The sequence below is a fragment of the Ochotona curzoniae genome, unplaced genomic scaffold (genome assembly GCF_017591425.1).
Source record: "Ochotona curzoniae isolate NIBS_2020 unplaced genomic scaffold, NIBS_Ocur_1.0 scaffold_4505, whole genome shotgun sequence".
NCBI classification, from domain to species: Eukaryota; Metazoa; Chordata; class Mammalia; order Lagomorpha; family Ochotonidae; genus Ochotona; species Ochotona curzoniae.
In genome coordinates this window covers 57,169,681-57,313,859 of record NW_024467118.1, presented here as the reverse complement: position 1 = coordinate 57,313,859, position 144,179 = coordinate 57,169,681, and positions in this window count along the sequence as shown.

Below are 144,179 nucleotides of genomic sequence, written 5' to 3'. Positions count from 1 at the left end.
GGTCTCAGTCAGTTTTACAAAATCCAGAAGCAGCACCTGCATCAGGAACCAAGTCTGACTTTTGGTCCAGGGATCTTTCCTCAATTTCTCGCTGCCTTTTCGTAGACGGTGGCCTTGCAAATCCAAGAGCAGGGAGCGCACAGACCAAGAAACTCAAGGCAAGTCCCTGGGTCATTGAGTTGTCACCAGCTTGGGAGATATCCTTCATGCAGAGCTCCTTCTTGGCAACATCCAAGTACAGTCTCAGACTCCATCCATCCATTATGAGTCATTCATGTCCAGCAGCACGATAGCAGGTGCCGACGAGGCTCGTGAAGAAGCCAACGAGCTGACACAGAGAAAACAAAGAAGCATACTGATGTTTCCAATCCCTTGGATGAAGCACTAAACCTGGATTATTCCAAAAGCAAATGCTGAACTACGACAGGAAAACAAGTTGTGACTATTCATGTCCATCTTCATACGACCTTTTTTCATGAAGCCATTAATCACCAGCCATGAAATTTACTACACTCTCTATAGAACACTTTCTTCTTCCCCATGAATTGTTCTCCTTGGCCACAGGATTCCTCATAGGGAATCAAGGTTGCTTCCTGAAACTGAGACCAGAGTGTTTAGAACTCTAGCGGTGACTGTGTGTGTCTCTGGTCAGGATTAGGGAGTCTCCTCCCCAGGACAGGGGTGCCATGTCACCAAGGGGAATTATTGTTTAGAAAGATGAACCTCAATTGCTTTCCCTACCGTAAGTCCTGTCTTTATTTTGTATCTCCAGTTGACTCTTCCAGGTGGGGTCTTTGATGGGAAGAGTTGGAAGCAGCCTAAGTAAAAGAAGGTGGGACATTTCACACTACAAAGCATGGGTGGGAGGGCACAATAATAGGGTTTTATATACCCAGGCAGTCAGGGCTCTGCTGCTTTGCAATCACCTGCAATGGAGGAACTTCTGTTGGTCTGCAGGTAGGAGAGTGAACCCCAGGGAGAGTGTTCAAAGGCAGATAGTGGATGTCTCCCACCCAAGACTGAAGCATGAAGCTTGAGTGAAACCTTGGGATGACCAAGGGCAGGACAGGCTGGGGAGGAAGATGTGTAACCCTAGAAAATGAGGTCAAGCAGGGAGGAGCAAAACTGTGAGTCCCCCAAGCCTGGAGACTGAGATGTGACAGAGAAGGACCAGCTGCCAGACGAACTCACTGGTGAGCCAGAGGCGCTGCGGGCACCGGTCTTCCTCTGGCCACAGCAGGGCTGAGGGTGGCGGGCGCTGGAGAAGGAGGTGAGTCAGGCAAACAGGGACACTCTTCCACCAGCAGTTTGTTCCACACCAGTTGGTTTCCTGATGTTGCTTTGAAACAAAGAGCCTGCCTCAGCCTAAGACTGGAAGCTTTGTTTAACATTAGAAAATACCATGTTTGAAGGAGTCTCTGCTGGAACCTCTGTATTATAGAATTGAGGGGTGAATTGTAGTATTCATGAATGGGCTTCTGTGGCTCTCCATGTCTCCTCAGCTAATGTGCAAAACTGGGCAGATCTGCTTTATATTAACAGAAAGGAGCATGCTCTGAACTCTAACGTCATGGACAACTGGGACATCAGAAGTACCCGAGCTCCTCGTTTGCAGAGGACAGAGAGGTGAAGAGGGACTTTGAGCTCCTTGTCATAGGGGCCTCTGTCTCATCCTAATATGTCCTCATCCCATTCAACTCACCCAAGGACCACTTAGAGGGAGAGTGGAGGGATGAATGAAGGAATGAGGGCTCTCTGCTTCCAGTCTGTCCCATCCCCAGCACTCTGCAGTAATTCCTTTGTTGCAGGGGAGACCCCTGGCTAGGCGTGGTCTGGGCTCTTGTCTATGAAAGCAAGAACTCAAGATGGAGATGTAGGTAGAGGTGAGCGGAGAACAAAATGTACAGGCAAAGACAAAGTTCACCCTCAGCAGGAGGCTGGGCCCCTTCCTGGGAGAGCACTGCCTTTACCAAAGTTTGGGGTTTCTAGGTCCTTCCATAGCACAGGGGTGGTGCCTGAGGCAAGATTTCATTGAATTTTCGAAGGAGGTAAAGATTGGGATGGGGCTTAAGTACTGTTCCTTGGCCCCTTTTTTGGGAAGTGCCATTGCATCAGGTGCACACGGAGTTACAGTGCTCATGGGGAGGACTCAGACGTGTCACAGTGCCAGGTGCAAAATGAGAGTGAGTGTGCTAATCACGGCAATTTCATGATCACTGTGCCTACCCAGCCTGCTTGCAACCATGTTGGATTATTGTAGCCTGCATGATTCCAGTCACTGCACCCCCGTGGGTAGGGTTGGGTGGAGCACTGCCTCCAGGGCAGCAGCATAGATGCTGGTAGTGCCTCAGTTCCTCCTCGCCTCCCTCTCCACATCATCTCCAGCTGCAGTTTCATGTGGGCGTGACGATGCCAAACAGGGCAAGCTCCAGTACAAAGGGCACATGCACTTGACAGTGGCGCAGAGAGACTGGGACCTCAGTTCACAGAGGCCTCCACTCCAAGGAAGCACATTCAAGCCCTTTCATCCCTCGGGACACCCTCTGTCCTCTGCAGCCCCGCATCTTTTCAACAGAAGAGTGACTTGCAGTGCCCCAGGGAGTGAAACTGACCCCTTAGTCCTGAGCTCTATAGCTCAGCAGTCCTGCACTCAGCACTGGGGTGCTTTATCTTGCTTGTTTTTCTAGACTAAGAGAGGACAAAGAGTTTCATGTTGGAGGAGGGTGTCTGCCTTCTGGTAACACTTACAAATGACCCCTTGACATGACAACCATTGAGTCCAGTGCTTGGACTTCCTGATCTCTAGTTTCTACCTGGCAGGGCAGCAGGAAGGCCCCAGTGGCCAGCAGGGGGAAAGGTTACTTCAACATTTCCATCGGTTTAGTAACTGACGCTGTCTTCTTCTACCCTCCCCTCTTTTTACTTCACTGCCTTTCTTTCTTCTCTCTCTCTCTTTCCTTCCTTCCTATGAACCTGTGGACCAGGTGCTGCAGGTACAGAGTTGCTGCTCTTACAAAACTCTGCAAGTCTGGTTGTGGGCAGGGTACAGAGCCCTATGCCCAGTCCCTATTCCAGAGGGGGTCATCAGTACTGCCCAGAAAGTCAGGAAGGAGTCCACAGGCCAAGAGGAAGTAACAGCAGACATGAGACCTCAGAAAGTGCTCCTGGGCTTTGGGCAACATGGGTTGAGAACACACAGCAAGGGGTGAGGCTGAACTGTCCCTTACCAGTAGTGTTTACTGTGAGATCACCAACATCATCAACCATCACAGAAGGGCAGCAGGCAGGAACCAGGAGTGTGCGGGGGCTCATGGTTTCCTTTTTGGGAGATGGTGTGGATGGTTTGATCAGAAGCCAGATGCTCCTGTTTCTAACAGCCTTCTGCTACTAACTGCCCCATGACATCCCTCCACTGTCAGTACAGTCTTTTGCAAAGGGAAACTAGATGAGGATGAGCTAATATTCTTCAGGCTTGTAACACGGGCCAATGATGTAAGTGTGCTGTGCACATCCATTCCTTGGATGAAGGAACTTTTTTTAACTGAGTACCATATACTATGCTCCACATACCATGCTAAGTATGTATTAAATTACTTCATAAATATCTGCGTTAGATCCAAATTCTTTTTTAAATAGTATTTTATTGTGTTTGTGCTTTTTATGAAAAGACTGCTGTACACTTTTTTATAAGGAAGATTTACTTATGTATTAATTTGAGTGGCAGAGAGGGAGACAGAGATCTTCCATCTGCTGGTTCACTCCACAGGTGACCACAGTGGCTGGAGCTAGGCTGAAGCAGGGAGCCAGGATTTCCACCGTGGCATCCCATGTGGATATAGCTGTCCAATAACCAATAACAGGTGAATTATCAGGGAGCTGGACCGGAAGTGGAGCAGCTGATGTTCCCACAGGATGCCATTGTTGCAGACAGTGGGTTAACATACACTGTGCTATAATACTGGCCCCAATCCAAGTTCTAATTTTATATTGATAAAACTGGAGGTGCTTGGAGATTAAGGCGTTCACTTCAAGTTGCTAATAAATACCTGAGCTGGAATGTCAACTGAGATCCGCCCACTTTGGCTGCCTCCCTCTGGAACATGAGCCTCTGAGCCAGCAGGAGCCTTATGTGCTCCTGGGTTGGGTTATCCTTCATGGTGAGACCCTTTTCAGATTTGGGGGTTTAGAGGAGCCCCACGGGAATTAGCAGGTGGGCCTCTGTAGTGTGCTGTGTAGGGCAGAGTCCTGCTGGCACGGTCTCTAGGCTTATACAAAGGTAAAGAACCTAAATGTGCAGGATTCTCATATGATCTTCACCCCTCACGTCTTCCCTCCCACCCAGAATTTCAAGAAGGGTTTTTCTTATTCTGTGTCTTGTTGCTTTTAGAAGGTACCTTGCTACTATTTTTTAAACTTCCGTTAAGAAAAATTCCTGGATGTTCTGCTGTATTTGGGAAATATGAGGTAATAATAATAATAAAAAAAAATCAGAAGCCTAGCATTCCAGATCCTGCCATTTGGTTTACTGGCAAGGGGACTGGAGACAACTCATGGCTCTCTGCCTCAGTTTGCCTATCTGTTTAAAAAAGGTTTCAACTGCATGATTTTTAAAATAAATTCTCTAAGTGTTAGAAGCCAAGAGTGGAAAAACACCAAACTTTATTTTGATCCATGTAGTTCTTTTTCCTGAGTTCCTCCATCCCCAGGGTGGGAGGTGTGGGGGGTGGGGCTGTGGGGGGGAGCTGCCTCCAACCACCCATTCCACCCCCTGCCCCAAGGGCATTTCCTGTGGGAGGACTCCCTTGTCTTCTCCTACAAGCCCATGTGGTTCTGCCCACATGGGCTTCCCATGCTCTTTCAGGCACCATTCCGCTTACTTCACAGCAGCTACCACAACTTGCCCTTATATATTTATAGGTTTGTTTGCTTTACACACACTGCATCTCCCACGGGATTGTGAGTTCCATGAGAACAACACCAATGCCTGCTTTGTTTCCCAACACATATCCCGTGCCTTAGCGTGGTATACTGGATGCACAGGCCTCCTGGTTAATGCCTGTGAGTAAATGAGTCTACCAGTTCCCTTTTGATTCATCATGATTGGAGCTGTCCAATCATGTTACTAAGTTTATGACGGCCAGACAATGTGCGGGAGCTTTGTGCCCACAACCTCATGAATTCATTGTTAACAACCCTACAAGGCTGTGCCACCTGTTTTTTAGATGAGGACACTGAAGGTCATGAACTTGGACTCATACCACACAACTCACTTGGACTCTAGACACTGAGCTTTATAGTATCCTACCTTTGAGTCCTCAGTGCCTTGGAGCACTGGGCCAGGAATGCAGTAGATCCTCAGGATGTGTTAAAAGATTGAGTGCCTCCCTGTGAAGGATGACAGATGGTAGTCAGAGGGCAGTACTTATGACTCATGGGGACAGTCCTCCCAGTTGCAAGGCCTGGGGTGGGGGACTCTGAAATCTGAAAGAAAGACTGGTGGAGTAGAAAATCTCTTTCTAACAATGAGATTCATTCTCATGACCGGGGAGAGTTGAACAGGGATCCTTTCTTCCACTGTATGGAGGGTGTGACTTCCATTTTTTCTCAAAATGCACATTTCTAATTAGAACACTTTGTGTGGGTTGCCAAGCTCCTGAGAACTAAAAGGACACTTGTGCCTGGGGGACAGTTAGACTGATCCCTCAGTAAATGCATCTCATAAGAAAATACACAGAGGACAGCTGAAATGCAACCTCCAGGGAACCTCTGCACTGTTTCAAACACCTGGAGAGTGACTTGGAAGCTACAGAACAAAAATCCCATACGGGTAGACTTCATCTTGGATGTTCTGTTGTTTCCTGACAGCCTAGAATTGGCAGCCATGTCTGGAACCACCTCCTGTAAGGGGGATTATGTGGCCCAAGGAAGTTACAGCAAGGTCAAAGGAAGGTCAAAGGGGGACATAAGTGATGAAAGCAGATACAACTGAGTCCTACAGTGACACCTCTCATAGACATTCCAGGCCCTGCTACCAGTTAGCTGGAGATGAGAAAGAGAATGAGGGTAACAGAGGGGTGAACAGTATGACCCTTACTTTGTTTGCTATAAAATTAGAAGTGATTTGTTAGGATGGTGAACATGCCAAGAAAATCCGATGCCAAGGAGTGTAAAGTTGCTTGTCTTTAAGACTTGTTACAGGCATAGGGAGGTCCCAAGTTCTTTGCTGTTTGGGTACGTGGGTGGGGGCTTCCAGGCCCTTAAACCTTGGAATGGCACCAGTGAGACCTGCATCCCCCAGAGGAGGATGAACAAGAATCAGAGAAACATTAATGCAAATGAAGAGAGAGTAGGTCTTTGGCAAGGAGGTTGTTTCTCTGTACATCAAACATTTCCAGGAGTCTTCATTACCATATGTCAGTCCCTCAGTTCTGCTCTTTTTTTGGGTTCCATGGGTCATGAGTTTTATTTTATGAGACAAGAATCTGAGAGTTTGGAGCAATTTATTTTTTAAATATTAACAGCACCACAAGTTGGGAATCTGTGTTTTCTTACAGCTTGTCTCTTGCCAGACCATAAAGTAGTCGTACTTGACTAAAAATGGGTATATTTACTTGATGAAAAAAGTTTTTGAAAATATGTGGTTGTCTGTGGCCGGTGATGTGATATAGTGTGCATTAAGCCATTGCCTATGATGTCAACATCCTACGTCAAGTTCAAGTCCTGACTGCATTGCTTCCAAATATAGCTCCCTGTTAATGTACCTTGGAAGATCGTGGAAGGTGGCCCAAATCCCTGGACCCCTGCCACCTCTGTGAGAGGAGTGAATCAGTGGACAGAAGATTTCTCTTTCTGTCCCTCTCTGCCTTATCAAATAAGTTAAATAAGTGAACACGGAAAAAAAAAAGTGTAGCTGTCTTTGTTGTCATAGTAACCAAGCATTTGCAATAGGACTAAATACATTCCTAATATGGATGAGGCTCTGGAAGTGGTGGAATGAAAGAACATTGTTTGTTCCTCTTCTTCCCGGTGACTTACGGGCTCAGACAGTCCCCAAGCTGGCTGCTGTGTGATCCCAACCTGGGAGAATCTTCCAGCTCCTGTCCTTAAGGCAAACATGCTAACAGTGAAATAATGCTCACACCGGGGCTAGAGCTGCAAGGGACAAAGCATACTTATGTAGTAAATCATGGCAAGAAAATAATATGACTCCCCACTCGCCCAACATTTTTCTCAGTCCACTCTCTGTGCAGTTCATGGGGGAAAAACACCCAGAAATCAAACTAGCATTCTTTATTTTTAGTCCATCCAAAGTTTTACTCATTTGAGGCATGTGGGTAAAGGGCTATGTTTAGAACCACTAACCGAATGCCACGGAATCACAGATTATTTGGGCATGGGTAATTCTCTAGATGATTTAAAGTTTCAGCCTGGGAACCTCCAATATCAACTTCAGCTGGAATGGGAGCCTGAATTCTTGCCAGATTGTCTGCCCTTTTTTGCTGCTCTTTAGGCACTAGCCCGAAATCCTAGGGTCCCAAGAGAGTAGATGGAAAACCACTGCCCCGGGCCATTCCTGTCATTTTGAAGATGAAGGGAAGAAGTGACTTGCTCAAAAAACCCAAAAGGTGATAGACAGAGCCTGTGGTGGGGGGAAGAATTGGGGTCTCATTTTCTCTGCACAGTACTGAAGATACAAGCAGAACAAAAACTACACCCACCCCCCTATTTCCCACCTGTTTCCTCCCAGTCCTTTAACCGAAAAACTTCAGCTGAGACACAGATGACTGGATGGCAAAGTTTGCCTCCTGGCAGCGTGAGGAAGTCAGATGATGTCACTGGAATCACGCAGCAGCTCTGTTCTTCCATTGAGAGGGAGTGAATAGTGCCGCAGGGAAACCAACGTAAGAACTGTTTCCTGGAAGCTCTCACACCAGCGTTTGCCAGGGGACACTGACAAAGCTGCAGGCCACCTGCCTTCACTCACTCCCTGTGTGACGTCGAATGTGACCCTTAACTTCTCTGCTTCTTGAAGCTCTTGGCTCCTCTGAGAGTGCAGCAGAGGCAGCTGGGCATGCCCCAGGTCTGTCACTCCCTTGCCTCAGTCCCTAGGCAGCCATCACACCCATTGTCTCAGGGGTCTCTTTCTGCAGGTGTTTCGTACCTTGAGTAACTCTTCCCAATTGGATATTGAATTAAGGAGGGGATGGTGTTTGCTCTTGTCTCAGGATGCTGGAACCTCAATCCTTGCGTAACGTTATCATCTGATATTTCCAGAAGCCTCCTCATGTGCTTCCTTACAGTTGGTTCAACTATTCTTTGTTGAGCCTGCACTCTAGGACTCTCAAAAGAACCCTGTGCACTTAGGACCTCTCAACATTCAGTGCACTGCCATGATTCCCTCTGCCACTTCCGCTGGGCCCTGCCAGACCCTCTTGTCATCACTCCTGGTCAGTTGCAGCAATGACTCCAGTGACTGTCCACATATCCTTCCTTTCTCTGATGTTTTGGGGGCATCTGGCTCCCATTCTCCTCCTCCCTTCATCTACACTTGGGCCCCAGGCCAGGGCATGGCTGGCTGGATGGTGACTGTCCCCTAGAGCTCTCAGCGTGGACCTGTGACTCTCTGAGCCTTTTCTTTTACAGAGAAAGGGAAATATGTTTCCACTTGCTTAAGGGTTAGTTACATCAGGTAGCAGCATGTTATCACTGTCGTTATTTAAAAGTTTAATTATAGAAAGAAGGATATATATGGATATTAAATAATAAGAAGTGGAATATTGCTCACTCCAAACCCGTTCTAACCTCCTGGGCTTGCCTTCAAAATGGGAAGCTAAAATTAGATTTCCATAATCCCATCCCAGCTGGGATGCTTGCTTGAGATATGGGGCAATGTAAGACCTGAAATTAAGACTCAGTATCGTGTGCAATCTTGACTTCTAGTAAAATCAGGACAGCCTCAAATGGCCTAACTTGCCATCTCTTGCCCACTCTGCCATGATGAATAAGGTCCCTTAGCCAAGAGGCCTTCTTCTAATGGGGACCAGGCCCAATGCCTGGCTGTCCCCGAGGAGTGGGCTTCAGTCCTCCACCACAGATGGAATCATTGCAACAACAATGGCTCAACTGTCTAATCCTCCACCTGCAAGTGCTAGCATTCCATACAGACATTGGTTCATGTCCCAGCTGCTCCACTTCTGAATTCAAATCTCTGTGACCTGGGAAAGCAGTAGAGGATAGCTCACTTCCTCAGGACCCTACACCCATATGGGAGTCCCAAACAAATCTCCCGGCTCCTGGCTTCGTATTGGCTCAGCCATGACCATTGTGGCCATTTGGGGAGTGAACCACCAGGTGAGAAATCTTTCTCTTTGTTTCTCCTTTTCTCTGTAAATCTGTTTTCTAATAGAAAGAAGGAGTTACCGCAATAATCCAAGCACATCCTCCCGCAGCATCAGGAGGGAGCTGTCTTTCCTGTTACCCCCAGCCCCTGCTTGTTCGGCTGGTCCTGCCCCGGCTGTGCATACGTGTGACTGAGAGACTCTGCTGCTAGGCTTTGTCCACTGTTGCATGCTGTGTGTTTGTCCAGCCCGTAACTAGAGCAGCGATCCCTCCCGCATCAATTAAATTAATGAGGAAATGATCCCAGTACCTACAACTGTGTCACATAATACAATGTAATAAACTAAAAAAAAAAAATAACAATATGAGAAAGAGAGAGAAAAAGAAAAAGAGGAAATGAATAAAATGCATGTGTCTAGCAAATAATGTGTCTTGCAGGAGATTTCGATGCAAGTTATTGGAAAGGCAGATTTACAGAGAGAAGACACAGAGAGATCTTCCATCAGCTGGTCCACTCACCAAGTAGCTGCAGTGGCTGGATCTGAGCCTAGCTGAAGCCAGGACTTCTTCCGGGTTTCCCATGTGGGTGCGAGGTGCCTTGTGGTTGTAAAGGTCGTTGCTCCTCCCCATCCTCCTGTGTGCATTTCAAGTTAGCAGAAGAAATTTTCCTGAGGAAGATATAAACATCTGTTTGTTTTTGTTAATAAATACCCCACCGCCAAATCTGATGACTTATAGAAGTTTAGACTCTTTATACTACCAGGGGCCTCTTGGATATATTTATAATACCAATTGTGGGTCATACAAAATGACCAACTTAAAAATTAGCCTGCTATGGGTCCGGCACAGTCTTGCATGCCTGGGATCCCATATGGGAGCCAGTTCTTATCTCAGCTGCTCCACTTCCCTTCCAGCTCCCTGCTTGTGGCCTGGGAAAGTAGTCAAGGACAGCCCAAAGCCTTGGGATCCTGCACCCCTGTAGGAGATCTGAAACAACTCCTGACTTGTGGTTTCAGATCAGCTCAGCTCCGACCGTTGTGGCTACTTGAGGAGTGAATCAGCGGTTGGAAAATCTTCCTCTCTGTCTGTCCTTCACTCTGTCAATCTGACTTTCAATACAAATAAATAAATCTTTGAGAAAAATTAACCTGCTATGGATTTATTGAATTTTGAGTCCTGCATCTGGTTGCCTTGGCAGGACTGGGCCAACCAAATGATTTTCAGGCCTACCACAGTCCATTGGCCAGATGTTCTCCAGCCTTCAGTCAGCTCAGCAACTGTGCACCCCCAGGTTAGCTCACACGAGTTCTGCAGGCCTAGCCATGCACCTGTCAGGTGGCTGAAGGTTGCTTGGTCTACTGCAGCTCTTTTCCTGCTTCTGGTTGTGGTCATGCTGTTGGCCAGGGAAACGGAATACCAGGGCCACCTGTCTGTCAGCACATCGTAGGGCTGGCCCCAGGGTCTTTGGGGCAGTCTGTTGTCCAGGAGCCATGGGAGAGGGCAAGCTCCAGTGTGCAACTGAATTTCCCCGTCAGTTTGTGTCTTGTTGGTTACGGTACCACTGGTTAACCCAAGCTGTACAGCCAAGCACAGAGTCGGGGGGTAGAGAAAGAGCCTTGCAATGGGAGGAGTTGCAAAAATCGCCTCCAAAATGAGAGCAACGGGAAGCACCTTGTAGTCTACCATGGAGAGGCCCCTGCTCGTGTTAGGGTCTGATTTTGTCCGCCTCACTCCCCAAAAATGACTACAAGTTTCACTGGTAACGCAAAAGCAAGCAAAATTTATTGTGCCAGCATGCTGGGGTCAGACTGTTCTTGGGGGACGCAGGCCAGCCAAGGAGGGGTCGGATCCCAAACCAGAGAAAGGCCACTGATTCTATAGGCCTCTCTTGGGCGTTACATACATCATAGCTCACGCAAATCCAAACATGGCAGATCAATTTAAAGAGTAACACATTATCCAATCAAAGTAACACACTTTAAACACATCATGACCATGGGTTCTGGGTATCAATAGCACATCCTGGTTCCTGGAACTGGACAAGTGCCCTACTACCCGGGTGGATTCTATAGACAGGGCTCATGGCACTGGTCACTATAGATAGGGCTCGCGGCACTGGTTACTGTAGATAGGGCTCATGGCACTGGTCAGTAGCCCTGACTCATCCTGACTAGGGTGGCATCTCCCAATGGCCCTGGCTTATCCTAACTAAGCAAAGCAGCAGCTTCCTAGCACCAAGAGGCCTGACAGCCCTGACTCATCATGACACAGGGATGTAGCAGCTTCTTGGCACCAAGAGACCTAACAGCCTGGCCTAGGATTCTACTATTCTAACATTATACTAGCACTCTAATACTAACATTCTAACATAACACTGACACTCTAACAGTAACACTCGGAAGAGCCAGACTTCCCCAGAAATCCCCCCGTGAATGTGTAACCATTTGCTTTTGGTGCTTCCTGTGATCACCTGTATCAGCAAGGGACGCTGTGCATGCAGAACTGTTAAGATGTAGGCTGCTTCTTCTCCTGGAACCAAAGTGTAGCTCTGTGAGTCATGGGGATGAGGAAATGGCAGTTAGATTGGATATTGGCAGTACTGTGGTGCGTGACATGAGGTGCTATCAGGGAACCACTCCTGTGAAACTGCATTTGCATCCTCTTGTCTCTCTGAAAGACTGGGTGGGGGATGGATACCATAGTGTCTGCCTGCCTCTCACCAGCAAAGGCTTCGTAATGTGCAGCTCTCCTTTACGCCTCCACGCTCAAGCGTCCTGGTTAGTCAAGCTAGGCCTCCTAGTCCCCACGGTCACACAAAACACAGCTCAGTTCTACCCTCACTCCCCTACACAATAGTGCCAAGTAAATGACACACATTCTAGACCTTGATGGACAACTATGCTGCCAGTGCCCTTGGTGGCACAGGCCTGAGTCCACTGTGTTGCCATCAATGCTATAATTAGATGGTCATAAGAGACAAAGTAGAAGTAGCAACACATGGTCTTGCTAATATCCTTAGGATCCAAGAACACATAATTTGTGTTCTTGCATCCGGGAAGCCAGCCTCTTTCCTTGTGTGTCCTTTTGAAGACCTGCAATGTTTGGAAATCTGGAGACAAACTTCCAAGTGAACTGCATCTGAACTTCTTAATTTCTTTTTTTTTTTTTCCTGGTTAAATCTCAGTGGAGCCAGAGACTGATCCTAATTTTCAGGAACACAAACCAAAGGTTTTGTTGCCCTATAGAGCACAGTAGCTGCTTCTGATGGCAAAAGAACTGATTCCTATTCTCATTGCGTTGGCGTTTTCATTAAAATTTCCGTCATCCCCTTCCTTCCAGTGCAGTTATGGATGAAATTGTCCTGGCCATGCTATTTGGGCAGATTCACTCCTGATGCAAACCACGCAAATGGGATAGAGGAGAAGAGCTACACGTCTCCAAATATAGATCATTTTCGTCCAGAAAAATGTTTTTGTTCTGGCTTTTATAATCATTTTAGGTTATTATTATTGACTTCATTAGCTATACCAGGAAAGGAAGAATAAAGCTGAGTTGAAACAGAATTGTAGAAGTTAAGGTTCTACAGAGTTTAAGGATGCTCTGACAATAAGGACAACCCAGGAGCCAGACTCTGCCCCACCCCAGAGCTCAGGTCTTGTAGCTGCAACCTGAGGCTCTCTTTGCATTAGAACCCGGCCTTTGATGGGCTGTGGCAGGGGTAGCCCTTTTAACAGCGCAAAGGTGCCTGATCTGGCTCTGCTACAGGCTTGGTGACCTTGGCTAAGAGCTTTGTTTTCTGAGCCTCGCTTTTTTTTTAATCTGGAAGCCAGTGCTGAGGTTAACACTAGCCATACCTCACTGCTCTTCCTGCTCTGCTTTCCCAGAAACGGTTAAGCAAATACCTTTGAAAGTGCTTGGCTACACTGGAAAGCTGTACCACATCAGGGAAAAGAGAGCTGCTAAAGGTCATAGAAATAAAAGTAAAAAGCTGGTTTGTGGTCAGCCATTTCCGGTGTAGTGTGTGTCAAGTCTTGATCTTTCTCCTTCATGGGCAAATGACATCAGTCCTGTGCTCCCATGGCCTCTGCTGAGAAAAGAGCAAAGTAAGCAGTAGACCTTCCACTTCACACTACCGTACCATCACTAACAAAGGTGTTCTTGACATGAGATTCATTTTGGAGATCTGGAGAGAGCAGGAATGCTGTCAGTTCAATGTCTGGGACAGCCAGGTCTGCACAGGGCTGCAGGTCGGTGGGTGGGAACCTAACATTTGCGTCATCTCTGCTGTGTCTTCCAGAGTCAGTTACTGGAGCCAGGATTTTAACTCAGGCATTTCTCATGAAGGGTGCAGGTATCCTAACAAGTGTCTTAACCACCAGGTGAAGTGCCCCTCCCTTTTTATAGCTACTATAAGTTATTGGGAGTCACACCAGATTATTCATAAGCAAAAGCTCATAGAACTCTTAAAACAAACCCCTATGATATGAATAAGAGCTTGAGGTGTATTATCACAGAGCCAGGAAGAGGCTGGATTTCCAGGCCTTGTGTGCCTAACCCCGAGTCCTTTATGCCTAACCACCATAAGATACAGCATTTATCTTTGGGGATTGGATTTAATGGGAAATAAAGAGGGGAAGACTTTTTGTCTATTTTCTCTGTCCTTAAATACTTTGACATTTTTATGATGTGAGAATATTATTTTTATAATTAAAACAGACATTTAAATATCTTCTGCCTTCAATGAAAATCTCATTACTTACAATGATGAGACTGGCATTTTTCAGAGGATTCCAGAAATCTTGAAAAGATGCCCAGGGTGGCCACGGTTGTGACAAAGCAGGGGGCTGGGCCTCTCAGACACGGACAGCATTTTGGGGTCATGTTCTCCCCTCCCCCACAGCCCCCTCTCAGCTCCGTCCAGCTAGCCCTGACTGCATTGCATGAATTTATACATACTATGAACCAGAGGGCAAGTGGGAAAGAGTAAATCATGGAAGCTGCTTTTGTGAGCTCAGGCCTTGGGGGCCTCAGGGGTCTCAGGGGTCATTCAGCCCCGTCCCTGCCCCGACAGTGATTTATCGTCTCTGTCTCTCTGCTTCCTCAGGCTAAGGGAATGACCAGGCATGGTGTTACACAAAGCGGCCGTCGGGTCAAAGCCAAGGCCGGAATCGCCATTTCCTCCCCACCCCGGCCCTGCCCAGCCTCGTGGTTTCCCCTCTGTCTTCTGTCTCGTGCCGGGAGGCCCTGGCAGCACAAATCACCCTAGACATTTCCCATCTGGCAGCCCGGGAGCCAAGACAAGACACCCAAGTTGTGAGCCAGAACGGCAGGCGTGGCTTCCCAAGATAAACCTTGCATGGCACTTAGAAGAATGCCCCTTTCTGCCCAGCATGCTTTGCCACCGTTTCTCCAGTTCCCCTCCAGCCACACCACTGTTCCCAGGCTCTCCAATCACTGCTCAGATTGACACTTTTAGCTTTCATGTGTCATGCGTAGCATGCAGCATTTTGTCTTCATGCCTGGCTTATTTCCCTTAGCATAATGAGCTCCATTTTCCTTAATTTTGCAGTAAATAAGAGGAGTCTAGTCTTTTTATAGCTGAATAATATTCCATCACGTGTAAACACCTTGGGCATTTTTTGGTTCATTCATATGTTGATGGATACCTTCTCCTTTTTTTTAAGATTGTATTATTATGGGGCCCAGCATAGTGGCCTAGCAACTAAAGCCCTTGCCTTGTACACACCAGGATCCCATATGGATGCTGGTTTATATCCCAGCAGCCCCATTTCCCATATAGCTCCATGCTTGTGGCCTGGGAAAGCAGTGGAGGATGGCCCAAAGCCTTGGGACTCTACCTACGTGGGAGACTGGAAAGAAGCTCCTGGCTCCTGGCTCCTGACTTAAGATTGTCTCAGCTCCCATCGCAGCCACTGCTTTCCCAGGCCACAAGCAGGGAGCTGGATGGGAAGTGGAACAGCCGGGACACTAACCAGCACCAATATGGGATGCCAGCAATGCAGGTGGAGGATTAATCTATTAAGCCACCACACTGGCCCCCAATGGACATCTTGCTTGGCTCCCTAAGGCAGCCACAGTGAACAGTGCTGTGCTGAACATGGAGGTGTAGGGAGCTCTCTTGCACATTTATTTCATCCCTGCAGGTGCACACCTGAGGATGGGGCTGCTGGATCATAGGGGATCTGTCTTTAGTTTCTGAGGTGATTCGTTTCCGTTTTCCATAGTGGCTGTACTAATTTGCACTCCTGCCAACAGTGCGTCAGAGGCTTCCTCTCTCTCCATCTTTTATCTGCATTTGTTATTTTTAGTCCTTTCAATAAACGCTATCATAGAGGTGATGAATCGCTAGTCCCATATCCTGGAGGGGTAACTGGGGTTCACAGTAACCTGAACAAAAATCATCCGGGACCACAAGGACAGGCTCAGGATCCAGGAGCCTGGTTTACTGAAGTAGCATATAAACTGTTCATCAATATTTAAAAAAATAGGTAAGTGATAGCAGGCAGCTCGCCTCGTGATTCTGATGGCTGCAGTCGTTGGTTCCATTCCGGGCCCCCGTGTGGCACACCGCACGCCTGCTCGTGCTCTTAACCAGATCCCATCCGTGATGTTGTGGGCATTTGGGAGCATGAGCAAGTAGATGTTTCTTTCTCTGTCTCTGTCTCTCTCAGACAAAATAAATAAGCAAATAAAGTGTTTAAGAGAACTAACGTGCTATCTGATTTGATCTTCAGCCATTATACACACGGTTTTAAGTATCACGATCTAACTCGTAAGTACACACAGTTTTCTTTTTTAAAAGGAACAGCATAGCTCAGAATTCTCTGATAATCCCCAAGTCAGAAGGTTAAAGTGACTGAATCTTTCTACATTCTGGACAATAAAGGGACCATTGGACATTATCATCCTTTTTAGGGAATTTCTAAGTATGCTTAGCTATGGTTACCTGTCCAGGTTAAAGACTGTCAGCTCATTTTGTTCTAAGGAAACCAATGTTAACTTCTCAGTGTTTCTCTGAGTATCACTAGATGTTCTATAAATGATCTTGCTGTCTGATCATCTGATCAATAAAAATATTCTTACATGTCACTGTACCCTGATAAAGCTGTGATCATGGTAATCATGGCATTCCTGACTACTCTACCAAAAGACCAAACACTTGTAAGGACATACTATTCTCTCTTGCTCTTAGAGTTCAGGATTCCAGCCCCCCATCTGTCTTCATCACCCTTCCTGGCACAGACCCTTGTGACAGGTCCTCCAAAACTCCATGTCTATACTCCCCTGACCTCCCCATCAGAAATGCCACTCCCCTCACCTGCCTGGGAAAGACAATCATCTTTGAGACAGCTCCAGCACCATATCATCTAAGAAGCCAGCCCACTGTCTCGCCCTCCCACTGCCACCCACACCCACACACTGTAAAACTGACACGTGGCTCTTTGTCCCGCTCCTCTATACACAAGGGGCGAGAACAAAGCCTGGGACGCTCCCTTATTGGGATTTCTTTCCGTGTCTCCCTTCAGTACTCAACTATGAGCCCTTTCAAGTCTTTGTGGATCATCTTTGTCAGTCTAGACAACCAGCAGGTACTCAACACATATTTCTTGCATGAACAGTTGGATGAAGAGATCAGTAAATGGGATGTTGTCTTTCAGAACTTTAAGGTGTAGCAAACAGGAAGTGAAGATTATGTGTATTGCTATAATCTTTGGGAATACTCAGTTCTGCACTGGAAGAGAAGAAAGCCGATAAAATGAATGGAATGCATAAAAGGCATGAGTAATGATCACAGAATAAGCAAGCCTCCTGAGAGACATAAACAGAATTCATAAAATGTGCTAAGTATAAATAAATAAACCAGCAACCTGTGAGACAGGATAGATACAGATGAAGTGAGTATGCAGGACGTAGAAAGAGCTTGGAAGACCAGGGGTAACCATTATTATCCACAAGCCTCTCACCACAAGAGGGATGTCATGACATCTGGCACTGCCCACCTGTGAATGGTATCACCACTGGTACCATGTATGCACTGCCCCAAAAGTATGAGTAAGAGCCATTGCTGCTCAGAGCTACTGACCAAGGATCTTGGCCTTGAGTTTCTAAAAAATGAACTTCCAGGCCCCTTGTGCCTGTTGAATTCTCTCTTGTACAACATTGTCTTTCATCTGGGTAACCTATACAGAGTGTTGAAGCCATGGAGGAAGAGACAGCTCCCTCCACCCACACCATCCCCTATTATGTCCGTCCCTTTGTGCTTCCTGCTGAACATTTTAAATCAATTCATTAAACCATGTATTTTAAGCACATTCATTTGGTATGACTCCCTCTTTCCTGTGACCTTGGGGGCAGATTACCTGATAGTGTACTTGTAAGCTACCATCACATCCATAACGTTTTCTAGTGACAAATGCTTTTCTTGTCAACAGCATTTTTATTGGCTAGCGCTTCCCTCGTCATCAGGCCACATTTTCCAAGGCTGCTTCCTGTCAGTCTGACTGATGCTTTCTCTACTTACTATTAAAAAAAAAAAAAAAGAGGGAGAGAAAACCCAAGATGCTAGCATCTTCCGTACCCAGAATTCACACAAGAATGCTTAGAGAAAGCGTTCGAAAAAAACTTAGAAAAAAGCTATATTTTCCTGCTTTCCTGTTTTGTAACTCAGGCTTGAATTGTGCCTTTATTTTGTATGAGAGACGTTTGTGACAAGTCTTAAAGGACAATTGCTGGGCCTAGAGGCGTAAAGATTAACTGAGGCAAATGTGAGAAATTCTGAATCTTCCAAGAGGAAGTCATTTAAATGTTCTCAGTGCCAGGGCAATACAAGCCCACTCTGACAGCCCTTAGAGAAATTCCGCAGTTGTGCCCTATATAGCCAGTTTGAGTGAAAATATGTATAGCCCAATAGAGTTATTGTGTCTCAGAGTGAAGTATTGGCTGTCGGAGTTGATTGCCAGTATGTGATAGTACTTCAGAGTTGCTTATTTATTTCTTCTTCTTATTATTATTATATCTGCTTATTGGCCATCATTATGTTATCAGTCCTGTTTATTGCTGCTGGTTTCACACAGCCCAAACTGATGTATAAGCAATTCTTTCTCTCCTGAGACACATTTGAATGTGATTCATATTAAGTTCCATGTCTTTTCCTTTCTTTGGACATGGTCTTTGCTAATGGAATCTTTAGACTTACGGGTTATTTTCTCTAACTCTCTCCGGTGATCCCTTACATTGTCACTGTGCTGCTTGGAAAACTTTAAAAGCCCCTCTTAACTGAGATCAACTAATTCATAAAGCAAGGGAGAGAGAGAGAGAGAGAGAGAGAGAGAGAACAGGAAACAAGGGGAAGGGAGGGAAGAAGAGGAGAGTACAGGAGGCAGGGAGGGAGGAGAGGAGCGGAGAGAGAGAAGAGAAGAAAGAAATCCCCATTTGATGTGTAGTTTGTTGGATTTACTTTCCTTCTCCCAATAACAGGATGATATTTAATCTGCCCTAGAACATCACTGTGCTGCCTGTGACTTGAGAGATGCATAGTGCTAGGCAAGTAGCCTGACAGTATCATGGAGATCATTGATCTTCTGATCCTGAACACCAATTGTTGGCAGTGCACTGAGGAGTCAGGACTGTTTTAGTTGAGTCGATGGAAATAAATAGCACTTGGTGTGACTCGGGACTTTCAAATCCTCACCATGATCTGGAATTTTATGACTATACATATCTCCATTGGAAAGATTCCTCTCTTTTGGTCTCACTCTTACCTATGTGCAATTGAATGAAAATTGCTGCACCAGGAAAGAAGGCCTGTGCACTCAGCTCCTTTTTGCCTGCCATGGATAGAATGTGGCAGCTGGCTCCTCCAGTAGTTACAGTGGGAAAAATGGCAACAGAGAAGCATCTTTGTATTCACCCTAGATCAGAGCATGAGCTGCCACCTGTGTGGAAGATCCAGATGGAGTGTCAGGCTTTGAGATTCAGTCTCTCCCAGCCCTCTCCATCGCAGCCATTTAACGAATGAACCTGCAGATGGAAGATCTCCATCTCTCTCTCTCCAGTCACAGTGCCTGTCTTTCAAATAAATAAAGTAAAATTTCAAAAAAAATACAAATAATTGCCATCAGATGCTTACCAAAGAGCCAGTTTTGCTGGACCTCTATGTAAAGGAAGGAAAATACGGAAATGATGTTGGGGTCCTAAACAGGAATGTGAGACATTTGTTGTTCTCTTTGTTCAGAAATTCTTTGGTGTGTGGGTTGTGCCGCATAATGGCAACTGTGGGAGTCTGTCAGTTACTCATTCTTCCCCATATCGAAGGCTCTGTTTATGCTATAAATCACAAAACCTCCCTTTGAATCTCGGCTCTCCTCGGCCTCCTGAAGAGGTCATTTTTGCACGAATCACATCCACCTCCCACACCATCTTTCTTCCTCTGGGATTTCCCTTGTTTTGGAGATTTACGGTTGAGATTTTTAGTTTGTTCAGGCAGAGGCTGACAAGCCTTGCCAGGAAGCAGGTTAGGTGTCAGCTCATGCCTGTTCCGGGAGAGCGTGGGGACGGGAGTCAGTGAGCCAGGGAGTGCCTCCCACCGCCCATCACGGCACTGAGGAGGGCCTGAGGGTCCTCACTGAGCTCACCGAATTGATTATCTCCAGGGCAGGACACCCACTTTATTCCATTTTGCTCACAAAATTGAGCCATGATTTTTTTTAATCCTTTTCATGAACTCAAGAAACCAGCTTTCCACCAGGGCTGGCCCTGAGAGCTTTCGGGTCTTCCCAGCCTGTGTGTACTGTCCTCGCCTCACGCCATGCTTTCCGCCCTTGTGAAGCATGTGTCCTTTGTCCTCCACCTGCTTTTGTCAAATTGCACTTGTGGACGATGGCATGAGACCCTCTCGTGTCCCATTACAAATAATTCAGGAGCCCTGGATTCTTACTTCTCCCAGGCTATTCCATTTTTTATGACGGATCAAAGATTTAAGTTTAATCTCTGCCTGAAGGATTTCAGCCACTGATTTAAGTAATATTAAGCACTACTACACTATCCCAATATTCCTAAAGTCATATATTTGAGGGTGACTTCAATCAAAGGAAGTTGAATTGTTGGATAACTATTCATAGCCCATACAGCTGCTGTGATGTTCCAGTCACCTATACATTTTACTTTACTAAAAAGTCATCTCATTCAGGCAATATTGAAGCCCTTCTAGAATATTCTTGACTTATGTTCGATCAATAATTTAAAAATGAGAACATTCACTGTCTTGCTAGATAGGCTAACCTGTTGACAGACATCCCTAAATGTTAATAAGTTCTCTTCTTTCATTTACTCTCTAGTTCTTGGTTCTAGAAGACTTGTGGGTTAAACCTATTCTGTCTTGCATATGACAATCTTTCAAAGAGCTGAAGACAACAGTAACATCCTCTCTCTCCTGTTTTTTTCCTACCATAAATTGGGAATTACGTTGAAGGAAAAGGCCACCCAAAAAGTACAGCCCCATGGAGAGGTGATGGCTTTGAAGTCTGGACACAAAATTGTTTCATATATCACAGCTTCAGATAGGGCCTGTGTTTTCTCCCCTTGAGTCTGGATAGGTTGCGACTCTTTTTTGAGAAATAGAACATTGCAAAGTTGCACCATGTCCCTTCGACCTTGTTTGCTACAACGTTGGTTATTGGGGCTTCAAGCTCCTGCTTGAGTAACCCAAGTCTCCCAAGCTGCCCTTGCATGATGGAGCCCAAGCCGCGTGGAAAAGTTCCCGTGGGCATCTCACAGCAAAGGCCAATGTTCGCAACATCCCAGACCCAGTGCTAGAGGTGTGGGTGAAGAAGCCTTCAGACGATCCCAGACCCCAGGCATCTGAGTTGACGCCCGCCATTCTAATCCTCCCAAATGAAATTACGCACGTGGCTGAGACACATCACCCTGTTGTGCTTTCCACAAAATCCAGAAGCACAACCAAACAGTGTTGTTTGCCAGCAGCAGGAGATACCTGTAACGGAGATCAAACTCCTAAATCACCCTGGGCGCTGCTGCTTCTTCCCAAGAGTGATGTTAATGCTGAATTTCCTTACTCCTTAAACACAACTATTAAATCTATTCATCTTGTGATTAAACTACAACTTCCTCCAGAGTATCATGAACTGCGGGAGGTTGTAACAGAAATAGATAATGCATCAAAAGCAGCGCCAAGAAAATTTAAGTCACCACACGAATCTCAGACCTTACTTCGTTAGATCTTTTATGCAAACTCTTGGCTTGAGCTCATTTATCCAGAGAGTAAAGACTGGAAGCCTCCTTTCATTGTCCAGTGTTAGCTATGGCGTCTCCAGCCTTGTGTCCTAACAGAGGGAAGCCAATGTCAGTGTGGAGTCTGGAAAAGTTCTGCAGTGTTCTTTGCCCTCAAGCACAAGTGATGATGGTAATTGCCTTGCAAGATTGTGGACAAGGGAACCAGCACCCTGGCTCAACTAGCTAAACTGCCACCTCCAAGCACCAGCATCCCATATGGGCACCAGTTTGTGTCCTGGCTGCTCCGCTTCCCATCCAGCTCTCTGTTTGTGGCCTGGGAAAGCAAAGGAGGATGATCCAAAGCCTTGACACCCAATACCCATGGGCAAGACCTAAAAGAAGTTCCTGGTTCCTGGCTTCAGATCTGCTCAGCTCTGGCCATTGCAGCCATTTGGGAAGTGAGCCAGCAGGTGGAAGATCTTTCTCACTATGTGTCCTACTCTCTGTAAATCTGCCTATCAAATAAGAATAAATCTTAAAAAAAGAGATTGTGATGAGGGTGAGAAGCAGAACTGCTCAGCACTTGTCAGGTGTTCACTGTTGCCCTCAATAGATCTGCTTAGCTCAGATACTTTCTGCATCTTCATCTGAGTTGGTGAATGCCAGGACATGGCCCAGAACAGGTCCTCTACCAGTGAGCACGCCGGGGCTAGTTATCGACTCCTCAGATTCAAGCACTGACCCAGCCTCCAGTGGGAGCTCCACAGAAGCAGGCAATGTGCTTCCCAATGTGCCTAGCACAAAGTAAATATTCAACGAAGGTTTAAAAAGAAAAAAATGAAAGCACCTTTGTGATTGGCTCTGTCCTCAGCCACTTTTTCTGGTGCCCTGATCTTTTATGCCACGTTGCCCTCCAGCCCTGCCCTCTGCAGGCAAGAGGCTCAGCTCACAGAAGTAGGGAGTACAAAAAGGTCACACACAAAGTACAGGAAATGGACCGCTCCCTCTGCCATGGCTATTTTCCACCTCCTAATTACCAAGGTGTTTAAACTATAGCATGAATAGCTGCATTAAAGCCATTTGTTATATGGAAAGCAAGGGCATAGCACATTGACAATTAAGGTCTCTGTGCCAACTTACATGCTGGAGGTGTAATTAAGTGTAAGTACCGCCTCGTTTGTGAGCCATTGTTACTGGGCTTAAGCTTGCATTCAGCCAGCTATTAGCAAAATCCATAGTGTCCCAAGGAACTACTGTTTTCATAAATGGAGTTGAAGGCTTCCAGGAGGAATAATACTGGGCAGTCAATTGATGGTATGATTTTTTTTGCATATGCATATTGTCCATTTTTCAATGTAGAAAACTCCCATCTTGAACCCTGGCAGGATTGCAAGAATAGCTCTTCTGACTCCTTTATGGTTCACATTGGCTGGAGAAAATATCTTTCTTTTTTTCTCGTGTTTCTTTCTCCTCATATTAGCTGTTAAGTGGTTTTCTACCCCATGTGCATTAACAAACACCCACAGGGCCTGGCATGGTAGCCTAGTGGCTAAATCCTTGCCTTGCATCACTTGAGATCCCATATGGGTGCCAGTTCATATCCTAGCTGCTCTACTTCCCACCCAGCTCCCTGCTTATGACCTGAGAAAGCAGTCGAGGACAGCACCTGCATGGGAGACCCAGAAGAGGTTCAGGGCTCCTGACTTAAGATTGGCTCAGCTCTAGCCATTGCGGCCACTTGGGGAGTGAACCAGTGGATGGAAGATCTTTCTGTCTGTCTCTTCTTCTCTCTGTAAATCTGACTTTCCAATAAAAATAAATAATACAATCTTTAAAAAGACAAAAAACCCCTCACAACCCCAGTCCTCTTCACATGGGTTCCAGACATGCAAGAACTTACAATCAAGTAAGCAGCGCTTCTGTCACCCTGAACCAGGCGTATATGGACATAGCAAATTCTGGACTCACACTACAATCCTGTAGGGGTTGATTTAAATCTTTCTTACTAGGAGGAAGCAGGGAAGAAAAGGTGGCGGGGGGCGGGGGTAGGCAGATGAGTAGTATCCTCATGCCAGATTCTGGCTTCTCTTGGCAGATGGGAAGAGTGTGGTTCTGGAAGGAAGCTGCTCATCCCCTGTTGACACTGGGCTTGTGCTCTCCTCAGAGAGGATCAGCAGCAGCTCTGGAATGCCCCTGTAGGAGGGACACCACGGTGTTCTTGGGACAGTGGCTTGTTTGGATGCTGCTGTGGTTGAAGAAGCAGCTGGGGTGGACCTGAAGCATTGGATTGGACTGACTTGATTGGAATGAGGAGGTAACAGAGGATTGGAAAGAGCTAAAAAGCGCTAAGGCCACTTCTTACAACAGCTACTCCAGATCCCCTGCTGGCTGGGTTGGGGGGTAAGCAGGATGGACAGAGTCACTCATCCTCGGAGTCCTCCAGTCCCAGGGAAGGAAACGTGCCTCCCATGAGCAGCAGAGCAGCAGCCTCCCTTCTGCTGGCCACGCGGTGATTTCAGACATGCAGGTGTTCCATGGGAATCTCGGAAAGCTAAAAGGGATGACAGGTGTTTGGGACACAAAACCCAGTAACATCTTGTTACTGGCCAGAAGGAAGGCCAGGGGGAGCAGTGGAGTAAAAAATGGAGCTCAAAAGGCCTTGGAGCAGGGGCCATGTTGGATTCCAGGGTCACAAGGATACTGCAGAAGACTTGTAGCTCCCAGAGTAGCCTTGGCAGAAAACCCCCAATCCATTACATTTGTCAGACCACTGAATATCACTGTTTATTGCAAGCACTTAGTCAAATGTCTAGGAGACCTAGAGATCCTCTACAGGCTGCCTCCTGTAAATCAGAGTAATGGCCTGGAAAAAACAGTCATTCGGGGTCCTGGGATGGTCCCAGCCTCCACCCACCCCTGGCTGAGGCTGGCCATCCTGACAGGTCTTGGCTCCTTGGGCAGTCTCCACCAGGCTCCTGCTCTTCAGACAGCCCTCCCCGCATCGCTGTACTTCCCTTGCCTCTGCCGCTCTCTGTTTACAGAGCTTTTCATCCGAGAGACCAACTGTGTGCTGCCCTCCAAGATGCACTTGGTTCACAGTGAACTCTACAATAAGAAATTGATGGCTTGCGGGAGTGAGAGTGACCATGGGAGGACAGCTGACTATATGACAGTTCCTCTGTACTGAGACTTCTCTGTAAAGCCCTCTCTTTGATCCTCACAACAATCCTGCATGTGAACCAGTGTCCCTTGGATATATCAGAAACCCGAAGGTCAAGGAAATGACTGCTCTCAACCACATAACAAGTGTTTGTGGACTGCCTAAAGTGTGGCAGGCATGCTGTTAGGTCTTCAAGGGACAACTTTGAAGACAGAGATGGGCTCAACATCACAAAGTTAAGATCTAGCAGGGATCAGGATAAGGAAAGAGCCCATCCTGTCCAGTAGAGAGTGCTAAGTTGAAAGGGGAGTGCCATGGAAGGGAAACTGAGACCATCAGAGAGGCTCAGTGACATCACGGAGAAGGCGTGGAAGAGCAGAAAGAAAAGAATACATTTTCCAGACAAAGGAAATCTAATACGCACAGATCCACAGGCTTGAAGGGAATAGGAGGACAGTGTGGCTCAGGCACCCTTCCTTCCAGAAAAGTCTTTCAGTCACTGAGATGCAAAAACCAGAACAAGATGGTCCACATCAAAGAGAGAGAGACTTAAGAAACCATGGAAACAAGATGGGGCTTTCCAATGTAGCCAGGAATGCTGCATACCACAGTGATGGCTGTGCTTCTTAGCAGAGGGCTGTCAGTTTGATTTTGAGTTTTCTGGAAATCAACTCCAAAAGGATAAGCTGGGTCGTGTCTCTAGCCTTAGACTTCCTCGCGGGGCGAGAGAGGCCCATGCATGGACTTGGGCCCTCTCCTCTTAGAAGGCGTTGTGAGCATCCATGTGCTGGGATGTCTTGTCCATCTCCCCAAAGCACCTTTTATGAAAGCAATCCAGCGGGGCGGAGGGAGCTATACAATAACATCCAGGGCCTCCTCTCAGTCCATGTGGCCTAGTCTCAGAAAGAGCGCATGACCTTAGGGTAGCCTTGTTTTGACCAGCTTGGAGCATACTTAGGCTAATTTGGGGTTGCATTTGTTGCTCATGACACTACCTGTGACATCACCATCTCATAGAAGCACAGGTTCAGGTCCTGGTTGCCCCATTTTTTTTTTTTTTGTAAGATTTGTTTTCATTGGAAAGGCAGATATACTGAGAGGAGGTAAGACAGAAAAAATCTTCCAACTGACGAGTTACTCCCCAAGCAGCTGCAACAGCCAGAGCTGAGCAGATACGAAGCCGGGAACGTAGAACCACTTCTGGGTCTCTGATGTGGGTGCAGGGTCCCAAGGCTTTGGGCCATCCTCAACTGCTTTCCCAGGCCACAAGCAGGGAGCTGGATGGGAAGCAGGGCTGCCGGGATTAGAACTGGTGCCTATATGGGGTAGTAACTCCGTAGGCAGAGGGTTAGCCTACTGTGCCATGGCACCAGCTCCTGGTGCCTATATGGGATTCCAGCGTGTTCAAGGCAAGGACTTTAGCTGGTAGGCCAACACGCTGGACCCTGCTCCACTTCTGATACAGCTCCTTGCTGATGCCAAAATGGAGCTCCAGGCCTCTGACCTTTGACGCTTACAACCATTTGGAGAGGGGGCAAGTGGATGGAAGCTCTCGGGCTTCCTGTCTCTTCCCTTTCTCTGTAATTATGCCTTTTAAGATTGATAGTGTTTTTTAAAGCCTAATTTGTAAACTTTGGTTCCATACATATAACTGAACCTTGCTAAGCTGCCTGCTCTATCTAGACCTCCCTGCCTCAACATTCAATCTTACTAAGTATAGGCTATTCTGGGAAGAAAAAAACATTATCCTTCTCATTTCCTTTCTCTCTTCCTTTAACACCTGCTGCAATATCACCCTCTCCATGGAACACGTAACTGTTCCAAATCAAAACTCACTTCTCAGTCCCTCAAAACGTTCAGCATGCTTCTCTTTGGAAGGTACTTTTCATAGTGGGTCTGGTGGCATGAACCTGCAGGTTCTCTCCTCTGGCTTGCCCTGCGCCATGTTACCCTCCTAAACCATGCTCGCTAAAAATCTCCTCTAATGAGTCAACATTCTACCAGTCAAGTCACGGAAAAAGATCTGTCCTTTAATCCACTCTGCTTTAGTAAGCAGGAGGATTCAGTCCTTATTCAGAATATGCACATTCGGCCTTCAGTTTTTGTGTGAGCAAAGGTTTGTGTTACATGCTAAGCACCTACGTGAGACCTTTAGTGACCTCCCCATCTGCATTGTGAGGTCATGGTTAAAGGTCACATCCTTGGAGGAAATGTAAGAGCAGATGAGAGAAGGAACTGAAAGACATGTTGGGCAGGAAACAGCCTTGACCTCTGACCCACAGATCGACTAGATTAGAGATGCTTACAAGGCCACAGGATAGGCTGGGGTGGCGAAATACAAAGACTAACATTCACTGAGCCCTTGATGTATACTAGGAATTGTTCTGGGCTTTTGGAAACATTTGCATAGTCATGAGTTGTGACATTCAGGCATGTTTTATAGAGGTAGACACCAAGCTCGGGATGGTTAGATAGAATGTTGGAGATATCAGCCATCTACACAATGAGGATTTGACCTAGGAGCCATGTGACTTCAAAGCTCAAGACTTGTCCAGCAGACAGGGCTCAAGCCCCAGTTCCGCCAATTTGGGACACTCAGGACTTAACCCTGTGGTTACCTAAACCTTGGTTTCTGCACCTAGAAAGTTAGATATGTTACAGTATTTTTCTTAAAGGATTGTTCTGAGGACACGAAAGAGAAGATCCTCACAGCTTTACCATAGTATAAGTAGTAAGCACAAGATATAATTTTGTTAATTTCTATTTCCATGAGGAGACTCTGATGCATTTAGCATGCGCTGTTTGCTCCAGAACTGAACTCCAAATGCTCAATACCTTAGAATACACGAGTTCACTAGAGCTGCCCTAGAGCAAAGGGCCACAGCCTAGTGGCTTAAACAACAATAAAAAAAGATCTGTTTGTGCTGTCTGGTTGAGAATACACTTATGTACATTACCAATGCTTTTTTACCTTAGGGTAGAGGTATATTTCTAAGTAACCAGTATTTGTTACATAGCAGTATGACTACTAGTAGCTTTGTCTGTCTTTAACAGATAATTATTTAATTATAAATAGACTCCATACAAATTGGCATTTTGTTGTCATTTAGCTCATTTGTGTCTGTTTTTGCCTTTTGTATTTGTAGCGTGTTCATGAGCCTTGGGGTATTTTGTAAATAATAAAAGAGTGTTTGTTTAGAAAAAAAGATATCCTGGAGGTAGGAGTGACAGGATCCGGGCATTCTGAGTTGACTGGTCCCCTCAAGGTCTCTCTCTGCATAGCTTGTACATGACAATCTTCTCCCTGTGTCTTCACATCCCTTTCCTTCTATACAAGTTTACATCTTGATTTCTTCTTGTTTTAAATGCACCAGTCATATTGGATCATGGCCCACTCTACTGACCTCATTCTAACTTCATCATCTCTTTAAAGGATTTCTTTCCAAACAGTCATATTCTAAGGCAAACTACAGTACACAACTCACCTCCTGTCAGATGACCTTGGTAAAACTTTTCCTAGGAATAGTGCACATATTATATTTTCTTCAGCTGCAGAGTGCCCTATGCTGGATTTGCATAAAAAACTCTTTGTACAGTTGACATGAGACAAGGTATTGCTCTTTGGAAAGCGTAGTTGTCCATAAGGGCTCTGATGGTGTTGGATTATTTGTTCATTTTTATTTTGAAATCTTTAGTATCACATGTGAGAAAAATTGTTCAGCGGAAGGTTTTATTGATATGTGACAAGTGAAGTAAACCAGAGGAATGCCTGGTTCCCCTAAAGAAAACACCTCCTTTCCTATTGCTTTGGCTGTAGACAGGTGTGGGTGAGCCAGGTGGCTGTGCTTGGGGAGGTTATCTGACCTTTGCTGTCCTTTGCTCTAAAGGCTGTTGGCTTCACACACACCATTGTGACTGAGAACTGAATTTGCCAGGATCCTCCTCCACCAAATGCCGGGTACAGAATGGAAGAAGAAAAAAGAGTGGTTTGATAGCATTGGATGTTTTGTTTCTGGGGACAATGCTTATTCCTTTTAATCTTGGAAATAGGAGTAAGGTCACAGGTATGCTGGTGGGCACAGAGTAGACATACTAATTTATGAATAACTGCAATAATGTGCAATGGCTTAATTAGATAGAGCATTTCTCACTCTAGAGTCAATTGCACTGATTACTCCAATTAAAGATCTTTTATGTTTTGGCCTAATAGCTTGAGAGTTTTGTTCATGCTTTCACTCTGGACAGGTCCTCTTGGGACTTGACCTGCTCAACAGAATGTAGCGGAAGTAGTAGAAATGTATTTCTTGTTTCTTTTAAATGCTATGTTTACTTAAAAGGTGAGGAAATCACAGGCACACATGGAGCATGTTTGGGGTTAGAGAGGATCTGGAGAGGAAAGATGGAAGAGAAGGAAGTGCTTCTGCCTTCCAGTCTGTGTCCATGGGGAGGGAAAGATGGCCCCTTTGTGCTGCCAGTCTTCACATAATCTTGGGAAGCAGAGTGGTTTCATGATACTGTCACAGGTCTGCTTCTTTGGGAAGGGTAATTTGATTGATAAATAGGTAGGATTTACAAAGAGTAAAGGGAGCAGGGTTTCCAGATTGTGGCCCTAAGTTAGCTACCTACCTGTCCCAGTTCATCCTCAAACATTTCTGACTCTGAATATAAGGGCTGCTGAAGGATATAGATTCATCACACCTTCTATAATTACTTCCTGTTGATTAGGAGCATAGCATTTGTCTATCTTGGGTTCAGAACTTGCTTTCTATCTAATCTAATGTACTCTTCTCACAAGCCAGAGAGATTCCATTCAATGCCAATGGCTATGTCCTCTGTGCCTTCTTCATTACTCTGAGAACTTTTGGCTTCTTTGCACAGGAGTCACAGTATAGGTGGTCTAAGCATGCAACACGTGTGCCGAAGCCAGATCACATACGCATGAGTTCTGCTCCCTGAGATCGTAAATCCTGACATGTCCTAAGCCAACCTGAAAGGAAAGGATAGGCTGCTTGCTGACACCAAAAGCCATTGATGGCCTTCTTCCACAGTGGGTGCTGTGATCTGGTCCAGGGAACGCCAATGCATGGTCTTTTAGAACTGTTGTCTCACCTACCCCCAGCTCCAGCTCTCATACTTGCTGGTAGGCGCTGTGGCCTGGCCTAGGTTTTGTATGGGGCTTTTGGCTTAGTGAGTCCTGACTCAACCATGAATGTTACAGGCATTTAGGAAGTGAACCTGGTGATAGAAGACCCATTTCTTTTTCTTTCTCTGCCCCCTCCATTATAAATAAAATGAAAACTAATTAATTGCAAAGTTACATGTGAAAAGATTATAGGGAAGGAATATGCAATAAGCTCTAGCTCACTCCCTCTTAGAGGCAGAAGAAGCCCCCATGAGCACTGAAAGGCCTTGGCGAGCTCAGGATGTCCTGAATTGGACGTGGTGGTCCATACTTCCAAGGGCGGAACCATCCTGAGCAAATATGGGTGGAGAGGCCTGATGGACAAAGGAGAACCACACAGGCTTGTCTGGACTAGCAGAGGTCTTTGGTATGGTTTTGCTCCTCGGTGCTTCACCTGGAGATGCCCAGATCTACTTCTTCATGCAGTAAGAGAGAAGGAGGTAGAAGCCAGTACTCCAGTTAATGGGCAAGGAGTTGGCAGAATGAAAATGATAATGCAATTTGATCTGTTTACCGAGGACAAGAGAAGTATTTGTCTGGATAATAACTCTTACAGCTTCGTCTGTTTTTGTTTTAGCTTTGGCCTTAAGGAAGCCTGAGCCCAGACAACCTACTTCTAGCAACTGTGTTATGCAGTGTGCATTGCCACATGTTAATCCCACCCCAGGATGAGTACTTTATTATCTTCATTTTTCCTTCAAACAAATTTCTTCCGTGATTTTTGTTCTTTTGTGCTGAAGGTATGTGTTTTATAAGATGACTCAAATCTTTTGTCACATTAGAGAAGATATGCACATAACAGTATACATACACACATATACATGAGTGTGTCACGTGCACAGATAGAGGCACACCTACAACCCTCATACACCCATATATAAATATACAACATCCATAATGTGAGAATGATTTGCCAATGCCTTCCCTGCTAGGTGATGTATTCAATCCTGATTTATAGAATCATTACCCCCTCGGCCTCCTAAATTGGACTTTTCAGACTTGTGTACTTACCTAGCACATTACATCTCTGATCATGCCTACAATACCTACCTCAGAAGTGTGTCTCCCCTCCCTGTTTCATACCATCTTCAAGCATAACATTAATATCTACTTTCTCCAAAAGACATACATAGCATATTGAAGATCCTAAAAAGAAATTTTCAAGATCAGAAACTCAGTAAGACAACGGGCCACAGTTTTACTTGAAAAAGGATATCCTAAAAACGAATTATAAAGTGGATGTGAACAGCTGTTAAACTTAAGAACAGATGTTCAGTTTTACTCATAAAACAATTGAAAGTGAAACCTTGCTGAAAAGAATGTATTTTCACCCAAACATTGGCAAAGATCAAAAGCTTTCAAGCCACTGCATTTGCACGAATATTGAGAAAGAGGCACCATGAGACACAGGTAGTAGCAGATGCTGGTGTAACTCTGAAGAAGGCTGATTGGCAAGATTCACCAGATTGCAAGCACCCATACCCTTTGACCTAGTATGGGGATTTGTCCAGTAGATGCATCAGGTGGAACGGTATGAACATTAATGGGCAGTGGTTTTCACTGCAAAATATGGGAGTAATCTAAATATCCATCATTAGGATTCTTTTCAAATAAATGACAGCAACACAATCCATAGAAGGCAACAGAGTTCTTTAATAAAAGAATAGGTAATCTTCTTGTGAGCAGATATCAAACAAATGCCACAGTATGTTCCTAATTTGCAGAAGGATTGGAGTTGAATGTAAGGCTTTCCCTCCTCCCGTGGTAGCTTCAGCAAGTGCTGAAAATTCCACAAAAACCAAGCAGGAGTGGGATGACTGGGGTCAGTGAGGAGGGGAACCATGCTGTAAGTGCTCTCCCACCTTTTAGATTTTATGAACATTTTATTTATTTGAGAGGCAGAGCAATGTAGAGAGAGGGAGACACACACACACACACACACACACACACACACACACACACACAAGAGAATTCTTCATCCACTGATTTACTCCCCTAAATGGCCACAACAGCCAGTTCTGAGCCAGGCCAAAACCAAAAAGTCCATCTAGTTCTCCCTTGTGGATGGCAGGAACTTAAGTACTTGAGCCATTATCCACTGCTTTCCCAGGCACATTATTAGGCAGCTGCTTGGAAAGCAGAGCAGACAGGATTTGAACTGGTACTCACGTTGTACTGGTGTTGCAATCTGTGGCTTATCCCCCTCAAGCCACAATACCTGGCTATGCTTTTTAAATTTTAAGCAATACACATATATCAACCATTGAACAAATATGACTATGGTATTCTTGCTTTTCAAACACACACACGTACACACGCACATCTGCCTTCCAGATGCAGCACAGATTAGAGCATCTTAGCAGGCCCTGACCGGCCTGACCCCAGCTCACCTCCCAGTCTCTCAACTGCCACACCATCAGCCTCATATTGAAATTCTCCCCATCTCTGCACCCTGACGTCCCAGCCCAGAGGGCAATGAGACACCTTAGAAAGCATTGAAGATGTTAGATCAAAAACAAAACGAAACGAAAACAAACAAATGAAAAAGAATAGCAGCAACAACAACAAAGCAAGACAAGCAAAAACCACATAGGGTTTAGTTCTTTCGTTGCTAACTGGAAGTCTAACTTTGCTGAAGCTCAGCTCCTTCCTCTGATTCCTTGGGCCCTCGGAAAGTAAACAAGGTAGCCCCTGTGAAGGTTGGAGCTCCGCATGCCTTCACCCAAGATTTCTCCCTTCTCCTCCCTTCCTTTACCTGCTGCAGACCCTCAGCTCACCACCACTCCCCTGCTTGGGATCCCTTTCTGTGAGTCCTCTTGGCCATCTTTGATTCAGACCCAAAGTGGAAGTCAGATGTGCTCTCTCAGTCCTTCCTCTGCACCGTGTCCTATGAAGATCATGGTCATTTTTCTGCTTCCATTTCTGTCTCTACCTCCAGACTGTCAGATCCATACATGGAAGCACAAGGAAGATGTCTCTTCATTTGTGTTTTATCATGAGAGCTAAACAGTATATCTGAGTGGGAGGAAGAATTTGTCTAAGTTCCCAGAACAAAGCAGAAAGAAGGGTTGAGGAATTCATGTAAACCTCACCCCACCACCTTGGCTCACTACATGAAATGCCATTGCTTTGTAATGCTCTATTTTTCTATGAAATGGAAATGGATCTTAACACAGGATGAAAGGCTCATAAAGTGCATGTTTTTCGTCCTTACCACACCACCCCTCTGCCCTCAGCCACCTGTACTGTAGGGAGAATTGCAGGTCGTATAGTACAGGGGAAGGTGAACTCACATTTAGTGCACTTAGAACCTGTGTACAAGCAAACAGCACTTGTCATGCTGTTCTGTCTAATCAAATCCTAATATACCATCTTGCAATTATTAACCATATAGCATGTTTAGCTTACTATGTAGTTGAAGTTCATCTCACTTGATTAGAAAGTAAATGGAAGCACAATTCCAAAGCCAAGTGGGATTGGAAGTCAAATGACTGGTGTGATGTTCAAGCATTGTTGGCCTGAGATTCAGGTGAGGTTAGAGTATCTGACTTTTTGAGAAAAAACAATACATGTTAAAATTCATGGCCTGTTGTGTTCCAAATCAATCTGCACAGGTAAGACAGGTGAGCTTCTGTTTTTCTGGATCTAAGACACTTGAGTGTGCTAGCATTTCATCCTCTAATATAAGCTATGCCAAGAGGGCCTATGGGGGTCTCAGGTAGGCTGTGTAGTCCAGGCCTGGGGGACCCAAAGAGACTGGCAACTGACCTGAAGGTGGGATGTGATTGATCTGGGGGTACGGACATGTGTGTGTGTGTGTGTGTGTGACATCACATTGGGCCTTGGGAATCATGTCCATTCATTCATACAACACGTAGTTATTGCCCCCCCCCATACAAAGCCTTACACTGTGATCAAAGTTACAATAAGCAAGACTTCACTGTGAAAATAGGTGGTAACCACAATTCTAAATAGCCCCTTGATTTTGCTTCGCCCTGCACAGAAATATGGTAGTAAGAAGGGACAGCACTGCTGTGTGCACTTGATTTTATCATGTGACATGGCAAAGGAGATATGCCAGGTGTGATTATGGCTGCTCAACAACTAGCCTTCTGTTGATTGAACGGGAAATTATAATGATGGAGTGACCTAAACAGATAATCGATCATTCTGTGTATCAAGGCCAGGAAGAGAGGCCTGGCACAGCAAAGGTATTCAAGAGAGAGTCTCTGTTACTGCCCTTGAACATGGAGGCACCTGACAGCAATGTGTAGGAGCCCATTCAACCAATAAAGCAGCAAAGACCTCAGTTCTACAAGAGTACAAGGAATTGAACCCTACAACATGCTTCATGAACTTAGCATAAGACCCTGAGAATGCAGTCTGGACTACATATTGATTTAGACTTTGTGATACCTTCAGCAAAGAATCCGGGCCCCCCAACCCCATCACTTCTGACCCAGAAGACTGTGAGTTCATAAAATGGGTAGTGTGGTAAGCTGCTAAGTTTGGGATAGATCAGCACAAGCAGCAGAGAAGTAGGTGTGCTATGGGACACCTCACCACAAATTCAGATTTGACCAGTTATATTTGGTCAAACATGAGCTACAACTGTCATTGTTTAGTGTGGGCTCAGTCACCTTCACATGCTGGAAGGCCAAACACCAGCACCCTTGTCTTTTTCAGAAAGCAATGTGTGACAAGACATCTGAGTAAGGAGCAAAGAGCAATGCTCAACCTGACTGCTCTAACAGCTTTTGCGAGCGAAACGGAGGTGGGGATTAGGCCCAGCAGATGATTGACCACGAAAAGATGGAGAGATCTGGGCTAGTTCTGAGCTGGTCTGGGTCAGTTATATGCCATTCATATGTCATGTGTTCAAAAAACCAGCAGCTGTGGCATGATTGGTAGGTAGGAATTTTGTGTGCGCTCTGTGGAATGCCATGGTTTTGATTGGTTTCAGCAGCTTGGGAAGTTTTGACAAAGTTCATTGTTGCTCTCAAAGGTAAGCGCCAAAGTGTCAGTTAATTCCTCATCTTTTCCACACCACAGCTTCAGGCTCCATCCTGTGCCTGTCTTTGTAGACACAACTGCAGTTCAGAGAGAGCAGTGTAAGTGGGAAGAAAGCTTTCAGTTTGCTCTGCTTCTCTTAAAGAAACAACAAGGGCCCTTGGCAGGCAGGTGCAGAATTGGGGCTCAGGGCAGCTCCGGTGAAAAGTGCTCGTTCCTCAATTGTCTCCACACCCAGGGAACCAGCCTCACCAGGAGTGAGCAAACAAAAGAAAAGGCCAAGGGAGATAAATGAGTAAGAGTCCCACTCTTTAGCAAGAAAACATCCCATCCATCAATGTCAAGACACCCCCACCTCCCACAGGGCTGGCATCTGAAACAAAATGAAGTAACCAAATGCAAGTTCCTTCCTGTCAGTGGATGGCAATAGTATTAGCAAATCAGCAAACATGTCCATCAGTGGTCAGAGAAAATCAATGGGTTTTGCAGTTTTGCAAAAAACAGGATAAAAGCTACGGCCTACAGCAGGAAGGTGCTCACCCCTCACCGAATTTGCTCCTTCCACCAGGCCAGCTTCACGACCCCATAACCCCAGAGCCCTACAGGATTGGGCCATCACCTTCCTCCAGACATTGCAATGGCCCCTCCTTTATTCAATGCTCCCAGTGCTGAGCCCAGAGCCATTACTTTGCCTGAAAGGTGTGAAGGGCCAGAGCTCTGGCACCTGCTCCCAAGGATGCTCTCCTGTCAGGGGATATCCCTTTAAAATCTTTCTAAAACAAGTGCAGGATAAAAAAGGGAAAGTGTTGGCTGAAGGCCACTGATGCTTTCTTCTTCCAGCTGCTCCTCCCTTGCAATAAAAGGATAGACGCAGATAAGAGGAGTCTACAAATGACTAAGGTGGAAGGAGTGTACCAGGTTCTGCTTTTGGAAAAGTAGGAGGGACATTTGGAGTGTACAGAGAGCAGTGACAGAATAGAGACTGCTGGTCTGGCATTGTGGCACAGTAGGTTAAACTGATGATTGTGATGCTGCCATCCCATCTGGGAGTACCACCTCAAGTTCCTGTTAGTGTGGCTAGGAAAGCAGCAGAGGTTGGCTCAAGTGATTTGGTCTCTGCCACCCATGTGGGAAACTCAGAATTCCAGGACCCTAACTTTGGCCTAGCCAAGCCCAAGCCATTTGCAGCCATTTGGGAAGGGAACAACAGATGGAAGATATACATCTTTCTCTCTCTGTCTCTCTCTCTCTTTCTTTCTCTCCCTCTCTCTATCTCTCCTTCCCCCTTCTCTCACTCTCTTTCCTCTCCCCCACTTTGTCTCTCAATCTGTCTGAATAATCTGCTTATAGCTAGAGTCCTTATTCTCAAAATACAAAATAAGGGAAAAATCATATTTTCCAGAGACTCATATACTTATTGTGAATCCAAGTACTCCAAAGAGAGCCCTTGTCTTGAAAAAAAATCACAGCACTGTGGAGACAGACCCATCTGACATCCTTGTCCACTGAAGAGCAGTGATGGGCATGGCCCTGACACTTGCCATCAGGGCCGCAGAGGGTTGCTTTGTACATGGGATAAGCACAGCTGCCTTCTGACATCTGAAGTTCTAATAAGCTGAGACCAGGCAGGCAGAGCCAGACAGCATGCTCCTAGAAAAGCTTATTAATAACCATCTGGGTCAATTTCCCAAGTATAGAGTAAGCACTCAATACAGATTTGTGAGAGCTAAGAATCTTATTGGCTAGCAGATTCCATTAGCAATGCTTATTGCTAAAAGGCCTCCCCCTCTGAGGAGTTTGGAATTGTGCTAACCCTATATCCCCCTTTTCTGCTCAATGGTCTCCTCCTTGATGCTTTGGAAGCCTGACTTCAGTGGCAGGTGACTCGCATGGACCAGACAGCCCTGCTGCTTCCTGGGGTGACCGACATAGGTGCAGGGACGAGGGCAACAGAGCTGCCAGCCACACACATGTCTCTAAGTCAGCTTGCCTTTCTGGAATCTCGTTCATCATGAGGCACAAGTGGGGAAAAGGTCCCTTGCCCTCATACAACCCCAGCTCTCTTGCCTGGAACGCAGAAGCTCATAACTCTTCCACTTGTCTGTGCCCCAGATGCTGAAGGTCCCTTCCTATAGGGCAATCAACTATGTCCATTTGAGAGTTACCCAGACAATGTCCCTCAGGGAGTCTGCTCAGAACAGACTGTCTTGTCTGACAGCTTAGCTGACCCAACCCTTCTCCCCTCTAGGATCATTCTTTCCTATAGAGATTGGGAGAGTGTAGGGTAACCCACACTCTCTCTCATGGTGGCCCTTGGGTATCTAGGTATAGGAGCAGGTGCAGGAAGAGTTCAAGTACCTTCCCTTCAAGGACCCATAGTGGACATGCATGACTCAGCCACGAGGGTTCTTGCCTGCCTAGTCTTGACTGGACACTCTGGAGGAGCCTTCATGAAACTGAGAATTCCCACAACAAGGTCTGCAACCTACCCCAATAACAGGTCTTGTTGAGATGATAGAACATCAAGGCGCAAACCTCCCTTGGGGGTTTTCATTTGTTAGATAAAAAGAACTGGAACCCAGGGCACTGGAGGAAGAAAATGTATATGCACCCTGGGCAGCTGCAGGCTCAGAGGCTGCATCTGGATCTCTGCCTAGGAAAGGGTTGGAATGAGCAGGATTAGAGAATGCTGGAGCAGCACAGTGCCAAAACGTGTCTAATACAGACAGGAGACCAGCCAGAAAGGGGAGGCTGGGGCGGGGTGGCATCACAACAAAAGAATAGGGTATGGTGGACAAAACAGATCATGGTTGGGAGTGCATCCACACAGACAGCCAGGGAAGCAAGTTCCTGCCCAGACATTCTCTGCCTGCCCAAGCAATTTATCAATCCTAAGCATTCACTGAGAATGCAGACTTTTTTCCACACCCCCCCCCCCAACCAGAAATACTGTTTCCATGTGAGTGGGAAATGAATGAATCAGGAGACCGGTTATTCTGACAAAGACAATGCACCTGGCATTTCTTCAGCAGAATAAAAGTAGTTCTACCACACAAGCTAAGTATTCCAAAGGAGTTTTAAGAAACACATCCCTTGTGATAAGGCCAACAGAAGAGACCAATCAGGAACCCAGGAGATCCAAGGCACCTGTTCTTACCTGAAAATGGCGGCCACCATAATCACCACAGTCATCTGGATCACATCAAGCCAAGCACACTTTCCTGCCCCCTCCCCCGACACACACACACTGTCCATCTCTTCAAAGTGTCTGAGTGGCTCCAATCACTTCAGATAACTTCTTATTCTGGCCTACAGCTTTCCTGAAGTCTTTAGCTTAAAGATAAGTCACCAGGCATTTAGCCTAGTGGTCAAGATGGCCACATCCTATACCAGAATTCCTGGGTTCAATAGCTAACTTGAGCTCCAGCTTCCTACTAGTGTAGGAAAGAGGGAAAGCAGTGGTGATGGCTCCAGCAGAGATGCCCAGACTGCATTTCCAGCTCCCAGATTTAGCCTGGTCAGGTGGATTGACCCAACAGATAGGTGCTCTCTCTGTTTCAGCCCTTCTTGTGTCTGTCTATCTAATTAATAACAATAATAATAATAGAAGAACACTAGGGCGGTGCAAGGAAATTTAATTCTCATGGTGTGTCTCCACCCAGAATGTGACTGTGGGGTATCAGGATTCTCTACAGAGAGGATATAGACATAGGGCTGTATCGGGGACTTCCTGCAGCATCTGCCCTTCGCCAGTGTGGGGAGTGGAAGAGGCCATTGCCCTCGGACACCTTGGGGCAGACCTGCCATTACTAGTGATGACTGTCCACTCACCTGCCTAGCTTTCATTTCTCTTTCTCTTGATAGGCAACCCCGAGGCTTTCATCAACACCGACTTTGAGAAATGAAAGGCTCTGTAGTCTGAAGAAGAAAGCGTGATTTGGATGCTTTTGTGGAGGTTTCCAGGGATCCCTGGGCTATTCCTGATGCCCAAATATCAACCACTTGTCTTGCATGAGGCATAGTGTATACGGGTCCAGGAGTGGAGCGACAAGGTCTTTGTTTTCCAAGTGCTAGCAATCTAGCAGGGAAGACATATAGGCAAGACTGTATTTGTAGCATAATGCTTTAACAAGGGATAAATGAAGCTTTATAGGAGCACGGAGGGAGAGGAAGAACTTCTGCAGGGTGACACTTTCCTCCAGAATGAGAGGCTAACCAGAGCCCAAAGGGTAGAGGGGATGAGGGTGTGGGGCGAACAGGTGTGGCTGGAACATGGAGTCCACAAAAGGCCACATGCAGATCCACAGAAACACAAGACAGCAGGAACATGCGTGTGAACCCTGCATCCTCTCAGCTCTAGGAAGCAGGGCTCACAGATGCCTTCTCTGACCATCCCCACCCAACTTGCTGGACTGCCTTCAAGTCATAGCCCTCTCCTACCACTCCTACCAGTTTGCTGGTCTGTGCTTCTCTGGGCTCCCCATGTGTTATAAATCTATGAGGACAAATCAGTATTTGCTTTGTCCATGGTTTCAATCCTAGTGGCAAGAAAATGCAAACAAAATTATCAATCATTTGCAACGTTCATTAGTTGAGATCCATTAAAAATAAGAGATCTCAAGACTAAACCACAAGGAATATGTCCTACTTCTGTCACAAAGAAATTCTTTAAAAGGGAGGCTTATTTATTTATTTTCATCTACTTACAAGGCAGAGAGAGGAGTCCAGTATAATAGTGTAGCAGCTAAAGTCCTCGCCTTGCATGTGCCAGGATCCTATATGGGTGCCAGTTTTAATCCCAGCAACCCCGCTTCCCATCCAGCTCCCAGCTTGTAGCCTGGGAAAGCAGTCAAGGATGGCACAAAGCCTTGGGATCCTGCACTCGCGAGGAAGACCTGGAGGAAGTTCCTGACTCCTGGCTTCAGATCGGCACAGCTTTGGCCATTGTGGTCACATGGGGAGTGAATCAGTGGATGGCAGCTCTTCCTTCCTCTCTGTCTCTCCTCCTCTCTGCATATCTGACTTTGCAATGGAAATGAATAAATAACAAATGAATCTTTTTAAAAAGGCAGAGGGAGAAGAATCTTCCATTTGCTGCTTCACTCCCCAGATGTCTGTAATAACTTAGTCTGGCTCAAATTTAAGTCAGAGTCCTGGAACTCCATCCAAAGATCACATGTAGATTTCAGAAACCAAGTACTTAGACCATAATCTGTTGCTTCCCAGGATGCACAAACAGGGAGATGGATTAAAAGCAAGATCCAAATGAGGTGCCTCCAGATAAAGCAAGAAGGACAGAGTGCATTATCATCAAGATTTGGAGCTAACAAGAACTCAGAAAATGAGATGATATTTGCCACCTACAACCTCTTTCTAAGTGATCCCAGTAAAACTCATGCATTGTGGATAAAAATGGAGTATTTTTTTTTCAATATTAACTGAGGATGTAAGCATTATATCCACCTAACTTATCTGAAAGGAAACCCTTCACTGAATGCAAAATGAGAGAGTTAGTGTCTTGCAGATTGAAGCAGATTGGTGATAAGAACTTAATGCTACAGCAGAAGTTTTAATGCCTGGCCAGGAATCCTGGAAAAAGAGAGCTTGTCAAATGTGTCAGTGTGTTGCCAGCATTGTGAAGAGCAGACCGCTCTGTCCTCCCAGGTCTGCATTCCCTTCGGTTAAAATGGGCGTATGGAGCAATTGTAACTTTCATTTCTAACGTCTTCATGAAACTCAGAACCCATTGGGCTGCAGATTGGTACGAATTAACTTCTGAAACACATTTCCATGCTGAGAGAACGAGCTCATCTATCACTAAGAGCTTTCATGTAACTCCTTCAATGATCAATTTATCAATGAAAATTGAGGACTTTCCAACATGATCTGTTAGGCAACATTTTGTACATTGGCATGGCCCCTATGAGCAAATGGGTTATTCCTAGGGAAGCTGAGAAAGTCTCCCAATCTTGGGGCAATGCCACCAGGAAGCTGGCATCCTAGGGAGCACACCCTGACCTACCTCCCCACTTGAATCCAGGGCTCCCAGTGGCCTTTGGATGAAGTGGACCCTCGGTGGGATGCCATCTCAATGTACTTTCACTGAGAGAAAGCACATTTTCCAGAACATCATCCAAAAGGGTGAAGAAGAAAGAACAAGCTCCTGATAGGAGGAAAGATACACATAACACTCATTTTAAGTTAGAAGTTTGGTTACTTTTCAAGGAAAAGATCAAGCCATGGCCATCATCACAGAAATTATGTAATAATTACTTGCATAGTACCTTCCACGTGCAATATAGTATGAAGGATGTAGGGCACCAAAATTACCAGGCCAGGAAAGGAGACAATTTGTACAATAAAAAGTAGAAACTGGTGTGCATTATGAATATATGACTGAACTGCTATTAAAGTTCAGAGGGGAAGATACCATTTATTTTATTTTATGTAATACTAGCTGCATGCCAGGCACAGGTCTAAGCACTTAACATGTATTCTGTTATTTAATCCTAATAACATATGAGCAAGGGGCTACCCTTACCCCTTATCCTGGTTTTCCAGAGGATGACACACAGAGAAACAGCCAGGGACCCATAGCAACAAGTGAAAGAACTGGGATGTGAACTGCTAAAGTTGGCTCCCCAAATCCTTGGCCTCTGCTGCCATCCTGTCTTGCAGCCAGCAGCCAGAGGGACCCATAGAAGCTTTCATGACAATGAATTGCTCAGAGTCCTGAAGAGGGTGGGTGGGTGGCCTTGGGATACTCAGACAAGGACGGAAGTACATTCCAGGCAAAGTAAACAATGGGGGGAAAGGAGAGAGGCCCGCATGTTAGGAACTATTGTTGGCTAGTGAGCCAACAATGGTCCCACAACCTTGGCACAAATGCCAGTTGAGAAAGAAAGAATAACTTGTCAAAAGAAAGAGTCCGAATCAAAGGTCAAGTATGAGGGGCGAACAATGGTCAAGAAACTGGCCCTTTAGAACTTGGGTTTCCACAAGTTCCATTCATTCTCTCTGTCCCAATCTGCAGCTGAGTAATTGATTGAAAAAGAAGGCGTGGGTTTGATAACAGCAAAGCTCCACTAGGGCAATTCAAATCATATCCTGCCATGGCATGGACTCAAGGGCTGGATCAACCATTGTGTCAGAACCTCAAACGTCAGTATTTTTTTTTTTAATCTTACAGGGAGGGAGCAAACAAGCTACATTTATTTTTATGTATCCTAGAGTGGAGGAGAAGGAAATTCTTAAGGATCAGAGGTCACATTCTCTTTCTTAAAAAGAAAAATCAATTATATTTCAAAAGTAAAATCTCTTCTTCTAATGCAAGGGGACATATCAGGCTTCCAGAGCGACCCAGGTGCACTGGAAGCAATCTTCATGAGCAGTGAGCGATCACTCCCTGAGTATTGGCACCAGGTACTGAGCTAAAGAAAACTGTGGCAGGTAAGTGCAAGCCCTCTGCTTTAACTGATGGCTGCTTTGCTTCCTCTCGACCTCCTCAACTGGGATTCAAAGTTAGGAAGATTGCCAATCAGGTGCATGATCTGTTTGAAAACATGGCCTGCAGCTTTCCCCACCATGGTGACTAAGAACAGATGAACTTCTTTGAACACACGCATCAGCTTCTGACTCCCGTCCAGGGCCACTGGTAGAAGGCATGGAAAGGGAGTGTGTGATGGTGCACGTGGCTCATGCTTGAACCAAATGGAGTCCAAATGTCAGACCCTCGGGTTCACCACCCCCTTGCCAAAGAGCTTGCCTGGTGAGCCTTAGTTCCCGATTCAGACAACAACGCAAATTCTCACCCCAGATGTGCTACCCAGAGGAAGTTATTTACCTTTGTGAATCTCAGTTTGCCCACATGGAAACTGGAGATGATAATGTTTTATTGAAGAGGTGATTTGGGAAGAATTATTTACGACAATGCGAAGCTCTTGGCACAGTGCCTGATACACTGTAAATACTCAGAAAGAATCCCCTTGCCTCTGTGCTCTGCCTGGATAAACTCATTCACATGTTTGTGATATCATGTATTCTGGACACACACCATTGCTGGTGCTTCTCATGCAGTTCAACAGGAAGGCAACAAGGAACACAGACATTCAAACCTTGCAAAGCAGAAAAGAAGCAAATCTGAATCCTGGAGATGGATAAGTAATTGAAAACTGAAGTTTTAGTTAGGAAATGCTGCCAAGGAGAGGCATTAGGTTCAAGGATATGAAGCGGGCAACAGAGAAAAGGACTCAGGATCTCCTGCGATCGTATTCCGGGCATTGCTTAGCAACCGAAGTAGTCAGTAGTGACTCTGGCTGCAGGTGGCCTGAACAAGGTCTTGACAAGTGAACTCTCAGGTCTCCCCTGCCTTCTCACACATAAGCCAAGGAGGCTCCTGATTCTGCAGACAAGGAACCAGCTATTGACAAGCACACCTTGTAAACAAATAAACAGGCAAGAGGTTCAGTTGTTTAAAAAGTGAGGGAAAAAGCTATCCATGCAGCTTTCTGATAGCAGTTTCTCAAAAGGTTGTCTTGAACCATCTCAAAGAATCACTGCAGCCCAGCCTTGGCAGTGAATGGAGTGAGTGCAGAGGCAGGAGGCTTTGCAAATGACAGGACAACCCTCCCAGTCACCTTGCCCCTCTCTCCACATCCCTCCCCTTTCCAGGGTCTCAAGCTGAAACAATAATGGGAAATCTCCCAATGCAACTCCTGCCATCACCTCCTCCTCCTTTGCAGAAGGGGTGGGAATGTTCCCAGAGCTTCCATGCCTGGCCACAGACACAGGGCAGTGCTCCCAGCTGAGAGCCAGGTTTTTTCCCACTCTGTTGCTCTCTTGCATGTACGTGGAAGCTGCTTTTTTCCCATGAGCCGGTGGAGCCTTGAGGGCTCTGATGGGTGACTGAGATGTGTGTTGGGAATGCAAGGTCGGGCCTCTGGGGATATAACTCTTCCAGCGTTTCTCACCCTCCCTTACTAGAAACGGTAGGAAGGCTGTATAGTTTCCGGGAGGGCATCTTCTCAGCTCAGGAAAGAAAACACACTGAATGTGAAAGCAAAGGCAGCCCATCCTAAACACACTTGGATGGCATGCAAAGGTAGAGGATTCAAGAAATGTAACTGAATGAAGAATGAAGCAAAATCCAGCGTAGGTAATGCAGACCTGGGGCTCACAGCAAGTGGGAGGCCTCAAAGAATGCAAAATCTTAGAATAAGAAAAAACTAATAGAAACATTTAAATTTCCTAATTTTGAGGATACCAAAAAACTTAGAGTGATTAGGTAAGTATGAGAAAATAGCTGAACTTTCACTTAAGTATTGGAGAAAGCAGTGTCGGAGTTCATTTACTGTTGCTATGGCCGGGTACTGAGACGGGACAGCTTACAAAGAGCAGAGGTGTAGTCTGGCTTGGAGTTCTGGAGGCTCTGGAAGTTCCAACTCAGGCAGTGGAGGCTGGGGAGAGCCTTGGGGACCTCCAGTGGGGGAGAGGGGTTCACAGGCCATGGGTAAAGCGAGGAAAGGGGTCCGAACTGTAAGAGCTGATCCACCCCTGTGAGAAAGGCATTGATGCACTCGTGAGGGCTCCCCCTTTGCGACCCACTCTCTTCCCACATGGTTTCCCAGACGCTGCGACACTGAGGGACTAACGTGCTAGCATCTAGGCTTGAGTGGCGCGCTCAGAGCTCAGCAAGCACTGAGAGTAGAGTCTGACTTGATGCAGTCATAGATACACAAACACAATTGCAATTAAATGTCCATGGAACCTCATCTCTGTGTTAGCCTGTCTTCTGTTATTGTAACAAAGTAGCTGAGGCTGGGTGCTTTCTAAGGAAAAGTTTGTTGGGCTCATGGTTTTAGAAAAACTAAGAGTCCACATGATCCTTGTTATGTAGCCAGTGGTGAGGGCCCACGGTGGATAGAATCTCATAGTACTACTATCTTTGTTAAAGCTTCCTTTTAAAAACAGTAAGACTGATTTATTTATTCAAGAGGCGGAGAGAAATAGAGAAAAAGAGAAAGAAATCTGCCACCCACTGGTTCATTCCCCACATGGCCACAACAGCCAAGTCTGAGCCAAGCTGAGCCCAGAAGCCAGGAACTCCATCATGGTCCCCAACGTGGGTGGTAGGGGATTCAAGCATTTGGGTCACCTTCTGCTGCTGTTCCAGGTGTGTTGGCAGGGAACTAGAAAGGAAGCAGAACAGCCGGGATTCACCATGGTCCTCCAATATGTACTCAGTGGCAGCTTAACTGGCTGAGTTACATTACTGGCTCATCGTATAATCTTATAATTTCTATTAAATTACTTAAAAATTAATGTCCTCTTCCAATATAAAAATAATACATGTTGTGAAAAAATAATTCAAAAGCAAAAGCAGACGCAATAAACTCAAAAGCATGCTGTCAGTTTGTACTTTGGACAGAGGGGAATGGGATAACACATCCGATTAGAGGTTACAGCAGTTGGCTACTCATTTTGGAATTTTAAAGTTAATCTTATGCCTTGTACAGTAGCCCAAAGAAATAGTAGATTCTCAATATAAGGTGTATTATTGCGGGTCCTATATGGTAGCCTAGTGGCTTAAGTCCTTGCCTTTCCTGTGCTGGGATCCCATAAGGGCACCGGTTCGTATCCCAGCTGCCTCATTTCCCATCCAGCTCCCTACTTGTGGCCTGGGAAAGCAGTTGAGGACTGCACAAAGCCTTGGAACCCTGCACCCACGTGGGAGACCAAAAAGAAGCTCCTGGTTTTTGGTTTCAGGTCAGCTCAGCTCTGGCTGTTGAGACCACTTGGGTAGTGAACCAGCAGATGGAAGATCTTTCTCTCTGTATCTCCTTCTTTCTGTAAATCTGACTTTCCAATAAAAATAAATCTTAAAAATAAAAAAGTGTATTATTGTGCTAAATATAAGAGCATTGAGAAGAACATATAAGGACCCACTTTTTTCCAATCTTGAGGAAGGGAAGATCTTCAATTTGAAACAAAAGAAAAATCTTATAAATCCTTAACTAAAACGATGCAAGAAAAGGAACAAAGAATATGAACAGAATTTTCCCAGAAGAAATAACTCATAAAGTGCTCTATCTTGTCAGTTATCAGACATGCAGATTAAATTCATAAAAGTACGTATCATTCCCCAACTCCAGACAAGCCAGGAAAACCTTAGAAGATGAGGAATGATTGAGTGTTGACAAAAAGGGAGAGAAATGGCATTCTCACCTAATGAAAGTGAGAGAATCAATTACTGTCACCTTTGTGAAAGACGGCTAGTTAGGAATTATCAATATCTAAAGTGAATGTATTCTTTTGTCAGGAAATTCCACAGTAAAACATTTATCCAAAGAAAGCACACATTACCAATAGAAGGAACCAAGTAAGGTGCTCATGGCAGCTTTGTGGTCTGTGATAACAAATACTGGATGCAGACTAAATGCCTATCATATAAGAGTAACAAAACAAGACAGAATAGACATTCTTTATTATTTATTTATTTATTTATGAAACAGAAATTGAGTGCTTTCTGTTTCCCAAATGCCCACAATACCCAGGGCTGGGGCAGCTGAAACCAGGATCCAGGAACCCAATCTGTATCTTTCATGTGTACGGCGAAAGGGCAAGTACTTGAACCTGCTACCTCCCAAGCTGTGTATTGGCAGGAAACCGGATGAGTAAGTGAAGTGGATAAACCTCAATCCAGTTACCCCTACATGGGTTACAGGGGTCCCAAGGATAATTTAACCACTGGGCCACAGGCCTGTTCCTACATGCATACTTGGTAATAACACATAGTATAGGTCATTGTACAGCAGCTAAAAAGAACTCCAGTATATTTTGTTAAATTATAAACAGCAAATTGCAGAATAGCATAAATGGACTAGTCTCATCTTGCTTAAAAAATACACACAAACAAGACTATGTCTGTCTATACATATGTATGTGTTCTCGAAAGCCCGGAAGTATACAAATAAAGCCTAAAACAGCTACCTCTGGGAGGAAAGTAGGACTTACTGGGGTTCATAAAAGAGAGTTTGAAAAGGGAGTTTCTGGTTTTTAGCTATGTGGAGTTTTTTAATAGTTTTGGAAAGTACACATTAGAATGTATTCAAATGGTTTAAAAAATTTTTAATACAGAAATGAAAAGTAAGGGATGTGGAGAAGAGTAGGGAAACAAAGAATGCATAACATGGCGCCAACAGCTGGCAGCCTCTGTAGCATGCGCTAACTACACTCAGGGATCCAGAGCCACACGAGCTCAAAGTGCAGTGTGTTCATTTACTCACTCAGTAAGCAATTTTAAATATCTACTCTATTCAGGTTTGTGGGGTAAATCAGTGGTAACACCCAAAAGGTATAAAATTTCAAAGGGATCTATATGCTATGAAGAAATGAGAAGACATACTGCAGATATACCCAAATACGATTTATCCAACAGTGTGGGAATCTATGAGTTATTAAATGTATATTCTTAGCAACATTTTTAATGGCAGCTCATTCCATTGTTTATATATACTATGGTTTATTTTTAAATCGGCCGTTGATGGATGCTTGCAACTTTAAGTAATGTTATGCACTTGCGATTTTCTTCAGATAATTTCTTTAAACAAACAAACAAGAATTTCAAAGAGAGGGAGAAGCCAAGAGTTGGAGATCTTTTAGCTACTTTTCACTCCCAATGAACACAATAGCCGGCATCAGTCTGAAGCCAGGTTGCAGGAGCCTCCAGCACACTAACCAGAGCCCACCCAGGATGCCAGCATCAAAGACAGCAGCTGAACCCAGTGTGCCACCACATATACCCCTTTGAGCTTCATTTCCCAAACTGCAATTGCTGGATACCTCAGTGGTTAGCCTTTCTTGGTTCCAAAAGTGAAGGCAAGAACATATCTTTTTTTTTCTTAGTCATGTGAACCTTTATCCTGGGTCACCCTCATTGAGAAGAGAGACAGCAATCTGCCTTCCTGTCTCTGCAGATGCAGCTGCCTGACACGATTGGAGGGCAAGCCTGTCCAACCAGGTGTTTGTTTAACTAAGACCGCTGTCAGTGCTCTTCCAGAAAGTGTTCAGGCTCTTCCAGGCTGAGGGGGAAGTACACCACCACTTCTCTAAATGTCAGGGGTGCTTGAAGCAGCACCTGATGTCAAACTGTGGAGTTATTATCATTTCATATCATCTTATAATTTAGGAACCGCTGGCTCAACTCATTTAGGCAATCATCTGGTGGGAAAAAGCAGAAAAAAAAATTTTATGGGATGAATTCTGCCTGAACAACCCACAGATTTTGAAGAGGAGTTTTCACGAACATCACTACCAATATATGAGCAGCAAATACTCACCATTCTGCATTCACTGTGGTCACTGTTTTTCCTCTATGAATTCATTAAATCTCCATGATAACCGGATAAGGTGGTTATCAAATATTCTCAACCGATAGTACCTGCAAAACAGAAGACATACACATTTCCTAGAATCTCACAACAAGGACGTAGCACAAGCAGAACTGGAACTTCGGGAAGCTGACACAAAGCCCCAAGTGCTTCATCACTTGTCACGTGCTGCTTCTCAACATCCAGGGCCAAACGCAGCTATCCAAAATACTAACTTTGCATTTTGCCCACTGGCCCTTTAGGTACTTTATCTGCTTAAAACTCACAACAGGAGCACGCATAAATGTGCCCATCTTCCTGCCCCTCTTCAACTTATGAGTATTGTAATGCTGTTGTTTTAATCTTTGTCAATCGGATAGATTATAAAAATGATTTTTTAAAAAGCTCCTTTAGACCCAGTGCAGTAGCCAATGGCTAAAGTCCTCGCCTTGAATGTGCTTGGATCCCATATGGGCACCGGTTCTATCCTGGCAGCCCCACTTCCTATCCAGCTCCTTGCTTGTGGCCTGGGAAAGCAGTCGAGGACGGCCCAAAGCTTTGCGACCCTGCACCCACATGGGAGAGCTGGAAGAAGCCCCTGGCTCCTGGTTGCAGATCAGCTCAGCTCCAGCTGTTGAGGCCACGTGGGGAGTGAACCTTCTCTCTGTGTATCTGCCTTTCTAATAAAAATAAATAAACGAATCTTTAAAAAAATTTAAAACTTCTTTATCCCGCATAGTAAAAACAATTTTTCACAAGATCTGCTAGCTTTTTCTCTTTAAATATTTATTTTTAAAGAATTGAACTTGCATTATTTTTACCATATTGTTTACTCAATACTAGGTCAATTAATTCCATAACGTTGTATATTGATGCTGATGTTTCGTTGGGGCTTTTAACTGACCGGAACTTTACTCTGTTAGCTCTACCTTCAGACCGGAGAAGGTCTCTCCAAGAGGCCACTGAACTTATCTGGACAATAAGATGCTGGACTTTATGCTAGGTATATGCTTGCAATGAAGGAATCTCAACTGAACTTGAACTGTGGTTACGCAGCAAGGTGGAGGAATCCACTATGGGGGGAGGGGGGTGAGAGGGGCGGGGGAAATCCCCAGTGCCTATAAAACTGTATCACATAATACAATGTTAATAACAATTAAAAAAATATTTATTTTGCTAATTTGTAAGAATGACAAGCAGAAAGGGGAGAAAGAGAAGGAGAAAATGCTTGCCTGCCCCTTGCTTGTTCACCTCTTAAATGGCTGCAGGGGCCAGGGTGGGCCAGGGTGGGCCAGGGTGGGGCCGAGTGAAGTCAAGCGCGCGCCTGTAACTCAGTTTTGATCTCTTGTGTGAATGGCATGGATGCAGACATGGGAGCCATCACCTGCTGCTTCCCAGGCTGCACTTCATCCAGGAGTCAGGACTCAAACCCAGGCACTCTGAAACGGAATGCAGGCCAGTGACAGGAAAGCACTGTGCCAAATGCCCTTTGTGACCACCGCACTGTATTTTTTTTAAAGGTGTGGTTTTTTTCTCATCAATTTGAAAGAACTACAAGAAAGGGAAAGAGAAAGAGACACAAGAAAAAAGAGTGCTCTTTCACTCCCTAAATGGCAGCAACAGCCAAGGCTAGGCTAGGCAAAAGCCAGAAACCTGGAACTCCATCCAGACCTCCCACATAGCTGTCTGGATCCCAGGTTTGTGGGCCATCTTCTGCTGCATTCACAGGCACATTAGCAGGAAGCTGGATCAGAGTAGAGCAGCTGGGACATGAACTGGTGCCACATGGGATGGTGGCACTGGAGGTGGTGACTTAACCCACTATGCCACAAAGGCAACTGTGATACGTAATGCTGCACATTATAAACTCTTGGGCAATCACCAAATTATTTTAGAAAGATGTAACTAATAAACTAATAAAATCCATTACAAAATATCAGATTATTTCAAAGAAAGCAGACAATCAGAACTAAAAGAACAAAAGAATAGCTGAACAAACAGAAAACTGGTAGGAAGATGGTACATTTAAATGTAATATTATCAATAGTTTCATTAACTGTATAGTCTGTTTACATCAACTGAAAGAGATTGATTAAAACCGACAAATAGGGCCCGGCGCGGTGGCGCAAGTGGTTAAGTCCTCGCCTTGCACGCCCGGGATCCCATATGGGCGCCGGTTCTAATCCCGGCAGCCCCGCTTCCCTTCCAGCTCCCTGCCTGTGGCCTGGGAAAGCAGTCGAGGATGGCCCAAAGCTTTGGGACCCTGCACCCGCGTGGGAGACCCGGAAGAGGCTCCTGGCTTCGGATCGGCATAGTATTGGTCGTTGCGCTCACTTGGGGAGTGAATCATCGGACGGAAGATCTTCCTCTCTGTCTCTCCTCTCTGTATATCCGCCTTTCCAATAAAAAATAATAAAAATAAATCTTTAAAACCGACAAATAGGGCCTGGCGCGGTAGTGCAAGTGGTTAAGGTCCTCGCCTTGCACGCCCGGGATCCCATATGGGTGCCGGTTCTATCCCAGCAGCCCCGCTTCCCTTCCAGCTCCCTGCCTGTGGCCCGGGAAAGCAGTGGAGGACGGCCCAAAGCTTTGGGACCCTGCACCCTCGTGGGAGACCCGGAAGAGGCTCCTGGCTTCGGATTGGCATAGCATCGGCCGTTTCGCTCACTTGGGTAGTGAATCATCAGACGGAAGATCTTCCTCTCTGTCTCTCCTCTCTGTATATCCGCCTTTCCAATAAAAAATAATAAAAATAAATCTTTAAAAAAAAAAGAACCAACAAATACTTTCCAAAGGAAACCAACTTTAAATGTAATGGCACAGATAGGTTAAAGTTAAAAGACTGAAAAAAGATACACCATGCATGCATCATTTAAAAAATCATGGAAGCTGAGGTAGCCATCTTAACATCACCAAGGACACTTTAGAATAAAGAATACTGTTTGAGATGAAAGGAACATAACCTTCTGATAACATAAACATTTGAGGAACATAAACATTTAAGGCCACTCCACGTTCTTAGTAAAGACACCAAACCACAGAGCTTTGAGAACATGCTATTTCTGTATAAATGTGAGAAAAATAGCAGAGTTGAAAGGAGAAATTAGTAAGTCCACAGTCATGGTTAGAGAATTCAATATTTTTCTCTCAATGATTAGAAAAGCCTTGAGACTGAAAATCAGCAAAGACCCAAAAAATTTGAACTTTGAGCTAATTAATAGTTATAGATTACTCCGTCTAACAAGAGCAGGGCATACATGGTTTTCAAGTACTCAGAGGACATTCAGATTGACCACTTCGGGACCATAACATAAACTTCAACACATTTTTTAAAATAGACCTTATACAAATTATATTTGCTGTGCTCAGTGGAATTAAATGAAAAATCAATATTAGAAAGCTATCTGGACATTTCTCAATTATCTGGAAATTAGATCATATTAAGCTATCTGAGAACAAACTATCACATTATTTATTTAAGCCTTCTTTTATGCCTCTCGGCAGAGTTTTACTATTTGCTTCATCTATCATCAGGCACATACTTTTAAAGTTTATACTAGGATTTTTTAAATGTTATTGCTGTTATTTTTGCAAGTGGAATATTGTATCATGCTCTGTTGTCTAATTGGTCGTTAAGTTTATGTAAGGAATTCAATTTCGCATTCCGTAAAAAGAGGGCCACCTTACTGAGCCCAATATTGACAGTAATTCTATTTTCTTGGGTAGTTCAGTTATGTGTTCAAATCACAGGTATGAAGATTCTTGCTACCCATGTGGGAGACCTGCATGGAGTCCCCATAGCCAAGCTTCCAGCTGGCCCGGCCTCAGCTGTGTCAGGCAAAGGGTGAGTGAGCCAGTGAATAGAATATTTGTGTATGGTTACATGTCTGTGTGTGTGTCTGCCTTTCAAAGGGATGAATGAAGAATCTTTCAGGTAAAGAGTTTCTCATGCTTTGCTCTAACAGCTACATGATGTTAGGTCTTACGTTTGGATCTTTAATCCATCCATTCTGAATTGATTTTTGAACAAGGGAAGAGATAGTGGCCTTGCTTCAGGTCTCTACATATGGATATCCAATTTTTGCAGCACCATTTATTGAAGAGGCTATCCTTTTTCCAATGAATGTTTTTGGCATCTTTGACCAACAAAGATCAGTTGGTCATAGATATTTGGATTGATTTTGGGGATGTCTACACTGTTCCATTTATTCCATGTGTCTATTTTCATGCCAATATCACATTGTTTTGCTAACAATAGCTCTGTGGTGCATCTTGAAATCTGGTACTGTGATGCTTCTAGTTTTCTCGTTTTGTTCAGGCCCTCTGAGAGCCCAAGGGGAGAATAGATAGGCTCCAGACACTGTGAAAGGATAAAGAGGATGAAAGGCTGGTTGCCTGGTGTGATTGGTTGATGTCAGGTATATGTATTGACATATTGCTTTGTGTCCCACCAACAAGTACACGCATTACCAGGGAATCAAGAATTGTAAGTAAAATAAAAATATTAGATTTTTTTTGAAAATTTATTTATTTCTATTGCAAAGTCAAATATACAGAGAAGAGGAGAAGCAGAGAGGGAGATCTTCCATCCGATGATTCACTCCCCAAGTGACTGCAACAGCTAGAGCTGTGCCAATCTGAAGCCAGGAACTTCTTCCGGAACCTTCTCCCACACGGGCACAAGGTCCCAAAGCCTTGGACCATCCTTGACTGCTTTCCCAGGCCACAAGCAGGGAGCTGGATGGCAAGTGAGGCTGCCAGGATTAGAACCAGCGCCCATATGGGATCCCGGCGTATGCAAGGCAAGGACTTTAGCCACTGAGTCACCACACTGGGCCCCAAAATCTTAGATTTTGACAGAGATCAAGGTTCATCCAAAACCAAAATTTGATTGCAGTTTTTAAAATTCACATGAAATATAATAAAATGTAAGTTTATTTCAGTGCAAAATGAATGGAAAGTCATGCACACAAGGGTCTTCAAAAAGTTTGTGGCAATGTATGTTTTAGAAGAATTATGAATCAATTTCCAAACCTTTTACATTGAAAGAACTTATCAGAAACTCTGGGAAATTCCCTCCCTAGAACTCTGACTCCATAGCTTCCCAGGAAGGGCCTTGCTGACTCTGGAGTATGGACAGGGATGAGCATGGGACCTAAGGGACATTGTGGACACTGCTTCTCTGGGAGCTTACAATTCCATGATGGGAGATGTGTGCCTTTTTTGTTCTTTGAATGTCCTCCAGAACAAATAATGCCTTTCATCTTCTAAGTTTTCAAGGATTTGCTGCTTGTAGACCTGGGCTAAAAGGAGAGGCAGAAAAAAAAAAAAAAACAGAGGCCCATGTTGCTGGGCAGCAGGAGTGGGGAGAAGGCTGGTGTAAGGATAAGGAGTCAGATGCAAACCTCACTCATTCCACAATTTTGCCCATAGCTATGCTTCGCTCTAGTGAAGCTCTAGTGAAGCCAGCTCTCCCTTCTGTGTGCTGAGAAGCTGGATGAACAAGCCCAGTCTTTGGAGCCAGTAGTGCCTGTCTGGTTCATCACAGGTGATCATAAAATCCATCTCACAAGAAAGGCACCAACGTCATTCCATACCACACCACCTAGTGCTAGGGGCAGCAGTTGGTTTCTTCTTCCCTTGTTATATCTTTTATTTAATGGACATGGAGGTCTGGAGGGACCATGGCCACCAGGGCTCTGTGTATATGTGTAATTTGCTCTTCTGGAGTTACTAGGATTTTGTGTTACAGTGGTTAAACTGGTGCCAACCTGTGGTCATTTCTATAGTAATGAAGCTGTGTTGAAAAAGTGTGTGTTGTTCTGGCCTCTTCCTAGCATGATTGACTGACTGTAGCAGAGTCTTTGAGCAATTCAAGTGAATAGAGTCATTGAAATGATCGCAGACACAACTATAATGTTTTCACCTTAATCCACCAGGCTCCCATAAGGCTTATGGGGCAGACTAACTATATACTATGAGAACACCTGAATAAAAACCCCAAATAAGAAAAGTTCAAGCTTTAGGTCAAACAGTTGCTGCATCTGACCTTGGCCTTGTCTCATTCCTGGCAGTGGCATTGTAATCAGAAAGGGGAACCATTGCAGGGGCTCTCTCCATGTGATGACCTAGAACTCCAACAAGGGATTGTAAACAACACCCTTATCTCCTCTCTCTGTAACTGATGAGGAAAAACATTATCAATCCAAAGTTTATGTCCCTTAAAGAAGAAAATCGCTATGAGTGTTCAGTGAGATAGTAGACATGGCTGCCTGTTTAGAGCCCTGAAAATAAAATGCCAGCCCCATAAAGGGAAAGGTTCCCCTTGGTGTCCCCCTGTGCTGTGACAGATCCAGCACCAAGTCAAGTCGGTCTCCGTGCAGGATAAGGGGCCTCATGTGATGCCCAGGCAGGATGCTAGAAACCCTCACAGTAGCCAGGGCAAGAGGAACAGAGCTGGGATGGTCACCTACACTGTACCTCGCTCTTGGGAGAAGCCGTGAGTCATTTTGTGGGCTCCACCCTCTTTGGAGGGTAGCTGTGGTAGGTGAGATTCCAGGGAGATGGGCGTAGATCAAAGACCACTGAATGCCCCTATTGCTCCTGTCTAGCTAATCTCACCTCAGATTGCTTATACTTCATACTGACAAGAGCCCTTTGAACTTCCAAATGCCATCCACGCACCATCAATTTCTTAACTTCCTTGTGAAATCAGTTTCCATTAAAGTTATTGTCACCTGCTTTGCTCTTCTCTTGGCTAAATGTTGAATGAAGGCTGTGTTTGACAGGAGACAATCTCTCAATTTTTTTGTTTCACACCAGAACCCACGTACACAAGAGATTAAAAAAAAAAATCCCCCAACTAAGCCAAGATGCTACACAAATCTGGGCCGCATCATTCTTATTTTTTAAAGCAGCTGAGCACCCGATTGAGAATCTGTAGAGAAGACCTAGCCTCCACCAAGGGACAGAAACAGAGGTGCAAGGAGGTGCAGACTGTCAGCCACAGATACCTGTCTATGCCTGCCAGGTGAGGGGCTCCGTGCTTTGCTGCCTCCATCCCAATGGCCAAGCATCCCTTAGTGAATCCCAGGGAGTGGCTGCGCTGACACGCAGAGGAAGCTGGACACACTGGAGCACAGAGAAAACTGGACATGCTGGAGCATGAGGCGGAGAGGTCATGAAATGACTTTGACCTTTTACACAGAGCAGCCACCTCCATGTCTAAAGTGAAGCCACCCTCCGGGTACTTCGCAAGAGGAAGGTTGAAATGGAAGGGAAAACTCCTCTGAAATAAGAAACATGGAACACAAAGCAAACCATTCCTCTTGCATAGGCAAAAACAATTGTTTTCTGCAATTTAGCCCAAAGTCTCTTCTTGCCTTGGACTCTTTGCTTGCTTGAACCGAGGGACAGGCACAGTCAAGGGCCCAGTGAACTCTTCAACAGAACAATGGGAAGCCAGGCCCAGTAAACTCCTTTGCTGTGAATCTGGAATTGCAAATGAGAAAACTTAATCCTGTCCTCAACTTGGGATCAGAACTGAGGTGGAGAAAATTCTGGAGCTGTAGACAACCAGGAAACCAGAGAAGGAAAATAGCCAACCTCAAAAAGAGAACCAGAGAGCAGACATGTAAGAGAAGGCAGGCTGGTCCGGAAGGGACAGTGCCCCACAATGTTCCACTCCCTGATTCCAGGTTGTGTCTCTCTCTGGATTGTGTCTCTTCTGAAACCTTCTAGTAAGTAACTCTTGGTTGTGGTTAAAGTACATTTGGTTGGGGATTCTGCTGATCACTTTCAAAAGGGCCTTCAATTACACGAGGCAAACATGTTTCTTTATTGGGGCAGCTCAGACATACCTGGCGCTGAAGCACTGCCACTCCCACAGGCCACTTGGGCCTTCTGACAGTTCTTAACGGTGTGCTTCTGATCCTGCTCCACACACAACGCCTTCTGGCCTCTCTGTGTAGGAGCCATTACGCATAAGGCAGGCAACTCAAGGCATAAAGTGACTATGGGAATACTTGCAAAGACCTCAGGGTCATCAACATGCATTTCAGAGGCCAGATTATCACAACGCATAGAATCTGCTCTTACACTACCTCATGTATGAGAGCCACTGTGCTCCAGTTCTTGTCCCAGCATGTCAGCTTGCAGGAGGGAACTCCTGACAGCAGCTGGTAGAAGAATCCAGCCCCAGTGATAGAGCTGAGCCCACTTAGGGGAGTGAAGAGGAGTCCACAGTGCCAGATGTCAGAGCTGGCAGCCACATTATTGAGCCTGTCAGTCTCGATAAGCCCAAGTTCTTAAAGTCATGACTTAAGGGCAGAGACAACCTCCTCTCCTGTGACATCATTGAGAGCATGCAAGGGGATGCTTGTGTTGATGTTAAGTGATATTAAGTGTTCCGATAGCAATTTTTTTTTCATGCTACCCTCGTATGTGTCAAGTTCATGTGGCGTGTTCTCTTTCAGAAGTGATCAGGACCCTCCCAAAAGCCCTTGCTGGGGAGCAGCAGCTCCAGCAGCCACAGCAGGAGAGAGTCTATGTGCTCTATAGACATATCTAATCCTTGCACTTACCCTAGGAAATGGGTGCCAATCCCATGTGCCGTTGCAAAGAGAGGAAGGAAACGCCAATGTGCCAGCTAACAACATCTGAATCTTCCTACTCCATCAACAGGAAGCGATCTTTCCCAGGAAATGTTCACGGTCCTGCCCCACTCCATCCAGCTCCCTGAGGCAGTCTGCAGAGTATTTGAGAGGGCTTGCTGTGTCCTGGAGATGGCAGAAGTGACCCCTATCCCCAGGTGCCGCACTGTCAGGAAAGGGAGCATATAAAGCATGGCACCTCTCCCCCTCAGTCCTGTCTTCCAGACCTTCTGATCTCATGGGAAAGGGCCTGTGGCAGCTCGTGGGCAGCCAGGCCTAGCATGTCCCAGGCTGACTGTCAGACCTGGCTCTCTCTATCAGGGAGTGCCTCCAGAAGTGGGCTCAGAGGGCTACTGGCCTCAACCCAAAAGACCCTTTTCACAGCCTTGCGTGAGCTCAGTATGCAGTCCCCACCATTCATCCATTGCCTTCACCTAGGTAGGGACTCTTGTGTGCTTAGAAAGCTTAGAAAAGCCACCTGTTGGGACAGGGAGATCTGCCCAAAGGCAGCTGGCCTTTCATCAATTTCACTCCCATGTAGTCACCCCAGAAATGGTTTGGTATGTCTAATGTGTCCCAGGCCCTGTGTAAGACGTTTGAGATCAGGGAACAAGGCAAAGGCTTGCTCTAGTAGGGCTGACATTCCGACAACCCTGTAACAGTGGAGGGCACACCTCAGCACATTGGTCTGACGTCTGTCTTCTCCTGGAGCAGGGCGTCGGCCACTCTGCTGCCAGCTGCTCCTCACCACGGGACGGGAAGTCAAAAGTTGTTGGCATTCCATTTCTCGGCCTCCGTGGCAACGACTTCTGCAGCTTCACTTTCATCCCCAACAAGGCTCTCTGCTCTTTCTATGACTCTGACAAAGGTTCAGCAATGGCTTGGTTCTTAATGTGCTAAAGGGAACTATGCAAGATGCTGGGGATTTCTTCTCTCTTCACAAAGCCCAACTTTCAAGGCCATTGTCATGGTAAATGGATCCAGAAGGTCAACTCTGGGACTCCTATCAAGGGTCAAAGTGTGTTCTTGGGGTCCAGCCCCAGGCACAGGCTGGTGCTCAGTCTCAGAGTTCAATATTGGAGGAGCAGCACTGACAAAGAACAAAAGATAGCGGGAGAGAGTGAAAGTAAGCCAGCCATTTCTGCAAACAACCAGGAAAGAGACAAATGAAATGGTCACATGTCCTATTGCACCAAACATGCAGAAGGTGGGTCAGTCCCTAATATGTGTCCTGTGGCTTTCCCTGCAGCTCTTTATAACAGTGACACCCAGTAAATCTCTTGATGAACAGACTATCCATTGGAGAACACACTTCACGCTGTGCTGCTCATGTTAGCAAATAAAGTCTGAAGGCCCTAGGCTGCAATCAAATGATCAAAACACAGATTTGACTATTATAATGTGAATTTCTTTTTTTTTTTAAAGATTTATTTTTATTATTTTTTTATTGGAAAGGCGGATATACAGAGAGGAGAGACAGAGAGGAAGATCTTCCATCCGATGATTCACTCCCCAAGTGAGCGCAACGGGTCGATACTATGCCGATCCGAAGCCAGGAGCCTCTTCTGGGTCTCCCACGCGGGTGCAGGTTCCCAAGGCTTTGGGCCGTCCTCCACTGCTTTCCCAGGCCACAGGCAGGGAGCTGGAAGGGAAGCGGGGCTGCTGGGATTAGAACCGGCGCCCATATGGGATCCCGGGCATGCAAGGCGAGGACCTTTAACCACTTGCGCCACCGTGCCGGGCCCTATAATGTGAATTTCAAAAAAAAAAAAAATCTGTTGAAAAGGCAGGTTCAAATATGGCTTATTTTGGGCCCTGTGTGGTAGCCTAGCGGCTAAGGTCCTCACCTTGAATGCACTGGGATCACATGTGGGCTCTGGTTCTAATCCTAGAAGCCCCTCTTTCCATCCTTCTCCCCGTGTGTGGGCTAATAAAATAGTAGAAGACAGCCCAAAGCCTTGGGACCCTGCGCCCTTGCGGGAGGCTCTGGGATCGTCTCAGCTCTGGCCGTTGCGGTTTCCTGGGGAGTGAATCAGTGGATGGAGGATCATCTTCTCTGTCTCTCCTCCTCTCTGTATATCTGACTTTGCAATAAAAATAATTTTTTAAAAAAGATGGCTTATTTTAATGCAAAAACAAAATTGGAATCCACATGCAGTTTTTCGTAATTCTTACCTCCTGTGAAATTTTGAAGATGCCTTGAACTTGATCCAGGGCTCTGAGGAGTATTCATGATGGCAGTTCTTGCCCTTTGAGGAAGAAAGGCCCCAGCAAAGTAGCAGTTACCATTAATCCAGAGAAGAGTGTTGGCAACGCCCGCGTCGCCACGTACCCCGAGCGTCGCCACGTACCCCGAGCTCCAAGTCGAGCGGAGGGACTAGGGTTATGAGACAGACAAGACAGACAACACACAACACACAGTGGGTCATTCGTGTGAGGAGAATGCCGAATGCCGTTTATTTGAAGTTAAGCTGCATCTTTTATAGTCTGCTTGGACCCTCCCAGGATCCTCCCAATGGTTAAGCCACACCTAAGCTCCCCCAAGGACATGCAACAAGGGGAAACAAGGAGGGAGATTGCTAAGCCACACCTAAGCTCCCCCAAGGACATGCAACAAGGGGAAGCAGGAAGGAAGGAGATTGCAGTCAAGCCACAGGCTAAATGTATCAGGCCATGATTGCCCATTCTGTTACACCTTGATAAAGAAGTTAAGCTGTGGAGTTAACCCTTGGGAGACCGGGGCCTACATGTCCCCCTTTTTTGTTTTTTTTAATGGACGCCCGTCTTAGGTTGTCCAGCAGTCAGTTGACGCCTTACCCGTCATGGGGAGCCCCACCCGGGGCATGTGGGATCCCTGTCTTAGGTTGGTCATCAGCTCTGCCAGATCTTACCCGTCTCTGGCTGCCCATCACACATCATGCTCAACTAGAATTGAGCTCTAGGATTTTCCACAGCTAAAGTCATCATAGTTTGTCAAATGATGACCTGCTCTTGGGCTTGTTGCCTGCATAGGTGGCAGAGAAAGGTAAACAGTACTACAATCATGGCTGTAGCCATCAGCCCCATGGCTAAGACTCCGCTCCATTCCTAAAACATCCATGCTGCCAGTCTAATGCCATTTACAATAACTTCCCTTGACATGAGGGGAACTCGGGTCTTAACAATGTACAAGTATTGTTGAAAATACTAACAATCAAGAATCTCACAGAGCTAAAATGTTACATGTGTACCACAAACAGTTTTAGCAAGAACCGGAGACCCCAACTACCTATCATCCCATCTGGCTCTTACATTTCTAAACAGAAATGGACCCCAAAAGTTCTTAGGGAAAAGGGGCGTAGTCATCTGGTCTTAGCTTCTTCCTGCTGAGTGGGGGCTGCAGTTGGGTACCAGCAGCAGTTGGGGGTCAGTCCATCTAGTGATTCCTGATGGAAGGCAGAAGTCATCAGGTGTTTGATGTACATCCTGGCACTTGAGACTTCTCTTTGTTGAAATCCTGAGTAGTAAGTCCTTCTGAATTCGTTCAGAACCATTCAGCTGAACAGACTTTGTAGGTCCTTAGAAAACAGAAACAGACATGTCTCTTCAAGAGCTTAATTGTGTATCCATACATTATTTCAAAAGGATTTAGGTTAGCAATTGACATTTATAAATATTCTCATCTGTAAGCCAATTAAGATAGACTACATAGCTTGCCACATAAACATACATGTATATCAGATAACACATTATAAAACAAACTGCTTTTGTAACAGCTACTTGAGAATTCTCTTAAGTGTGTTAAAATTACCAATTGTTTAGAATTACATTCTGCTTTTAATAATTTGCATAAACCATACCTAAGTTTACTATTACATTTTAGCAATGCCCCCCAATTTTTTTTTTTTTTTAAACAGATCGAATCAGTTGTCTTTCCTACAATTAACTTTACCAACTGAAAGATACAACTTTTGAAACATTCTTCTGACTTTGAGGCTGCTAGGGGCCCATCTAGAAATCCCAAAACCAGAAGAGTTAAGTCTATTAAATATGCCAAGAAGCGTTAAAATACCCAAACTGATTTGAACAGCGACATATCAGAAATTTTTATCACATGTAAATGATCACCCAAATATTTCAAAATAAATACATAACAGAGAATATCCTTGAAAACACAGCTCTTATAACTTTTTAAGAATTTTACCAAATTCAAAGGTTAGAACAAGAATAGAGCTTACTGAACCTGGATAGACATTTGATAAAGTTTCCAATTAAACAGAGACTATCTAAAGTTCAATGCTTCAATTTTTAACACCTTTCAAAGTTTTAAATACAATGGCCTTAAGCAATTTTCAACCATTTCTCCCAATTCATGGAAACACATTTTAACACAAACCGGCCTCAAAGTTGGGAAAGAGAAGTTTTTTTCAAACAACCTTCTTCTGAATTGGCGATTTACCCCCATTCAAATGAAGGCAGATAAGAATCATTATAACAGGGACAAGAACAAGGTCTCAAATTCTTGGAAGGGCAGACTCCATGCATGCCCCTCCCTTGTTTTGTGGCTGGAGGGCCAGAAGCTCTTCCTTAGCTTTTTGTTTTCTTGAAGTCAAGAGAGCTGAAAAAAACTTCAATTTGGCTATTGTCTTGGGAGATTACCTAGGAATTTACTGAAGTTAGTTAACAATAAGGTGAAAATAACTTTAAAAGAGATGTTAAAACACTGTTGTTTCTCACAAGGAATCAGACTCCAACGGTCTTAAAGGCAAAATTCAGAAATCATACACATCATAACCAATTCCACTATACAATTTAAACGAATTTGTTGTTTTCCTGTAAGGCAAAATCTCACACACTTCCTTGTAAGTAAGAACACAAATAATTCACAATCAGGGCCAATTTCATAATTAGGAAACATCTGATAATCTAAATTATTTTGAATGACAATTACACTACTCAGATTTTTGTCTAAATCTTTGAGAGTTCCAGGGATCCTACTAGAACGCTCAAAGTCATGAGACTTGGTTTAGAATTCTGAAGAATTTAGAGTCTAAATAAGTTAAACAATAAAATACCTTTAGCATTTAACTGTAAGCTAGACCTAATCAATGCCAAGATAACACTGTAAGCTGAACATCAAACATCATAGAAGAAAACATTATAGGAACTTTTCCCCAGTGGAGGTGGGGAGTCTGGTCTGGCCAGGCCTATTAAATTGTTACACCTCTCTAAAATTATTCACCAGGAGAGAGAAAGGAGTAAGGTCATTGTCCGTCCCATCTTGTCTGTCAGTCAGTCACACACGCACCCAGTTCTGAACAAGAACAACTTAGCAATTCAAGACAAAGACAGAACTGGAGAAAGAATGTTAAAACAAAATCTAGTTTTTGTCCGGACAAAAATAATAGAACACCATCAATAATGACTAAACATATGCACAAACACCAAACACATCAGAACAGAGACATACAACTATTAAACCCTTTGCGATTTCCAACCTCTTCTTAGACATACTTTAACCTAGAGACATTTTATAGAACAAGTACTTAGGTTCATCTCATGCTTTAGGTTGATTCAACAGTGGACCACTCTACATCAGATTATTTTTGTTAAATTAAGTTACAGAACACGTGTCTTTCTTTCATTTTTTTTCTTTTTCTTTCTTACTCTTTTTTTTTCTTTTTTTCTTTTATTTTGAATCTACCTTGCTTGAATTGCCTAACTCTCTGGTCAGCCTGTTCTGACCAACAGCGTTCCCCATTTTATGTAGAAGTTCTTCAAGCTCGGTGTTCAGTTTATCCTGGGAGAAGGCTGAACCCATTTTATAGTCCTTTTCACAGGATAAATTAAGCACCAAGACCTAACTATACTTCAAAATAAATCTAAAACCTAACTATGCCTCAAAATAAATCTAAAACATTAACTATATTTCAAAATAAATCTTAAACCTACCTGTATTTCAAAATAAAACTCCCTTTCCTACCAGTTTAGGAAAGACTTACAATACGTCCCACTTACCTGCTGGCCAGCTTCCCAGGACGACCCTTCGTCGTATCCTCTCTTTCTCGATCTCGGTGGAACCTCCATTTGTTGGCAACGCCCGCGTCGCCACGTACCCCGAGCTCCAAGTCGAGCGGAGGGACTAGGGTTATGAGACAGACAAGACAGACAACACACAACACACAGTGGGTCATTCGTGTGAGGAGAATGCCGAATGCCGTTTATTTGAAGTTAAGCTGCATCTTTTATAGTCTGCTTGGACCCTCCCAGGATCCTCCCAATGGTTAAGCCACACCTAAGCTCCCCCAAGGACATGCAACAAGGGGAAACAAGGAGGGAGATTGCTAAGCCACACCTAAGCTCCCCCAAGGACATGCAACAAGGGGAAGCAGGAAGGAAGGAGATTGCAGTCAAGCCACAGGCTAAATGTATCAGGCCATGATTGCCCATTCTGTTACACCTTGATAAAGAAGTTAAGCTGTGGAGTTAACCCTTGGGAGACCGGGGCCTACAGAAGAGAAAGGTGTGTGGGATGCAGGTGTCTGTGGCTCTTCCCTAGGGAAGCAAGATGGAGATAAACAAGGCAGAGGGCAAGAGAAACAGCGAGTCTGAGTGGGCACACTCGGGCCGACAGGGAGACAGGGATGAGCAGAATGAAGAGCACAAGGAGTGTGAAGTGAACCCAGAGACCAGACAGATGAGCTCATGCAAAGCCCACAACCTCAGGCAGAAGAACCTGGGCTTGACATGAGTCTGTTAGGCTAGGCTAGGTGATGGATAGAACTAAGCATTTTCCAACACAAGTTCATTTCTAGTTGATGCAGACAGAAGTCCAAATTTGGGACTTCTGAGAAGTTCAAATTCAGTAATTCAGGAACCCAGAGACTTGACTTTCCAGTGTTGCCATCTCAAAAGGTATTGTCTGCAGATAGTTCCTTTGATGTTTAATTGGCTCATCAGAGTCAAACCTATTTATGGGGTATAATGTGAAAGTCTGATGCATGTATACAAGATGCAATCATCAAACCAGGGTTAATTAGGGTTCATTTCTATCTGATTAAACATTTATAAATTTTCAGTATTGGGAGCCCTTGGATGCTTCCAGTTCCTTATAAATTATATAATAAATTTTTGGAACTGAAGCCACCCTACTACAAAGTAGAACACTAAATCATGCCCTCCCTAGAAGGAAGGAGGCAATAGAAGGAGTTTAGAGAACTGTCGCTCTTAAATGTTGCCCATGCCATTCCACTGCCCAAAGCTGCTGTCTGCTATATCTAAATACTTGAGAGACTTGGCAATGTAGGGCTAGCCACATGCCCAGGAGAGGAAATGGGATTTGGAGCTAGGTAGCAGTCTCTGGCATATAATAAATTTCCAAAGGAGCTATGATGGCATTCCTGGGCACTGAGTCTCCCCCAGTGTGACTCAGGAAGGTTCAAGGCAGAGAAATCCAGATAGAGATTAGCAGCCAGGAGATAGTGTGAGACACAGCAGATTCACAGCTGTCTGACGGCAGAAGAGGGATGAAGAAAGAAGGCTTCCCAGAAGAACAGTGGAGTTGGGAGGTGTGGGGCTGGTTTTAGCGAATACGTAGAAGGGCACTCAAAAACTACGTTGGCTAGATGAGGCAGTTAACATGAGGGGAGAGAAGGATGATGGGATGAGAACCAAGAGGTTTACCAAAGTAGTAAGAGGCATTGCAACACATGAGATTCATGCTGAATTATCTCAGCTTTCTTCAAGGACCAGGGACCTCAGCCCTTGAGGGTTGTGCCCTGTCTTCAGCAACTGAGAGGCCGTAGGTCCTCAAGTCTTCAAGAGCCATCCTAGAATCTATTGTTACCACCCTAATTTTCACATTGACCTTTTGCCATTTGAGGCACAGGGGAACCCATGCTGTGTTTTTTTAAAGGTTCTATAAAAAGAGATGCTCTTTTTACCATGAAGTCTGATACCATTGCCCCACCAGCTGAAAAATTTAGTCTCTTCCCATGTATCTGTTTCAAAGGCTGAAGGACTATAGACCAGCAATGGGGATGACATGCACAGGGCTTCTCACACAGTAAGCCCTCCACAATCCATACTGATGATCTTTCATGATTCTAATTGGCCCTCAGTTTACTCTTGAACTATGATTATGATCATCCTTTTGGCTCTCTCTGATCTTACCCAGCCCCTCTTGGAGGGGGCATTCTTGTCCCCTGGGCTCATGACTAATGTTGGATTCAGCTGCACGCAGCCTGAATGTCATTTTTTTTCCTGACAGCACATCCCCCATTCTTTCCTCCCAACGTCAACCTGAGGAGATGACTCAACCTGCTGCTCCTACCTCCTCAACTCCCACAGGCCGACAGAGCTGGAGAGAAGGAGCAGAGGGAAGCTCATCAGGGAAGATGTGGTCCTAATTTCACCGGATCCGGAGCAGACACTTGATGGAAACAGGTGTGGTCCTGGACACAGTGGGGAGACCCGGGCATGGGGAGGGGAGGGCCCAGGAGTGGGCGTGGTCACCCGGGAGAGAGCCTGAAAAGATCCAAGGCAGGGAGAGGGCTGCAGTCTGACCAACCCCTGGTGTGAACATGGTTTAGTGCCTGCTGGGGCCTCTCCATGACACCCACAGTTCCCAGGGAGATGTAATTCACTGTGCACATTCACGAAAGCTAGAACAAAGGGAAAATCACAGGGAGAAGGGAGAATGTTCTCGTGCAGCCCTGGAGGATGACCTGGCCTCAGGTAGTTACCTGAAGGTGACTTCAGTGCCACAGTTACCAGAGAAACCACAGATGATGCTCATTGTCCGAGAATAGATCCTCACGCCGGGCTCAAATACAAAGAGGCACATTGCTACTTGCCTGAGCTGGGAGGTGCCTGGCTTCTTCAAGAAGCAAAGTCCTGGATCAGCATAGCATAGCAGGCTTAGTGCCTGCATGTCATGCTGGCATCCCATTTGGACACTGGTTTGAGATCAAGCTGGTCCATTTCTGATCCAGCTATCTGCTAATGCATCTGGGAAGGCAGCAGAACATGGCCCAAGTACTTGGATCCCTTAACACGACAGACCTGAAAGAAGCTCTAGGCTCCTGGCTTCAGCCTGGCCCAGAATCAGGATTTGAATACAGGCTCCCAGACTCTTGGTGGTCCCCACTGTCTTGACATCCTTTAGAGAGAGAGGCTGAGTATGCCTTGAGAAACTGACTCTGCAGCACTTATGAGAACAGAAATGCTCAGGGCCTCCTTGGAGTGTTCGACTCAGCAAAGCCTAGACAAATAGATCTTGCTCCATTAGTCCAGATGTATTTTCTACTGACCTAATTACACCTGACTTGTGATTTAAAAAAATATTTGAGGTATTTGTTGCGGCACAGTAAGTACGGCCATCTCTTGGGACAGCTCCATCTCATATCAGTGTGCCTGGTTCAAGGTATCGGTCTTGGTCTCTTGTGGTTTTACTGTGTTATGGTTGGAATCGTCTCTGCTCCTCTCAGATGCAAAGCACAGAGGGCATTTACATAGAGTTCCAACCCCACTGACCCCTCTCACTAACACTTCCCAATGAGGAGAGTAAGAATGTACCGCTGCACCAAGGAACACTCACCTGCAGACAGCATTGGAGGGGCGTGAAGGGCCTGCTGGGGATCTTATTAATAAGAAGGAGATGTTGTTGGCTGGGATGCTTTCTTGCAATCTAGAAGCAAGCCCCTTTGGATGGAGACAACTCCAGCTCACCCCATATGCAGTTCTCTGCTGGAGTGAAACATGTAAGAGGTTTCCTTGAAAAACACTCAGCCTCAGCCTCTGAGGGCGAGATCAGCTTCATAGTTCATGGTTTTTCTGGGGCCATTGAGGGAAATTCCAAACTAGCACACATGTTACACACAGGAATCCAAACACATAGCAGCCTCAGTTCAGGCCCAGGTGTGGTCCATCTTTGGGGAAGACCCACAGCCACCTGATGCTAATTACCCAGAGTCACACCCTCTAGCCCTCTTGGAGGAATGAGGGAAACCCAACCAAGAGACCATCTCTTTTATTTCTTTAATAAAATTCCTAGAACTCCCAATACTTAAAAGGCATAACACTGTATCTAAGGAAGGAATTTCCCACATCCTCCTTAGAAAACCAACCATACTACTCAAAGGCTGGTAGATTGTGTCATCAATGGATACTCTTGTTCTTTTACCTTATCCTAGCTATCTGAGGTGATCTGTTATCTCCATTCCCTTAGCGGAGCACAAGTCAGAAATGGTGGGGACCTCAGTGACTGTCTCAGCCAGTGAACAGCTCAGGGGAGGCAGGCCACTGAGGAGTGAATCAAGCCAGCTGAGGACTTGCTTGTGGCCTGAAAGTTCATGCTCCATGTCAAATTCAAATAATCTTAGATCCAAGTGTTCCTGATATCCCAAGGCAACTGCATTAATGCCTAGAGTTGCCAATACAAACTGCCATGGGTTTGGTAGCTTAAAGCAACAGAGGTCAGAATTCCCACAATGGCTGTACTCCCTTCCAGGGAATGAAAATGAGGAAATCTTTCCCCATTTCTCCCAACTTCTGATGAACATGGTCACTACCTGGGTTATGGTAGTGTAAATCCAGTTCTCGCCTCTATCTTCACATTCCCATCTCTGTGTGTCTATCTCCTCTTCCAGTTCTTATGAGGATGACTGTCATTGCGCTTAGGACCCACTCAGAAAACCAGGATGCCCTCATCTCAATATTCTTAATGAAATTGCAACTGCAAAGACTGTTCTAAAGAAGGTCACAGTCATGGATTCTCAGGTGGGGATTTGGATGTGTCTTTGGAAAGAAACAGTATCCAACTCACTCATTCTAACAGGCTGGAGTGGAATGCCAAGATAACAACCAAGACCTACCAGGACCTGCAGGTGAATCACAGTACCATTATGTCTCTTTGTCTGCTTTGCATGCACATTTGTTCCTGTCTGCTGCTCACTGAGGCTCCTTCTAAATAACATCCTTGGTAAGCAGGTGCTAACCAAGAATCTGGCCTATCCTAAATTGCTACAATCTCAACACCCATTGTTTGGCAGCCAGCATTAGTTTCTTTCCACAGAGTGGAACGTCTTTCTCTAGTCCACCCCCACCTCCCTGTGTCCCAGGACTGTCTCTTTCTTATTGCATGAATATTTCTCATTCCTCTCTTGCAGCTCCTTAATAATTATCCTTCTCGGGATTCTGTAACTTCATAATTCTCAAAATTTAATGTTCAACAATATGGTGACAATTGAAGAAGGCATCCAAAACAATGGAAAGACCTCCTTTGTTCAAGGATTGGAAGCGTTAACATCTCCAAAGTGTCCCTACTTCCCAAAGTGATTCGTAGCTTTGATGGGATCCTCATCAAAATGTCAATGACATTCTTTACAGAACTGAAAGGAAAAAAAAAAAAACAAGAACTCTAATGGGATGGGAGTCGTGGTGCTGTGAGTTAAGCCATTATGTTGGACATTCATATCCTGTGTTTAAGTGCCTGGGACTTTTGTCCATTTGCCCTTCCAATGCAACTTCCTGCTAATGCCCACTGGGGGAGGCAACAGAAGATGATTCAGGTGCTTGAGTCCCAGCCACCTCCGTGGGAGACTGGATGGAGCTGTTTACTCCTGGCTTTGGCCCAAACCAGCCCTGGTCATAGAGGGCAGTTGGAGAGCAAAACAGTATATGGCTTATATAACTTCATATAACTCTCTCTCTCTCTCAATCTCTCTCCACCTTTCTCTGTCTACCCTTCAAATGATTTTTTAACCTTAAAAATCATATGGAAGCACAAAATATCCTAAATACCCAAAGCAGTTTTGAAGAATAATAAGCTGGAAGCATCATAATACCAGATTTGTAAGAGTGACTACAGAGTGTTATAACCAAAACAACACAGTACTGGCATAAAAATAGACCTAGACCAGTGGAGCAGAATAGAAGCCTCAGGAATCCACACATCTATGATAACTTTATCCTTGACAAAAGTGTGAAAAACACCTCTTGGAGAAAAGACAGTCTGTTCAACAATAGATTTCCACATGCCAAAAATTAAAAGAAGATGCCTGCTTTATAATCTATATGGAAATCAATTCACAAGTTGATTTTAGATCAAAGACCTAAGTGTAAAAGCTGGAACCATGAAACCACTAGAGGAAAATATAGGAGAACCACTTTAAGACATTGGCACAGCAATGGTTTTTGTTTTTTTTTTTTTGGATAAGACTCCAAAAGCACAGGTAATCAATACAAAAATAGCAAACGGGATGATATCCTACTAAGAAGTTTAAGAAGTTTTAGTACAGCAAAAGAAACAATCCACAGAGTAAAGAAACAAGTAACAGAATGGGAGAACATATTTTCAAACTACTCATCAGATAAAAGATCAATATCCAGAATATGTAAGTAGTTCAACAGATTCAACAACAATGTAATAAACAACCCAATGAAAAAAATGGATGAAGAATAAATTGGTATTTTTCAAGAAACACATGAAAAATGTAGAGTATCACTAGCCATAAGGGAAATTCAGATAAAGACTGCAATGAGGTATCATCTCATTTTGATTAAAACAACTGTTATCAGAAAGTCAGAAAATGGTGTTCATGAGTAGTAAAAAAAAGGAAACCTTTTGTGCACTTTTGGTGGGAATGCAAATTAGTATAGCCATTATGAAAAACTAAGAAGTTCCTCAAAAGGCTAAAATTAGACAATGACTTTTCTATCCCACTTCTGGGAAAATATGCAGAGGAAGTGAAATCAATATGTACTAGAGATACCTGCACTTATGTTAATTGCAATCCTATTCACAATAGCGAACATGTGGAATCAACCTCGCTGCCCATCGGTGGATGACTGCATAAAGAAAATGTGGTTCACATACCTGGTAGAATATTATTCAGCCATTAAAAGAATAACATCCTGGTATTTGCATAAAGGATGGAACTGAATGACATGATGTTGCGTCAAATACACCAAAACACAGAAATAAAAATACTACATTTGTTTTCTTACTTGGAAAAGTTAATATAGATTTTTTAAAAGTGCAGATGCCGTATTATTTTCTAAATACACATTTATAAATGCTGTTCTTACAGAATTATAGCAGTTACATAATAGTATTCCCTTGTCTTCTTTATGTTCTTTGTTATGAATCCCACTCCTTTCAAGAAAAATAGTAAGTATATGTATGTATAGATAAATATGCAATATTCACATATGAAGCAAATGGCAAAAATGTTCATTATTTTTAAATCTATGTGTGTTCACATTGAACTCTTTATATTTTTTATTACTTGAAATAATTGTAAATAAAAATTTTAAAGGTGAGAAAAAATTTTAAGACCCATTAACCTGTCTCTTTTAAACACAATGAGAGGGAGTGACAAAGATCTTCCATTTGCTGGTTCATTCCCCGGTTGGCCCCAACAGTGAGATGCAGGCCAGGTCGAAGCCAGGAACCCACAGCTGCATCTAGGTCTCCCACATGGAAGTCAGGGACTCAATGATATGGGCTGTCTTTCCCCACCAGGCACATAAGTAAGCCGCTGGATCAGAAGCAGAATAGCTGGGTCTCTGGCTGGCCTCAGGGGATCTGGGATGCCAGCCTTACAAGCAGCAGCTAAGCCACCAGCGCCACCACACCAACCCTTCCCTCTGCATCTCAAAGTCGATAAGAACCACCTGGAGGACTTATTCAGCGCAGATGGTTGGATTCTCTTCTCCACCATCCCAGGTTCTGAGTGAGCAGGTTGGGAGGTGGGGCTAAGGGTTTCCGGGCACATCCTGGGGCGAGGCTACAGGGGCTGTGATGAGCACCAGGGCTCCAGCTTGTCCTCATCGGGCTTGCTTCCCTGCAGGTGTTCTGTTTCCTGTAGCTGCCCCAGCCCCACATCTACCTTCCTCTGCACCAAGGGCCACCTTCTCAACCTCACTGCTCAGAGTTATCTCCAATCCACTGGAGTCCCAAATGTCCTAATTTCTGTGCTAAACCTGTAGACTTCCGCCTCACACTTGTGTATCTCTGATGCTGATAGGACTCTTGCCTGGCTTAGATCTCTCAAGGGACTAATGTAGAAGGACTTGAGAGCTGGCTTCGGCCGGCCAGGGACAAGTGCAGTGAAATCGTCCAATCCTAATTGCTGCCCATTCAACCGCCCATGCTCCTTCTGTCCTCAGCAGACCCATGCGGCCCAGAAGTGCAGCAACACTTTTCAAGGGTGACACTCCAGATGCCTGCAGCTTGTCTTCCCAGGACATTAAGTAACCCTTGGCGAAGTGTTTCCAGCATGCATGCACTCCCCAGCAGCCTGCAAGACTTTTTCTCTAAGGCATTTCAACACACATAACTAGCGCTTTGTTCCAATGTGAATGAGGGTTTGTCCGAGTGCCAAGGTTGCACCATACAGGAGATTAGCAAACATGGGCTGAAGCCTTTTAGCACACACGTTGCAGTCTTAATGATCTTTCTTCATACCAAGCACAAATGTCAAACCACTCTAAAAAAAAAAAAAAAGTGGGAGGGGCCGTCAGCCCCATCTGAAGATCTAATTAATCTAGACAGTCTGGTGTTGTGAATCCTTTTAATGTCAAGTTCCCCCTGTCAGTTCTGCTATGGACGGCCTGAGCTGATCATGGCCATGTGTCCCTTCATCGCAGCTCTGCTAATAGAATGTTGACACTCAAAAGCACCTCACACTTTCCCCCTTTGCCCTCGTAAATGGATTTTTTTTAAATAAGAGGTCAAGTGCTAATGGTGGTGGTTCACATAGAAGCTCTTCAGTCCCAAGGGAGCGATTCATTGGCTTCTGCACGGAATCCAAGCGAAGGGGAGGTCTAACTGGTCCTGGACTGATTGGATAGCTGGGGCATTTATGGCAGGTTTTTTGTTCAAATAGAAAGATCGTACAGCTCGGCTCCTTGCCCTGCAGTCTTAGGAAGATTTATTACCAGATCTGTGCTGGTTTGCTCAGGCAAGCACAGTAAAGAACCACACACCAAGGGAATGGGAGAAACAGCACAGTACTTTCTCCCAGAAGCCGGAAGTCCAAGATCCAATGTTCTCTGAGACCTCTGTCTTCAACCCATGATGGCATGAAGGCACCCAATAAAGTTCATGAAAATGGGATTAAAGGGTAACTTTATGGGCCTGGCACAGTAGCCTAGTGCCTAAAATCCTCACTTTGCACATGCCGGGATCCCAGATGGATGCCAGTTCTAATCCCTGCGGCCCCACTTCCAGCTCCTTGCTTGTGGCCTGGGGAATCAGTGGATGGAAGCTCTTCCTCTCTGTCTCTCCCTCTGTCTGTATATCTGATTTTCCAATAAAAATAAATCTTTTAAAAAAAAAGTAACTTTATTTGGTGTTCAAAATTTTAAATTTATGCATAGTTGTATCATAACGCACATCTCCCATAAACTTGTTGAAGGAGGTGAACATGATAATTCACTGAAGCCACTGATTATAAAATGCCTGCTAGTTCACTGTTTGGGGTCTGTGACATTATAGCATATCTGACAACCTCTTGTGATCAGAGCTTCATTAGTGGACTTTTTTCTTTACTAGTGGTACATAGAGTATTGGTCCACATTACAATGGATGATGCTTGGAGCTTAGTAATCCATTGTAACCCTCACAATACACTACTATATTAGATTTCACATTTTTGCCCATTATACAGATTAGAAAACTGACTTGCATGGATCAAGCTGCTTGCTAAAGGACACAAGTTAGTATGTGGCAGATGTGTAGTTCAAAGCCAGATCATCTGACCACAGGCCTACGCCGCTGCAGGGCGGAGCTGATCTGCTGCAGGGTGTGGCCCCGACAGTGAAGCAGGGAGCAGTGGAGAGATGGAGACCAGCGCCCAGAACACAGAACATGCATAGGAAGTGTTGATAATCATCCTCTTTGTTTGGAGGGCTCATAAATGTTATGCGGGTTTAATGATGATCTCAGGGTACTGAGTATGTGCCCCTCCTCCAGCAGGGCCACCCGCATAGTAATGTGTGACTCCTTCTCCTTCTTGAGTCAACATTTTCAGTCCAACAGAAGGTAATGAAAAGGGCTGCGACTGTGGTACAGCGAGACTAAAATACCCACCTGCTAGGCCAGCATCCCCTAAGAAAATTGAGTACTGGTTTGAGTCCTGGCTGCTCCACTTGCAATCCGGCTCCCTGTTAACATGCTTGGGAAGCTAGCAAAATATGGCCCAAATCCGTAGGCTCCTAAACCCAAGCGGGAGACCCGGATGGAGTTCTGGGCTCCTGGTATCAGACCGGCTCAACCCTGGCCACTGCTGCCACTTGATGAGTGAACCAGCAGATGGAAAATTTCTCTGTCTCTCTCTTCCTCTCTGTCATTCTACCCTTCAAATAAACAAAATGGATCTCAAAAGAGAAAGGAAGTGTGCCTATTTGTTCCTTCAACCCGAATGTATCTTTTCCCATGAATAAGCTTTTGATGAACTCCGAAGGAAGAAAAATAATAGTAGTAACAAGATCCCTTGCTTTGAAGAGAGTAGCAGCAAGAAGGGAGCTGAGCACGTACACGCCAAGATAGGGCGGGACTGGGATGGGGTGGGCAGCATAAAGGAGTGAGGGATACGGTGGAAGAGCTGAGAGGAAGACATTGACTCTGGCTGGGTGACTGGAGAGTGGTATTGAAGGAGCAAAGCGGGTATTTGAGCTAGATTCAAGTGATGGGAAAGGTTTTAAAAGGTTAGGAATGGGCTATAGGGCTGACACATGGTTCAAGTCTGAGTTACTCCACTTCAGATCAGGCTCCCTGGCTTAGTGTCTGGGAAAGCAGTGTCTGTTCCTCCCCTTCTCTCTGTCACACTGTCTTTTTTTTTTTAAAGATTTATTTTTATTATTATTTTTTTATTGGAAAGGTGGATATACAGAGAGGAGAGACAGAGAGGAAGATCTTCCGTCCGATGATTCACTCCCCAAGTGAGCGCAACGGCCGATACTATGCCGATCCGAAGCCAGGAAACTCCTCTGGGTCTCCCACACGGGTGCAGGGTCCCAAAGCTTTGGGCCGTCCTCGACTGCCTTCCCAGGCCACAGGCAGGGAGCTGTATGGGATCCCGGGCGTGCAAGGCGAGGACCTTAACCACTTGCGCCACCGCGCCGGGCCCCACACTGTCTTTTAAACACATAAATAAAAAGCAAATAAATGTTTTTAGAAATGGGTTGAGAATACAATTGGGGGGACCCATTGTGATGGCTCAGTGGCTAAATCCTTAGCTTATAAGTTCTGGGCTCCCACATGGGCGCCGGTTCATGTACGAGCTCCATTTCCCATCCAGCTCTCTGCTTGTGGCCTGGGAAAGCAGTAGAGGAAGGGAAAGCAAGATGGAACCTGCAGCCGCGTGGGAAACCCAGAAGAAGCTTCTGGCTCCTGGCTTCGGATCAGCTCAGCTCCAACCATTGCGGCCATTTGGGGAGTAAACCAATGGACAGAAGATTTTTCTCTCTGTAGATCTGGCCTGCCTTTATAATAAAAATAACTACATCTTTAAAAACAAAAATTGAAGCTGGAGTCAGACAGCAATTAAGCCCAGAAGTGAAAGTATCGTGTGAGAGGTGTTAATGCAGTCTGACAGAGGCTGCACGTAAGGAAATGACAGAAGGTGACACTGGGAAGGCAGCAAAATGGACTGAGTACTTCTGTCCCTCTGAAATCCACACGTTGAAGCCCTGATGTGACAAAGCCAGCCGTGCTTCCTGTCCAATCAGAACTTGAGTCTTGAGACACGATCATTTTAACACATTCTCTACATGATTCTACTGCAGTTGGTCCCAACATGACCCTTTGTGGACCGGGCCTGTGGCTGTGCAGTCAGAGTCCATGGTGTATATGTGCTGGTTGCCAGTCCCTACCAATCCGCTCCCACTTCCAGGCTCTCCTTATTGGGCTGAGCTGCCCACAGAGTGGTGGCCGAGCCGCCTCCTGCTCCCTGGACTGCCCAAGCCTCACACAGCCCTTAAGTCTAGGACTGCCAAACACCGTGCTTCTGGCTGGGAATATCCACTTGATTCCACAAACAACTCTCCTGCCCTGTCCATCCAATCCCTGACTTTCCTCCAAACCCTCTCCTCTGTACTTTAAGGAGTATTCTAGGCAGAGCATCACTGAATCTAAGCTGGAGAAAACAGAACCTAGTGGGTTCACTGAGCCGGGTCACCTGCTTGAGAGTGTTATTTCTGAGAGGCAGCCCTAGCAAACACAGCTAAGTCATCTCTCTATGTTCTCCAGGGCCCGTGTGTTCAGCCCACCAGGGCAGATCCTGTTACCTGCAGCCCGCAGCCTGGGACAGACTGCAACTTCGTGTGTGGGAAGAAGCAAAACGGCTCCACTTTGTCTCCTCGTCATCCGTGCAGGAGATTATCAACCAAACGTATGGCCTGCTCCGCAGACACAGTCATAACAAACATGCATGCTACACCAGAACAGGACAGGGAAGGGGGGCAACCATCCTTGCTTGTCCCAGGATATTGGCAAAGCAATACAACAACAGTACACTGCTTAGCAATGCTCAGCATACAGTAACCATCTCACATGTGCCAGGAGCATTCCAAGGCTCCAGAACAACATGCTGTGTGTTGCTTTATATGAGTGTACACTGAAGAAGCTAAGCTCTCTACTTATCACTGACCTTCAGGTTGAATTAATCCCATTTTTGTCTTAACATCATGGAGTTCCTCTAAAAAGGCATCCAACATTCTGCTGTCATAGACAAAGCCTCTGCCCAGGGACCTCATGTCACTCTGTGTGCTACCCAGAGGTGATGTTGGAGGTTATGTGAGGGTATTTCATTCTCAGCCACTGGGCTCAGACCACTGTGACTTAATTTGCTCATCTCACTTAATCAGCACACATGTATACTCCTGAAGTGTGAGAGACATCAATAAAGCACCCCCTTCAAAAAAAACCCTGCCCTAACGGGGTTATAATCTACTTAGGCAGGCATGAGGGAAGAAGTGGGGAGACAAATGAGGAATAACTGACTAAATTATATCATTTGTCTAAAAGACCCAAGGACTAAAGAAATAGAGCAAGAAAGAGGATGATGTGAGCTGGGGAGCAGCAGCATGCAACTATTTTTAAAAGAAAAGAGAGAAAGAGAATCTTCCATCTGCTTGTTCACTCCTCAAATGGCCACACCGGCTGGGGCTAGGATAGAACAAAGCCAGGAGCCAGGAGTTTCTTCCAGATCTCCAGTGGGTCCTGATGACTTGGTCATCTTCAGCTGCTTTCCCAGCTGCATCAGCAGGGAGCTGAATCAAAGGTAGAGCAGGGACCCAAACCAGCATCCACATGGGATGTCAGCAACACAGGCAGTGGCTTAACCCACAGCATCGCAGCACTGACCCCAGCATGGGACTTGAAACAGTGTCAGAGAGGTGGGCCTCCCAGAAGACAACATCTGAGTGAAGATTTTGAAGGTTTGAGGCTTGAACGAGCAGAAAGGTAACATGTCTGGCATTATTGGAGAACTTAAGTAAAGCCAGCTTGGAGAGGAATCAAAAAGAGCTCTGGGTTGGAACATGCTACATCAACTTCCAACTGCTGGTGTCAAGAAGGCGTGGCAGGGGTGGGGAGGCAGTATTGAGTCTGAACTTCTGGGACAAGGTCTGTGATACACTGACAAAGCTGGGAGCCTTTGGCCTATGGGTAATATTTAAGGCTCTGACAGGTGATGAGATCACCGAGAGAGGCGAGAAGCAGAGGAAGTGAGTCAGCAGCAGGAAGAGAAGAGCTGAGCAGGAGCACCCGGTGATGGCGGCTGGGAGGCGAGAGCAGCCCGTGGCAGCCGGCTGAGCAGGTTCATCCCTGGAGCATGGAGTGGCCATTCAAATGCTGCTGCCAAGTCAGCCGAGATGAGGAGAAGCACTGGCTATTGTCAGGGTCAGCCACATGGCTCCCTCAGCAAGCCCCTGCGATGAGTCATGGGCATGAACCTCTGTTAGACTAAGTTCCAGAGAGAAAGAGAAACTGGATACAGGAAAGATAAACTATTCTTTCCAGGAACCCTCCTGCAAGGGGAGTGGAAATCACGACACTCACTGCTGGGGGCGGGCGTGGATTCTAACTAGATTTGTGTTTATTTTCGTGATGTAAAAGGGATAGGTGGAAAGTTTTAGATCAATGACTTGGAGAAAGCAAAAGGGGGAGTAAGATTTAGTTCCCAAGCAAAGTGACTGACCTCAGATGGGAGCACAGGGGATCCATAGGTAGCAGTGGGAAAGCTGGGGTGTAGAGGGGGGCTGCATTTTGTAATTCTCTATCCTCTGCTGATGCTTTATCAGGAAATAAGAGGCAAAGTCATTGGGGATGGGAAGCCCAGGGAACAGTGTTGGAGGAGAGAAGAGAAATTGTAAATACAACATTTAGGATCCTGGGAAACAGACCAGGAATGCCCTTTTACCTCTTTCCCTGGCTACATGAAAGTCCTAAGCAAGGACTGTTGTCGTAACTCTGAAGTGAACCAGTGAACGTTTCTTGCTGAGTTCAACTGCACAGGTATAGATGTTGGGGTTGGGTTAGGGCAGGGGACACATAAAAATCAGGCTTAACCTGCTGTTAATTAAGAAAGAGGAGTTAAGTAAGGAAGGAAATCTAAAGTTTCTGCAAAGGATGGGTCCCAGCAACCAGCCATTGGCCATAAGGAAGGTAAGGAGGAGGTAAGGGGAGAGAGCAGGTGACAGATGGAGAGTAAGTGATGGGGAGACTCCAGCAGGGGCTGCAAAGCCTTGGAAGCAGATTCCTAGCATGGGACAGAGAGCGGGGGCTGGCATGAGATTGGGATACTTAAGCTGAGAGGATCAAGGAGCTGCAGTTCCTGGGGCCTGATGTCCAGATCTTCAGCACAACGTGGGACTGAATGAATGCGTACAGCGAAAACAGGAGCACTGGAGAACAGGAAGTCTCAGAAGGATGAGCTCAGAGCACTGGAAAGATCATCTGCTCGAATCCCTAACTCAGAACCCAACAGTAAGATAAGAAGAAAACTAGAAAGAGTAACAACAAACCAGAGCCAGAGACCCCCTTAATGCACAACACCAAGGACATGTGTTAAGCCGCATGACGTATTACAATGTGCTACGAGATTCCAAGCAGGCTGGTATCTGGGGAGGGGAGTGGAGAAAGGTCTCTAAGATGCACCGAGATTCTGCTTGAGATTCAGAGAGCAGGTCTAACTCTCCTCCAGACAGGCACTGGGGTCCACAGGCTGCAGGAGAAAAGTAGCCAACTCTACAGTGGCGATGTCCCTAGGAAAGATGAGGGCTCAGGGAGGAGTGGGATTTTAGCAAATCATGGAGCAGACATTATAGAGGGGCTTGGGTATCAGCAAGGGGAAAGAGGTGGGGAAAGAAGAGTGGGTAGGCACAGCCATAGAAGGTTAGAGGATGGCAGGTGAGAGTACACCTGCAAGCTGGGCTTTGAACGGCAAATGACCTAAGGAGAGGACTAACTGGGACACATCCTGCTGGCCTAGAGACAGATATTGGTGGTGCAGCTCTAAATGTTGAATGATAAGGTGGTAGGTGCCTCATCTGATTTGAGTTCCACAGATGTAAAGCACAGTGTGGATTCCGAAGCTCAGGAACTACACTGAATGTCACATGTCACAGTCCTCTGCCTCCTTGCACTTGGTAAATGAGGCCACCGATGGTTGAGAAGACCGAGTGTTATTTCTAGACCAACTCCCTATTTGGCCTCTGTTACCAGAGGGTAGAAGGCTTAATGGTTTCTAGATATTTTCCAAATTTAATTAGCTTCTCTACATTGGATGTTAAAAGCTGTTAAGAATGGTGAAGGTCTTGGTAAGAAGATTTAAAAAATTGCTATGGAAATAAACATCAAAGTTAAAAAATGGATAGCGGTGAGTAAATACCAAATGCTCCTTATCTGGAAACACTTGGAACTTGCCAACAATGAGATTTAAAATCTTGATTGGCTTTTAACCAAAGAAGCTTCAATATACCCCACAAATTCCCTCATCAGTATTCTGAACATAATGGATCCTGCATGTAAGATACACATAATAAAATACAACTGTTATTAGAGATAATGGAATGTTCATTCCACATAACTCCTGCTTAAAAAAATTTTTTTTCTGATGTTCATGCCATTTGAGGAAGAGAAGAAAGCCTGTTTAGATAGAGTATAGAGAGAGCTCCCAATGCTAGTTCCAAATGCTTGCAACAGTCAGGATTGGGCAGAGTTGGGCAGGAGATGCCAGCATGGCCCAGGTCTCCTGCATAGGGGGCAGGAACCCAATTTCTTTAGTTGTCACCACTTCATCTGTATTAACAGAAAGTTAGAGTCAGGAGCCCGGATACTGAACCATGGTACTCCCATGTGGAATGCCAACATCTTAGCCTCTAGGTTAAATTCCCCACCCACCAAACCCTCTTCATGTATTTATGTCTTTTTCTCCACGTAAGGAAAATATTGTTTCTTACGTTGTGCTGTGTGACTCCTGATGTACAACAGACACCTGGAAGTTGATAAAATGGGTCTGAGCCATCCACACATTCCAAGGGACTGAGTGTGCTCTATGACTTTATGCCCGCTTTACAGACTCCCTCTCTTGGGCCCTGAATTGCTGTTGTGGATATAGACAACATTTGTCACTGATTTGTGTCCATGGTTCCTGTCATTGTTTGGAACACTGTGTCTGCTGGCCACCTGGAAGGTGATTCTTAGCAAACATGAACAACTCAGAAAACTAGTAGGAGCTGCACATGGCCTCTGAGCCTTTGGAGGAGGCACCTGGAATGCACCATGCCTGGCGTGACTATCATTTGCACATGGCGGATTCACCCTCACTTGTGGAAAGGAAATGTTCAGATCTGCACTGCCATGAGTACCAAGGACAAGCACTAGGGACAAGGTATTATATCAGTACTTCACTAGACACCCCACTCCTCCTTTAGCTGACAGGGTCTGCGTCCAGCGTATATCCCTCTACAAGGTCTGCCCTCATTTAGAGTCATGTTCTGCTTTCTAGAATAGTAAACTTGCGTACATCCCGGGTATGTCTGCGTGTGTTTTGTGTGTCCCAGTCCAGACCACAGACTCCCTGAGCACAGGTACTCTGTGTTTCATGTGATAACACTCCCTGCCCTGTTTCATCCTGCTGGCTTCAGAAAATCCTACTCCAATGTAACACCTGCCTGAACACCCCATCCCTCTCTGGTTTGCATATTTCATGGGGTCCGTTGATCAAAGATGAATGATCTCATGATTCCCTAAGCTACAAATCTTTTCCGGAAAACCTTTGATAGACCTCCTCCTTCTATTTCTAACTTCCTGCCTGGTGTCTGGAACATATTAGGACCGAATGAAAAACAAAAATACTTGTTGATGGGAGCCGAGGAGGTTGCACAGGCAGCAGTCAGAGTAAATGAGGGCGGTACTGCACCAGGTGACTTTAGGATGCAGAGAGCTTGCGTCCCCTGCTATATCTTTTTTTTTTTTAAACCTCCAACCAGGGCAGGAAATTGCACCAGCAAGGTTTCATCTCTCTGGACTCGGGGATTGGATTGCACCACTGGAGCTCTCCTGGATGACCTTCTGTTGAGAGCTACCCCATCCATGGCAACCCAGAGGGTCATGTCTCAACCAGCTAAGGGTTCCTGAGCAGCCCCCACTGTGTGCCCAGCACAGTTCATTGAAAGTATCAGGGCCAAACAACACTGTCACGATCAGGGAGGAAGGCAAGAACATGGATAACTCAATAGGGAGAATTTTTTGAGGTCAGCCATGGGCCACCTGTGGAGAATGTAAGAGGGCCTACAATTAGTTTCCAGCCATGAGGCCACCCTCCCACCTGATCTTTCTGTGTAAGCCCTGACGTCCCCTGTGGAATCCAGGATTGAGGTCTCAGCTCCTGGCTTTAGCCTGATGCAGCTCTGACTGCTGCAGGCATCAAAGGGCAAATTAATGGATGATGATCTGTACCTTCTTAATCTTTATCGTATCTCTAGTATCTATCCACATCTCTTGGATGTTCAAATAACTCAAATAAATAAATAAAACCATACAATGTCTGATTCAGGATACATAGCAGATGTTGAGAAAAATTGATGCTTGCCCCTTCTGCAGTGCCTTCTCATCCAGCTGCTCTATGGGAACAGCAAATAAGCAAAGTTACTAGGTTTCCAGGTACACTCAGCTTGACTTTCGGCTAGGCCAGACTTACCAGCACACCAAGGAGTTTTCAGTAGGTAAGTGAGCCTAAGATACTTCTATCAAACCAGTTCACAAAGCTGTTTATCCCTGAGCGCCTCTGTGAGCAACATCACCCCAGCCCTCCTAGAGAAACAAAGGAATTCAAGAAAGAATAGGACACTTGTAAATCCCTGGTAAGTGCTCTGGATTGATGAGAACACTGTGCACAATTGGGCTGTCAGAGGACAACTGTTCCCGGCACCAAGTGGTAAGGCACCAAAGGAAGTCCTAGCCAGGGGACATTGAATGCTTCCTGGGCAGCGGAAGTACCTTGCCAGTTCAGCCCTGGCACAGGCCGAAAGCCAGGTCAGCTCACTAGGCTACACTCAAGTTCTTGATGTGCCAGAAACATGGGGCATTGAATGAAATCCAGGTTATACACCTGCACAACAGAAGGTGACGACCCCGAAGGCAGTCGGTGCTTTCCCCAGGGCTCTAGCATCCTTCCTGTCATTTGTATCTCAAAGGTTTGGAGAGAAGTGAGTTAAGCTAGCTGTGAGTTATGCAAAACAGAAGGATGCACTTAGCTTAAGGGGAGGAACTGGAAGTGGACCAGTATGGCAACCATTCATCCTGCCACAGGGAGGCTTACCAGCTCCCAAAGCCACCCACAAAGGCTGTGTGATGATGGACAGCCACCAAAGGACTCAGCTGGGCTTTGCAGCTGACTCTTTGGCAGGCAAAACCTTAGGGAGGCAACTCACCAACGTACAAGTTCAGTGAAACCTGGAAATCGTGCCCTGAAACTTGAGCATCTTACAAAAAGCAATTCAAGGCATCCTTCTAAATTTCCATGAGGGCCTGTTATCTTTTATGTTAACAGTCAAGCTTTTAATTACTCAAGAAAAGTACCAGTTCCTAAAAGAAAACCAAGTGCAAATATAGTTCAAATGAATCATCCTTGGTCACAGCTATCACCTTAATTTTAGCTCAGTTTAATTGGACCCAGCCAAGTTAAAACTCTCTTTGAAATACATTGGTACCATTAAGTCATCAGATTTCTCTCCACAGACTTCTAAATCAACTCCTTTCTGCAGAGAGGATCCTTAAACAGTGCGGGAAGGTGGGGGTGGGGGACTGGAGTGATCTTGACCATGGAGCATGGACTTAGGGCTTGGCATTTCAGAACAGGTTCTATTGGTATAAACAAGCCCTAATAAACAGTAAATCGTTCTTTACCTTTTTTTTTCTTTGAATGCCAAGCAATACAAGCTTCAAGATCAGCAGGGAAAGGAGTTTCATTCAGCACGTGTTAGACAATCCATGTGAAAGAGGGAATACCTCCTTACCTATGCAGTCTCCGCCCTCCTACCTGTCAGGTTGTGTTCTGTAGCAGGGTGGACTGCATAATTCAAAAGCACAATCATGTGCATAAGGTCAGAAACTCAGCTGTGTCTCCATTCTTCCTGTCTATACTAAATCCTCAAAGTAATTCTCAGGGCCCTCTGTGTATGTTACCATCCTGGACTGGTTTCTCCTACAGGGCTCTGCTGGCTGTCCGCCGGGTCCACTGGAGCACCAGGAGCACTGTCTGATGGTAGCACTGAGAGCACGTGATGGCTTCTTCCGCTGTGAGTAGCCTATCCTTTCTGTTCTCAGACCTGTTCGCAGTGCTGCAGCTCGGTCTGTGTACTTCCATACTTCACTGTGCTAGAGTCAGTAGAAATGTGGAAGTCAGAAGAATAACAACTTTCTTGAAAGAGTTGAGTTAGTCCTTCCTCTATTGCTCTGATTTCTTTCCTCCATGGTCTCAGTGTCTTGGTGCCTCAAACTTTCTTACTTGGGGATCTTCTTCCAGGTCTACATGACTTATTTTGAGATTATGCCCATCCTCCAGGATATTTCTGTGCTAAGAAACTCAGCACACACACACACACCAGCCTGCAAGACAGTTTTTAAAATAATTAATTGACTTATTTGAGAAATGAACAGACAAATAAGACCCATGTCCAGAGCTCCCACCCACTGGCTCACTCCATTAATGCCTGCAAAGGTCCGGTGTGGGCCAAAGCCAAATCCAGGAACCAGGAACTCAGTCTAGGTCCTGACAAAAATGTTAGGAACTCAACCACTTGAGCTGTCCCTGATACCTCCTTGGCAGCACCGGAAGGAAGCGAGAGTGAGGAGCCAGAGCCAGGAACCTGAGTCAGGATCCAGGAGTCACGACCACCAGGGAAACACCAGCTCTGGCAGACACACTGAGAAGGGTTATAGAGCAAATTGGGCTGAGGTGCGATTGTGAAGCAAAGGCACCAAACACTGGGAAAGAAGGTAGGACAACAGAGCTCGAAAATTCATTGTATCTGTTGCTGAAAACAAAACAAGAAAACAGGAGAAGACCAAGAGACCCAACAGATCCTGGGGCAAGATCCACGGGCAGATTATTTCTATGGGTGCCACATCATATCATCCTCAAAACAACCTGTTCATCCCTATTCCTGGTGTTTTATGGAGGAGAGACCCAAAAACCTGACAGATTCAATCACAGCCTTTGTTAACAGCATAGGTTGTACTTTGGGAAGTTCTACTTCAAGAAGACTTTCTCAGTTGGAGAGTTAGCATTGAGAAACCAGGAAGAGAATGTAGGCTAGAGGATGCAGGCATTTTACTTCTTGGCTTCTTATAAGGTGGCTCCTTGGTCCACAACCCCAGAGCTCCTTAGCGGATTGCTATATCTGAAAGATAATTGCTGTTGATTGTTCAGGCCAAGCAAGGGACACGCTGCCAACATCACAAATGGGAGCACTGGATTGAAAGTACTGAACTGAAAGCCTCTTTTTCAATGAACAAACAATCTTGAGAAAAAAAAATAAAAGCATTAACAACTATGTTCCTAAGTATGGCTCACAATGAAGGGACACATCCTGTGGCTTTGGAGGAAAACTGTGAGATCACTCCAATTTACCCTCCTATCCCATTGATAGGAATAGAACACTACAACACAAGGGACAGGCAAGCAGAAGTCTGGTTTTTTCATTCATCAAGGTAGCCAACAATGTGCCAACTTCTAGGGACTGGGAGGAGAGCAAGATAAAAAGATGTTATTCAGAATAGATGTCTTCAGGTTCTCTCTCCCTCTCTGAAATCAACTTGTTCCATCCTCAATAAACAAAAAAGACGATAGAGTAACATGATCCATTTCTTCTCCCTTGCCCCCATCACTTTTCAAGCTCTCTCACAGTTCTACTCCCACAGTCAAGTTGTTGTTGTTGTTTTAATGTTTTACCAATGGGTTAAAAAAATACCAGTGAGTAAACAAAGAAATAGTTGGCCTTTGCCAATCCCAGTCGCAGTTCTCTCTGTATACAAATGAACCTGGAAAAATGGACTGGAACAACAATGACCCTGTAACACCATCCTCTCTGCAAATAAGAATGTTATCAGTGGGGAGGTGCTCCTGGGCTAAAATTCTTATTCGGAGGAGTTGGGTCACACTTTATCCTCTGACTGTAATTTTGTTGGAGATCATCAACTGAGGAGCAGAATGCGCTGCTAGCAAAGAATCAAAATCAAGGCTGGTTTTGTGTTTGTTTTATTTTGTTTGTTCATTTTTTCCCTTTAATAGCAGAAAGAATGGGGCATCGGAATAGAATTCAAATAACATTGTTAAAATTTTAATCACAACTCTGCACCTTGCTGGCTGTGAGTGCCCAGACAACCACATAATCTGTGGAAGCCCGTTTTGCCACCTGTAAACAAGGGATTAGAGTGGTTATAATACCAGGTCTGATCATCTCCAAGTAGTATTATGAAATAAAAAAGTTACATTTGAAACTTGATGTAAGCTGCCTTGCACATCACAGATAACAAGAGATTCCCACCATTGTTGGGATAGTTTTCTACAGAATGAGATATTTCAAAAATCCAGTAATCCATTTGTGATTCTAATTGTTTACTGCCATTCTCTCCCTACAGAAATAAAACAGGATCTCCTGGGCCACCCCTGTGGGACATTGGGTTGCGCTGCAGCCTGGGATGCCAACACCTAATATGAAAGCGTAGATTTGAGTCATAGTTCCCTAAGTCATCCAGCTCCCTCTTAATGCATCTGGGAAAGCACCAGAAGGTGATCCCAGATCATGGGTTCCTGACACCTTTGCAGGAATCTGGACTTTGCCCTTGGCCAACCCAGCCATTATGGTCATTTGAAGAATGAATCAGCAGTTGAAAGATCTCTTTCTCTGTTTCTTCTGCTTCTCCATCCTAACACTACTTATAGCCAGGCATACAAAGTATTTCACAACTTGCTCCCACTTTAGCTTTTCAGACCAACATCAAATCACATCCACCTAAATATTGATATCTGTCAATGGCTCACTCTTGCTGTCTATTTTGCTTTCTCTCCCTCTCTAACTACCTTCCTACCTGCCTACTCTATCATGTCTGTGTCTATCTGCTCACCCATCCAGCTATGTGGATAATCACAGGAGGGTGGATGATTCCAAATTCCAGAGCAACACACTGATGCCAACTGCACCTGCAGCAGTATACTGATTTATGTATCTAGTGACATAAATGAAAGCTTATTCAAATACAAAACATAAATGTCCAGATATTACACATATACTCACTCTCTCTTGTAGCTTTTTCTTATTTTAGAGGAGCTGTATATAGTTTTTGTTTAGAAAAATCAGATTTTGAGCCTTAAGAAGATCATTTTGATTCATAAAGATCATCACCCACATCCTGACCCCAAACACTCATCTGTTGTTCATAATTTTGCATTTTGGATGTTTCCTGTCTGTCTTCACTTTTGTTCCTAGTGAGTTTACCCCCACATTCAAATGGTCAAATAGCTACAGAATCTCCCCAGGAGGTGCCCTGTTTGCATGGCAATCCTGTCGCTTCATGCTCTGCTAATTCATACTCTCATACTTTCCATCTCAGAAACATTTTTGGTGCCTACTGACCAAAATTCACTACGAATAATTCCTTCTGCTGGTCACCTCCAATGTCATGCTCATTGCAAGCTGAAATAGGCACCACCACCTGCTCTAGTTAGTTCCTTGTAGATATCTTAGTAAGTCTTGGGTCCCTTTATACTGCCTGGTGCAGGTGTAATGTCTACCTGTGTTGCCATGCCTTGTCATCTTTGCTTTCAGGCATCTAGTCCAGCAGCCACGATGTTCATATTCCACACCAGAGTGCCTGTGAACCTGGCTCCAGCTCTGAAAGACACAGAAGGCAATGGGTCAAGTGGTTGTACTCCTGCCTCTCAGGTGGGAGACCTAACTTGTGTTCCTAGCACTTGGACCTGGTCTGGCCCAGCACTGGCTGCTGTGGGCATTTGAAGGTTTAACTGGTAAGTGGGGACTCTCTTTAGTTCTCTCTCCCTGCCCTCGTTCAGGTTTGACTTATTCCAGCAACCATAACCCTTATAATAGCCCCTTCTCTGGTTTGGCATCTGGTATACCACTACCCATTTGTAATTGTTTTTATTCCAGTGAGATTGTGGTGGCTGGAAAGCAAGTGCTGCCTGTGTCTGCATGGCTCTTTGCTCTTAGGCAACTTCTCACTGCTCCTCTCTGGATTCAGTGGCTCAGCAGACCCACAGGCTAGAAGCAGAAATGCAAAAGAGAACATAGAGGTCACCTTGGGAACACGAGCTGTCCCATTCCTGCTTTTATGAAGGATATTAATTGTGGAGTGCTCCAAGAACCTACACCATAGGAATATTTTTTCAAAGAATTATTCTTTTTTTTTTTTCTCTTGAGAGTCAGATTTACAAAGAGAAGGAGACAGAGCAAAGGATCTTCCATCAACTGATTCACTCTCCCAAGTGGCCACAACAACCAGAACTGAGCCAATCTGAAACCAGGAGCCTTCTCCAGGTCTCCCAAATAGGTGCAGGGATCCAAGAACCTGGGACATCCTCCACTGCTTTTCCAGACTACAAACATGGATTGGAGTGAAGCAGCCGGGACACAAACCAACACCCATATTGGATACCAGCGCTTACAGGTGGAGGATTAGCCTATTAAGTCACCATTTCAGCCTTAACAGGAATATTTTTTAGTATTTATGCAGGAAAAAATAGCATGAAGGAGAAGCAGTACAAGAGCTCCAGGTGTTAGTGTACACCCCAAAGGCTTGCAACAGCCGGAGCCAAGCTGGTCAGAGCGAGGCTGTGTCAAAACCAAGAGCCAGGAACTCAATCCTGGTCTCCCATGTGGGTAATAAGGACCAACTATTTGAGCCATTACCACCGCCTCTCAGGGTCTACTAGCAGGAAGCTAGTAGGACTCACATCAAGAGCACTTTGACAAGCAACAAAGGTTTTCTTAACCATGAGGATGAATACCTGATCTTGGAGCATTGAAATCTTGACTGTATAAGGTTTTATGTTTATGTTATCTATAAAAGCTTCTCCTTTAGATCCAACGAGGATGCTAAGCTATGATAAGGGTGAAAGGTTCATATTCAGACAACTAAATTGAATACCAAGGCTGAAGCTAGAAGAAAACAAAAAGCCACAACCCTTCAGAACAAGCAAAAAAAGGTTAATTTCCTTTAAGCTTGGGGATTCAAAGAACTCCATCCTTCAGGCTGGTTGCGCTGTGCTCAGGGTACCTTTTTGTAGCACAAGCTCACTAGTCAAAGCCATGATGGGGAGAAAAAATTCTCAAATCCATCCAATCCCACTTCAACAACTAAAACCAAATTAGCAGAGGCCAGCTCAGGCCTATGAACCCAGAGACACAGTGTGGTCCATGGGAAAGAAAGCAGGGTCGGCTTTCGGGATCTGCCCAGACCTGCTGTGCCAGCTGCAACTAGCCCTTCTGTCATCATTATGAGCCTCTACTTCCTCCCTTAGACAATGGCTCAGCCTGGCCTTTTCAGTTTGTACATTCTGACATCACGGTATATAGCTGACAGAAGAGCAAGGCTTCAATTCTCTGGAAGGAGGAAAGGCCTCATGGGGCCCCAGCTTCCTGCTCCTTGGTTCTGAGACGAAGGGCCCTGAATGTGAGAAAGGAAATACTCCATGCGTGTCCTCCTTGTCATTCCACAGTGAATCTTAACTTGGTCCACTTTGTGTTTTCTTCCTAGTTCTTATTTGGGGACGTGGTTGGGGTGTGGAAGAATAAAGGACATGTTCAATGTAGAAGATGCATTCATTGTGTTTCCCAGTACACACCACATTATTCCTATCAGGTCTTTGTATTAGTGCCTCTGTCCAGTTCTCTGTTGGCATTTGGCTCTACTGGCCACTGCTATTCCCTGACCCTTCTGGAAATCAATGAACAGACTTGATAGCCATCAATTTTGCTCAAAGGTGCTCTTCTAAAACAGGTTTTTTTTCTCTCTGTGTGTTTTTCAATTTCTACAAATAATCCTGGATTGTATGTCTTTGTTTTCCTGGAGAAGCTGGGCAGGAGAAGCGCTAACTCCAAGCCCCTCTCTCTCCTTCCCACAGATGTCTCCAAGTGGTAGAAATCTGAACATGCCACAGAATCAAAGAGCAGGTACTCGTGGGCTGCCACACAAGGACAGGAAGTAGGACGTAGGACTTGGTGACTAAGAACGCAGGTGCCCGAGTCAAACGCACTTTTCATCTGAATCCTGTTTTTCCACATTTAGGTGACCTGGGACACATTACTCAACCTCCCAACAATCTCCATGTCTTCATGTGTAAAATAAGGGTAAGTAAATGATGAGGTGATAGTGCAGATTACATCAGATGGGCTTGGAACAATGAGGGCTGGCACAGAGGAAAATCTAAATAAATGACAGCAGAAGTTAGTAATAAATACTTATTAGCTTGCTCATAGATGCCAAGCCTCACGCGTCTCAAACAGGTGGAGAGAGCTTGGGGTGAAAGACAAATAGAAAGTGAGCAACTTCAGAGGTGTGGCTGGGATTAGAACCTCACACAGTTGAAACTGTCTAATCATTAAGCCTTCAAGGCCTTGAGATAAAATACTCCAACAAAAATACTGACTGTTTTCTACACAGGCACAAAGACACAAAAGCAAAAGCAACATTTTCACATAACTGGACCAGTAAAAGAAAGAATCTTCCATCCTCTGGCTTAGACCCCAAATACATGCAACAGCTGGGGTTGACCCAGGTGGAACCCAGCATCCTGGAACTCCATCCAGGCACCCAACTAGTTGAGCCATCCCATGCTGCCTCCAAAGGCATGCACTAGCAGGAAGCTGGATCAAACTCAGTAACTGGGACTCTAACCTGCCCCTCCCAATGTACTGCTGCCCCACATCTACCCCATAGCAGTTTTTAAAGGTTAAAACATGCATTTTGAAGTGTATGCTAGCTTTCCCCACTCCCAAATGAGTGTCTCACTGACATGTCGATTGCCACCCACCTGGTGTTAGCTTGGTCAAGGGTGTTGTACCAGGGCTATCTTTGTTCTGAGCTTTACTGTTCAAAGACACTTAAAGGTCCAGAAAGTCAGTCAGTCTCCCCCCTCTTGGAGCTTGAGGAAGCTGAAATGAAGTCACTCTGTCACCTGTTCGGTGTGATGTGCTCTGACAGACATGCAGTAAATCCTACAGATAATTCCAGGGACTGACCCACCTTCTGCCTCCAAGTTCATGAGCATCTGCATGGAGACAGTGCCGGAGGGCATGCTTGATCTGTCCTTAGGGCCAAGAAATTCTCTACAGTGATCTCTGGAATCAAAATCTAGCAGGGCAGAGATGGCTTCAACTTAGGGAATCCACTCCACTCTCTTCAATTTGGGGAGCGCCACCCAGAGTCCAATCCCTCCCTGCCCTCCTCCCCTCTCTCTCTCACACACACACACACACACACACACACACCAGAGTTCACCTTTAAAGGGCATGCCCTGGGGACATGATGATCTCATCTGTCATTGCCCTGCAGCCACATGAACCCAACCAGGTGAGTCAGAGAAGTGACGCCCAAAGCCACAGTGATCTGAGCATGATTGTGAAAACCCCAACCTATAACGTTAGGTCAGGGCTGCGAATTGCCTACTTCCTCAAAGGCAAGTCTCTCAACAAGCCCGTGATTCATGAGAGATCAGAAAACACGCCATGCTTCTATTTATACTTTGCAAACTGGCTCAAGTGACCTCCTTCCAGGCTCTTACCACCTGAGAAAGGCATCTATTGACATTCAGTGGGAGGGGAAACTTCACTTGCCTGTTCCCTTTGTTCCATGGTGCTTACAGTGTTGTTGTTCTTGTTAGTTTTTTCTTTGAAATGTATGATCAGCTTCCACAGATACTTTTAAGTCCTTAGGTGGAATTACAAAAATCAACACCACACATCACTGACACTCAACAACTTTACTGTTGGACTTGAACTAGCTGGGGAGACATTTACTGCTCATGTTAAGGCCACCAGAAAGAACTGACACAAGCCATCTTGTGATCTGGAAGAAATGTGAAGCCATGTGTTAGAGTGGTGTATGCCTCAGCATTCTGCCTCTTTAAGATATATGTATATAGAATACGTAAACTTTCTCAAAAATTCTGATTAGTTGCAGGTTTGCCTATTAAATAAACAGCATTTGTCAAGGGGTAATTAACCTATTTTCAAATATTAATCATCTAAGACTTATTTAACTGTAATCACAGCTTCAAATCAGCATGATAATTGATGTTATCAAACTGAATCGATTTAACTCTAATCAAAAGCAAAAAATAGCATGACATTCTAGTTCACTCATCCAATTTTAGTTTGGGAAATAGATAAACTCTGTTAGACTTCTTGAAAAAAAAATGAGAAGAATTCAAACATTTCTTTTGTCTGGGCCTGCTCTGTGGTATAATAGTTTAAAGTGCCCAGTTGGCAGCACTGCCAACCCTATGGCTTTGGTTCAATTCCCAGCCACTCCATCTTCAGTCCACTCCCTGCTAAACATATGGGAGAACAAGGGAAGATTGCCTAAATGCTTGGGCCCCTGCACACACAAGGGAGACCCAGACGGAACTTCTAGCTCTTGGTTCCTGACTTCGTTCTGGTCCAGCCTTAGTTGTTGTGGCCACTTGGGGTATAAATCATTGGATGGAAGATCTCTCTCTCTTTCTCTCTTTCTTTCCTTCTTCCTTTGTAACTCTGCCTTTCAAATAAAATACATAAATGTTTAGGAAAAAACTGCTTTCAGTCTCCTTTGGAGACCCACCTGGACTCAGGCCCCAGAGTGTGAACCACTCGCTGCTTTGGAGTCTCATAATGAGCCCAAGAGTAGAAATTGCAAATCCTTGGACTGGACAAGGGCCCCCATCTATTCTATCTCTGTTCTCCCAAATGGTTGTATGTTACCAAGACATAAGTACAATACTTAACTTTCCAACATTTCCATTTCCTCTCTGATCAGTGGAAATGACTAAGAAGCATCTTTAAAGCAAAGTAAGCAACTGAAAAATCTGCAGTTGAGAGCTTACAAAGCACTCTCCAGAGGAAAGCAGCATGAGTGTTCTGGGCTCAGAGAAGACTTTCTGATATTGACAAAGCACCACTTCTGAATCCCAAACTCAGCCTGCGTGGAGTTTAAGGAGTTCCAAAACTGCCAAGTAGAGCAAACTACATCCATTTCAGTTGATTGGAACCCAATATTAATCAGAGGAAAACAGGACAAGATCAGAATGACAAGTGATTTTGGATTCTGGAGTAGAACATTTTTTGGGATTCAGATTTCACTTCAGTTGGAGTAGCCACTTGTTCAAAGATGTCTTCATCTTCTGCTGCTCCAGTTTGCATTGTAGCTGTGTGGGTAACTTTTCTTAGTAAATAAAGCTGTACCTTGAGAGGCTGAGGGATGCTTTAAAATGCACACTCACATAGGGGCTGGTGTTGGTACATTCAATGGGTTAAACCACCACCTGTTATACTGGTATCCCATATAGGAGTATTGATTCAAATCCCAGCTGTTCCACTTCCCATTCAGTTCACTACTAATGTACTTCAGAAAGCAATGGAAGGTAACCAAAATATCTGAGTCCACTCTTATGGGAGACCTAGATGGAGTTTTATGTTTCTGGCTTTAATCTGGTCTGTTCACAGCCATTGTGGTGATTGGAGGAGTGAAGATGTCTCTGCTCTCTCTCCCAATCCCATCACTACACATTTCAAATAAATATCTTAAAAGTGTACTTTTATAAGCAACAGTCTCATCTGACATCAGACTTTTCTGAAAAAATTTTTTTTTCAAGTTAAACCTAAGCTACACATGCACAATTCCCATGCTAGTAGCCAAATATGCAAACCAGGAATAGAAAATAGGTAAGATCCAACACTAGAAGAAACATTTTAATTTCCCAGAGAACTACAGCACTGTCGGCATTATGCATTCCACTTCATAAAGTATCAGGAACTGAGTGGGTTGGAGCTCAAGTATCTTTACCTGAAATTAAGTTGATCCAAGCAAGAGTTGATCATGGGCCAACACCTTCTTTAGAACAGTCTCCATCTTGCAGAAAAGTGCTCCTTGCTTCTCTGATGTCTTGATTGAAGAGAAAACCAATGGTCACAGACTGTACTTTGTACTGTCTCCAGTGACTCCTGGCTTGCCTTCAGTTGGTAACTCACATTAGCTGAGATGGTAACTATGCACACGCTAAAGAACAGCACACAGGGTCTTCAGCTCATTTATAGAAAATGCATATTATAGAAAAAACTAGGCATGGATTTTTATCTTTTGCACTAAAATAAATTTACCCTTTACAAACTGTACTTACTTTATTTATTTTCCTTTTATTTGAAAGAGAGAGGGGCAAACAGAGATCTTCCAGTTGTGGTTCACTCCACAACTAACCTATAACAGCCAGGGCTGGGCCAGTTTGAAGCCAGGAACTAAGATCACAAGTGTAGTCTCCCGTGTGGCTGACTCATATCTCTAAGCCATCATCTGCTGCCTCCCAGGATGCACAGCTGCAGGAAAGTGGATCAGAAGCAGAGGAGCTGGGATTCAAACTGAGCATCTAATGTGGGATGCAGGTGTTTCCAGCGGTGACTTGATTACTGCGCTATGTTTCCCATAGACTTGTTTTTTGATTCTTGTTTCATCATCTTGCTCTGTCCTCTCTATGAATGCTCTGCCTCCAAGCCCTGGCTCCCCTGCTGGGTGTGATCCCAGAAAACCTGCAACCTGGCAGGTAGTAATGGCAACCTTGGGTCTCCACACTCCTGCATGCTCTCTTTCCCAGAGAGGCTGGCTGTTCCTACAGCTGCCAGCAGCTTCGTCTCTTCCACCGTGTCCGTGCCTCATCTGTCTGTATCCCTCACTGTCCTCTCCAAAGCCCAGTCTGTTCTTAACAAGCCCTGTCGACCATTTTCTCAATGACCTTCTTTCCACTGACCTAGTACCACAGGATCACTCCCTCTTGGGTAAGTGCCACACTCACTAGCACTTACATACAGTTGTCCCAACAGCCAACATACCACCTCACTGGACTTCTGCTACCATCTCCTAAACTCACAACCTCACGCCTCGCATTTTTGCATCTCTCTGCTAGCTTGCCTAGTAGCTGATTTTCCTAGGGTATCATGAATTAAGGATGCAGCCCATTCCTAATTAGATTGATTTTACAGCCCAATTTACACTACTTTCTCTGTGCTCTTGAGTTTATAACAGGCTAAGGGTGAAAATTAACTTCCCCAAATTAAAGTAAAAGTGGCTTGTGCTGTGGTGCTAAACTGTCACCTACAACGCTGGCACTTCGTACAGAATCACTAGTTGGAGTCCCTGATGCTTTGTTTTTGATTCAGCTCCTTGCTAATGCACCTGGAATACCAGAGAAAGATGTTGCTACATTTTGGGCCCATTTCAATCCCATGGGAGGCTTGGCTGGGATTCAAAACCCCTGGCGATTGTAGATATTTGAGGAATGAATCAGAAGATGGTTTCTCTTTTAAATAAAATAAAATAAATCTTTACAATACATGAACAACGTGTTCCCCACAAAGCTTCCAGGTGTCTTAGGGGGGTCCTGTGGTGACTGGCTGTAGGAGATTCTTCCCGGGATGGTAGTTACTGTTTCTTACCCAGCAGAAGAGCAGGACCACTAGGGGCATCAGGGACAAGTTCATCACTCCATGGCAAAGGAGTCATTCTTGCTGTGTGTTCTAGCGGCTTCTTAGAAGGAATTTACAAAATTTGGATGTTAAGAGCACCTCTAACTTGCAGCGCTACAGTCTCATTGCAAAGTCCCTTTGCGTGCTGACTCCAGGGGGCAGTAAGAAACAAACTGCTTCCTATTGTGCAGGACTATTTGTGCATGTCATCATGACACACATTTCTGGCTTCGTCAGGTGCTACACCTAACCGGCCGCACCAGCTCCTTTGGGGATAAACAAGACGACACTTTCTCCAGTTTGGGAAGCAAAACAAACATCAGTAGGTTAATGTTGGCTGTGCAGCTTAAGCAAATAACGACCGGCAACTCTTAATGAAGCATTTGCTGTCAGCCAATTCTTAGCTTCCACCTCTATCCTTTGACTCAGGGACATGAAAATAAGGCCTAGAAATCAGCTTTTTTTCCCCCCAACAAGCACCACGGGTAATTTAATGCTGTAAGTCCCTAGTCACAGTCTTGGGCACAGCACAATGTCTCAATCAGCTGATCTTCCACCTCCAACTACTGTGATCCAATATGGATGCTGGTTTAAGCCCCAGCTGTCCCACTTCCCATCCAGCTCCTGTTTATGGTCTGGCAAAGCAATAGAGGATAACCCAAAGCCTTGGGACCCTGTACCCACCTGGGAGACCTGAAAGAAGTTCCTGGTTCTTGGCTGGTTTCAGATCACCTCAGCGCTTGCTGTTGGGGCCATTAGGGGAGTGAACCAGCAGATGGAAAATCTTTCTCTGTCTCTCCTTCTTTCCATAAATCTGTCTTTCCGATAAAAATAAATAAATCTTTTTTAAAAAAAAAAAAGTTCTAGGACCTGGTACAATGGATCAACAGCTAATGCCTTGCCTTGGGACGCTGGTATGTCCTGGCTGCTCCACTTCCCATTCAGCTTCCTGCTTGTGGCCTGGGAAAGCAGCAGAGGATGGCCCAAAGCCTTGGGACCCTGCACCTGCATGGAAGACCTAGAAGAATTCCTGGTTTTGTATCAACTCAACTCCAGCTGTCGTAGTCACTTGGGAAGTGAACCAGTGGACAGATCTTTCTCTGTCTCTTCTCTTTCTGTAAATCCAATAAAAATAAAGAGCTCTCTCTATCTCTCCCTCTCTCTGTAAATCTGCCTTTCAAATAAATAAATCCCAAAGGAAGAAAGAAATAATAGAGAATGTAAGCAAGGATATAGAGCCTCAGGAAAAAAAAAAAAGAAATTTTAGAACTGAGAACAGCTGAAATTAAATATTCACTAGGCACATATAAAAGTAGGACAGAGATACCAAGAGTCAGTAAACAAGAAAAAAAAACTGGAGTTATACAATCTAACAGAAAAGGCTGTCGGCGCTACAGATCCCTTGCCTTATGCAACCCGGATGACTTCCCTTCCTGCGGCACAATAAAGGTCTGATGATCTCTAAAGACAACAAAGGATCTATAGACTGAGAGGCCATTGGCAGGCCAATAGTGCAAGTGCAGGAAAGTAAAGTAGAAAGTGATAGCGAATATGGAGACAACCCCGCCCCCCACTCTCTTTCTCAGAGTGATGGCAGTCATGCTTACACCATCACAGCAAGAGAGTAGGATGTTCTACTTCAGAAAGTTGTACCAACCCAGGAGACAATACCAAGTATGCTTTCATCATAAATCTGATAAGAGCACACTGGTAGAATCAAAGCAATACAATAGGGAGTGCACAAAAGCTAAATGACAGCTATGAAAGAATTAATAGATTGTGTCACAAGAGAATAAATCAAGAAATCATAGTATTAACCTATTATTAGGACTGAGGGGTGCATACCAGGACAGTCAGCAAAATGAAACAGTGGCTATCTCTGGAGCACAAATTCACGGTGTGGTTGTGAAGGTGGTAACTGCTATTTTCAGTAGTGGCCTTTAAGTATGAGAATTTCCATAAGTCTGAAAAACAGAAGTAAAAGTTTACTTATATTTCCCCCAAAAACTTTTGAAAATGCAGCATTTTTAATGTGCTTTTGATGACTTTTGTGTGACTTTATGTTTAAACAAGTGATGCATACTTCAATAAGTATAAAGGTAGTGTAAAATTAATCAGGACCGTAAATAAAAACTAAAAATCCTATTCATCTGAAATATCTTAAAGAAAATTCCAAAGGGTGGCAAAATAATAATGGAGGGTAAAATTCAAGTCGTGTTCATGCTCGCCTAGGTTTTTCCAAGCAATCAAGCAGTAACTAAGCACTGACTCAATCCACTTACACTTCTTGTGGTATGCTCCCAGTTTGCAGATAAAGAAACTGAGGCAGAATGAAGATTCACACAATTTACATTGACTTGGAAAATTCCAGAATCTGAGCAATTTGCTACTAATATCCCCTTTAGTGAAAACGTTGTTTTAATTACTCTTTTCTCTCATCCTCTTCTGTGCTCTGTTTAGATCCAGAGAGCTCAGGGTATGCAAAACATTAAACTCAAAGTTTTAAAACTGTCACAAATATTTCATTTGCAAGGATTTTTCAAAAACAAATTTTATCATAAATTGTAGCAGTTACAAAATGATGTTTAACCGTTATGTGAAATTTCTTTAAAAAGAATGAGAAAAGGGCCAGCAGATTAAGCTGTTGCTTGGAACACCAGCATTCCACTTGATCACGAGCTCATGTCCTGCCTGGCTGCTCTACTTCTGATCCAGTTCCCTGCTAATGAGCCCGGGAAAGCAGCAGAGGATGGTCCAAGGTCTTGGGACCCTGCACCCACATGGAAGACCCAGATGGAATGCCTGCCGCCTAACTCAACCATCCTTAGCCATTGCTACCACTTGGGAAATGAACAAAGGGGTGGAAGCATTCTCTCTCTCTCTCTCTCTTCCTCCCTCCCTCCCTCCCTGTGTCACTCTGCATTTGAAATAGAAGAAATAAATCTTTTCTGAAAAGGAAAATACCTTAAATCTTATTTATTGAGCCTGAGCTCACATACAACTCCATGTACCATTAGAAGTAAGCAGGCCTGGTGCAGTGCCCTAGCGGTTAAAGTCCTTGCCTTGAACACGTCCGGGATCCCACATGGTTGCCGGTTCTAATCCCGGCAGCCCCGTTTCCCATCCAGCTCCCTGCTTATGGCCTGGGAAGGCAGTCGAGGATGGCCCAAGGTTTTGGGACCCTGCACCCATGTGGGATACCCGGAAGAGTTTCCTGGATCCTGGCTTCGGATTGGCACAGCACTGGCCGTTGCGTTCACTTGGGGAGTGAATCATCGGACGGAAGATCTTTCTTTCTGTCTCTCCTTCTCTCTGTATATGTGACTTTGCAATAAAAATAAATGAATCTTAAAAAAAAAAAAAGAAGAAGCAAGCATGCCTGACAGTAGTGTTGTCGGCATTCGAAGATAAAGACAGGTTCAAATGGCTGAGAAGCTTCTACAAGCTCGCAGTGGGCCCCAAGAGATGGAAGTGGCAGATTTCTCCATTATCCATTTTGTTCTCAGTGTCTCTCACCTGCAAGAGTAAACTTATAATACACGAGGTGATTCAGGGTCAAGGAATATTCTTCCAAGGTCAAATTTGCATCCTCACAAGAGCAAGCCCTGATGAGGAATCATGGCTTGAAAGAATGGTGTGAGTGTACTTGAAAGCCTAGCTCCTGTGCTAAAAGACAGTCTGACACTACAAGCAATGCTTTGGGAATTTGGGAGGGAGACAGAAAAGGGTGGTGTTTAAATCGTGTAAGGGATTACTTAAGTATCCTTTGGTTTCAACATAATTCCTCGCTAAGACGAGAGTACTTCTGGCCCAAAAGGGCTTTTTGCAGGCATTTGATGCCCTACAGTTTCTTTCTTGGGAAAGAGCATTAGTTATCTCCCTCAGAGCTTTGGGAGCATCTTACAAATCTGTGCATCTTCGGATAGGAAATATGGGTCTAAGCCTTTAAGGCTGTCAATCTTCCATGTCTGAAAACGCAGGTCATCACAGCGACCCGAGAGGAGGCCAGTTGTCTAGAATCAGAACAGCTAAATTTGGTTCCAGATTGACAAATATGTGCAAGCACGTTGTTTGGAACAATCGTTAATAACAGTTCCCAAGCAAGTCGAAAATAGAGCCACTATCGGCTGGAAGCTGGAGACAAGACGCCCCTGCATCTCCAGCAAGCCAATGAGGTAAAGAGGGAGACCTCTTGCAAGCCAACACCCAATACCACCATCATTCAGAATGCTGCAGACGCCCAATACCTTGAACGTCAGGTTGCTAACCCATCACAACGTGATCCCTAAGAATAGACCCATTACGCCTCCTCAGCTGGGGTTGGAAGCTTAGCAACTGGCACCCGGTTCCGCGTTCTGCAGGAAGTGATGACTACAATAGGAAGCAGCCCCTTCTGCAGAGAACCAGGACAAGCCATGGGACTGTAAAAGGAATGACTTTAAGACTGAGATTCTAGGGCGCCTGGAATAGCTCTTTTGATGCGTGGCCCAAAAAAGTTGTCCCAAATGCCCCCAGCACAGGGTTTGCCCTGGATTTTCTCCACCTGCTCCCCGCACCACCACCTCCCAGAACCCCCTGGCCTCCGTTGCTGTTTGGACCGTTGGGCTGCCAGGCCAGGTCAGAGGGCACCAGGAGAGTGAGGGTGGAGTTCTGGTTCTCTGATGTGGCAGTGGCGGTGTCCTGTACTGTGTACTGCACGTGCCTCCCCACCCACTGCGCTCACCAGCCCAATTCCCGCTCACACCTCACGCAATAAACAGACACTGGCTTCCTGCAGCTGCTCACCACAGTGACGCCTCCTCCTGTGTAGCATATTCCTAACAAGATTCCACCTCTGCAAATGGCCCTTCCATGGAACTGCCTTCCATCACCCACACAGTGTGTGGCTCATTTCCTGGGAAACTCAGGACTACCACGGTCCAGCTCTCTTCTCTTACAGCCAGTTGAACTTGACTCTAACCGCAGGGAATTTCAGCCACTGGTGAAAGCATAGGTTGTAAGGTATGTGACCCCAGCATACCTGACAAGTTGTCCTTGCTCAGCTCTCAGCTCCCTGCATGAACTAGAGTGAGTGGTCAAAACTTTGCTGTCTGCTGTTTAAAGCTCTGGTTGTTCATATTCCCAGCTATTCCTGCAAATTGACATCTGCTGTAAGCATGTATCAGGCCCCTCCAGAGCCAGGCTGTCTACACAGCCAGGACATCAAGCCCCTAATTCCTCCTTCACTTTTCCAGCAGGACCCAGTCTTGTTGGAAGATGCTCCATTTCATGCTTAAGTTTGTCTCCGATGAAATGTTTGGCACAATTCTAAAGCTGTAGGACCCTCCCAGTACTTGCAAACTATCAAACTTAGGTAACAATTCCACAGGTACAGATTTCTATTCACTGATCTGTGTACATTTTGGCCAGTGTGTCTCTGTATTCTGTCGCCCTCTATTTCTCTCAAATTAAAAAAAATTATCAATTTCAATTTTTTTAAATTGCCCAAAAATCTAAAGTTCTGGCAGGAAGCTTTATCATTTGACAAAATTAACTTTCGACTGCTGAGATTTTCCAATTGAGCTTATCGAAGTTCCATGCTGAAACTTAGATGATTTCTTAGACCTGGGACGGTAAAGACTTGCGCTTTGTTCTCTAGATCCTCAGTTCTCAAAGCTGAGAGTGGCCTGAAGGAGTGACCGCCACATGCCTGCAGTCTATGGCATCAGTCTGCCCTGTTTCACAAGCTAATGGGCACACACAGAGGCTGGGACAGACTTCAATTCAGAGGTGAAGACGCTGCTAGAAACACCCACATCTCACAGTGGAGTGCTTGGGTCTGAGTCCCAGCTCCGCCCTTAATTCCTGTTTGCTGTGAATGTGCATCCTGGCAGGCGACAGTAAGACATTTCCCAAATATTTGTGACCCTGCCACCCATGCTGGAGACTTGGTTTGAGTTCCTGGCTTTGGCATGGTCTAGCTCTAGCTGTTGTGGGCATTTGAGGGGTGAACTAGCTGATGGGAGCGCTGCATGTTTCTCTCTCTTGTTTCTGCTTCCAACTTTAAAAAACAGTTAGAGGGCCTGGCGCAATAGCATAGTGGTTAAAGTCCTCGCCTTACATGCCCCAGGATCCCATATGGGTACCGGTTCTAATCCCGGCAGCCCCGTTTGCCATCCAGCTCCCCACTTGTGGTCTGGGAAAGCAGTTGAGGACAGCCCAAAGCCTTGGGACCCTGCACCCGTGTGGGAGACCCGGAAGAGGCTCCTGGCTCTGGATCGATGAATACCGGCCATTGCAGTCACTTGGGGAGTGAATCATTGGACAGAAGATCTTTGTCTCTCCTCCTCTCTGTATATCCGCCTTTCCAATAAAAATAAATAAATCTTAAAAAAAAAAAAAAAAAACATAGATAGATAGGGCTTGGTGCAATGACCTAATGGCTGAATCTTTGCCTTGCATCAGCCAGGATGCCTGGGCCACCGGTTTGTGTCCTGAATGGTTCACTTCCCATCCAGCTCCCTGCCTGTGGCCAGGGAAGGCAGCAGAGAATGACCCAAAGCCTTGGGACCTTGTACCTGCATAGGAGACCCAGAGGACGCTCGTGACTTCTGGCTCCGGATGCACTCAGCTGCAGCCATTGCAGCCACTTGGGAAGTGAGCCAGAGGAGGGAAGATCTTTCTCTCTACCTGTCTCTCCTTCTCTGTGTAAATCTATCTTTCAATAAAAATTAAATATTTTTTAAAAAAAAAATAGATAAGGGCCAGCTCCATCGCACAGCAAACTAAGCATTCACTTGGGTTGCCAGCATCCCATATGGGCACTGATTTGAGGCCCAGTGGTTCTGATCCAGCTCACTGCTAATGGTCTAGAAAAGCAGTGGAGAAGGTTCCAAGTTCTTGGACTCTTGAATCCACGTAGGAAACCCAGAAGGAGCTCCTGGTCCCCGGCTTCAGATCAGCTGAGCTCCAGCCATTACAGCCATGTAGGGAGTGAACCAGCAGATGGAAGATCTCTCTGTCTCTCTTTCTCTAATTTTGCCTTTCTAATTAAATAATAAGGAATAATAATAAAATAGATAAATGCTTTTAAGATTCATGAAAATGGAATTAAAAGATGAGTCTTACAATAAGGTAATAAATAAATTCTCAGCGCTTCTTCCTGCCTGGTGTGGAACTCAGGTGTTCCTTGAAGCACAGGCCTCAGCTTGTCTTCAAATGAAGTCGAGAGCTTGGGCCTCTCGTGGTTTGTCAAAGGGAGAAAAAGAACAAGAATGAACTGCACATACTGATGAAGTCACAAAATGGAATAGAGACGATTAATGAACAAGCCAGGGAGGAGACCTTCAAAGTAGGAGAGAAATATAACAAACCCCGCCAACCAATGTTTTCAGAATAGGTTTGAACTGATCTTCCCCAAAAATGCCAAAGTTTGGATCACGGCATTCATCAAACACCTGCAAGTATCCCCATTGCTCAGTGAGGAGGCAGTGCCACGTTAACTGACCAGAAGTGACAGAGTTTGAAGATATCAAATGAGGTTACAGATCAGATTTTGATGAAAATCCTTAGTTGGAAAACCAAGTTCCCGCCACAGAATTTCACCTGGATGAGAGTGGAGTTCCAGCTTCAAATGACCCCTGCAATCCAATGGAAATATGGAGAGGATATGACAAAATATTGAAGTCAAAGGCAGGACAAGCCAGCAGGATGCTGTAGCGTGAGACCAGAGGCCTGCTTTTCCTGCTTTGTCACCTGTTCTGCAGATGAGTTACGAGTGATTAGCAAAGATGACATCTGGCCAAACACATCACAACCCTGGTTCCTGATCCATATGATGAGGAAGGCAAAGGAGAAGATGAAGAAGAAGGAGGAGGAGGAGGAGACATTGATGAAGATGATGAGGATAAAGGTGAAGATAACGAAGGGAAGAGGAGGACGAGTCAGGGAAGGTGACTGATACAGAAAGCACTAAGGTTCCAACTGCTTTTTCATTTTCTCCACTCCCTGGGAGAAAGTTGCCTTAGCTTTGTTCCCGCTTGTGCTCAGTCTTGTTACACCACAGTTCTCACCATATTGTGAGAGGAAATGCTTTAAGCAGGGTACAATGGGAAAAGACTCTCCACTCCTTTCTGGTCCAAATTCATCTGTATCCTTTCTTGTTGCTACAAAAAAAACCATATGGACGGTCTGGTACAAAGGTTCAATGGCTAAATCCTCACCTTGTTAGCGCCAGGATCCCATATGGGTGTTGGTTCATGTCCTAACTGCTCTCCACTTCCCTTCCAGCTCCCTGCTTGTGGCCTGGGAAAGCAGCAAAGCAACAGCCCAAACCTTGGGCCCCTACACTCGTGTGGGAGACCTGGAAGGATCTCCTGGCTCCTGGTTTTGGATTGGCTCAGCTCTGGCCGTTGCAACCACTTGGGGAGTGAACCAGCAGATAGAAGATTTTCCTCTCTGTCTCTCCTTCTCTTTGTGAATCTGAGCTGATAAAACATAAAAACAAAAACAAATGAACAAACAAAAACCCTATGGAGGCTACTTCATCGTACTCCTTCTGCTCCATTCTCTCTGCGGGGACCGGGGGAGTGTGCGGTGGCTGTGCAGGAGGGCACAGGGCTCTAGCTGTTCTCTGCTTCCTCTGTATGTTGAGCTCAGAGATAACCTGTGTCTCCTTGTGAATACAGACAGTTAGCATTTACCAACATGTGGATGTCTACTTTCTCTTCTGTAAAAGGAGAAAAAAAAACTTTCAAAAATAAGGTTATAGGGCCTAGCACGATAGCGTAGTGGTTAAAGTTCTCGCCTGTCATACACTTGGACCCCATATGGGTGCCCATTCTAATCCGAGTGACCCAGCTCACCATCCAGCTCGCTGCTTATGGTCTGGGAAAGCAGTCGAGGACAGTCCAAAGCTTTGGGGCCCTGCACCCACATGGGAAGTGTGGAAGAGTCTCCTGGCTCCTGGCTTCAGATTGGCTCAGCTCCAATCGTTGTAGCCCCTTGAGGAATGACTCATTAGACACAAGATCTTCCTCTGACTGTCCTCCTCTCTATATATCTTACTTTGCAATAAAAATCAAAAAAATTTTTTTAAAGATTTATTTTTATTATTTATTTATTGGAAAGGCGGATATACAGAGAGGAGAGACAGAGAGGAAGATCTTCCATCCGATGATTCACTCCCCAAGTGAGCACAACAGCCAATGCTATGCCGATCCAAAGCCAGGAGCCTCTTCCAGGTCTCCCACGCGGGTGCAGGGTCCCAAAGCTTTGGGCCGTCCTCGTCTGCTTTCGCAGGCCACAAGCAGGGAGCTGGAAGGGAAGCGGGGCTGCAGGGATAGAACCGGCGCCCATATGGGATCCTGGGCGTGCAAGGCGAGGACCTTAACCACTGCAGCACCGCGCTGGGCCCAAAATAAATAAATCTTAAAAAAAAAAAAAAAAAAAAAAAGTAATTGCACTAACTGGAGAGATTTAAAGTGGCTTCTTAGTAATAAAACATCTATTTAAAAAAAATTTTTTTTTAAACACAAAAGGTAATAAGACATACTACTGTCGTGACACCAAATGCACTCACCAATAAACGTAAGTATAAGTATTAAGACCCGACATGCACTAAACGTACTGGAAGCCTTGGCAGAGGCACAGGAAAGGGAACCTTTAAGACAAAACTCGAAGAGAGAGGCAGAAGACAGTCACAAAGGTTGTCAGGGGCTGAAGAGCAGGTGCAAGTTCAAACGAGATGCAATCAGCCAGAGTGACCTTTCTTTGTCTATTTTTTGGTGTGTGATTTTTTTTTTAGCTATATTTATTTATTTATTTGCAAGGCCAAGTTATAGAGAGAGGAAGAAACAGATCTTCCATCTGCTGGTTCACTCACCATATGGCACAACACCCAGAGCTAGGGCAGGAACCTGTGAACTCTGTGGAGGTGACAGGACCCACACGCTCAGGCCAACTTCTGCTGCTTCTCCCAGGCGTATTAGCTGGGTCAGTTCTAACGGAGAAACTGATATTTGAATCAAAGCCCAATGTGTGATTGTCAGTGTTGCAGGCTATGGCTTAACCTGTTGGGCTGCAACGCTGGCCCCTAAAGACTTAATCTCTAGATATTGATTTTGTGTGATCCCCACCAGTAGACCCACATGGCCAGAATGAAATGAACTGGGTTTCTCACTAGCTGGAGCAGGAATTCAGCCAAGTCAGCGCTGTGCTGGGCCTTGATCATCTCTCAGTGCACATGGGCTCCCAGGAGCTCTCCTTCTTGGTCCCTTCCCTTCTTCCCTCTCCCTCTCCACAAAGCAAGACTCCATCCTGCTTCCTGGGTTCTGGCCAACACATTCTTTGTGTTTTGTGCATTCATTTTCTAGGGTTGTCATCAGGAAGTGTCACTAACCACGTGACTTATCTTTCTGCAAGCCTCTGAACCCAGGACATCAGCAAGGCCCTCTCTCCCCACAAACCTCCAGTGAGGGAACCTTCCTAACCCTTCCAGCTCCCAGCAGCCCTCGGCATTCCTTAGCTTGTGATGACATCACTCCAAACGCTGCCTCCATTGTCATAAAATGCATTTGTGTCTCTTCTCATAAGTATATAGGTTACGTTGGGTTAAGGACACACCTTACTCTCATATGACATCAAGTTCATTTTCATCTTTATTATATCATCCAAGATTCTGTTTCCAACTCTGTTTGCCACCCAGGTATCAGGTGTACAAAGCGTTAGGACTTCAATATGTACTGAGGGACAGAGTGAAGGACACCATTCAGGCCCCACCCAACATTAGAAACCTTCATTCTACTGAGAGAAGACTCTCCAGCATGCAAAATGCCTTTTGAACGGTGGTCTCACGTTGACTGACTCCCGATCTGCAACACTGCATTGTGGGCTGGAGATCAACCAAGAAGGAATGAAGGTAGAAAAGCCATTTCCTTCCATCCCAAAGGAGGTGGGCACGGGCACACAGAGAGTAGAGGCAGGGAGGCCAGCCTCACCAGGACCAAGGGCTACTCTGGCATTCTTTGTCGGCTCCTCAAATCTCCTCCAACGTGACGTTGACTTTCAGGCTGTATTGGAAGGGAGGGTGAAGCCCTGTTCCAACACCACCTCTGATGAGCAGTATGACCTTTCCAATCCTTTAAAGGGGTCCAACCACAGTCTCCTACACCTTTCCTGGTGAAATTAATCACCAGCTACAGATTAACCAGAAGTAGCTGATTCAGTTGAGAGTGGTGGGCAGGCTCTGGCAAGGGTCCAGGATTCAAAGACTGCCTCTGCTGTTGCCAGTGTTCAACACCCAGCAGGTTGGGAGACCAGATGGCTGAAGCAATAACTATGAGAAGGGGTGGCTCAAGAAAGGTCTGGCAGGTGGATTTCTGGAAATGCAGGCCTTAGGGAAGGAAACCCTTGGGCCATGCAGTTCTTACTTTCCCTGCTCACCAGAATCTCCCCTAGGGCTGGATGGGCAAAACTGAAAGGGAATAGCCAAACTTCCTGCCTAGAAGGGCTTGACCCAGAAGGATTTCGGCAAAGCCCAAGGCGGTCCTGAAACTCGGCATTCCAGCGCCCTCAGTCAAGGCTATCCTGTGCATCTGGGTGCTGGGCTCATACTCCTTAGCATTGCCAGGTGGTACTCAAGCACCCAGGGTGGGAAAGAAACCCTCCATGCTCCTAGTGGCTCACAGCACAATAAAGAGTCTTCGCTGCCCCCAGCCAGCCTAGGTCTTCACAGGACAGGCACTGGAGGGATTGTATACCAGCAGGTTGTGGAGACACATCTGACACATTGCTTTACAGACTAGCATTGAATCCAAGCCACTTAGAGCTTCAGTGGCCTTGGCCGAGGGGGCTGGATGAAGCTATTTGTCTTGCTATGGTTGACGGCAGCCTGTGGTATCATGATATTGGGATTCCCCGTGTTACTGAGCCACTTGCTGTATGTGTGCCTAGCAGGAACTCTACCCAATGCTCCCCTCTCTGCTGTACACAGTATTTCTTTTCCTTATTATTACTATTTTTTTTTTCTGACTGACACTCTTGGCCTTCCTACCTTGCCTCATCTCCCCTGAGACCAGCAGCCCACTGTGGATCACGCACAATCCCATCCCTGTGCCTCCTCCATGGTCAGTGCTGACATCCCGTACTTACGATCCCCAGATTTTCCTAACGATTACAAAAGTTTTTCCACATTGCAACACAGGCTCTGCGTAAGATTGATCTCTTCCCTCCGCTGTCAGCCTTTCTCAAGTCTTGTTTTCACATTGATTTCGTCCCAGCAGATTTATTTCAAGTGAATCCAAGCAGACTTCCTCTTTTAACTTAATTCAATCTTAGGGGAAACGCGTCTCCGAGTGCACTTGAAAAGCTCTGACCCCGATGCTGCCTTTTGAGCTCGGAGAACAGTTTCCCTTCATTTACTCCTCTTAGCCTCCAGGCTGAGACTACTCCTGCAGGCCCTGTGGGTTCAGTACTTTAAGACCAGACTCTTGGAAATAATTTCTTGGTGCTTCAAGATCTGTGACAGTCCATTAACCAGACAGGTGCAGCTGTGACCCTGCCTGGACTTCCGTGACACTTTACAGAGCCACCTGTCAGCCCTTGCGGTTCTGCTCAGGGAGTCCCACAAGCAAAAACCACCTAGTGGCTTAAGGCAACAGCACTTACTTATTTTAGTTAGGGTGAGTTTGTCCCATGATCTGGAAGGTTTTCCCAGGGAGGTGATTTGTGGAGCTCAGGAGCCTCGATCGCCTTTACCTTTAGGACTGTCCCAGAGACCTGGGAACAAGCCTCAAGGTCAGGAACCCGCAGGCTGGGATGGAGGGTGGCGGACATCTTTGGAGAGCCCTGTCCACTGCGATCTACCCTCCTCTGGCTGCTCACATCTGTCCTGCATACAAATACATCAGCTGTCTATGCTATATCCCTCTCTGTCTACTTAGAAGCCCAGGATCTCATTATCTAAATCCAAGTCATATGCTGATGATGTACTTTGGGTTCGGCTCTTTAAGCGGATGTTTCCTTCCACCTGAAGACTTATGAAGAGCTATATGTTAAAGAGACAAGCTACTCCCCAGCTCCCGCACATACCCAGAGCACAACAGAAGAATAAGCAGAAAATGATCATTACAGCACTCATCCGAGAAGGGAGAGCTGAAGGCACTATTTGGCTCATCTGGCCCACAGTAATTTTGAATCCAGCCAGGAACATACCGCTGGTGCCTTGATTAGGGAACAGTGCTAATATGCGGGGCTGTGCCGTGTGCCCACTGGGTACTCAGTTCTTCCCTGGTAATCTTCCCCCCGCCTTTTTTTTTGTTGTTGTTCCTGTGGAGAAAGTCCACATTAACATCTGAGTAAGCCTGCCTCCTAAAGTAGACATTTGTTAACCTAAGGAGCTCTCTTCATTTTGCATTGTTCTGTATGAACTGAAGTGATTCTTTTAAAAATTGCGTGTTTTGTAGATCAATAAATCCATACCATTCAATTAAAAGTACAGCTGCAAATCTCTGACAAAGGTCCCCCAGCTGAGGCTTCTGTGGGATAAGGCCTTAAGAGTTTTAAACGTGTTGTTTTAAAAGTGGATGGAGGGCCTGGTGGCGTGGCCTCGCAGCTAAAGTCCTCGCCTTGAACGCGCCAGGATCCCATATGGGCGCTGGTTCTAATCCTGGCAGCTCCCTGCTTGTGACCTGGGAAAGCAGTCGAGGACAGCCCAAAGCCTTGGGATCCTGCACCCGCGTGGGAGACCCAGAAGAAGTTCCTGGCTCCTGGTTTCGGATTGGCACAGCACCTGCTGTTGCACTCACTTGGGGAGTGAATCATCGGACGGAAGATCTTCCTCTTTGTATATCTGACTTTCCAATAAAAATAACTAAATCTTAAAAAAAAAAAAAAAGTGGATGGAATCTGTGAAACATGAATATGCCCTTAGATGTCTCACAAAGTGTTTTTTGTCTGTCCAAGCATTTTATCAGGCACCGCCTTACGTATTTGTGATGTCTTAACAAAGACTCTGAGACCCATTGTGAACTTAGTCCTAGAAGGGATTTCTCAACTTGAGAGTAGTTTGTGAACTGAAGAAATTAGAAGCCAGTTTTATTTGCTTTACCCCAGAAAGCTCTAACCTATTTATTTTCCTCTAGACTTTCGCTAAGGCCCGAATAATCCCTTTTTCAAGCTCATTTCTCTCCCTTCGCTTTTCAGTGATGCCAGTGAGGAGAGAGCAGGGGACACCTCAAAGAGTCATCCTGAAATCTGTTAGCTAGAGCCCAAGTTTGTCAGGTGCTTTTCCTGTTTCTTGCATTACCACAGATATCCCCAGAATTCCTCTCACTCCATCCCTAGGACCCCCTTTTCTCCAAGCTCTATCACCTGCTGCCCTAGACCCAAAGCCAGCAGCATGCTTGAGTATTTAATAACAAATACTCGAGGTCTGAAATCTGATCTGATTGTTCCCTAACAAACCCTCCCCAAATTCACTCATTTATTTACTTCGCAAATGAGCACCTGGACCCAGGTTTGGTAAGAGAGTATAATTTTTGCTCTTATGAAGCCAGCTGGAGTGACTGGACTGGTGACCTGGTGGCTTCTTGTGACCCAGGCTCAAGAGCTGGCAGTATAAACCCCTTCGCTTGAGAGGCACAGTGCCTACATCACTCTGTAAGGATATACATGGATGGGAAAGCTGATGGATAGATAGACAAAAGAGATTGGTATGATGGATAGGTAGATGACTTTTGGAAAATACAGTCATATATACTCTTTAAAATTTTATTTATTTCACTGGAAAGTCAGGTTTAGAGAGAGAAGGAGAAACAGTGAGAAAGACATTCTGTCGGTTAGTTTACTCCCCAAGTGACTACAACAGCCAGCACTGAGCCGATCCGAAGCCAGGAGTCAGGAGCTTCTTTCAGATCTCCCACGCAGGTGCAGGGTCCCAAGGCTTTGGGCCATCCTCGACTGCCTTCCCAGGTCACAGACATGGAACTAGATGGGAAGTGGGGAGACCGGAACACAAACCAGTGCTCATGTGAGATCCCAGCACAGACAAGGTGAGGACCTTCAGCCACTAGGCTATTGTGCCCGACCCAGTGATACATACTCGTAACATTGAAGAAAATGATATGTAAAAATGGCTTCTGTGATATGTAACCCAGTGTTTGACTGTGAAACAGGGATTTGAGCCCTGTTTCTGAACTCACCTTGCTATCTCATCTGTTGAGAAAAGAAGCACTCTTCCTCTACCTGTTTTTCTGGATGCTCCACCATCTGCAGTTGTTTCCCACACAAAATTCACCTAACCTGACAGCTGGCAACACAACCTCTCTTCCCATCTGCCTAGCTGCTTCCTGTTCCCCAATATCCGTCTCGCACCTTCTTCTGGGCTTATACTCGTTCCATTGGACTTGCCTGGATTTCATCTTTACCTACCTCCAATTTAGTCCTCCTGTGCACCTGCATCCTGTGAACCTCTGAGTGTGGACTCTGGGCCAGGTCTGTGAGAATGCAAGGCCTGAGAGCTGACCCCCAGAGCTCAGAATGAAAAGAGGAAGCTCAGACATGGCACAGAAAATACTGCAACAATGTGTGACCGTTTTCACATGGAAATAAGTATGTAGAGAATTCCAGGAAGAAGCAGCCCTGGTCACCTACAGAAGTCAAGGAAGCCTGGGTAAGTGTGGACTGCTCTCCCAGGCTAGCCCATTCTTGCTTCAGGTGAGCCTTGACTTTGCATGTAAGTGGCATGGCTCCTCAGAGTATTCCATTTAAAGAAATTCTTGAAAAGCCAAAGTCCTCAACCACATAAAGAATGAATGAAGATGGCGAAATGGGTACCAATAGGGGCCAAGTGTTTGGATGCAAAAGACCAATGATTTTAGAGGCAGCCCCCCTTGAGATCATTTTTATAGACAAAACCTAATATTACAGTGATTATTACCTTAGGTCTCAAATTGAGGAGTCAAAGAATTATAAGCAAACCAGTCTCCATACTGCCAATGCCCTTGTACTCACACAGCTCAACAAGCAAGAATTTGTACCCAGCTCCCACTAAGCTCAAACAGAATAAAGGAAGAGATCCACCTTAGGCGTCTAAAGGTGTAACCTTACAGTTCCCTACAAATCCAAAATTTCCTATAATAGTTTGAGATTATTACCTTTCTCACTGTAAAATGCGCATTTTTATTTTAATGCAGAAACTATTTCTTTGTGGCTGGTGCCATGGAAACGTATACTGATCCTCCGCCTGCCAGGCTGGCACGCCTCATGAGTGCTGGTTCATGTGGCTCGGCTGCTCCACTTCCAATCCAGCTCCCTGCTCAGGGCCTGGTAAAGCAGTGAAGGGATCGCCCAAAGCCTTGGGCCCCAGTGTCCATGTGGGAGACCCAGAAGAAGCTCCTGAGTCCCAGCTTCAGATCTGCTCAGCTCTGGCTGTTGCAGTCACTTGCAGAATGAACCAGTGGGTAGAAGATCTTTCTTTGTTTCTCCTTCTCTCTGTAAGTCAACCTTTCTTTCAAATTAAAATAAAATAAATCTTTAAAAAAATAAAAGGATAAGCTCTCTGTCTTTTGTAATTTTAAAAAATATTTGTTTCTTTTTATTGCAAAGTCAGATATACAGAGAGGAAGAGAGACAGAGAGGAAGATCTTCCATCTGATGATTCACTCCTCAAGTGACTGCAACAGCAGGTGCTGAGCCAATCTGAAGCCAGGAGTCAGGAGCCTCTTCCAGGTCTGCCACACTGGTACAGGGTCCCAAGGCTTTGGGCTGTCCTCGACTGCTTTCCCGGGCCACAGGCAGAGAGCTGGAAGAGAAGTGGGGCTGCTGGGATTAGAACCGGTGCCCATATGGGATCCCGGTGCATGCAAGGTAAGGACTTAGCCTCTAGGTCACCGTGCCAGGAACAGGTTACTCTGTGTCTCTCAGCTAAAATCATGATAATACTAATTCTCACTCTTGGGTCCTTGTAATTTAGAACCCACATAGCTCACAGTAACTCTCCCCTTTTTTAAGAGAGCAATTCAAAACCACACGGCAGGGACAAGCATTGGCACAGCTGCTAAGCTGTTACTTGAGAGGTTCTCATCCCATGTTGCAATGCGTGTCAAGCACTAGCTCCATGCCCAGTTCCAGCTTTTTGCCGGTGTGCATTTTGGGGGGCTCAGGTTATTGGGTCCCTGCCATCTACAGGAGTGGCTTGAATTCAATTTCAGGCTCCTGACTTCAGTCTGACCCAATCCAGTTGTTGTGGGCATTTAGGGAACGAACCAAGGCATGGAAGATCTCTTTGTATCTTTCTTTTAATTAAAAAACAATAATAACAACAAAAAATAAAAACCACCCAGAGTATCCGCATAGGGAAGAAAGAAACTTTCCTTCTGCCCTCTGAAGTCTCAACGAACTGACGAAAGACGGGTGAACAGGTGTGTTGGCACAGGGACGTGGCAAGAATGAAAACTAAGCGCCCACAAGCTCACTGTGATCAAGAAGATAATATGCCCTTCCTGGGGGGGGGAGGGAGGATGTAGACAATCTTGAAGAAGAGGAAATGATGTTTGTAGAGACGGATTGGGATGTTCTGGTACTTGGTTTTTCAGACTCTTCCTCTGCGGTATGAATTTAATCTTTCTTGGTTAATGAAATTGCAGCAAGAAGATTGAAACTAACTGTGTTTTTCTTGGGCAGCCCAGTCTTTAGGTGTACCAGGGAATCTCAAGGTCCTCCCCTGCACTTCTGGAGGGACTGACAACAGAGACGAGGGCAGAGGGAGCTCAGAGGGACTTGAATGCTGCTGTTGTAGCCCAGCATGGCACGGCACCCCACATGGGTGTAATGCTTTCTGAGTCTTCTGTTTCCTCGGTGCAGCAATGCCCTACTGGAAAGTACCTAGAAAACCTTATCAGTCACAAACTTACAAGCCGTGATTAACGCTGGGTTCTCAGACTTCTCTTGTTAGCTGCCCGTAGTGCAACGCCTCCTTCCCAAGCATCTTCATCTTAAAGACTCGCCATTTCCTTGGAAAACCCACTCGGCCAGGAAGTGACTCCAGGCTTTTACGTGTCTTCTAAATTACAGTGCTGCACAAAAGAGGCCTTAGACTGGCGGCAGTTGCACTGCCGTGCTAAAACTGCCAACAGATGCACCTGCCACAGCCCTCCGGAGTCCGAGCAGGAGTCTGGGTTTGAACATGCTTCCCTCGTGGCTCCCCCTACGCACCATCAAGTGTAAGCAGTAGTCCTCGGGGCCTTGATCCCTCTCAGCTAAACTCGGCCTTCCCTTGCAGTTCCTTGCAGACCCTGGCTGACTCACCATCGCCCCACTCCAGGTCCCAACACCCAGCCTCAGTGGTTGCCTCTTCACTTCAGTTCCGTGTTTCCAGCAGGGTCTCCATATGGGATCCTGATTTCAGCTGCAGGAGGCTCCACACTCACTGTCGGGCCTTTCCTCACTAGGTGATCAAGTGAAATTGAGAGTTGAGGGGACTAAACTAACATTCGGTCTCTATATGTCAGAAAGTAAAGATACTGTCTTGATCTTTGGAGCTCTTCCGACTTAACTGTTCAGTTCAACCACTCTATTCAATCCCACCAGCTTCTTTAAAACTCTTTTCTTGTTATGTTGGCATCTGCCAACACCTGTGATATTCTTGTTTTATTGACCTCTATTTTTGTGCAAGTTTCATTTGTTTTACCAAGGAAGTAATACACTCTTCGGAATGCTTGCGACTATGTAGAACCCACTGATTAGAAATCCACTATTGGGCCTGGTGCTGTAGCCTTGCAGCTAAAGTGCTCACCTTGAACACGCGCCTGGGATCCCATATGGGCACCGGTTCTAATCCCAGCAGCCCTGCTTCCCTTCCAACTCCCTGCTTGTGGCCTGGGAAAGCAGCCGAGGACGGCCCAAAGCCTTGGGACCCTGCACCCGCGTGGGAGACCCAGAAGAGGCTCCTGACTCCTGGCTTCAGATTGGCTCAGCACCTGCTGTTGCACTCGCTTGGGGAGTGAATCGTCGGACGGAAGATCTTCCTCTCTGTATATCTGACTTTCCAATAAAAATAAACAAATCTAAAAAAAAAAAAAAGAAAGAAAGAAATCCACTGTTGTCATGCAGAGTGTAAATATATTATATAGCAAATGATATATTACTATCTGTATAATTTACTGTTATTATTTATGTGTTATCTGATATGTTTGTCTTATTTTGGAGTTCAAACATGTAACAGAATTAAATAATGTGGAACTATGACGTTATGATGTGGGATAGGCAGGAGTTAGCTTATAGCCACTTAGCTGGCATTTGCTGTAAGCGCCCATGTGAGTCTAGCCTGTTACTTGTCAATCAAAAGGTTCCTGTCCCCAGGATGCATCTGTTTCATCAGGACCGAAGGAGAGACACCGTGAAAATACCCTGCTGTACATGGGTCTACACACACATCACCTCCTACTCAACAAAAGGAGCCGTAATAGGGGCGCAGTCTCCCTCTCTCTCCCTCTCTCTCTTCCAGCAGACCATGGCTGAAGTTCTTGCTACACTGGTGGTGCTGTCCTTTGCCTTTTCCTGCCCCACCCTTTCTCCTTTTTGGCAATCTTCTGTCGCATTTTCCACTCAGAACAAGAATTTCTCTGTGGGGCCAGTGCAATGGCTCAGTGGCTAAATCCTCACCTTGTAAACCCTGGAAGTCCGTATGGGCACTGCAACATATTCTGACCACTCCACTTCCCATCCAGCTCCCTTCCTGTGGCCTGGGAAAGCAACAGATGATGACTCAAAACCTTGGGACCCTGCTCCCGCGTGGGAGGCTCGGAAAAAGCTCCTGGCTCCTGGTTCAGATCAGCTCAGCTTTGGCCATTGGGGCTTCTTGGGGAGTGAATCAATGGATGGAAGATCCTTCTCTCTGTGTCCCCTTCTCTTTGTAAATCTGACCTTCCAATAAAAATAAACAAATCTTAAAAAAAAAAAAAAGAATTTTGCACTTGCTCACCTTCTATGTGACTGTTAGAGTGCTTGTCTTACTGCAAGGCAAGAACCTAAAGTGAGATGACGACTCCCTGTGACCACATCGTAAGTATGCCTTCTGTGTAGTTATAGACTAGCACTGTGCATCATATCACAGGTTAGAAATGTTACATCTCTTATATATTAAAAATCCAAAAATAAGACAAATAACCATCTTCATATCTGACCCCAGGGAGAAACTTTGTGGGCCCCTGGTGGAACCCAGATTCTACACATGCCTCCCACAGGCAGCGGGGCACAACATCCTTCAACTCCGTGAACTGCCGTTTTACTGGACCTGTCAGCAAACACACCACCTCCGCCAGACCAGAAGACGACCTCAGCACCCTCCTCTTCCCCGCAGCTGGCTTATTCACTGCTTCCATGTGGTCAGGAGCGTGGTGTGGCCTCAAGGGAGGGAGTACTCTCCCCCTACCTGGGCCAGGGGCGGAGGAAGTCAGCAAGTAAAGGCCTTTTGAGCTCCTCCTGAAGGGCAGTGGGGTGGAATGATTTCTTGTTAGTATAGTCAAAGAATCCCCATCTGACAGGGCTGTTGAATGTACGACCCAGGAATCGCCCTTGGCCCTCACAACACATCAGATAAACCCGGATGATGGCAAATGGATCCCTGTGACAGATGGCACTGGTGTGTCTCCTTGGAATCCTGGACCCCACAAAAGTCGTCCTCAAGACTTGTCTGGGAAACTGCCAGGCCACCTGTTAAGAAAAGCAAAGGTGTTTTATAGGAATAGACTGCACCTCTCCCTTAGCCTTTCACAGTATTACCCAGACACCCAAGGACCTGTCTAAATTCTCTGCGTTGGGATAGCTCCATGACAGCCAGACTCCCCACCCCCACCATACTTTTCTGACATCTGCGAGACTGAGTCAGCACAACTGATTCAGACATTGCCTGGAAATGCAGATTTTCTGCTACCTTGAGAGCCGTTCTGGAAGCTGGAGCACGTGGTATAAGTGTTTGCTTATGACCCAGGCACATCCTCCTCTAAACTCTAATCACCTCCAAATTATGTCTAATACAGATGCAGTGTGGTGCTGTGCCCACAGTTGTTCTGCTTAGAGAACAATTACAAGAAAGGAAAAGACACAACATTTTTGTTGTCTTTTTCATTGAAGTTTGGCTAAAACCATGGCCACAGGACTGGGGCTACAGAGGGTCCACTACATTAGACTTTCTGCTTCACTTACCCTCAGGGATCAGAAATCCTGAGTGTCTACTCCCAGCATCCTGGCGTGTGTAGGCATTTCCAGGTTTCCTTTGAAACATGTGCATTTTGTGCTATCTTCTGAAAAGCGGAAATTCCCCATCCATCGGATTCTGTCTGGGAGAGCTGGCAGAGTGAGCACGTGCCGTGTGTGTGTGTGTGTGTGTGTGTGTGTGTGTGTGTGTGTGTAATTATCAGAAGTATCTGCCTCTGGGGCTTGTCTTTGTTCCCCGGCTCTGGCCCTTTCCACTGAGTAGGTCTTTCTTCAGCTGTGTTAATCCATTCAATCTGGACACAGCTGCATGCTGAAGACATGCCAACTTTGCCTCTCTCTGCTCTGATCACAAACTCATCTTGTATTGAACTCTCAACAGCCTTGTTATCCAGCTTGAACAGGGAGCCCTCCTACTGCTCCGGCACACTGACAACACACACTGCTACATGGCCCCACGTGGGAGGAAAGAACACTGGAAAAAAGCAATGCATGTGCTCTTGGCAAAGCTGCTGTGGATTATGGAAACGGTCTTAGAGGTTTGTGGTGTAATAATTTGACAAGCATTCTTAATTTTTTTTTAAAAAAAAAAAACGTATTTTTGAGTGCAAGAATTACAGAGAGAGTGCTATTTCACTTCCCAGATGTCCCCAACACCAAAGGCTAGGCTGGAATAGGCTGAAGCTGGGAGCCTGGAGCACCATTCCGGTAGCCCATGTGGGTGGCAGGAGTCCAAGCACTTGAGCCATCTTCTGCTACTTTCCCAGATACACTGGCTGGAAGCTGGATTGGAAGTGGGGAAGTCAGAACTGCAGCTCAAATGGGATACTGCTGTTGGAGCTGGTGGCTTAACTTGCAGTGTCAGGATACCAGCCTCAAATATCCTTCTCCTTAAGGCATTTAAGCTGCCGTGCTGAGGAACAAAGGATCACGATGGCGTCAACTTACCTTTTTGCTTTTGATAAATGCACAATACTTATACATGTTCATGGGAAGTAATATGATGTTTTGATGTGTGTACATCTCTTGGAACACAATGTTATTGATTTCATACAAATTGACAGTGGAGAAATGGTTGCCAGAGGCTGGGAGAATAGGAAGGGAAGGAAAGAATTGTCAGTGGGCACAACACAACTTATGCTTAAATGATTCAAACACACGCACGCATGTGTGTGTACATATGCCACAAGCACTTGCATCCATGCAGAACTACATCTATGGACATAAAACAAACGACAATGTTAGCAGCTGCTTGGTTATACAGAAAACTTTGGTTAATACAAATTTTGAGAGGAGAAAAAGCTACAACCTTTCAGAGACTTTTCACTAGCCAGTTCGTGTCCCATGTGCCCACATCCAGGAGCAGGAAGCCAAGCTGGGTCTTTGCTGTGAGGGGCAGGGACGTTACCTGCTGCCTCCCGGGATGAGCAGCAGCAGGCAGCTGGGATAGGGCTGACACTAGAACCCAAGGCACTCCATTATTAGATGTGTCTGTCCTGGAACGGGCTGAGTTGCTAGGCCAAACACTACCCCTGTATGTCCAAAACTTTCAAAATAAAATATTAGAAGGGGGAAGCTGTGGTTGCTTCTGCGTTACATGGTAGAAACTGGAGGGAGAGTATGTCCCTTCTTCCAGCAAGGTTTATTCTTGGTAGAGCCAAAGACATAATTCAGATCCAATTGTTACAGACTGAGATGTCAAATGGAAATCCATCATTTCAGATAGAGGTGTTTCCAGAGCTCAGTTGTGACACTGAAATGTTTTTGCTTCTTAGTAGAAGCTGAGAGATAAGGAAAATCAGGGGCAGGGGACAAAGGACAAGCCGCCAGAGATTCCTAGCCTAGTCAGATGATCTGGCTGAGGAGGAGGCATGAGATGGTCAAGGTCAGTATGTGGGTGGGAGGCTCCAGCTTCTGGATCCATTTGGAGGGAGGGGCACCTCACAACATAGAATGGGAGCTGCAGAATGGCCAAGTTACCCAGCAGTGGCACCCTACCAATGGGCTGTTTGCACTACTCAGGACCATCCGCGCCCCGTCCCCCGTGGCTAGGAAGGCCTCAAAAAAGTGCAAGGGTGGCAGTGGGGTGAAGGGAACACAGATTTGCTCCAGTGTCCTGGGAATATATGTTCATTCAGCTTATTTCAGTAGAGAGAGAAAACCCAGAACACATAATGTGAGTTATATACAAAAGGACTTTCAAAATTCAAGGAAAATAGAATTAAAACCTATTTGTTATGCTGCCCCAGAATTCTTCAAATCCATGCATGCAATGGGTTTCCAAAAAGCTCATGAAAATATGTATGATAAAAAGGCGTGGATTTCCACAAACTTTTTGGAGCACCCGTGCGTATAGCAGGAGCCCTTTTCTTTCCCTCCCCCCAATGCCATTCGAATAGGAGCAGGTAGAATTAAGGGGAAAGCTGTTATCTTGCCAAGTGCTTGTGGAAGCAGGTTGGGGACAGAAGCAGAGACCTCTAGGATGCTGGTGGGGGATGGAGTGTTTACATCACTCTAGAAAGAATTTGGAGCAGCTAGGGGACCAATGGAGGACCAGAGGTTCGGGAGGGCTTCGTGTTGGCAGCAAGCTCCAGGAAACCTGGATTCATAAACACCACAAACTCAGGGCACAGTTTGTGAAAATTAGGAAGTGCTTGGCATGAGGGAGTCTCTAATGGAAACCCAATGAGAAATGGGCTTGGCACCCTGTGACCCAGGCCATACAGGGGCAGGGCATCAGTTAACCCGAGGGGACAGGGATGCCCCCTGAGGGAGGCATGCGCAGCACAGATGCATACTCTCAAGTTCAGCAAGAAATGCATCGTGTTGTACTTGAAGTTCCTCAGCACAAGCTCCAACATCTTCTTTGACCTGGTAGTTAATTAACGACACCCACATCTCATACTGAAGGCCTTGGGTACAAATCCCAGCTCTATTCCCAATCCCAGCTTCCTGTGGATGCCAGCCCTGGAAGCAGCAGTCATAGCTCATGCGGTTGGGTTCCTGTCACCCATATGAGAGGTCTGGATTGAATTCCCAGCTTCTGTCCCCAGCCTGGGGCCAACAAGGCATTTACGGGAGTGACTCAGTAGATGGGAAATCCCTATGTGTCTCGCTGACTTTCAAAACAAAGTAGATAAAAATCACTTTTAAAACTTCTTTTTGTTTAAAGATACATTCTTTTATTTGAAAGGCAAAGTGACAGAGAGAGAGATCTTCCACCCTCTGGTCCACTCCCCAAAGAGCCACAACTGCCATGGCTGGGCCATGGCCAAAGCCAGGAGCCTGGAATTCTATCTGGGTCTCCCCAAACCCTTGGGCCATCTTCCCAGGCACATCGGCAGGGAGATGGATGAGAAGTGAAGCAGCCAGGACTCAAACTGATGCTCTGATACTGCATGCCGACTTCCTAGGCAGCAGGCAACACGACACCATCCCTTAACACTCTCTTAAAAGTGGTCTCCTTTAACTAGTGGCTTTTTTCATGTCATTCCCTAGAGTATACTTCTGTTTCAGACGGATAATTTAATTGCTTTCCTGTAGCAGCTCTAGTCTACAGGCTTGGCTGACTCTTAAATACCTCTGTCGTTCCAGCAGGTGCATGAAGGATAGAGAAGCGCCCAGAAGCCAGCGGCGTGCAGGCTTCCCTGGCAACAAGGAAAACCCTGGCCGCCGGGCTCCTCCCTGCCGCCACCTCCCTCCCAGCGGTTTCCTTGGTGTTCTCCGAGGACAGTTGCCCAGTGATTTGCTGTATCCAAGGAGCTGGAGCCGAGTCCTTGAAAGATTAGGAGAAACAAGCGAGGTTTTCTGGGATAAGGAACCCAAGGACACATCACGGAGCCCTTGGGTAGCTTCAAGAAACAGCAGGTGCTAAAAGGCGTTGCTTACACGTTGCAGGATTCCAGAGCCCCCGGTGGAAGCGAACAGAGTTAGCTGGGCTCTCTCTCCTAAGCCTCCTCCCCCACATTCCTTCCTTACAAACTTCCTCTGGCTCACGGCTGGGGATGGGGGAGGAGGATACAAACAGATCTAATCTCCAAACAAACTCACAGCATGCGCTGTGTTTCGGGCTGCAAGGGGGCAGGCAGCCCCAGGCGCCGGTTTCCCCCCCCCCCCCCCCCCGCCTTCAGCCCAGCCTCCTGAAAACGCCTCGTAGTTGACTTGGGCCTTGAGGTTCTTCCAGATGCTGTCGAGGGGGTGGGGTGGGGGTGGTCGGGGAGACACAACCCCGGGGTCGCGGGGGGCCGCAGATACCACAGCAGGAGCCTCTCTGGCGCAGGGAGCTCCCCGCCTGGCCCGGAGCAGGCGCCAGGTCTCGTGGCTTCCGGCCACATCCTCCTGCCAGAAGCTTTGAGTCACTTAGCTCAGCTGGGGAGCGGGGATACCTACACTTCCGCCACCTCCCGGGCGCTGCGGGGGCGGAAGCCGAGAAGTGACCGCTGGCGCCAGGCCTGTTACCGCCCCTGGCCTGGAGCCTCACCGAGAAGAGCTGTGTATGCAGATGACACCCTGGGGCTTGGAGGTCATGACACAGCAGGCCCTTGCAATGTGGAAAATGTGACTTTTGTATCGCCTTTGTTTAGTTGAAGGAGTGAGAGAAGGGGACCTAACACAGCCAGATACCAACAGCCAGGGCTAGGCCAGGCTGAAGTTAGGAACCTGGAATTCAACCCCCGTCTTCCCCGTGAGTGTCAGGGACCGTCATCACTGTGTGCACTGGCCCCTGGAGATGGGCCACAGATCCCAGAGACCTGTGGAATGCAGATTCCTGCATCCTCCCAATCCCATCGAATTGGAATCCCCTGAAAGGGACATTTCAAAACCTCTATTAAAAGCAGGCTCCCCAGGCGTTTCTTACAAATTTCAATGTGAGAGCCATTCTTCTCTCCACTTTAAGCACCCACTGTTAGACTTGTTGGGTGAACAAATGCCAATGAACTCCTCCTCCTGAGATAGGAACCAATCACTCCCAACAAAGATTGGCATTGTTTAGAAGAAATTCTTGAAAGCTCCAAAACTTAAGTACTTTTTTTTTTAAGATTTATTTATTTATTGGAAAGTCAGATACAGGGAGGAGGAGAGAGGAAGATCTTCTGTCTGATGATTCACTCCCCAAGTGGTCGCAACGGCCAATGCTATGCCAGTCCGAAGCCAGGATCCAGGAATTTCTTCCAGGTCTCCCACACGGGTGCAGGGTCCCAAAGCTTCCCCACAAGCAGGGAGCTGGATGGGAAGCCAGGATTAGAACCGGCGGCCATATGTCGCGTTCAAGGCGAGGACTTTAGCCACTAGGCCACGCCGCCGGGCCCCAAACTGAAGTTCTAATGGTAGCCCTTTGGGGATGGAGGAAAGAGCTGCCAGCTGGGGGTCCTGTCCACATTCCCTCGTAGCACCCGGTGGGGTTCTGTGCTGTGATGGATGGTGGCTCAAGCCCTGGCTACTCTGTTTTCCACCCAGCTTCCCGCTAATCATCCTAGGATGCAACAGATGATAGCTCAAATGCTTGAGTTCTTGACACACACATGGGAGACACAGATGGAGTTCTGGGCTCCTGGCTTAAGCCTGGCCCAGCTCTGGCTGTTGCAGACAAATGGGAAGTGAACCAATAGATGGAAGACCTCTCTTTCCTTCTCTCACTTTCATGCTGTCTTTCTGTTGCAGAGTGCAAGAGAGATCACACTGGACCCAAGCTTAGTGACAGCAGCGCGTGCTACACTCCAGGAACCACTGCTCTGAGTGACCAAAGTCAGGAGTTTTTAACACTCTTCCTCCAATCAGATAGAGAGCTTCACGTACAAAGCCTCAGGCAGGAAGCGAGTTACCAGAGCTCAAAGTTTTCCTGTAGTTACCCTGATCTAGGGCACTAGGAGGCAGGAGGGGCCTGGTGTTTAGAGCCTCTGGGGTAATTTCAGCGCTGTTAGTTGTGAATGATGTGGAAGGCAGGAGGGGCGGAGTGCACTTTTCGGGCCTCCAGTTAACTTGAATGGTGCAAGGTAGGAAGGGCCGGGTGTGGAAACTCCATTTCCATGCCCTGTCCACTGTCAACCTGACAAGCAGCACGAGCCATCGATGGCGGCACCTCATTGTATTTTGAGTAGATGAAAATTAATAAATATTGAAAGTAAAAATGTATATAGGTAATTTTATGTTGCTTGGATAATAAGTATTCAAATTCATCTGACTCACCTATTTTACTTTTTGTTTCATATTTCCATCACTATTCATTCTTTGTGTTAGATTCCCAGAGCTTACTCATTTGTTTATGTGGAATTTAAACCTAGTAACCAATAACTTTCCATTCCCTCTACTGGTTTGCTTTCCGCTTCTACAAGTTCAACTGGGTAAATTTCACATGTCAGTAAGATCATACAGTATTTTCATTCTGGGTCTGCCTAATTCTTCTTACTCCTGCGCTGAGACTCAATATAACCTTGACAATTACATCTTTAGTTCACATCCTATTACTGTTTGACAATGCTTGTTAAGAAGGAAAATGGAGGGCTTGGCCTGGTGGCCTAGCAGCCAAAGTCTTCACCTTGAATGTTGCTGGGATCCCATATAGGTGCCGGATTTAGTCTCAGCAGCCCCGCATCCCATCCAGCTCCCTGCTTGTGGCCTGGGAAAGCGGATGAGGACAGCCCAAAGCCTTGGGACTTTGCACTTGTGTGGGAGACCTGGAAATGACCACAACAGCCCACGTAAACTTCCTTAAGAAGTTAGTATTCATTTTTTGATAGTGGCCATGCAATGGCTCAACTGGCTAATTCTCCACCTCCAAGCACCAGGATCCCATATGGGTGCTGGTTTGTGTCCCAGCTGCTTCACTTCCTATCCAACTTCCTGCTTATGATGTGGGAAAGTAATTGAGCATGATTCAAGTCCTTGGGACCTTGCACCCATTTGGGAGACTCAGAATAAGCTCCTAGCTCCAGATGGGCTAGGGGATGAGGCCATTTGGGGAGTGACCCAGAGGGTAGAAGGGTTTCTTCTTTATTTCTTCTCTCTGTATATCTGCCTTTCCAATGAAAACAACTCCTTAAGAAAATCATTCATAAAAATTGTTTTTCAGGCCCATCGTGATAGCATAGCAGCTAAAGTCCTTGCCATGAAAGTGCTGGGATCCCATGTGGAAACCAGTTCTAATCCTGGCGGCCCTGCTTCCCATCCAGCTCCCTGCCTGTGGCCCGGAAAAGCAGTCGAGGACAGCCCAAAGCCTTGAAACCAAGAAAAAGCTCCTGGTTCCTGACTTCGGATTGGCGTAGCTTCGGCCATTGTGGTCACTTGGGGAGTGAATCATTGGACAAAAGATCTTTTGCTCTGAATATCTGACTTTCCAATAAAAATAAATTTTAGGAAGAAAAAAGGAAAATGGAGACACAAAGATATTTTCAAGTGTCTTTCTCTATGTCCATGGTCTGAATTAAAATGAGTATCCAGTTGCAGAGAGTCAGCTCAGCAGGTAAGAGCTATTTGGGTTGACCTCGTCCCCAGTTCTGTCTCTTGTCCAGCTTCCTGCTGATATGTACACTGGGTGGCAGTAGACAAAAACAAGTCCTTGGGGCCCTGCCACCCAGGAAGGAGACGTGGATTGAGTTCCTGTTTCCTGGCTTGAGCCCAGTCCTAGCTGCTGCAGGTATGAGAGGGGAAGGAATTAGTAGATAGAAAATTTTCTCTCTCCACTTTTGAAATATAAATTAATCAATTCAAGGTCTGGCAGGCTGGGCTGAGGCATAGAGCCAGAGGATATAGGCACAGTATCACTTACTGGGCACACTTCTCTGAAAACATCTCTCCAATCCTGAGGCCTTCACCAATCAACACTTTTTATGTCCTGAGAAGGAAGACATGGAGATGACAAGCAAAAGGCTGAAAACCCCTTGTGACCCTGGAAGGGTACACTCAACACCACCTGCCGATGCTCTGCCCCAAATGTCTCAAGCATTCACCAGAATGTTCTTGCTGCCCACGACCACATCAGAACACATACTGAGACTCGGGCAACATTTTCACTCTTTTATCTCTGGTTGTCGGCAGCAGTTGGGGTGGCTGCTGTCCACCAACAAATCCCCAAGTGATGTCATATGGGGAACTGGAGGACCATTAGCTTATATGGGGACTCGCTGACTGTGTGTGCTACACCAAAGTGACTGTGAGGACAGGTCTCAGCCCCTAGCAGGGCAGATGTCACTCAGTCTGGGAGCCATGCTGCCTCCTGAGAGAATCTTCCCTGAACCAGATCGCCATGAAAGTGCTGGGATCCCACGTGGACACCGGTGCTCTAAAACCTTCTGCCTACTCTCACACTTTACAACGCCTTCCTTACCACAGGTCACACTGCAGGATCCTCAGCAAGAGAGGTAGGAGCCTGGGTTCATGAGCCATCAGAGCACCCGCCCACTAGATTCTTGCCAAAGAGGCTTTATTCTCACCTGAAGTGGAACTGTCATAGCGCAGTCTCTCAGAGGCAGGTATTGGACGCCGGTAGGATGCCACATCTCAGAGTGGGCTCCGTCCTCAGCTACTGACTCCAGGTTCTTGCCAGTGCAGGTGCTGGGAGGCAGCAGCAATAGCAGAGTAGTCAACCATAGCTGCCCACATGACAGACCTGGATTGAGTTCCTGACTTCTGGCTTTGGCCCCAAGTCACAGCTGTGAAGGCGTTTGGGCAATGAAGCAGTGAATGGGCACTCTCTTCCCGTGTCACTCTGCCTTTCAAATAAGTTTAAAAGCAAAATACCAAAAGCTAAACTGGACAAGACTGCAAGCACTCCTGAGTCTGAGGCTGTTATTGTTCTTTTTTTTTTTTTCTTCAGGTATTAGTTTAAATAGAAAGGGATCAAGGACCAACACTGTGGTATAGCAAGTTAAACCACGGCTTGCAATGATAGAGTGACTGTTTGAACCCCAGCTGCTCTGCTTCCAATCCAACTCCCTGCTAGTGCGCCTGGAAACTAAGTGGATGGCAGTCGAAGTGCTTGGGCCCCTGCCATTCATGGGTGGGGGGGGGGGGGCCGAGACTGGATGGAATTCCTATCTCTCAACTTCAGCTGGTCAACTTCAGCCTTTGGGGCCATCTGGGGAGTGAATCAGGGGACAGAAGATCTGTCTCTCAATCTAGCTCTCTGTCTTTCAAATAAATAGATCTTCAAAAAAAGAAAAAAACCCACAAAAAACAAAAACAAAACAAAACAGGGATGGGAGAAAAAAAGCAATGCTTCTAGACTGACTCCAAAAAAAAAGCCAAACCAGCAACAAAGTGAAAAAATGATTTTAAAAAATAGCTTTTCAAATTAAAAAAGGCATTTTACAGCATCTAATAGTCAGAATATATAGCCCAAGAAGATCCAATATACGATTAAAAACAAAATAGAATTCTAACTGCTCTCTTGCATTAATTTTTAAAGATTAATACTCATTTTAGTAGCTCGAAACACTCACAGATGCTTGTATGTTATTCCCTGTTTTCTGCCACAAAAGGCACCAAGACACATACTATGGCAAAATCTGGTCATTTTTCTGAATTGCTTAGTCTCCTGAGGGGCTAAACTGCAGGGCCTTCATCCCGCCCACAGCACCCCGTGAAAGGGACTTTGTTAGAAAAGGGACACTTAAAGTCGTCATGGTACATATGTCTCCATAATCCCCTGGACACAAGTCATTATTCTGCCTGGCAAGGAGTCCCAGCAAAGCCTCAACACCAAATGCAAGCCTCGTGTCCTGTGGCTGCACAGCCGTGTCCCAGCCAGGCCCTGACTCAGCAGCTCTCCTTCCACAGAACAATGGTCCGGCCCACTTCCCACCCCGAGGCCAAGGAAGCCCTTGAGAGATTCTCCTGAGGATCTTGTTTCTGCACACTTGAGCTTTGCTATGAAAAGCAAATCCAATAGGCATCATTCCACTCCTCCCTCTGCACAGGCACAACTCCTTAGCTGCCTCCAACAGGAAGGAAAAGGAACCTGCAGCAGAATGTCCCCAAAGTTGTAGATCTTTGAAGCCATGTCCTTTCTTTTGCTAGAATGGGGAACATTGGGCCCGGCGCGGTGGCGCAAGTGGTTAAGGTCCTCGCCTTGAACACCCGGGATCCCATATGGGCGCCGGTTCTATCCCGGCAGCCCCGCTTCCCTTCCAGCTCCCTGCCTGTGGCCCGGGAAAGCAGTCGAGGACGGCCCAAAGCTTTGGGACCCTGCACCCACGTGGGAGACCCGGAAGAGGCTCCTGGCTTCGGATCAGCATAGTATCGGCCATTGTGCTCACTTGGGGAATGAATCATCAAAGAAAAGATCTTCCTCTCTGTCTCTCCTCTCTGTATATCTGCCTTTCCAATAAAAAAAAATAATAAAAATAAATCTTAAAAAAAAAAAAGAATGGGGAACATACAGTCAGGATTTCTGATTAACTCTACCCGCCCATTGGCAAGAGAAGGACCTCCTAGGGTAGCCAGAGGGCTGCAGGTACCCATGAGGCACAGATCCCCAGGCCTGGCTCCCCAGTCCCCCTACCCCCACCAACGTTTGTCAGGGAGATACACAGAACTGGGCACAAAGAGTCCTTCCAGTCCACCAAGTTAATGAAACACTCCAAGTCACCCCAAATGTACCTGGAGCAGAAAACAGAACATACTCATAGCTTAGAGGAAAACCCAAGCTGTGGCAAGACACAATGAGGGGAGGCCTCAAGGGAGTTCAGAAAGACAAAGGGACATCATCTGTCTTCGGGCAGCTTTTGGTGTCTGCAGGGAGAAGAAACATTGGGTGAAGGAAAGAGAAAGAGGGACAAAAGGAAGGGAGGTTGGAAGGGGGAGAGCGGAACGGGAAGTTAACTTTAAGAGAGTACTTCAGGAAGTCCATGGGAAAACCTGTGTTATGGAAGACACATTTCATGGTCTTCCCATTTGTTTGCACACATATCAAGTTATCTTTTGATGTGATTTCCATGAAAGTTCTGAAATACCTTCATCAATACTTCACATACTGTATCATAATGATTTATCTAATAATCTCCATCCTCTTGCTAGACACCTTAAGATCTGGTTTGTAAAAAAAAAAGTTTGTCTACTTGAAAGGCAGAGTTACACAGAGAGACAGATCTTTCATCTGCTGGTTAACTCGGCAGATGGCAACAACGAACATCACTGGGCTGATCCGAAGCCAGGAGCCAAGAGTTCTTTCTGGGTCTCCTATGAGGGTGCAAGGGTCCCAGGACCCAAGCCATCCTCCACTGCTTTATCAGCCTTTAAGCAGGGAGTTGAAGCAGCCAGGACTCCAACCAGTGCCCACATGCAATGCTAGTGCCTGAGGCAGCATTTTGATCTGCTAAACCACAGCACCAGCACCACATTCTAAAATCTGTAATTTAGGCTCTTGATTTGTGTGTAAACTTGACTTCAGATTCCATTCTCACCGAAATGTACTTCGTGAACCATCCCCGTTGGCCTTCTGAAACGGCGCCCATAACCATTCATTGTCCAGGTACCATCTACGGTAACAGGTTGTTGGTGGAAGTCTTGTTTCTAAGTGGTGCTGTTTCCAGCCAGGGGAGCTTAGGTCTTGCTATGTATGCTTGGATATGATTCAATGAGTGCCATTAAAACCACACATCTCTCAGCTGATGTAATTAGTAGCTTTACCTGAACAACTCAGGCACTTGATGTGTTGCTCTTCAGTAACCCAAAAGCCAAGATCTCACCTCTCAAATAAGCTCCCCGGGGAGCCAAAGATATGAGCTCCATGTTCTAGGAACAAAACTCTATTTGAATAGTCCAAATGGTTTTTTTTAAAAAGATTTATTTATATTTATCGGAAAGCCAGATTTTACAGAGAAGGAGATACAGAGAGAAAGATCTTTCATCCGCTGGTTCACTCCCTAATAGCCATAATGGCTGGAGCTGAGCTGATCCAAAGCCAGGAGCCAGGAGACTCTTCCAGGTCTCCCAGATGGGTGCAGGGTCCCAAGGTATTGGGACATCTGCCACTGCTTTCTCAGGCCACAAGCAGGGAGCTGGATGGGAAGCAGAGCAGCTAGGATGCGAGCTGGCACCCATATGAAATCCCGGAGCATGCAAGGCAAGGACTTTAGCCACTACACTACTGCATCAGACCCAGTCCAAAGGATTTTTCAGGCTTCACGGCTTCACCCATCTTACAGAGTGAAGGCTGAAAGACATACCTTAACTGCTAGCTTCCAATGGTCCCTTAAGCCCTTGCACACTTACAGGGACTCTAAACCATTGCTTGGGGAGTATGTGTGTGTATGTGTTGGCATGTTTGGAGGGGCAGAAGGCTTGAGGCTTCCACCCACAGCTGTCACATTAAGATTTTCAAAATGAAACCTTGGTGCAAGTTTGCTTCCTGGCTTCTCTCTACATGGTCAAGTGGACTTGTTCTCAGAAAGGGAGAGACACTTCTGGTAAAAAAAAAAAAAAAAGGATGAAAACAGGAAGTGTACCCGTGATGGTCTGCGGTGGGTGCCTGTGGCTGTGGAAGGAAGGGGAAGGTTCCTGGTGGAAGTGGTGCCTGCTGCCCTGGGGTGGCTCCGCAGTGGTGGCCTGGTCCTCCTGGCAGGAAGGTGCCAGTCAGCACATCTGTGACCCAGGGGGACTCATCTTCCTCCTCCCCTGCCCTACACCTGATGCTGCAGCATTGCTCAATTATAATAGATGCAAATTATATTGGTCTCCTCTGTGTTGCTATGGATGGCCACATTTAGTAGTTGAAACAATGTGAGTAATCTTACCCTTCTGAGATGGGTGTGTCTGGGCTGAACTCAAGGTACCCACACAGAACTGTGCTCCTCGAGTTTCTGGGGTTGGGGATGGGGAGTAGCAGAGAAGAACCTGTTACCTCATATTGTCCAGCTTCTAGAATCTGCCCACACCTTGGTGCTGGCCCCCTCTCTCCATCCTCAGAGCAAGGGTTAAAGGAAGATGAGTTCTTCTCAATCTATCCTTCTGGCTCCTTCTACAACTGAGGATTCAGGCTAATCTGTATTTTTAAGATCAGCTAATTGACAACTCTGGTTCCAGCTGCCAACTCAATTCCTCCCTGCCACCAATTCCAGGGGTTAGGATAGAGATCACGTTGGGAACTCATACTGTGTGAGGAGTTAGATTGGGTAGTATGCTACTTTCCCAACATTTACCCTCAAAAACAAACCCCTCCCCCCATTTACCTAAAACCCCCCCCATACAAATCAACCTTCCAAACAACCCCTTCCCCTTCATCAACTCCACACCCACCCCCCAACCTACACCTCCAAACACACCTTCCCCCATATATATCTTTTACCTTATTAACCAACACCATCCTCCATAACATCCCCATACATTCAAAATCCCCCCCCTCCTCACTCACCCCTTTCCCCCCTTCCAACATAAAACCCAAATTCCCCCCCCCCAACTCCCTACCCCCAAACCCCTCATATTCAAACCCCAACCTCTAAAAAAAAACCCCCCCAAAACCAACATCCCCCACCTCCTTTTTACCTTTACAACTCACACCTCTCCCCCACCTACCACTTCCTTTATCACACACAAACCCACATCAAAAACCACAACAATCAACCCCTACACACCATCATACCTCACTCCCAAAACAAAACCTACATCCACCTCCTATCTTACATAATCTCACCAATTTTACACCATCAACCCCACACCCCATTCTAACATCAAACACTCCAAACCACCTCCCCCTCCCAGACCCCCACCTTTTCCACCCATCACTCACTCCCCATCACCCCATACATCCCCACCCACCACAACCCAACACCCCTAGCCCTATCTCCATATACATAAAACCCACACCATTTCAATCAATTCACCTCTTCCCCTATCCCACCCCCCCCCCCCATAACCCCTCTACTTTCCCCAATCCTCATCTATTCATATTCCACTACTTCAAAACCCTTTTAAAACCCTATATATCTACCATTTCTTTCCCCCTACTACCAACTAAAATAACAACCCCCCCCCCACAAAACCAATCCATCCCTCCCACTAATCTTATATAATAAATTCCTACGCAATCAACTCTTCCCCCCAACCATACACCCCAGATCCACTAATCCCCCACTCCCCCACCCCTTTATCAATAATAACCCATATCTCCATCCTCTGAACCAATCTTATACACCCTGCAACTACTCGTCTACCACACACCACCCCCATCTAACTAATACACACTGTCCCTTGCAATACCCTACTGCTCACACTCCCTCTCTCCTTACAGCCTCATTAGCGTCCACCCAACCCCTTCCCACCACATACCCCAGTGTACAATCATGTAATTACTTATTCCATCATCCACACCACTATATATTGTCCATTCCCATACCTCTTTCCTTTTTTAAATGTATATTTAACTCTGACACTGTGATATCCACAAAGGTTGCCATGGGTGGGGATGCTCGGTAAGGAGCTGGTTGGGCACCAGGGTATCTGTGCACCCTCACTGAGACCCAGGTACCCCTAGAATACTCCCCCCGTCCTGTACATCTTTCTAATCCCCACCACCTAGTGCACCCTTTGCAGCGCAGAATGCATCTGCCCCCTTCACCCCACTTGGGCAGCGCCTCACCCCTCTCAGGCCGCTATACCTTCCGGAAGCCGTTCTCCCTACAGCGCTCTGTAATCCCACTCGTCTAGCTCTTCGATTGTCCATGCTCCGCAAGAGCTACAGTTTTTTGTGCTGTGTGCAGCTGTTCCTCGTGTAAGTGACCCCGAGTGGCTCTAATATTCCTATAATGTTCATTACAGGTGACATATTTCCTGGCTTTTGGATTACATCTGTGTTATGCGTGTGAAGGGTCTTCAAAAAGTTCATGTAAAAAGTGCATTATCTGTTTCCCAGAATGTTTTTTGAAATTCCCTTGTGCATCTACATCTATGTAGTGTGTGTGTGTGTGTGTGTGTGTGTGTGTGTGTGTGTGTGTGTTTTGTTTATTTGGAACCAGAGTGACGGAGAAAGAGGAAGAAAGAGATGGATAAGCTCTTTCATCAAGTGGTTTGTTTCCCAAATGAGAAAGGCCAGAGCTGGCCTCGAACTCCATTTGGGTCTCTCTGTGTGGGAGGCAAGGACCTGAGAACTTGGACCATCATCCACAGCTCTCCCAAGGAAATCAGCAGATAACGGAACTGGAAGAGTTGCTGTGGGGACTCAAACCGCGGATCGGATACAAGGTGTTCGTATTGCAGGGAGTGGCTTAGCTCACTGTGCCACCACACCAACCCCTGTATTAATGTTATCATGCGTATTATCCACATTAGAGCAAAAGTCAGTGAATGTCTTCCTGTCCCTCGTCTAAACTGTCTTAAATTTATTATTTTTGTTCTTTCTCTGCCTGTGACTCTCTTCCTCCCTACCTCCCTTTCCTCTTTCTCTTCCCTCTTTTGTCCTCTCCCTCTCCCAGCCCCTGCTGTCACCTCCCTTCCTTTAGAAATACCCTTGAGTGTGTGTCGCATCCATTTGGTAGACGGGAAGAGATGAGTGTTATTCCACGGTAGAGATCCGGGCACTTCCTCATCTGTAACCACCTCATTCATCTTGCTCTGTGGCTCTCAAGCCAAACAGTCTCAGGTTTAACACACTTCCCTTTTCTACTACGACTTTCAGCTCTGTTCTTCGTCTCCGTCCTGTGGCCACATATCTGTCACGTGGCTGGCTCCCTGTCACTCCCATCGTTCTGCTTGTGGCCTTTCTCTTCTTTGTTCACTGTCTCCACATTTTTAACATTCCATCCAAGTACTCTCCTCAGAAGCCTTTTTACCCCCAACCTCCCACCCACTCCTCTCCTACCCTTTCCCATCTGGTAAACTCCTGTCATCTTTTAGAATTTTCCATCTGTCCTGCCGTTGTCACAAGGGCTCTGCATTAACACATACACATTTCACTCTGGGGTGATGGGGTATTTGAATAATGCCAGGTGGCAGGTTGCTTTTTGAATAGAATCCAGAGAAACAGGCTCCTATGATGTCCCATGAATGTCAGCTGGTTGGTGCGAGAGGAGAAATCTGTTCATTAGTGGAACCTCCCCCTCGCCTCCTGGAGGGTGGGGGTGGGCTGATGATTTTGTTCTGTCAGAGCAAAGGGACTCTTTGTAAGAAAGATGCTGAAGCCACTGGGCTCCTGGAGTCACTGATGGTTGTCATGCTTCTCTGATGAGAGCGTTTGCAAATTCGAAGTTTTGTGTGAATGCATTTGAGCTGGAAAAGCCCCAAGGCTCTGAAAAGCAGATGCAATGAAAACTGTGGAGCAGGCAGAGAAAGGACAGAACTGGATGTATTTCCTCTAGGAGGTGGAGTTGGGGCCAGGGTAAGTGGGGAGTTGGTTGAGATCAGAAGAGCTAGGAGCTGTACCTGCTTGGCCTTAACACTGCAGATCAAGTCTGAAGGATGGAGAGGAGAGGGAGGAAGACAGCCTTACTCTCTTGGGGCTTCCTTCAATGAAACTAAAGTGTGGGATCCCACTGTGTAGCATTTAGGCTGAAGATACCAGAAATGCTTGCTCTCCAGAGAGGTCAGAATCCCTGGCAACAGCCAGTTCCAAGCTAGGCCAAAGCTGAGCGCTGGTTCTCCCACATGGGAGGCACAGATCACCAGTTGAACCATCCCTGCTGCCCCCTGCATCCACAATGAGAGAAAGCAGGAGTGGAGAGCAGAGCTAGGGACTTAAACACAGGCACTCGTCATGGGGTGCTGGCTACCCAAGTGACATCTTAACTGCCACACCAAAGGCCCACTTCTACACTGATGTTTTCGGATGAGGCTTTTGTCAGTTACCTGTATCCACTGTTAGTCATGCTGGATGCACATCAGCATCACCTAGAGAGATCTCCCACACCCAGCTCCTGGCCCCTGGTCTCTGGTCTGTGGGCCTAAAATCATGCTCAGAAATGGTACCTAAAGTAAGTGGTTCAGCTGATTTTGATCTGACACCAAGGGCTGATGCCTGCAGACTCCGGGGGAAAACAAACTTCAGCTTTTCTGCTTGTCCACAATCTTACACACTCAGTCACAATGCAATCAAAGTGACTCCCAAAGCTGTGTGTGGTAAGGTAGGCAGCTAGCTCAGGGTCACTTGGAAGCCACTTTCCTCCCACCACCTAGGTGTTCCCTCCTGCACACCTTTGATGCTCACCTATCACTGCCTGGAACCCGAGAGGGGCAGGATTACACTGTGGCATGAACACTCCCATCACAAGCCCCACAAAGGCCCATGATAGGGAGGGGCTCCCTCTCCGGGCTGTGTGTTCCATCTCTGGCACTCCAACTCTTGGCCTCCCCAGTACCTGCTTGCTCTCTGGCTTCCCACAGACAGACTCTGAGGACAGGTATGCCCTGAGCATGGCCCCTGTGTGTCTGTATTCCTCACCTCTGTGCACTGCTTGGGCGGGACAGTGAAGATAGCAATGCTAAGATGCTTTGTATTTCTGAGGTGTGTGCTATCAGGAGTTCCAGGAGAGGCGAGGCCTAGCAGTGATGGAATGTGGGCAGAGAAGCCAGGGAAAGGTGAATGTCTGCAGCTTTGTAAGTGTGTCCAGGTTATTCTTTGCATGCCTCTTAAGATACCTTATATTGCTGGGGAAGCTGGGATGTAGGTCTTCAGTTTAATGGATGGACTTCAGGGCAATGACTATCTGTTCCTCTTGGGGTGTTGACGTATGGATTTATGATGTGCTCATTTCTAGTAGGCCCTGTTATCACCAAGCTTGGTTAATAAAGACTCCTTAATAAACCCTAGACTTGGGCCTGGTGGCATGGCCTAGCGGCTAAAGTTCTCACCTTTAACGCCCCGGGATCCCATATGGGCACCAGTTCTAATCCCGGCAGCTCCACTTCCCATCCAGCTCCCTGTTTGTGGCCTGGGAAAGCAGCCAAGGACGGCCCAAGGCTTTGGGACCCTGCACCCATGTGGGAGGCCCAGAATAGGTTCCTGGTTCCCAGCTTTGGATCGGCATAGCATCGATAGCATCAGCCGTTGCACTCACTTGGGGAGTGAATCATCGAATGGAAGATCTTCCTCTCTGTTTCTCCTTTTCTCTGTATATCTGACTTTCCAATAAATAAATAAATCTTTAAAAAAAAACTAAACCCTGGACTTGTCTGGCATGATCTCGCTCACACCCTGTAACAAAGCAACACAAAGTCATCACAGAATAGTTTTTTTGTTTTTGTTTTTATTTTTTAAATGAAGGCCAAAATGAAGCTTAAAACCAGGGCAGGAAGAACTACCAGATGCAAATATGTTAAAGGCATGCTGCAGGAAATTGTTTAACACTGGATGAGTGCTGGGAGGTGGCAGATGGTGAGCTATGCTGGGGCGGGGGCCAGCCTGCCCTGCTAACCCTCCTTTAATCCAGGCCCACCTCTCCCAGTTGTAGTTTGGCCAGGTTAGGGCATGCGCCGTCCTGATTCTCCGCGACACCTGAACCATTCTCGCTGTAATCCAAGCCTGATCCTCTAAGGCAGACTAAGCCTCCAGTGCCACCACTTTTATTGTCACTGCAATAGCCATGTCCCAAAGGTATTGTGCATTTGCCCCACGCAAGGAAGGTCATTAACATCCCTATCCACAACCTCTCTCCATAAAACCCGATTCACAGACTTCTGGGGGAAGAATGGAAGTTCCTCCCACGGGCCATGAAATGTCCAAAAGAAGAGAAGCCTTGTTCACGCTGGTTTAGCGTCCAGGGACAGAGCTGCCCCCAATCTAGAGCTGTATCCACTTGCTTGCAAATCTAAGCTCTGGGTCCCTTAGGAGAGTGCAGAAGCGTCTCCAATGTTTGTCAGCAGTGACACTTTAGGGACTGGGGGACTACCCTTTAGGGATAACAGAAAACTATCTTAAAAAGCTTCCAACAAGTCTGATGAGGCTGTAGCAAGAGGCTGGGGCATAGAGGTAGAAAGATGGGAGTGTGAGGAGGGGAGATGAGAAGGCTCGCATGGAGCTGTGCTTGGCAGGCCAGCCTGGTCCTTGGGTTGGGATCTTCCTGGCAAACTTTAGGGGATGCTGTCTGTGGGGATCACTGGCCATGGCCCAGGTTAGTCTTCAAAATAACGGCAGGTGTTCTGCCTCCTTCTCTCCAAGGCTGGGCACATCCATCTCTTCCTTCCTCATGGCCTGCATCATGTCCTGGTCAGCAGGGAAAAGACAAGAGCCACAGTGTTCGAAGGAGAAAGTGGGAAACTAAGTGAACAAAACTGAAATGAGTCCAATAGCCTTGACCATGCCCTTTAAACCCTGGCAAAACAACAGCTGCCTTGTTCTGGTCCAATCTAATCTTTTGGAATTTATGTTCCTTAATTCTCTTACTTGGCCTCCATACAGAAAAAGGAAGGACGTGGCCTTTGCCAGATCATTCCTAGCACCCTGCCAAATCCCAGGACTGCTGCAGAGCCAAAGACCCTTGCCCCCACAGGCAGCTACCTTGTTGCTTACTGGAATGTATCAGGTAGATCAGAAATGAATTAGACTGGAATGCTAGGCTTTTAGAAGAATCTCCAAGGTGGAGATTTCTCTTCCACAAGACAACCAGATTCCATGAATTGACTATAAGGTTGTTCTCTGGAATGAGAACACACAGACAGATGCCAGATGCAGCCTGCTATATCCAGGCCAAGGCGGAGCCAAGTGGGAACAGTGTACTCACTCCTGGGGGCTTCCGCTGGACCCCATCACCAGCCCCAGCAAACTCCCCAAAACGGGCATAAAATCAGACAGCTTACCTTCCAGTGTAAGAGCCTGTGAGCTGAAAAGGTTACAGATTAGCCATGGGGGGCATCCGGGTGAATTTCAATGAAACCATAACCAAGAGGCAGGTGACATCCAGACACTTTGCTTGTACTGAGAATCAATTTTGGATATGTTGCATTAAAGCAGCAGTTCTGAGGCTGCTATTGTGACACAACAAGTTAAGCCACCCCTGTGATGTCAGCATTTCATATGGGTGTTGGTTGAGGTCCCAGCTGCTCCACTTCCAATCCACCTCCCTGTCAATGCATCTGAGAAAGCAGAGGAATATAGCCCAAGTGGTTGGGCCCCTGCACCCAAGTGGAAGACCTGGATCAAGATCCTGGCTCTTGGCTTTGGTCTTGTCCATGCCAGACTGACTGCTACAGTCAGCTGGGCAGTGAACTAGCAGGTGAAAGATCTGTGTGTGTGTGTGTCCTTTCTCTTTTTTAACTCTGTCTTTCACATAAAGTAAGCATATCTTAAAAAAAAAAAAGGCAGTTTTGTTGAATGTCAAGTCTGTGTTCAGTGACCCTAGTGGTCCTGTTGAGAGGCCCAGTTGCCTGGAACCAGGTATGCTTGTAAAACCCGAGAGTTTAAGTAGCTGAGCAACTCAAGAGACAAATGACCCCTTCCAAGGGTCCAATGTTTTGGAACCAAGGCAGTGACTACAGAGAAATGAGCACTTAGGTGACCAAAAAGAACATATATCTAAGTCCTTCTCCATGACTGCAGAAGAAGAGTAATTCTGTGCCAACACCACATGGGGTCACAGAGAGCAGGGAAAAGGGCCTTCATACAGCATCATGTGGCAAAGAGAAATAAGAGGGACCTTGTGTTAGGCAATCATGCGATTGTCCACAAGTGAAAATCTGACTGGTTCCATCATATTAAAGAAGATGGCCATGCTGCCTTTCCTGTGAGGCAACAATACTGTTGGCCCTGCTACTCCCATTGGCCATTTGGCTGAGCTCCTGATCCTGGCTTTGGCCACTGGGGGAGTGAACCCACAGGTGGGAGATCTCTGTCTCTCTCTGTCTGCATGTCTCTCCGAGTTTTCTGTCTTTCAAATCAGCAAAATCATCAACAATCAGAAGACTTAAATAGTACTTGTTGGTTTTTCCTACCCTGGGAAATGCAGAAATAAAAAAAGAAAATGTGATAATCACCCACCAGCAATGGTGAAGCTGGGAGGTCTTGGCTGCAGGTGTTTTCCTCCGCAAGGGTGACAATGAGGAGACAGGGGTGGAGCTGGTCATGCTTGATCCCCTGTCCTTGGCCACTACCCCAACCCAAAGTCTGGTACCTAAAAGGTGCTTAACCCTATGTTTGCTGAGCAAATATATAGTCATTGGCATGCAAATACATACACGCCTTTACATGCAAAATGTTCGTGCTTACATTTCCATAATTTCTAAAAACCAAAGCATATCATAATTGATCCGATTTTTTCCACCTAATGTTATGTCACAAATATTTCCCCACTGTGGAAACCATCTTCCTTTTACAAAATTCTGTGCAAGTGGATGATATTCTCCCCTGTGGCCAAACCATAATGTTTTGTGGCTTCCAAATGATGCTGAGTTGCAGGAAGTGCTGTGATGGCTATTTCGGGGTGAGAATTTGAGGGAGAAGCAGTCTCTGGTGGAGACAGCTTCTATGTCTGAAATCTGGGCAGTAACAACCATAGGGCAGCTACCTCAGATCTGATCTGATAAGAGTAGATAAGTTGACTCAGCTCAAAAATCACAAGCCCAGGCTACAAATGCCAGACTCGCAGGGTGGGCGTTAGACTACCAATTTTACTTTATCTCAGTTGCTTCTGAGAGGAGAAAGTCATGCTATGGGAGGGAGATAAGATGCAGGAACCTAAAGGCATCTTAGGGTTGATTTTATTACACTTGCTCTTAGCCAAAGAGCATCAGCACAGAGATTAAAGCTACCCTCTCCACCCCCCAGACAGTTCAAAATATGAGGAACTTGAAAATGTTGGTGGAAAACAGAGTTAAAAGGTAAGATCATTTTGAAGCCAAAAAAAGATTTTCAAAATCTACCCACACCAGGGATTTTCCAAAAGTTCACAGGAAATGCACAGAGAGATGACAATGCATGGATCTTATCTTACTTTTTTTGCAACATAAATTTAGTCTTTTAATTTAATTTTTCTTTAGTGATTTAGAATTCCCTCACATATATTCCACTGGAAATCTAACTTCAAATTCAAGAAAAATAGATGGGTCAAAACCAGAATGAAATTTTTTTTCCCTTTCTTTCTCTTTCTCTCTTTCTCTCTCTTCCTTCCTTCCTTCCCTCTTTCTTTCCTCTCTTTCTTCCTTTCTTTTTTTAAATACTTTTTTTTATTTGAAAGGAGGGACAGAATGAGATTTTGTTGCAAGCCGCATCTGTATGCACTGGCCACATGCTGTGCCTAAAATGGCGCCGGCCGGAGAAGCCACACCTTCGTGCGTGTCACGTAGCCTAGCGCATGCGCAGTGAGCTGCGGCGTGGCCGGCGCGTGAACACTGGGGACTGACGAATCCGGTCGCCCAGGACCCTGCGTGATCATGACGCTGACCTATCATCGGCGGAGGCGGGGCCAGTCAGCACATAAGAGCAGAAAGACTGCCGGGGTCCGCCCCCTTCCTCTTCCTCATCTTTGTGCGCGCAATAAACTTTACCGCAGAAGGCTTCACTCGCGTCTGCCTCTTACTGCTGGGCGGTAAGACACGTGGGCGCGACAACTGGTGCCGGGAACCCGGGACCTGGAGGGGGCCTCCCGTTTCGAACGGGTGGAAGTCAGAACTGCGGCCAAAAGACAGGTAAGGAGCTCTGAGAGGGAGAACTTTCGGGTGACTAGGAGCATAAATCGGAGGTATAGGAACCACCGCTTCTGGTTATAGACATGGGCGCACGGTTCTCTCTGGTGAAATTTTTGCAGAGGGTTTATGCCCTCCGTAGGGGAGCGGTCAGAGAGAGTGACAAAGCCCTTCAGTCTGCCCAGGATAGTCTCTCAGAAACAGAGCGGGAGAGGAGAACCGGTTTGAAGCAAAAAATAGAGGTGAAATTGAAAGCAGTATCTTCCTCATCAAGTTCGGAGACGTCCGACGCGGAGGAAGGGTACAAGCGGGATAGGCGGCATAGGCGCTTAGAACGCAAACCCGCAGGAGACAGAGGAGGATCAGAAAAGGAGAAGAAAGAGAATGGCGGTGCTACTGCGCCGGCCACGCTCGGCCCATGGCCTCAGGGCTCTGGAGCCATTTCACTAATGGCTCCTCCTGCTGTGACGCCATCTGCCCCGCAGGTAATCCAACACTGCTTGGAGGCATGGGCCGAGGGGGGTAAACCTGAATGTATTAAGACTGATAATGGTCCCGCCTATACTTCAGCCAAATTTCGTGATTTTTGCATGAAGATGGGCGTCAAATTAGTGACTGGCATCCCTTATAATCCACAAGGTCAGGGGATAATCGAACGTGCTCATCGCTCTATTAAGGAATTGTTACAAAAACAAAAAACCACCTGGGAATCACTTGGCCTCGCCAGTCAGAGCCCTCGGGCCACCCTAGCCCTGGCTCTCTTCACCATCAATTTTTTACAGCTGGATGAGCAAGGCCTTAGTGCTGCAGATCGTCATTCCCTTAACACGGCGCAAGAGCAATCTTGGGTCAAGTGGAAGGATGTTCTGGAGTCCAAATGGAAGGGCCCAGACCCAGTTATTAGGCAGGCTCGAGGAGCCATTTGTGTGTTTCCACAGGACGCCCCAGTTCCGGTTTGGGTTCCAGCTCGATTGACTCGTTCCTGTCCATCACCGCCTTCTGACGTTTCTGCAACCGCTGGAGTGCTTACACCAGGATCTGACTTGGGGAAGATTCATGCAACCCCGCAATCAGAAACTCCTCCTACAATCCCACAGGACAATGGTGCCCCGCCCAGTGCAAACACGGCTGATGGTGCAACTAATGGTCTGTATGGCGCTTGTGAGGACCGTGATTGCTGAGCCACAATGAGGAGTTTTGAGTGTTTTTCCACGACCCTTACCGGCCGCCCACTCAGCCCGAGTGTTTCCTTGATTTTTTCTTCTTTGGATTTGCCTTTTCTCCCTTATGATGATATTAAGGAGAATGTGAGTAATTTTTTATTCCCCCTACAGGACGCGCTTTGTTTTCAAGCATTTCCTGAGAATTTTAGTGTCAAGGTTTATGTGTTACTTCCATTCCTTTTCAGAATGTTTCAACGGCTGCTAATCTTTCTTGCCAGCTTTCTTCTTATCTTTTAGGAAATTGGACGAGAGAATTTGATATTTTACAGTCGGAGTTGAGAATTGCCATTGTCCAGATTAATTCTACACGGGTGGATCCTGTTGTTGCTGAAACCCTGGCCACTTGGATTTGGAACATCACTTCCCATATTAAGGAATGGGTGGGAGTGGTTGTGCTGATTCTGCTCTTGTGTGCAGGCTGTGCCTTATGCCTTTTTTGCCTGTGTCATCTGAGACACCGCGCTCAGCGAGATCGTGTGGTAATACATCAAGCCCTACTAGCCATGCAGTATGGTGACTCCCCCATGGTATGGTTGAGCATGCTTCAACGGGTTTAGTTAAGAGCATGGACATCATGGCTCCTGCACCTCAGGCCATTATGGCATTGCACTGAGTTCGAGCATGATGCACCCGACTAGCCCTTGCACCTCGCAGGACTTATCCATTGCACGCGAGAGGGTAGTCACTCTTATAACTGCCTTGTCGAGACATTGCTCTTTACAACCACCGCGGTTGTAGCCCATGACGGGTAAGATAGACCCAGACAATTATCGGTCTAAGACAGGGACTACGTCAAGCTACGCAGCCTCCCTATGACGGATCGTGCGCCTTGAGTCTACAACCTAAGACAGGCCCATACCAGCTTATTTTTTCTATTGTGTAAGAAGGGGAGAGATGTTGCAAGCCGCATCTGTATGCACTGGCCACATGCTGTGCCTAAAATGGCGCCGGCCGGAGAAGCCACACCTTCGTGCGTGTCACGTAGCCTAGCGCATGCGCAGTGAGCTGCGGCGTGGCCGGCGCGTGAACACTGGGGACTGACGAATCCGGTCGCCCAGGACCCTGCGTGATCATGACGCTGACCTATCATCGGCGGAGGCGGGGCCAGTCAGCACATAAGAGCAGAAAGACTGCCGGGGTCCGCCCCCTTCCTCTTCCTCATCTTTGTGCGCGCAATAAATTTTACCGCAGAAGGCTTCACTCGCGTCTGCCTCTTACTGCTGGGCGGTAAGACACGTGGGCGCGACAAGATTTTCCGTGTGATTGTTCACTACCTAAGTGGCTGCTGTAGCCAGAGCTGAGTCAATCTAAAGTCAGGAGCCTGGAGCTTCTTCAGGTTCTCCCACATGCGTGCAGGGGCCCAAGGGCTTGAGTCATGCTCCACTGCTCCCCCAGGTGCATTGTCATGGAGAAGGGCTGGAAACAGAATTGTTGGGACTTGAATTGACACTCATGTGAGATGCTGGCACCGTAAGTGGAGGCTTACCCTATTATGCCGTGATATTGGTCCCAGGTAAGTAAGTATTTAACAGTGACTCCCCGAGTGCTATTTTAACACTATCAGACCTTGTTCAGAGCATCAAGGAGAACAAGTGTTAAAATCATACCATGATGGGGCCAGAACAAAAATCTAGCACATTCAAATCCTCAGCCTGTGAACCCTAGATTTGTTAGCTGCTGTCTGCAAAATGCCACAAGACTGCACCAAGCAAGACTTCTAACAGTGCATTATTGAGTTTGAATCATATACAGCCCTGCTTCCCACAACAATGTTTTGGTCAGCGGTGCACCATACACAAGGGGTCTTTAACAAGTCTGTGGAAAATGTGTACTATAAAATTATTCCTGAATTTCATTTTTTTCTTTTTGAACCAGCATGGACTTCTCAGGACACATGCTTGGTGCTGTTGGTTAGTCTGTTGCTTAGGATGCCTGCATGTCTTATCAGAGTGCCTAGTTCAAGTTCTAGCTCCACCGCCAATTCCAGCTTCCTGCTAACATGCACCTGTGAGGCAGCAAGTGATGGCGCAGGCACTTAGGTCCCAGCCATCCATGAGGAACCCCAGATTGTCCAGTGCCTGGCCTCAGCCTGGCCTAGCCTCAGCAGTGTCAGACATTTGGAAAGTGAAGCAGCAGATGGAAGATCTCTGCTATCTCTCTTTCAAATTTTTAAAAAATGAAAATAAAGAGCTTAAAAATAACAAAAGTGAACCTTTTGCAGTACCCTGGTCTATGATGACGTGGACCCATGAACTTACCTGGTATGGTGAGGCCGCAGTCAGTGTAATTTGCATCAGTGTACTACGTGATGTATGCACAATGACAAAAGTGGAGAATGGTAAATTTCTAAGACTGAACTGTGTCATTAAGTGACATGTGACAGTTTAGATATATGTAACAGTAATGGCACTAGAGTGTGAAGGGAAGCCAGGGATATATTGTAGCAAAGCTGTCTTTTTTTTTATCAGAATCAGGTCAGTACTAATCTGAAGTAGATTATACTAAGGGGTGTATAGTGGTTTCTAGAACACCACTGACAAAATAACTCAAACAGAAAAATAGGATTGGGTGTTAAGGCTTAGCAGGGTAATTTGCTGCTTGAGATGCTGACATGTCATGGGAGCACCAGTTGGAGTCGCATGCAGCTGCTCAGCTTCTGATCCAGCTCCCTGCTAATGCACCTGGGAAAGCAACCAGGATCCTGACGCCAGTGGGGGAATCCTGAAGGCATCCCAGGCGCCTGGCCCGGACATGGCCCAGCCCTGGCTGTTGTGGTCCTTTGGGAAGTGAACCAGCAGATAGAAGATCCCTCTCTGTCTCTTTGCTACTCACATAATAAAATGAGTTTTTTAAAAAATGACTCACACACACACAAAAAAAGGGAATTTAATTGGTACAGAAAAATGTTTGGTATCTCTACTGAGATGCCCACAGCATGAATCACAGAGCCTGGGTTCAGTTCCCACATCCAGGTTCCTGATGATGCACAGCAAGAGAGGGCAGCCATGGTGGCTCGAATGGTTGGGTCACTGCCAGCCACATAGTAGAACTGGATGGAATTCCTGGTTTCAGTTCAAGCATATCTCAGCCATTGCAGTCATATGGGAAGTACACCAGCACATGGAAGAATTCTCTCTCTCTCTCCCTCTCTGCTACTTATATAGATACAAATATAGACATTGATTACAGGTGATAAAAGAAGTACCAAAAGCATCCACACTATTAAATGAGTCAATATGCACATAGCTGTTAGAACCATACCAGCAGGCAGAACATGAGACCCAAGCTCACGGTCATTGCCTTTGTTTTATTGTCATTCAACTTTGGAAGGGAAAAAACAGAGTTCACCTAGAGCACTTTCAGGGATGCCGCGATGGGGAATCAGCAGGTGTGAAAAGTTGGAAGGAGACCATTAAATGCCTATGAGGAAGTATGGCTATCATGGGAGGCTCTCTACTAACCTCAAAATTCTTTATTTTTAAGATTTATTTACTTATTTATATTGGAATGGCAGATTTACAGAGAGAGAAGCTGATACACAGAGAAAGATCTGTCTAGCTGCTTCACTCCCCAAGTGGCCCCAAAAGTCCGAGCTGAGCTGATCTAAAGCCAGGAGTCAGGAGTCTTCTCCGGGTCTCCCAGATGGGTACTGGGCCCCAGGATTTTGGGCCATCCTCGACTGCTTTTTCAGGCCACAAGCAGGGAGCTGGATGGGAAGTGGGGCTGCCAGGGCATGAACTGGTGACCATATGGGATCCTAGTGCATGCTAGGCAAGGATTTAGCCACTGAACCATTGCATGGGTCTTAACCCCAGAATTCATACAAGGTAACAGTTGTTGCTGGGAGGGCTTGGGGTGGTGAGGCATTGTTCTAGAATGGAGCTGCAGGTGCATGGATACAGAAGATACTTTGGGTGGGTACTGACATAGAAGTTAATCCTCTGCCTGCAGCGCCAGCATTCTGTATGTGTGCTAGTTTGTGTCCTGGATGCTCCACTTCCAATCCAGCTCCACATAAATAGCCTGGGAAAGCAGTAGAAGATGGCCCAGGTCCTTGGGACCCTGTACCCACATGGTAGACCCGGAAAAAGCTCCTGGCTCCTGCCTACAGATGGGCTCAGCTCCGGCCATTACAGCCATCTGGGGAGTGAACCAACAGGTGAAAGATCTCTACATCTCTCTATCTCTACAATATTTGCCTTTCCAATAAAAATAAATCAGCAATTAAGGCCATATGGGGAAATGAATCAGTGGATGCAAAATCTCTCTTTTTTTCAACATTAAATTATTTTTATTGAAAAGGAAGATTGACAGAGATGAGGAGAGACAGAGAGGAAGATCTTCTGTCTGAAGCGACCACAATGACTGGAGCTGAGCTGATCTGAAGCCAGGAGCTTCTTCCAGGTCTCCCACGCAGGTGCAGGGTCCCAAAGCTTGGGCTGTCCTCGACTGCTTTCCCAGGCTGCAAAGAGCTGGATGGGAAGCAGGGCAACGGACATATGGGATCTTGGCACATTCCAGGAGAGGACTTCAGCCACTATGCTATAGCACCGGGCCCATGAATAAAAAAAATCTCTTTCTTCTTCACTCTGTAACTCTTCCCTTCTAATGAAATGAAATAATAAAATACTCTTTTTTTAAAAAGATTTATTTATTATTTTTATTGCAAAGTCAGATACACAGAGAGGAGGAGAGACAGAGAGGAAGATCTTCCATCTGATAATTCACTCCCCCAGTGAGCACAACAGCCAGAGCCGAGCCAATCCGAAGCCAGGAGCCCAGAGCTTCTTCCGGGTCTCCCATGTCACGCAGGTGCAGGATCCCAAGGCTTTAGGCCATCCTCATACTACTTTCCCAGGCCACAAGAAGGGAGTTGGATGGAAAGCAGGGCTGCCAGGATTCAAACTGGCACCCTTATGGGATCCTGGCACGTTCAAGGTCAGGACTTTAGCTGCTAGGCCACCGTGCCAGGCCCAAAATAAAATAATCTTTTTAAAAGAGTTGACTTAAAAAGAAAGAAAATGGGATTGGCACTTTGGT